The sequence below is a fragment of the Tachypleus tridentatus genome, chromosome 4, assembly GCF_004210375.1.
Source record: "Tachypleus tridentatus isolate NWPU-2018 chromosome 4, ASM421037v1, whole genome shotgun sequence".
NCBI classification, from domain to species: domain Eukaryota; kingdom Metazoa; phylum Arthropoda; class Merostomata; order Xiphosura; family Limulidae; genus Tachypleus; species Tachypleus tridentatus.
In genome coordinates this window covers 7441661-7585839 of record NC_134828.1, presented here as the reverse complement: position 1 = coordinate 7585839, position 144179 = coordinate 7441661, and the positions used below count along the sequence as shown (strand labels likewise).

The window sequence follows — 144179 nt, the reverse complement described above, 5'->3', positions numbered from 1 at the left end:
ACACAGGCCTTTACTTATAAGGGTTTACATATAACAAGATTATTAAACGATGTAGCTCTAAAGACACAAGCCCTTACCAATAAAGTTGACCATTTCTCACCAACATAATTCTATAGGTGGCTTATCACTCTAGTTGACCATCTCTCACCAACATAATTCTATAGGTGGCTTATCTTTCTAGTTGACCATTTCTCACCAACATAATTCTATAGGTGGCTTATCACTAGTTGACCATCTCTGACCAACATAATTCTATAGGTGGCTTATCACTCTAGTTGACCATTTCTCACCAACATAATTCTATAGGTGGCTTACCACTCTAGTTGACCATCTCTCACCAACATAATTCTATAGGTGGCTTATCACTCTAGTTGACCATTTTTCACCAACATAATTCTATAGGTGGCTTATCACTCTAGTTGAACATTTCTCACCAACATAATTCTATAGGTGGCTTATCACTTTAGTTGACCATTTCTCACCAACATAATTCTATAGGTGGCTTAAAACTCAAGTTGACCATTTCTCACCAGCATAATTCTATAGGTGGCTTATCACTCTAGTTGACCATTTTTCACCAACATAATTCTATAGTTGGCTTATCACTTTAGTTGACCATTTCTCACCAACATAATTCTATAGGTGGCTTATCACTCTAGTTGACCATTTCTCACCAACATAATTCTATAGGTGGCTTATCACTCTAGTTGAACATTTCTCACCAACATAATTCTATAGGTGGCTTATCACTTTAGTTGACCATTTCTCACCAACATAATTCTATAGGTGGCTTAAAACTCTAGTTGACCATTTCTCACCAGCATAATTCTATAGGTGGCTTATCACTTTAGTTGACCATTTTTCACCAACATAATTCTATAGGTGGCTTATCACTCTAGTTGACCATTTCTCACCAACATAATTCTATAGGTGGCTTATCACTCTAGTTGACCATTTCTCACCAACATAATTCTATAGGTGGCTTATCACTCTAGTTGACCATTTTTCACCAACATAATTCTATAGGTGGCTTATCACTCTAGTTGACCATTTCTCACCAACATAATTATATAGGTGGCTTATCACTCTAGTTGACCATTTCTCACCAACATAATTCTATAGGTGGCTTATCACTCTAGTTGACCATTTTTCACCAACATAATTCTATAGGTGGCTTATCACTCTAGTTGACCATTTCTCACCAACATAATTCTATAGGTGGCTTACCACTCTAGTTGACCATTTCTCACCAACATAATTCTATAGGTGGCTTATCACTCTAGTTGACCATTTCTCACCAACATAATTCTATAGGTGGCTTATCACTCTAGTTGACCATTTCTCACCAACATAATTCTATAGGTGGCTTATCACTCTAGTTGACCATTTCTGACCAACATAATTCTATAGGTGGCTTATCACTGTAGTTGACCTTTTCTCACCAAAATAATTCTATAGGTGGCTTATCACTCTAGTTGACCATCTCTCACCAACATAATTCTATAGGTGGCTCATCACTCTAGTTCACCATCTCTCACCAACATATTTCTATAGGTGGCTTAGATTACTTGTCATTCTAGATTCTATAAACCATGTATTTGGCTCTTTTCATTACAGCCCTTGCATAACTTTGAAGTTTATCTTTTCTTTCAGTGAGAATATATAACTGTACCAAATTTCTTCAATAGAATGTAGCATTAAGATCATAAGGACTTTTAATTTTGTCAGTAGCTGATTTAAGTTTTAATAGATTAAGTCTTGTATAGCACCGATGGTTTTCTTTAATATCTCTGCATATTCTTTGTAAGGCTGAATGACTGTTTCTTACACAGGGATACAGAAAGTCCAAATTTAAATTGTTTCACAAATATGAGTAACGCTGATATTTTCCTTCCTGTAACATAGCTCATCAGTACCAGCAGATGATCTTCAACCCGTGTTTGTTGTTGTCCATTCGCATAAATGTTTAATTTATTTATCCGTTTTCTCTTGTATTTTTCTACAATTTCATCAGAAGATGGATGAAGGTCTGTTGCGTTGGTCTTTTTAATCACAGGAATCTGATACATTTATGCAAATACGACTGATCCAAAGTTCCATTCCTGATCTGAGTGAAGTTTTATAGGACACCAAGTTTCTACTTCCTGATTAAGAACAGAAAATGTTTCTGGATGTTTAGTCAAATAGTCCTGTTATATATTCATTCCCATAATTACTTTTGGAAAGAGGATCAGACACGTCAATTCTTTCACGTAGCCAACACAGTGTTGCTGCAGCTACTCATGCTGTTTCTTTGGTGGACTTTTCTCTCGTTGGCACCCAACCAAATAGAAGCATTCTCTTACTCAGTCTTTTGTTTTGTTAATATTTAAATGTTCAACCATTGGAAGGTTGTGAAAACGATGGATTGCTTCAGATTGTGAAAGTACCAGCCATAGTTGTTTCTGTCTACAGACGTTTTTATAATTCCGTAATAAAATCCTCTTATACGCATTATGAATTTCATTGTGCTAAGTACGTTTTTGTCTTGTGGTCTGTATGAAGTAACTGTTTACCATAAGGGTCTTTAGTTCATCTATGATTCGTATGAGTTCTAGTTTCATCACCATCTGCATAAAGATTTTTACAAATATACCTACCTTGCTTCTGCCTAATTATCGTATCCTCGTCTTTTATGAAATATATAAATTGGTCTCATGCTAATGAATTCATCACTGCACGGGGAACCTATGAGTAAGATAGTTTCACAAGTCTTTCCATATCTTCCGCAAGTTCATCTATGGTTTTCTCTTTGCCCTGTTCCAGAACATTGCTCTGTTACTTCTTTCTTGTTGTGTCATTCCAAACCTGTTGGATAAGGAAGTCATGAATGCTAGATAGTTGTTGTGGCTCTCAGTTGGAAGGTTGATTAGTGTCATCAAGGCTGGTCCTTATAAATGGACAGCAAAACGAAACTTTGTTGTTAGCTATTCTACCTGTTCACTTTAGAAATGATTTTTGAACTGATTCTTGTATACCTCCCATGGTACTCTTTCCTCATAGTTAGTTTCTCAATTGACCAATACTGAACTGACCAACTAGATTCTTTCACTGTATCTGATAGTGGCATGGCTGAAGTGGTCTAAAGTTGTCCTACAGTAACAGATGTCACAGCAATACTGATAATAGGTGTAGCTCAAATAACTTATCTTATCCCATATTTTATTTCACATGGCGTTTAGGCTAGAAGTATTAGTTGATACAGAAAGAGATATGTGTTTGGTTCAATAACTTAATAACTTATTTTCCTGATTTTCTTTTATATCCAATGCATATCCTTCTTTGCTTCTTCAATTTTGCCTTTTATGATATGTTCGTTTATTTTTATATTCTTCAGATATTTAATATGAACCTTCCCTTTGTTAATGATTTTCTGTATTTCTTCAAACATCCTTCTCCAGTAACTTCTTCCATCTTTAATCAGTTTTATTTTTGTTTTTAATTCTTTTTTAAATATTTTGTCTCGCTCTTCTTTTTATTGATTGTTTATTTATCTCTAGCATAACTTCTATCTTACTACTAGGGTTAGGTTGCCATAATGAAGTAAAGTCGAGTTATATTTTTTTTCGCTAAAATAATCTCACTTCTAACTCCAGTGTTATTACGCTGTTCTTTCTTTAAGGATGGAGGGTCTTTTACATTTTTGGCGAAATATTAAGTCCAGTTCATGTAATCGTAAGAAATGAATTTAATCTCTTACTTATCTTCTGCTATGGGCTACCAATATTATCACTTGCCATCAGTTGTACTTGTAACCCTAAGTTCCTTAATAATATTTTCACTTTCAACTGAAACTTACTGTCTAACGGTAACACGATTAACGTACAAATAAAGATATTCGTTCAATTTCGCAGTTAATCGATCAAGTAACTGAATGTACGAGATAATTAACACTAAACCGAATAATTCACTTGAACTGACGTACTACTATCTGAAAATTTCACTCCAAGACCTTCATAAATTCTCTTATATTTAACGTAACTTTCTTTCTAGAAGTTTTGGAAATCTCTTGATCACAAATATTCAGGAACACAATAAAAATTCTAGTACCACTTTTATACAAGTATTTATACAATAAAAATTCTAGTACCACTTTTATACAAGTATTTATACAATAGAAATTCTAGTAACACTTTTATACAAGTATTTATACAATAGAAATTCTAGTACCACTTTTATACAAGTATTTATACAATAAAAATTCTAGTACCACTTTTATACAAGTATTTATACAATAAAAATTCTAGTACCACTTTTATACAAGTATTTATACAATAAAAATTCTAGGACTACTTTTATAGAAGTATTTATACAATAAAAATTCTAGTACCACTTTTATACAAGTATTTATACAATAGAAATTCTAAGACTACTTTTATACAAGTATTTATACAATAAAAATTCTAGTACCACTTTTATACAAGTATTTATACAATAGAAATTCTAGGACTACTTTTATACAAGTATATAACAATTTAAGTCTTCGTTCGCAGTTTTTGTAATCTAAGGATTTGTTTTTTCTACTAATCGTAACATTAATTTTAGTGACTCAAAATAAACACAATTCTCTAAATTTGTTTGCTCTCCAAAACCAGTTTAGCGAAATATACACAAATAAACTGCTTAACAAATGATTTTCCAGTTTTTACCCAGCTGATGAGAAAGCCAAGAAATGAGAGGTAGTGTTTGACAGAAAACATGAAAAACGTATTTTGTAAATATATCTTCTCCAGGTAGATGAGCACAGAAAAGTGGTTTCTTTGGTAACAATTTTTGTTATGATTACTTCTTCAGAACATGTACCAAGTCCTCTTGGAGGAAAAGCTTTCTCTCCTCTTTCTGCCAGTTGTCATTCGCTAACGTTTGATAAATGTTTTTCACAGTGGTGTCCACTTGGCGAGTTGCCAGAAGCCTGGTGTACACTGTACCCCAGGAAATAAAACATAAAATTATGCCACATGTTATTTTACTGACGTACTGCAATCAATCTATGCTCACTTTATTGAACATAGAAATGTTGTAGAGTTAATAGATTTGTAAACACTGTGGCCTAAAAAGTTTATCTTTTTTTTTAAAAAAAAGACACACAAGCAAACATTAGTGTGTATTCATTTCATATCAGAAAACAAGTTATGGTTTATAAATAGTTAGCTCGCAAGTGCAAATATAAATGTCCAAGAAAAGGTTAGAAAACAGAGCACAAATATTAATAAAAGGAATAGATTCGAAGATAATACATTATAATAGATTGAAAATAAATGCTAAATACAAGTAAAAGTAATTGGTTTAGCAATAAAAGGTAGATCATGTAAGGGTTTTCTTTATTTGTCAGTAAGCACAAAGCTACGGAATCGGCTACTTGTGTTCAACCCAAAACGAGTATCGAAACCTGGAATCTAGAGTCTCAAGTCCGCAGACATACCGCTGTGTCAGTGGGGGCCAAGGTGAAGCAAATAATGGAATAAGTTTCAAGATAAAACAAATATGGATAATATAATAAATTTGAAGGTAAGACACAAATATAGATAATGGAATAAGTTCAAAGATTTTGATTTTGTTTTTGAATTTCGTTCAAAGCCACACGAAGGCTATCTACGCTAGCTGTCCATAATTTAGCAGTGTAAGACAAGAGGAAAGGCAACTAGTGATCCCCACCAACCGCCAACTTTTGGACTACTCTTTTACCAACAAATAGTGGGTTTAACCGTACCATATAACGCCTAAAAAAAAAAAGCTAAAAGGGCGAGCATGTTTGGTGCGACGGGGGGAAGTTCAAAGATAAAACACAAATATAGATAATGGAATAAGTTCGAAGATAAAACGCAACTATAGATAATGGAATAAGTTCGAAGTTGAAACACATATATAGATAATGGAATAAGTTAAAAAACAGAGGTATAAATAATGGAATACGTTCGAAGATAAAACAAAAAAACACAAATATATAGATAATGGGATAAGATGGAAAATATAACACAAATATAGATAATGGAATAAGTTTGATGAGAAAACACAAATATAGATAATTGAATAAGTTCGAAGATAAAACACAAATATAGATAATTGAATAAGTTCGAAGATAAAACACAGATATAGATAATGGAATAAGTTTAAAAATATAATACAAATATAAATAATGGAATAAGTATGAAGATAAAACATATATATGTATATATAATGGAATAAGTTCGAAAATAAAACAAATATAGATAATGGAAAAAGTTCGAAGATAAAACATAGATATAGATAATGGAGTAAGTTCGAAAATAAAACATAGATATCGATAATGGAATAAGTTCGAAAATAAAACACAGATATAGATAATGGAATAAGTTCGAAGATTTTGATTTTGTGTTTGAATGTCGCGCAAAGCTACACGAAAGCTATCCACGCTAGCTTTTCCTAATGTACTAGTGTAAGACTAGAAGAAAGGCAGCTAACGATCCCAACCCACCGCCAACTTTTGGACTACTCTTTTACCAACAAATAGTGGGATTAACCGTCACATTGTAACGCACCCATGGTTGAAAGGGTGAGCATGTTTGGTGGGATGGGGGAAGTTTAAAGATAATACACAAAAATAGATAATGGAATAAGTTCAAACATAAAACACAGATATAGATAATGGAATAACTTCGAAGATAAAACACAAATATAGATAATGGAATAACTTCGAAGATAAAACACAAATATAGATAATGGAATGCCTTCGAAGATAAAATATATATATAAAATGGAATAAATTCCAAGATAAAACATAAGTATCAATAATGGAAGTTCGAAGATAAAACACAGATATAGATAATGGAATAAGATTGAATGTAAAACACAAATATAGGTAATGGAATGGGTTTGAAAATAAAACAAATATAGATAATGGAATAAGTTTGAAAATAAAACTTTTGAAAGTAAAACACAAAAATAAATAATGGAATAAGTTCGAAGATAAAATATAGATAGTGGTAACACAAAGTGATAAATTAAAACACAATTATAGGTAAAAGAAATATGTTCGAAGATAAAACTACCTATTGATACATGTAATAAGTTGGAATTTTGAACATTATATCCGCACACAGCAAAATTCGCTGTCGTGTTTTAGTCTTACAAACCCGAAGGAAAGAAAATCAAGTACACTATATTACTAAATTGAAATACATTCTTTCAAGAAGCTTTGTCCCTCCGCTTGAAGACATAACTTCAAAATTTGGGGTTCGATCCTACAGTGAGCACAGCAAGCGTACCGTTGTCCATGTATGAGTTCAAAGAACAAAAAACATTCAAAATGAATTCAATTACTTTACTTATTTTGTGTTTCCAAGAATAAAAACGGCGTAGTTTAAAAAAAAAAAAGTTTTATTAGTGAAATATCGAGATATATTAAAAGGACTTGTGTAAAGAGACACGTACATAGATAGATAGATACATGGATAACTACATGCATAGATGAATAGATACATAGATAGATACGTGGATAACTAAATAGTTAAATACATAGATACATGGATAACTACGTAGATAAATAGATACGTAGATAAAGAGATGCATAAGTGAATAAATGCATAGATAAATAGATGAATAAATACAGAGATAGATACAAATATGAATAAATACAGAGATAGATACAAAGATGAATAAATACATAGATAAATAGATACATAGATATACCTTAAGAACATTTTATAATTTGCTGTTAATTAATTATTTTTCTCGCCTCTCTTGAATAATTAACTATAGGTTGTTTTTATCTGTAATCTAGAACCAGGAACGAAGATTGATTTTTAAAACTTTTCAAAATGGACAATAGTTAACTTTAAAATAACCTTAATTTGCTATCCACAAATTGAGTTCGAAAATAATAAACATAAATAAAAATAATTGGGCTTGAAATGTAAAGCACTTGGTAAGTTGTGTAGATCAGAGAAGACTTGCTCAAGAGTTGGCGGTGGGTGCTGGTGACTAGCTGCTTATTCGTTACAAATTAGGAATGCATGTGAGCAAACAAAGTCTTTTACACTTTGATCGCAATTTCTAAAACAAACAACTCTTTTAGAAACTGTTCTGGCTTGAGACAATCAAAACAACAAGTTTTGACAAGTAAAACATTTCACAGTAAATCCTTACTGACATATATCTGATTTAAATTGCATTCATTAGTGCAAGAATAAAACACATTAAAAGTAAATGTTAATATATCAGTGAAGCTCTCACTTGCCTGAAGCCTCTTTTCAAAATCATAGCTCTTTGTGTCCTTCATACGTTGAAACATTTTAAAAATTAGAATTATAAATTACTTGTCTAGTAGTTCATATCAGTTATTACACGTTCATTTTAGCTGCACTTGAAATCAAAATAATTAGCAGTCCAAAAAAGACAAAAATATCGCTTCACAATTATATCTTTTAATGATAATAATATTTTATAAATTGTAATGTTCTGAACTTGTTGTTATGTATATTTTCAATTATTTTAAACACTATAAAATTTCAAATACTCTACTATTTTAATTGCAAAAAAATCACCTCTTCTAACTAAGTCATTAAAAAGTTATATTTTCGTCAGAATAGTGAAGATACAAAACCTGAATAACTTGTTCCATAATTGCCTGCTAACAATAAAAAATGACTGCATGTGATTGGGTTGCAACCAATAAACTTCCATTCTTTGAACCACCGAGGGTCGCGGGTTCAAATCCCCTTCACACCAAATATGCTTGTCCTTTTAGCCGTGGGGGCGTTATAATGTGACGGTCAAAAGAGTAACCCTAGAGTTGGCGGTGGATGGTGATGACAAGGTGCCTTCCCTCTAGTCTTACACTGCTAAATTAGAGACGCTTAGCACAGATAGCCCTCGTGTAGCTTCTCGCGAAATTCAAAACAAACCAGCCAAACCAAATCTTTGAACCACTATAATACATACCTGAAATAACAACCATGTAACTAAAATTATTTTCATGTGATGAAATATTTCAAAGTAGAAGTGTACTTTTGATAATTATTAGAGTCGTTTGTAACTTTTAAACTCTAAGAAATATCTTGATCTTAAATATATCTCATAAAAAGTTTTGAGAAATTTAAAATAACTAGTTGAACATCGTCATTTGTAGCATTCCGTTTCGTTGTTACGTAAACACAATAATTCATATTAATAACGGGTTCAGACTCAGCACAGGAATTTTTAAAAAATTAATGAAACTATTGGTTTTAACTCCTGAACTCCAACTACTTAGATTGCATCATTTCAATAAATGTATCCGAAGATGAAATTTCAGTATAGTCCACCCCTAGTGGTGGACAGAACACATATAGCTCACTGTGTAGCTTTGCGTTTAACAACAAACAAATAGTATAGTCTTATATATAAGTTATATTGTCAAAATCACGTTTCATAATTATAATTCATCATTAATTTAATATTTCTCCTCTTTCGATCACTTCATAACGATAAAAGATTTTATAACATTATCTAATTATATTGTGATATTAGTTCAAATGTACTACAGAAGGTCGACTATATTTTATCAAATCGATTTTGGAGTTTCTTCACTTGTTACAGTCTATATTGCCACATGCGGTCCTACTACGTCTGACGACTGTGCATCTTTATAATATCCCTATAGCGTAGTTTAATTAAGGAAAGTCCCCCCGCTGATACAGCAACAAGTCTACGGATTTACAACGCTAAAATCAGGGGTTCGATTCCCCCTCGGTGGACTCAGCAGATAGCCCGATGTAACTTTGGTATAATAAAACACAAACATTGCTGAAAGGTTTCTCTTAAAGCTGTAATGTCTAAAGCACACCAGTCTTCCATGCAAGCTCTCCATATTTCATCCAGTGTGCGAAGACAATAATTTCACAATGCCAGTTTTCACTCTCCAGTAGCTTAGAAATCAATAAACTTTACCTCCAGTGACTTGACAGGCATGTCTTCGTATGAAATATCATCAATACCCGTTTCATTTTCCAGCTGCTACAGGTATACGATGGTAAAACGAGAGGTATGTCTTCAGTCATACCTTGGTGAATCAATACCATGACAGGCTTATTTCCGTGCAAAGCTGGTATTTCTATGAAATACAAAGATTCCATAACATTAGACTGATAACAGAGTTTACCTTTACTTTTGTATAAACTCTTTCATTTCCTGTCTTTCTCAAGGGCCTGGCATGGCCAAGCGCGTAAGGCGTGCGACTCGTAATCCGAGGGTCGCGGGTTCGCGCCCGCGTCGCGCTAAACATGCTCGTCCTCCCAGCCGTGGGGGTGTATAATGTGACGGTCAATCCCACTATTCGTTGGTAAAAGAGTAGCCCAAGAGTTGGCGGTGGGTGGTGATGACTAGCTGCCTTCCCTCTAGTCTTATACTGCTAAATTAGGGACGGCTAGCACAGATAGCCCTCGAGTAGCTTTGTGCGAAATTCCAAAACCAATGTCTTTCTCATAGCGCAGTATGCGTTGATCATGTTGCAAGTGGGGCACGTGAACGGCTTTTGCCACTAATCTTTGTGTTCGTGAATCTTCACACGTTAGAAGACATTTCACTTTACTGATCGCAGATGATGTATTACTTGTTACAGGTCTCTTGTTGGGTGGTTCTGGTAACCCAAGCTGATCCTTTATTTTCTAGGAACATACTAGGGATAATTTGGTCTTAAGAATCCTAAATCTTCTACCTGATTGGACAGCGGTCTGGTACTGTTTTAAACACTCTCTTTACTTTTACATTATTACCACCCACCCAAATAAAAAAAATAACACCTTCATGTCAACAGTACTCACAATAGGAAGAATTTTAAAAAAACATACAATACTAAATATTGATATCACACGTGGAGCTAACTGTGGACAAAACTTTCTAATAGAGTGTCTGACTTCATCTCTAATCTGGTAATTACGCCCCTAATTACAGCACGTAATTTTGTTGTTGTTTTGAATTAAGCACAAAGCTACTCAATGGACTGTGTGCTCTGCCCATCACGAGTATATCGAAACCCGGTTTTTAGCGTTGTAAGTCCGCAGACATACAGCTGAGCCACTGGGGGACACACGTAATGGTAGTGAATGTTATTCACAAACAGAAATTGATTACCATAAAACTCATTACTCCAATTAAACTTGTTAAAAAACAAACAAGTTCGTTTATTGGTTATTCTCACACAAAAGTTTTCAAGATATCAAATGACTTCCTGATTCTACTTGTATCACAAGACTTTATATATTTATAATAGGTGGCTTTCTTTTGTAACGTTAAACACTGATAAGACACACCCATGGTTTTGTTTGATTTTTCATTTACAGTAAATTGAAATATAATATTCTAGTATATCTTTACAATTAAAATATAACATTCTATTTGAACTTTAAGATTAACAGTTCTGTTTTTGTTTTGTCTTTCTCTTCTGACTGTCATCTTGAAAATATCTTTAGTAACGTTATTCACATACCACGAGCTAGGAATTTGGACGCCTTACTCGGAAGTACGATATATTTCAACACCAACAACTGCTTAGTTCGGGAACAGACCGCTGGCGCCACCATATGGCGCAAGTGTAAAAACAGGCTTCGTCAGCTGTACGAAAGTGAGGTCGCTTTTAGGGGCAATATCCGGTAAATCGGAGTGTTGAAAATGGTATTGTATATCAGCTTGCTTCGAGCAACGACCGTTAGACAAGTTTCACATAATTTTTGTCAGGAAACGAGAAGCTATGTCAGACAAATACAACTTTCATTTATCAGGTTAAAGTAATCAACTATGAAGGGTTCTAATAAAATGGTTTCCAGATCAACAACTTTCTTTTGTTTCATCTTACACGATTATCTAATTTTTGTCTCGCACGAAAATAAAAGTAAATACTACGAATTTTATAGGAGACATAAATTTATTACCTATTTAAACAATTCCACTTGACAGCTTTGAGTTTGCAAGTGTTAAAGGTCAAATAAGGTCACTTGTGACGTGACATAAAATAAATTTGATTCTCACTATTAAAAATTAGTTTTAAAAACTATTATAACTGAAGAAAATAAATTTAAAGGTCAGATAATAGTTTCACAATCTTCCTATAGCTCATTAATCAGAGTTCCAGTAAAAGAAACATCTGTTTGTTGTAACAGTCATAAGGCATTCCCCTAAGCAGAAGATTAAAAAAGCTACAATACAGGTATCCTATGAAACAGTAATCAAATTAATTAACCAGGCAAAGTACAAAAGTGAAATACTTAAAAACTTGTACAATTTTGCACGAGACACATGAGCAGCTTTTGCAATTGATCTTTGTGTTAGTACCACATGCTTACCACAGGTAGGATACAATTTGTTGCAGGTCTCTTTCTGAATGGTCCTGTAACCCAAGTTGATCCATATTCGCTTGTTTTCTAATGCCTAAGCACAAAATGTATTCCCAACATAGTAATTCTTAAGTTACTGATCTTAACACATCTCTTTGACCAGAAAGTATGAATATTTTGCATTCAAAAGGATTGTAACATACCATCCCCAGAAGTTATCTTTTTTTGGCATCACACTACTTACGAAATGCCAAATAATGTCAAAAAGTTGTTTTGATATATGCTGTTCAACTATGACTTTTATATCATTTGTGGTTGTAACGTGACTTTTAGATTTACAAATTATAGATTTCGGATAAAATCATCTAAACAAAATTAAATAAAAATTGAAAATCTTTTGAACAAAATTATATTTAAAATGCAAATTATACAAACACCATTTTAAACAAACTAAGGAGGGAAAAAAGTGAAACCTCCTTAAAAATATTGTTTAATTATTACATCTTTTATTAGATAGCATAGAAATGTGTAAATCTATGTTTGTTGAACACACTCGACGAGATCTGTTCAAATATGATAAAAATGTTTTTAAATTATTACATCTTTTATTAGATAGCATACAAATGTGTAAATCTATGTTTGTTGAACACACTCGACGAGATCTGTTCAAATATGATAAAAAAATCTTAATTTTAACACTGACTTTCATAAACACCTAAAGTTTCATGATTTTAGTTACATTTTCTCATAAAATGTGTTTGTTGTGAATCTGCTGTAGTTTTCTAAATCTTATTCCAATTAGCCTACTATTAGACCGAAAAAACTGAAGTCGTGGAAATCTCTGCTGCAGTATTCTTCCTTCTGTTATGTCTTAAAGGAACTTCTGTTTGTCTTTGCCATTTATCCATTGTTCTCACATCTGGCAGCTTAACATAGAGGTCCTTAAGTCACGCTTTCATTAGAGGTGCACCTATGCTTCAGTCTTACGACAGTATTGTCCTTGATCTCTTTCCAATACGAGATTTTGGGATGGCTACTCAGCTCTTTTTTCGCATATTCTTATGGCTAAATTGGTCCTGCCTTTGCAGTAATGCATCTTCTCACTTGACTTGAAAATAAAGCACATGTACAAGATAGCCAGGAAGATTGATTTGAGATGACGTATTGCTTAACCACCCTGATGTCTCTTCTTCTGCCTTATCATCAGTTGATGTTATTGGGAAGAACACGGGGACTACTAAAATATTCAGTGGTCAGAGCAAAAATGAAGATTTCAACTAATGTTCTTTATCAAATATACACTTAAATAAAACAACGATGTCAGGCTGGCCAACGTACCTGAAGTCAGATAAAGTTCAGGTTTCAATATAAAGTGGTCATTGGCTAAACTTATATTCCAACAGTATATTGAAGATTCTCAAACATATTCGGTGTACAAGTTTCACAACTACTGTCTAAAACAAGTATATTCCATTCCAAGCAGCTGTCACACAACTCAACCACTTGAGAGTTAACATACTGGGAAGTTTGTTGAGAAACAGGCACAATACATTCTGTGTTTCTACACAAAATAAGAGTTAACATACTGGGAAGTTTGTTGATAAACAGGCACAATACATTCTGTGTTTCTACACAAAACAAAGATTAATATACTGGGAAGTTTGCTGAGAAACAGGCACAATACATTCTGTGTTTCTACACAAAATAAGAGTTAACATACTGGGAAGTTTGTTGATAAACAGGCACAATACATTCTGTGTTTCTGAACAAAATAAGAGATAACATAGTGGAAAGTTTGCTGAGAAACAGGCACAATACATTCTGTGTTTCTGCACAAAACATAAGGAGTTTGCTGAAAACAGGCATACATTCTGTGTTTCTAAAAAATAAGTTAAAATACTGTTTGTTGAGAAACAGGCACAATATATTCTGTGTTTCTTCACAAAACAAAGGTTAACATACTGGGAAGTTTCTTGAGAAACAGGTACAATACATTCTGTGTTTCTACACAAAAAAAGGTTAATATACTGGGAAGTTTGCTGAGAAACAGGGACAATACATTCTTACACAAAATAAGAGTTAACATACTGAGAAGTTTGTTGAGAAACAGGCACAATACATTCTGTGTTTCTACACAAAATAAGAGTTAACATACTAGGAAGTTTGTGGAGAAACAGGCACAATACATTCTGTGTTTCTACACAAAATAAGAGTCAACATACTGGGAAGTTTGTTGAGAAACAGGCACAATACATTCTGTGTTTCTACACAAAATAATAGATAACATACTGGGAAGTTTGTTGAGAAACAGGCACAATACATTCTGTGTTTCCACACAAAATAAGAGTTAACATACTGGGAAGTTTGTTGAGAAACAGGCACAATACATTCTGTGTTTCTACACAAAATAATAGTTAACATACTGAGAAGTTTGTTGAGAAACAGGCACAATACATTCTGTGTTTCTACACAAAATAAGAGTTAACATACTAGAAAGTTTGCTGAGAAAGAGGCACAAAATAGTTTTCTAGCTTCCGTCAACACCCAGTCATCAGTGTTATAGATTCAGTAATACATTTAATAAATCAGAATCGAGTATTCTGTGGTTTTCTGATCCACAAGTCTGCCCGATAGCTTAGAAAACAATGGTCACAAATGCCTTTCAACTTCTAATTGTTTTTGAACACACATAATCTTCTTCAGTTATCCAAAGTTTTAATTTTTTAGGTACTACGTCTACTATCTTTGGCTACCCTAACTTTTATAACCTAGTGAATATTAATGCATGAATCACTATGCATATAAAACGTAGACGTGTGTATTTATATATATATAATATATAAACATATATATGTTTTGAAAATATCAATCTTCTCACTGAGTAAATAAGAAGATAAGTGTCTAATCTCCATGTTTAATAAACAATTCCACAATCTTAACTTTTGAGAGAGTTGGTCTCTCGTTTCTACCCATAACAACTGAGAACAAACTCCATTGTTTAAGCCAATTGGCTGAACCTATAATGTATTCAGGTGGCGTCTCTTTTTCCGCCCAATTAGAACATTAATTGAGAATGCTCTGCAGTTTCAACTTGTTCACTCCTGGTTATACAAGGTTCATTAGAAATATAAAACCTTATGAACGAGTAACAACCTGTTATTCACATCAACAGAACGAGATAAGAACCAGTCAAGCCACATATTCATGGTTTAAGTACCTCTGAGGTATACCAGAACCTCAATCAGTCTTCTTGTTCAAAATGTTTTGAGGATTTGTTAATTAAAACACACATAAATACCAGTTTTGTATAGAAGTGAATACTTTGATATAATCTTTTCCGAAAGAAATTCAATGCTTTGCTAAGACAATTTCTCTGTACTTGGTGTAGTCATGCTAGAAATTATAGTGTCAAAAATTCGACTATCCAGGAATGATATGAAACAAACAGGCGATGTCAGAACGGTAAGATACCCCAAATGTACTGTATGCGGAATTCTGAAACGTCATCAGAATACAGAAAACATAGTCACATGACATTCTACTGGTAGATGCCGAAACATTACTGTCAGAGATGATTATATTTTGATCGGATTGGAATGTCAAGGTCGAAAGAAGTCTTGTAACACACAACGACAAGAATGACATGATTACATTCATTCCAGAGTATCCAAAAACAGTGAAACTGACTAAACAAGGTTTTTTTGCAAGAAGTTCTGTCTGCAATCTTACATTAGTCACATTCATAACCGTTACTGTGTTACTTTAGCGATATAGCATGCTAACTTACAGTTAGGACACTGGAGACATGTCATATTTTCAGATGAATCCTATTTCCGGTTTGTTAAAGCTAATGATAGGGTTTGTGTTCGTGGTTTCCTAGGAGTACAAATGAGAGAAAAGTCTCATTACCACACAAAATGTAGAACAGTACATGATTGAGAAGCTATTCATCTTGGTGGAACAACTGCTCTTTATATCCTCCAAGTAAAAGTAAATGGCGCCTGATACAGGCATTACATGGAGATGACATTTTTGTCATATCTAAGAGCAAGGTTTGTCTGTAATTTTGTGTTCCAGGAGAACATTACAAGATTGTCTTGTACAGCAAAGTCTCCAGATTGTAATTCCATCGACAACTTTTATGCAGGATTAAGCTCATAATTGCTAACAACGACCCTAAACCAGCTACTGTAGCTAAATTGCAGCGTCTTATAATGACAAGTTGTGATGAAACCACAGTGTACTACATCAATAACCTCATTGACAGCATGCCACGTCAACTTGAGGAGACTATTACAGTACGAGGAAACCCAACCAAGTACTTGCAGATGCTATTTATAATAATTTGATATCATATTTTGTCATAATATATACTTTAATAATGTCCTGTTGTGATAGGTGAGCGTTTGTGTCACACGTCTTTCTACAGGTGTGTGACAAAATTACTTGTTGTTTTAATAAATCGATAACGATATCTCATTATACACGTTACCTACATCAATGCATTTTTATCAGTTTAACACCGTTAAGTTTATTTATTTTATATCTCAATGATAATGATATTATTTAATTATTTATTACAAAATATGCAGAGCTTGTCCAAGACTGTACCGTCATGTAAATACTTGAAATATACCTTAATTTGAAGAGATATGCCATACAATTAAAGTAACTCGAGTATAGATTGACGATACATACAAACTTGTGTTTTGAAACAAGATGTGACGTCAATGCTCTTCTAAGACTCAATTTATATGAAATAGTAAATAAAAGATTTTGAATGTCCATTACTGAGAAATTTGATTATAAGCTACCTTAGTGTCAATACAATCCATTAAAGGTTATAACTAAACAATGAACAAAATAGTTACTTTACAGTCAGCTTCTTGTGACTAAACAATGGACAAAACAGTTACTTTACAGTCAACTTCTTGTGACTAAACAATGGACAAAACAGTTACTTTACAGTCAGTTTCTTGTGACTAAACAATGGACAAAACAGTTACTTTACAGTCAGCTTCTTGTGACTAAACAATGGACAAAACAGTTACTTTACAGTCATATTCTTGTGACTAAACAATGAACAAAAGAGTTACTTTACAGTCATATTCTTGTGACTAAACAATGAACAAAACAGTTACTTTACAGTCATATTCTTGTGACTAAACAATGGACAAAACAGTTACTTTACAGTCAGCTTCTTGTGACTAAACAATGAACAAAACAGTTACTTTACAGTCAGCTTCTTGTGACTAAACAATGGACAAAATAGTTACTTTACAGTCAGCTTCTTGTGACTAAACAATGAACAAAACAGTTACTTTACAGTCAACTTCTTGTGACCAAACAATGAACAAAACAGTTACTTTACAGTCAACTTCTTGTGACTAAACAATGGACAAAACAGTTACTTCACAGTCAGCTTCTTGTGATTAAACAATGGACAAAATAGTTACTTTACAGTCAGCTTCTTGTGACTAAACAATGAACAAAACAGTTACTTTACAGTCAGCTTCTTGTGACTAAACAATGGACAAAACAGTTACTTTACAGTCAGCTTCTTGTGACTAAACAATGGACAAAATAGTTACTTTACAGTCAGCTTCTTGTGACTAAACAATGGACAAAACAGTTACTTTACAGTCAGCTTCTTGTGACTAAACAATGGACAAAACAGTTATTTACAGTCAGCTTCTTGTGACTAAACAATGGACAAAATAGTTACTTTACAGTCAGCTTCTTGTGACTAAACAATGGACAAAACAGTTACTTTACAGTCAGCTTCTTGTGACTAAACAATGGACAAAACAGTTACTTTACAGTCAACTTCTTGTGAGTAAACAATGGACAAAACAGTTACTTCACAGTCAGCTTCTTGTGACTAAACAATGGACAAAATAGTTACTTTACAGTCAACTTCTTGTGACTAAACAATGGACAAAACAGTTACTTTACAGTCAGCTTCTTGTGACTAAACAATGGACAAAATAGTTACTTTACAGTCAGCTTCTTGTGACTAAACAATGGACAAAACAGTTACTTTAGAGTCAGCTTCTTGTAACTAAACAATGGACAAAACAGTTACTTTAGAGTCAGCTTCTTGTGACTAAACAATGGACAAAATAGTTACTTTACAGTCATATTCTTGTGATTAAACAATGAACAAAACAGCTACTTTACAGTCAGCTTCTTGTGACTAAACAATGGACAAAATAGTTACTTTACAGTCAGCTTCTTGTGACTAAACAATGGACAAAACAGTTACTTTAGAGTCAGCTTCTTGTGACTAAACAATGGACAAAACAGTTACTTTAGAGTCAGCTTCTTGTGACTAAACAATGGACAAAATAGTTACTTTACAGTCATATTCTTGTGACTAAACAATGAACAAAACAGCTACTTTACAGTCAGCTTCTTGTGACTAAACAATGGACAAAATAGTTACTTTACAGTCAGCTTCTTGTGACTAAACAATGAACAAAACAGCTACTTTACAGTCAGCTTCTTGTGACTAAACAATGGACAAAATAGTTACTTTACAGTCAGCTTCTTGTGACTAAACAATGGACAAAACAGTTACTTTAGAGTCAGCTTCTTGTAACTAAACAATGGACAAAACAGTTACTTTAGAGTCAGCTTCTTGTGACTAAACAATGGACAAAATAGTTACTTTACAGTCATATTCTTGTGACTAAACAATGGACAAAACAGTTACTTTAGAGTCAGCTTCTTGTAACTAAAAAATGGACAAAACAGTTACTTTAGAGTCAGCTTCTTGTGACTAAACAATGGACAAAATAGTTACTTTACAGTCATATTCTTGTGACTAAACAATGAACAAAACAGCTACTTTACAGTCAGCTTCTTGTGACTAAACAATGGACAAAATAGTTACTTTACAGTCAGCTTCTTGTGACTAAACAATGAACAAAAGAGCTACTTTACAGTCAGCTTCTTGTGACTAAACAATGGACAAAATAGTTACTTTACAGTCAGCTTCTTGTGACTAAACAATGGACAAAACACTTACTTTAGAGTCAGCTTCTTGAAACTAAACAATGGACAAAACAGTTACTTTAGAGTCAGCTTCTTGTGACTAAACAATGGACAAAATAGTTACTTTACAGTCATATTCTTGTGACTAAACAATGAACAAAACAGTTACTTTACAGTCAGCTTCTTGTGACTAAACAATATACAAAATAGTTATTTTACAGTCAACTTCTTGTGACTAAACAATGGACAAAACAGTTACTTTAGAGTTAGCTTCTTGTGACTAAACAATGGACAAAACAGCTACTTTACAGTCAGCTTCTTGTGACTAAACAATGGACAAAACAGTTACTTTACAGTCAGCTTCTTGTGACTAAACAATGGACAAAACAGTTACTTTACAGTCATATTCTTGTGACTAAACAATGGACAAAACAGTTATTTTACAGTCAACTTCTTGTGACTAAACAATGAACAAAACAGTTACTTTACAGTCAACTTCTTGTGACTAAACAATGGACAAAATAGTTACTTTACAGTCAGCTTCTTGTGACTAAACAATGGACAAAACAGTTACTTTAGAGTCAGCTTCTTGTAACTAAACAATGGACAAAACAGTTACTTTAGAGTTAGCTTCTTGTGACTAAACAATATACAAAATAGTTATTTTACAGTCAACTTCTTGTGACTAAACAATGGACAAAACAATTACTTTAGAGTTAGCTTCTTGTGACTAAACAATGGACAAAATAGTTACTTTACAGTCAACTTCTTGTGAGTAAACAATGGACAAAACAGTTACTTCACAGTCAGCTTCTTGTGACTAAACAATGGACAAAATAGTTACTTTACAGTCATATTCTTGTGACTAAACAATGGACAAAACAGTTATTTTACAGTCAACTTCTTGTGACTAAACAATGAACAAAACAGTTACTTTACAGTCAACTTCTTGTGACTAAACAATGGACAAAATAGTTACTTTACAGTCAGCTTCTTGTGACTAAACAATGGACAAAGCAGTTACTTTAGAGTCAGCTTCTTGTAACTAAACAATGGACAAAACAGTTACTTTAGAGTTAGCTTCTTGTGACTAAACAATATACAGAATAGTTATTTTACAGTCAACTTCTTGTGACTAAACAATGGACAAAACAGTTACTTTAGAGTTAGCTTCTTGTGACTAAACAGTGGACAAAACAGCTACTTTACAGTCAGCTTCTTGTGACTAAACAATGGACAAAACAGTTACTTTACAGTCAGCTTCTTGTGACTAAACAATGGACAAAACAGTTACTTTACAGTCAGCTTCTTGTGACTAAACAATGGACAAAACAGCTACTTTACAGTCAGCTTCTTGTGACTAAACAATGGACAAAACAGTTACTTTAGAGTTAGCTTCTTGTGACTAAACAATATACAGAATAGTTATTTTACAGTCAACTTCTTGTGACTAAACAATGGACAAAACAGTTACTTTAGAGTTAGCTTCTTGTGACTAAACAGTGGACAAAACAGCTACTTTACAGTCAGCTTCTTGTGACTAAACAATGGACAAAACAGCTACTTTACAGTCAGCTTCTTGTGACTAAACAATGGACAAAACAGTTACTTTACAGTCAGCTTCTTTTCACCACTTTAGTTTCACTCCCTTTTCCTCAGCACATTCTTCAATCGATTTAAAGCAGATGTTTCATTAATCATCACCAGGTTTCTCGCAGTTTTCTTGAATATAAGGTGGTCTTCCGTTTTTAACAACAAGAACGAGAAACCCAGTTTACTTTATACTGTCCTCACGTTGTGACAGTTTTAAGATAACTCATTGATCAAATTATTGTTAGATGATTTGTTCACCAATCTGTGAGATCTCTTCTTCACCTTGCTGCACAGTTCATACTAATATTTAGCTGTTCTTCCTATATATTGTCTTTTCCTCCATCTGAGATCCATTCATTAGCAGCATTTAAACTATTTGTGTAGTTCACTGTAAAGTCTGAGACATTGAGTTTCTCATAAGCTTTATAGTCGGGATCTGTCCATTCTACAGATGGCAAACTCACTCCTGCATATTTATGTTTACATCAAGTCTGTATTGCACTACTGCAGTGTTTAGATCCAACATGAAATCATACATTCTGCAATTCATCAGCCATTTTCACAACACATGCTTTACTTGAGGATTTAACTCATAGCCACACAAATAGTGTGAAATAATTCATAGTCACACAAACAGTGTGAAACTACTCAACAAATAATATTGGTTGTTCTTATTCACTGCAGATGAGGCGAGAGCGTATAACTTGTATGCGTTTAAAATAATCCGTACTGTTCTTCCAATGTCATCCCACTGCTCCTTGCATCAGTATTCAGGACCAATGAAACATGTCTCTTTACTTAATACTGCTCTGTATCTGAGAGCATTAGCTGCTTGTTTTCTTCCTTGAGTCTATTATTGATTATTCGTCCTGTGCTGTGTGTTTAGACTCCTGTGTGTGTATCAGGAAAGGAATAAGTTAATCATCCACAGTTATGCATCATCTGATAAACTAATAATACCTTCATCTTTCCACTGACAAGCGCTTAGCAGCCTTAGCCTAAAACAAATCGCCTTGCAATACATGTGAATGTGCCACTGTCTGTTGTGGCTTTATGTAGTTTTGAGTCTGTGGACTAGGGATTTGTGTTTCTGATAGGACCGATACACTTACTGCTGACAATCTTACATTAAAGCAACATGATTGAAGTTATACTATTGTACTGTGTTTCCAAGGAAATGAATTTGGTCAGAGACATACTACAGGGTGTTCAGAAAGTCACTGTGCAGTTTTGTAATAATATTTTATTCAGTCTATTTCAAGCCAGCAACTGATAGTGGTGTTTAGAAACAAAATAAGAAGGATCCAGGCCTGTATTGATGCCAACAGGGGTCACTTTCAACATTGTTTATAATTGTTATTCACATTTACCTCCTGTATTCTTTATTGAAACATGTCTGTTAATAAATATATAAGTGCTCAGTGACTTTCCGAACACCCTGTATTTATAGTAGCTACGTGATGTAGCAAATAAGGAGCTTTCTCAATCTCTTGCTGCTCTGTCTATAGTGTAAGCATCACCGATGGTTGGCATACATGACTAATTATTTGAGATTATAATATTTACACGTCTTGAACTCCGTCAGATGCATAACCTTATTTTCTTTACAGTTGAATATCTGATTCAACCTTATAGGAATGATTTCCAAGCTGAAGAGTTGATGACACACCATCTGCATCTCGTATTAAACATGATGGCACACCATCTGCATCTCATACTAAACATGATGGCACACCATCTGTATCTCGTACTAAACAAGATGACACACCATCTGCATCTCGTACTAAACATGACACACCATCTGCATCTCGTACTAAACATGATGACACGCCATCTGCATCTCGTACTAAACATGATGACAGACCATCTGCATCTCGTACTAAACATGATGACACACCATCTGCATCTCGTACTAAACATGATGACACGCCATCTGCATCTCGTATTAAACATGATGACACACCATCTGCATCTCTTACTAAACACTCTTCCACTCATAATGAGCTTTACCCAGAATATGTTAAGTGCATGCCATGATGACAATCACGTGCATGACAATGCCCCTGAAAGGTCATTAGATAAACTTGAGGAAATTATACTGTTCACTGCAACTTGTCTCTGGCTACCTTTGAAAGCGGTTAGAGTGTCCACAGTGCTTGGTACCGAGATCTGTAGAGACTACCTCAGTTATTCTCAGAGGATCTGTGGTGAGTCTCCACAATTTTTAAACTGTCTTTCGATTTGAACTAATCCGCTCAATATTTACTAATTTGATCAATAGTAGAGTGTGATTTAGCTGTCTTATCAGCTCCATGAAATGAAAAGCTTTGTAACACCTGTCGTAGTGCCGGGAAGCACTCAGATGAGGAATAGTTTTAATTAAGCTCTTCTAATCTCGTCCTCAGACCAGTGTAGCTCTCGTCCTCTCATTACGAAAGCATGAGTACTTCTGGCATAATGTCTCGAACAAGATAAAAACTTGAAACAATCAAAAACATGAGCAAGCTATTGCTTCTACAATAATTAGATTGTGATCAGTTGCCCCAAAGTTTTGTATGATCCAGCTATTCTGTGATAATAGAAGATTACAGTTGCCCCAAAGTTTTGTATGATCCAGCTATTCTGTGATAATAGAAGATTACAGTTGCCCCAAAGTTTTGTACGATCCAGCTATTCTGTGATAATAGAAGATTACAGTTGCCCCAAAGTTTTGTACGATCCAGCTATTCTGTGATAATAGAAGATTACAGTTGCCCCAAAGTTTTGTATGATCCAGCTATTCTGTGATAATAGAAGATTACAGTTGCCCCAAAGTTTTGTATGATCCAGCTATTCTGTGATAATAGAAGGTTACAGTTGCCCCAAAGTTTTGTATGATCCAGCTATTCTGTGATAATAGAAGATTACAGTTGCTCCAAAGTTTTGTATGATCCAGCTATTCTGTGATAATAGAAGATTACAGTTGCCCAAAAGTTTTGTACGATCCAGCTATTCTGTGATAATAGAAGATTACAGTTGCCCCAAAGTTTTGTATGATCCAGCTATTCTGTGATAATAGAAGATTACAGTTGCCCCAAAGTTTTGTATGATCCAGCTATTCTGTGATAATAGAAGGTTACAGTTGCCCCAAAGTTTTGTATGATCCAGCTATTCTGTGATAATAGAAGGTTACAGTTGCCCCAAAGTTTTGTATGATCCAGCTATTCTGTGATAATAGAAGATTACAGTTGCCCCAAAGTTTTGTATGATCCAGCTATTCTGTGATCATAGAAGATTACAGTTGCCCCAAAGTTTTGTATGATCCAACTATTCTGTGATAATAGAAGATTACAGTTGTCCCAAAGTTTTGTATGATCCAGCTATTCTGTGATAATAGAAGATTACAGCTATCTCATAGACACCCAGTCTCCGCAAAAACAAAAGTCCAGCTGTAGTGATTTGTTGAAATGTAAAGAGGAGACACTTCGGAAAAAAAAAGAACTAAAGTTATTTTCTCCTGTAAGAAGAATGTTGAGAAATAGATAAATGTATGTGATCAGTTTACTGTAGCACATACTGCAAGAAAAAACACAAATTAATGTATATAAATGGGTCAGTTTACTGTAGCACATACTGCAAGAAAAAACACAAATTAATGTATATAAATGGATCAGTTTACTGTAGCACATACTGCAAGAAAAAACACAAATTAATGTATATAAATGGATCAGTTTACTGTAGCACATACTGCAAGAAAAAACACAAATTAATGTATATAAATGGGTCAGTTTACTGTAGCACATACTGCAAGAAAAAACACAAATTAATGTATATAAATGGGTCAGTTTACTGTAGCACATACTGCAAGAAAAACACAAATTAATGTATATAAATGGATCAGTTTACTGTAGCACATACTGCAAGAAAAAAACACAAATTAATGTATATAAATGGATCAGTTTACTGTAGCACATACTGCAAGAAAAAAACACAAATTAATGTATAAAATCGATCAGTTTAGTGTAGTACATACTGCAAGAAAAAAACACAAATTAATGTATATAAATGGATCAGTTTAGTGTAGCACATACTGCAAGAAAAAACACAAATTAATGTATATAAATGGATCAGTTTAGTGTAGCACATACTGCAAGAAAAAAACACAAATTAATGTATAAAATGGATCAGTTTACTGTAGCACATACTGCAAGAAAAAAACACAAATTAATGTATATAAATGGATCAGTTTAGTGTAGCACATACTGCAAGAAAAAACACAAATTAATGTATATAAATGGATCAGTTTAGTGTAGCACATACTGCAAGCGAAAACACAAATTAATGTATATAAATGGGTCAGTTTACTGTAGCACATACTGCAAGAGAAAACACAAATTAATGTATATAAATGGATCAGTTTACTGTAGCACATACTGCAAGAAAAAACACAAATTAATGTATATAAATGGATCAGTTTACTGTAGCACATACTGCAAGAAAAAACACAAATTAATGTATATAAATGGATCAGTTTAGTGTAGTACATACTGCAAGAAAAAACACAAATTAATGTATAAAATGGATCAGTTTACTGTAGCACATACTGCAAGAAAAAACACAAATTAATGTATATAAATGGATCAGTTTAGTGTAGCACATACTGCAAGAAAAAAACACAAATTAATGTATAAAATGGATCAGTTTAGTGTAGTACATACTGCAAGAAAAAAACACAAATTAATGTATAAAATGGATCAGTTTACTGTAGCACATACTGCAAGAAAAAAACACAAATTAATGTATATAAAAGTTTAGTGTAGCACATACTGCAAGAAAAAAACACAAATTAATGTATATAAATGGATCAGTTTAGTGTAGCACATACTGCAAGAAACAACACAAATTAATGTATATAAATGGATCAGTTTAGTGTAGCACATACTGCAAGAAAAAACAAATTAATGTATAAAATGGATCAGTTTACTGTAGCACATACTGCAAGAAAAAACACAAATTAATGTATATAAATGGATCAGTTTAGTGTAGCACATACTGCAAGAAAAAAACACAAATTAATGTATATAAATGGATCAGTTTAGTGTAGCACATACTGCAAGAAAAAACAAATTAATGTATATAAATGGATCAGTTTAGTGTAGCACATACTGCAAGCGAAAACACAAATTAATGTATATAAATGGGTCAGTTTACTGTAGCACATACTGCAAGAGAAAACACAAATTAATGTATATAAATGGATCAGTTTACTGTAGCACATACTGCAAGAAAAAAACACAAATTAATGTATATAAATGGATCAGTTTACTGTAGCACATACTGCAAGAAAAAAACACAAATTAATGTATAAAATGGATCAGTTTACTGTAGCACATACTGCAAGAAAAAAACACAAATTAATGTATATAAATGGATCAGTTTAGTGTAGCACATACTGCAAGAAAAAAACACAAATTAATGTATAAAATGGATCAGTTTAGTGTAGTACATACTGCAAGAAAAAAACACAAATTAATGTATAAAATGGATCAGTTTACTGTAGCACATACTGCAAGAAAAAAACACAAATTAATGTATATAAATGGATCAGTTTAGTGTAGCACATACTGCAAGAAAAAAACACAAATTAATGTATATAAATGGATCAGTTTAGTGTAGCACATACTGCAAGAAACAACACAAATTAATGTATATAAATGGATCAGTTTAGTGTAGCACATACTGCAAGAAAAAACAAATTAATGTATATAAATGGATCAGTTTAGTGTAGCACATACTGCAAGAAACAACACAAATTAATGTATATAAATGGATCAGTTTAGTGTAGCACATACTGCAAGAAAACACAAATTAATGTATAAAATGGATCAGTTTAGTGTAGCACATACTGCAAGAAAAAAACACAAATTAATGTATATAAATGGATCAGTTTAGTGTAGCACATACTGCAAGAAACAACACAAATTAATGTATATAAATGGATCAGTTTACTGTAGCACATACTGCAAGAAACAACACAAATTAATGTATATAAATGGATCAGTTTAGTGTAGCACATACTGCAAGAAAAAACAAATTAATGTATATAAATGGATCAGTTTAGTGTAGCACATACTGCAAGAAACAACACAAATTAATGTATATAAATGGATCAGTTTAGTGTAGCACATACTGCAAGAAAACACAAATTAATGTATATAAATGGATCAGTTTAGTGTAGCACATACTGCAAGAAACAACACAAATTAATGTATATAAATGGATCAGTTTAGTGTAGCACATACTGTAAGAAAAAAACACAAATTAATGTATATAAATGGATCAGTTTAGTGTAGCACATACTGCAAGAAAAAAACACAAATTAATGTATATAAATGGATCAGTTTAGTGTAGCACATACTGCAAGAAAAAACAAATTAATGTATATAAATGGATCAGTTTAGTGTAGCACATACTGCAAGAAAAAAACACAAATTAATGTATATAAATGGATCAGTTTAGTGTAGCACATACTGCAAGAAAAAACAAATTAATGTATATAAATGGATCATTTTAGTGTAGCACATATTACAAGAAAAAACAAATTAATGTATGTAAATGATAAACACTGAACTGCAGAGTTTTTCCTACAATGTCTAGAAACAAGCTGAACTACATGAGACATGTTTAGTGGGAATGCATACATTAATAAGAACAGAACACAAGCAAGTTTTGACTCTCTCAAGTCCAGGATGAATTGTCTTCCTCAAAAGTTTGAAAGAATCTGATACAATACTGTATTCACAGTAAACGTTCTCTCTGCAGTTGGCCAATCAGAAAACAATTTTCCAAACATTTCTGCTCCACGTGTTAGTTACTAACTTGAGGTCAAGAAGATCCCATGAAGTGTTAGTTAACTTCATTTATTGTTAAAGCTACAAAAAGTTGACCTCAGGTTAACATTTCACAGACAATCTCAATGGTTTCAGCGTGTTCGAAACTTAAAACAATTACAAATTTTATGGGAATGTAAAATATAATATAGAAGAGACGACAATTGATAGTTTTGAATTTCCAGCAAACCTTCACTATCTCTGATAGCCATCCCTAATTTAGCAGTGTAAGACTAGAGGGAAAGCTACTAGTCATTACTAGCGACCGCTAACTGTTGGGCTACTCTTTTATCAACGAATAGAGACGAACATGGTTGGTATGACGGGAGATTCGAACCCGCGACGCTAGGATTACGAATCGCGTACCTTGACCACAGTGCCATGCCGCCAATTTAGAAGTGATGGAGAATAATGAATATAACAATGGATTTAGTGTACAGAATTACTATAGAATGCGAAAAATGTCAAGGTCTGCGTCGTTAATAACTTAGTAAGAACTATCACAGACTTATTTTATTAACAACAACCATCGCAAGCCTGTGTTATTAATAACTTAGTAACAACAATCGCAGACGTGCGTTACTAATAACTTTATAACAACCATCGCAGACGTGCGTTATTAATAACTTTATAACAACCACTGCAGGCCTGTGTTACTAATAACTTTATAACAACCATCGCAGACGTGCGTTATTAATAACTTTATAACAACCATTGCAGACATGCGTTATTAATAACTTTATAACAACCACTGCAAGCCTGTGTTATTAATAACTTTATAACAACCACTGCAAGCCTGTGTTATTAATAACTTTATAACAACCATTGCAGACATGCATTATTAATAATTTTATAACAACCATTGCAGGCCTGTGTTACTAATAACTTCATAACAACCATTGCAGGCCTGTGTTATTAATAGCTTTTGATGATACTTGCACAAATCACTACAATTAATCCGTAAAGAATATGAATACAACTAATTTAATATATCATTCCAGCATGCAGTGCCGTAAAATAAAAACTTATAATGATTAGAACGCATCGTGTCGTCAGTTAGGAAAGAAAGCATGACTTAATACGTAGAACTGTGAATACAAGGTTTGTGTTTCGTTTCCCGTTGCAATAAAACAATATTCTGTAGTTTTTAATCTTTTGGTGCATAAAAAGGGACTATTTAATAGGCGGAAGCTGCTATTAACTGGCTGCCACCTTGCTAATCTTTTAATTGAATATTAAGGATGGCTAGCACACATAGACCCTGTATAACTTTGGGTAAAATTCTAAGAAAATAAATAATCATTAATTGTTCGCGATATTTTAGCCATAACTCCAGAATGTTCTTATATCACTAAACCACATTGTACTTGCAATATTTATACATGTTTATATCACTAAACCACATTATACTTGCAATATTTATACATGTTTATATCACTAAAGCGCATTATACTTGCAATATTTATACATGTTTGTATCACTAAACCACATTGTACTTGCAGTATTTATACATGTTTATATCACTAAACCACATTATACTTGCAATATTTATACATGTTTGTATCACTAAACCACATTATACTTGCAATATTTATACATGTTTATATCACTAAACCACATTGTACTTGCAGTATTTATACATGTTTATATCACTAAACCGCATTATACTTGCAATATTTATACATGTTTATATCACTAAACCACATTGTACTTGCAGTATTTATATATGTTTATATCACTAAACCACATTGTATTTGCAGTATTTATACGTTTATATCACTAAACCACATTGTACTTGCAGTATTTATACATGTTTATATCACTAAACCACATTATACTTGCAATATTTATACATGTTTATATCACTAAACCACATTGTACTTGCAGTATTTATACATGTTTATATCACTAAACCACATTGTACTTGCAGTATTTATACATGTTTATATCACTAAACCACATTATACTTGCAGTATTTATACATGTTTGTATCACTAAACCACATTGTACTTGCAGTATTTATACATGTTTATATCACTAAACCACATTATACTTGCAATATTTATACATGTTTGTATCACTAAACCACATTATACTTGCAATATTTATACATGTTTATATCACTAAACCACATTGTACTTGCAGTATTTATACATGTTTATATCACTAAACCGCATTATACTTGCAATATTTATACATGTTTATATCACTAAACCACATTATACTTGCAGTATTTATATATTTTTATATCACTAAACCACATTGTATTTGCAGTATTTATACGTTTATATCACTAAACCACATTATACTTGCAGTATTTATACATGTTTGTATCACTAAACCACATTATACTTGTAATATTTATACATGTTTATATCACTAAACCACATTGTATTTGCAGTATTTATACGTTTATATCACTAAACCACATTATACTTGCAGTATTTTTGCATGTCTATATCACTAAACCACATTGTATTTGCAGTATTTATACATGTTTGTATCACTAAACCACATTATAATTGCAATATTTGTACATGTTTATATCACTAAACCACATTATACTTGCAGTATTTATACATGTTTGTATCACTAAACCACATCATACTTGCAATATTTATACATGTTTATATCACTAAACCACATTGTACTTGCAGTATTTATACATGTTTATATCACTAAACCACATTGTACTTGCAGTATTTATACATGTTTATATCACTAAACCACATTATACTTGCAGTATTTATACATGTTTGTATCACTAAACCACATTGTACTTGCAGTATTTATACATGTTTATATCACTAAACCACATTATACTTGCAATATTTATACATGTTTGTATCACTAAACCACATTATACTTGCAATATTTATACATGTTTATATCACTAAACCACATTGTACTTGCAGTATTTATACATGTTTATATCACTAAACCGCATTATACTTGCAATATTTATACATGTTTATATCACTAAACCACATTGTACTTGCAGTATTTATACGTTTATATCACTAAACCACATTATACTTGCAGTATTTTTGCATGTTTATATCACTAAACCACATTGTACTTGCATTATTTATACATGTTTGTATCACTAAACCACATTATACTTGTAATATTTATACATGTTTATATCACTAAACCACATTGTATTTGCAGTATTTATACGTTTATGTCACTAAACCACATTATACTTGCAGTATTTTTGCATGTCTATATCACTAAACCACATTGTATTTGCAGTATTTATACGTTTATATCACTAAACCACATTATACTTGCAGTATTTTTGCATGTCTATATCACTAAACCACATTGTATTTGCAGTATTTATACGTTTATATCACTAAACCACATTATACTTGCAGTATTTTTGCATGTTTATATCACTAAACCACATTGTACTTGCAGTATTTATACATGTTTGTATCACTAAACCACATCATACTTGCAATATTTATACATGTTTGTATCACTAAACCACATTATACTTGCAATATTTATACATGTTTGTATCACTAAACCACATTATAATTGCAGTATTTATACATGTTTATGTCACTAAACCACATCATACTTGCAGTATTTATACATGTTTATATCACTAAACCACATTATACTTGCAATTATGCATGTTTATATCACTTTATACATGTTTATATCACTAAACCACATTATACTTGCAATATTTATACATGTTTATATCACTAAACCACATTATACTTGCAATATTTATACATGTTTGTATCACTAAACCACATTGTACTTGCAGTATTTATACATGTTTATATCACTAAACCACATTATACTTGCAATATTTATACATGTTTGTATCACTAAACCACATTATACTTGCAATATCATGTTTATATCACTAAACCACATTATACTTGCAATATTTATACATGTTTATATCACTAAACCACATTATACTTGCAGTATTTATACATGTTTATATCACTAAACCACATTGTACTTGCAGTATTTATACATGTTTATATCACTAAACCACATTATTTATACTTTTATATCACTAAACCACATATTTATACATGTTTATATCACTAAACCACATTATACTTGCAGTATTTATACATGTTTATATCACTAAACCACATTATACTTGCAGTATTTATACATGTTTATATCACTAAACCACATTATACTTGCAATATTTATACATGTTTGTATCACTAAACCACATTGTACTTGCAGTATTTATACATGTTTATATCACTAAACCACATTGTACTTGCAGTATTTATACATGCATATATTTATACATGTTTATATCACTAAACCGCATTATGCAATATTTATACATGTTTATATCACTAAACCACATTGTACTTGCAGTATTTATATATACATGTTTATATCACTAAACCACATTTATATATACGTTTTATATCACTAAACCACATTGTATTTGCAGTATTTATACATGTTTATATCACTAAACCACATTATACTTGCAGTATTTATACATGTTTATATCACTAAACCACATTGTACTTGCATTATTTATACATGTTTGTATCACTAAACCACATTATACTTGCAATATTTATACATGTTTATATCACTAAACCACATTATATTTGCAGTATTTATACATGTTTATATCACTAAACCACATTATACTTGCATGTATTTTATTTATACATGTTTATATCACTAAACCACATTGTATTTTGCAGTATTTATACATGTTTATATCACTAAACCACATTATACTTGCAGTATTTTTGCATGTTTATATCACTAAACCACATTGTACTTGCAGTATTTATACATGTTTGTATCACTAAACCACATCATACTTGCAATATTTATACATGTTTGTATCACTAAACCACATTATACTTGCAATATTTATACATGTTTGTATCACTAAACCACATTATAATTGCAGTATTTATACATGTTTATATCACTAAACCACATCATACTTGCAGTATTTATACATGTTTATATCACTAAACCACATCATACTTGCAATATTTATACATGTTTATATCACTAAACCACATCATACTTGCAATATTTGTACATGTTTATATCACTAAACCACATTATACTTGCAATATTTATACATGTTTGTATCACTAAACCACATTATACTTGCAATATTTATACATGTTTGTATCACTAAACCACATTATACTTGCAGTATTTATACATGTTTATGTCACTAAACCACATCATACTTGCAGTATTTATACATGTTTGTATCACTAAACCACATTATACTTGCAGTATTTATACATGTTTGTATTGCACTAACTAAACCACATTATACTTGCAGTATTTATACATGTTTATATCACTAAACCACATTATACTTGCAGTATTTATACATGTTTGTATCACTAAACCACATCATACTTGCAATATTTGTACATGTTTATATCACTAAACCACATTATACTTGCAATATTTATACATGTTTATATCACTAAACCACATTATACTTGCAGTATTTATACATGTTTGTATCACTAAACCAACCAATATTTATACATGTTTGTATCATAAACTTGCAATATTTATACATGTTTATATCACTAAACCCATTATACTTGCAGTATTTATACTGTTTATATCACTAAACCGCATATTTATACATGTTTATATCACTAAACCACATTGTACTTGCAGTATTTATACATGTTTATATCACTAAACCACATTATACTTGCAGTATTTATACATGTTTATATCACTAAACCACATTGTACTTGCAGTATTTATACATGTTTATATCACTAAACCACATTATACTTGCAGTATTTATACATGTTTATATCACTAAACCACATTATACTTGCAGTATTTATACATGTTTGTATCTTTATACTTGCAGTATTTATACATGTTTAATATTTTATACATGTTTGTATCACTAAACCACATTATACTTGCAGTATTTATACATGTTTATATCACTAAACCACATTGTACTTGCAGTATTTATACATGTTTATATCACTAAACCGCATTATACTTGCAATATTTATACATGTTTATATCACTAAACCACATTGTACTTGCAGTATTTATATATTTTTATATCACTAAACCACATTGTATTTGCAGTATTTATACGTTTATATCACTAAACCACATTATACTTGCAGTATTTAAACCACATGCATGTTTATATCACTAAACCACATTGTACTTGCATTATTTATACATGTTTGTATCACTAAACCACATTATACTTGCAATATTTATACATGTTTGTATCACTAAACCACATCATACTTGCAGTATTTATACATGTTTATATCACTAAACCACATTGTACTTGCAGTATTTATACATGTTTATATCACTAAACCACATTATACTTGCAATATTTATACATGTTTATATCACTAAACCACATTGTACTTGCGGTATTTATACATGCAGTATTTATATATTTTATATATCACTAAACCACATTGTATTTGCAGTATTTATACGTTTATATCACTAAACCACATTATACTTGCAGTATTTTTGCATGTTTATATCACTAAACCACATTGTACTTGCATTATTTATACATGTTTGTATCACTAAACCACATTATACTTGTAATATTTATACATGTTTATATCACTAAACCACATTGTATTTGCAGTATTTATACGTTTATATCACTAAACCACATTATACTTGCAGTATTTTTGCATGTCTATATCACTAAACCACATTGTATTTGCAGTATTTATACATGTTTATATCACTAAACCACATTATACTTGCAGTATTTTTGCATGTTTATATCACTAAACCACATTATACTTGCAATATTTATACATGTTTGTATCACTAAACCACATTATACTTGCAATATTTATACATGTTTGTATCACTAAACCACATTATACTTGCAGTATTTATACATGTTTATATCACTAAACCACATTGTACTTGCAGTATTTATACATGTTTATATCACTAAACCACATCATACTTGCAATATTTATACATGTTTATATCACTAAACCACATTATACTTGCAGTATTTGTACATGTTTGTATCACTAAACCGCATCATACTTGCAATATTTATACATGTTTATATCACTAAACCACATTGTACTTGCAGTATTTATACATGTTTATATCACTAAACCACATTGTACTTGCAGTATTTATACATGTTTATATCACTAAACCACATTATACTTGCAGTATTTATACATGTTTGTATCACTAAACCACATTGTACTTGCAGTATTTATACATGTTTATATCACTAAACCACATTATACTTGCAATATTTATACATGTTTGTATCATTAAACCACATTATACTTGCAATATTTATACATGTTTATATCACTAAACCACATTGTACTTGCAGTATTTATACATGTTTATATCACTAAACCGCATTATACTTGCAATATTTATACATGTTTATATCACTAAACCACATTGTACTTGCAGTATTTATATATTTTTATATCACTAAACCACATTGTATTTGCAGTATTTATACGTTTATATCACTAAACCACATTATACTTGCAGTATTTTTGCATGTTTATATCACTAAACCACATTGTACTTGCATTATTTATACATGTTTGTATCACTAAACCACATTATACTTGTAATATTTATACATGTTTATATCACTAAACCACATTGTATTTGCAGTATTTATACGTTTATATCACTAAACCACATTATACTTGCAGTATTTTTGCATGTTTATATCACTAAACCACATTGTATTTGCAGTATTTATACGTTTATATCACTAAACCACATTATACTTGCAGTATTTTTGCATGTTTATATCATTAAACCACATTGTACTTGCAGTATTTATACATGTTTGTATCACTAAACCACATCATACTTGCAATATTTATACATGTTTGTATCACTAAACCACATTATACTTGCAATATTTATACATGTTTGTATCACTAAACCACATTATAATTGCAGTATTTATACATGTTTATGTCACTAAACCACATCATACTTGCAGTATTTATACATGTTTATATCACTAAACCACATCATACTTGCAATATTTATACATGTTTATATCACTAAACCACATCATACTTGCAATATTTGTACATGTTTATATCACTAAACCACATTATACTTGCAATATTTATACATGTTTGTATCACTAAACCACATTATACTTGCAGTATTTATACATGTTTATATCACTAAACCACATTGTACTTGCAGTATTTATACATGTTTGTATCACTAAACCACATTATACTTGCAATATTTATACATGTTTGTATCACTAAACCACATTATAATTGCAGTATTTATACATGTTTGTATCACTAAACCACATTATACTTGCAATATTTGTACATGTTTATATCACTAAACCACATTATACTTGCAGTATTTATACATGTTTGTATCACTAAACCACATCATACTTGCAATATTTGTACATGTTTAAATCATTAAACCACATTATACTTGCAATATTTGTACATGTTTATATCACTAAACCACATTATACTTGCAGTATTTATACATGTTTGTATCACTAAACCACATTATAATTGCATCATACTTGCACATGTTTATATCACTAAACCACATCATTTGTATCATGTTTATATCACTAAACCACATTATACTTGCAGTATTTATACATGTTTGTATCACTAAACCACATTATACTTGCAGTATTTATACATGTTTGTATCACTAAACCACATCATACTTGCAATATTTGTACATGTTTATATCACTAAACCACATTATACTTGCAGTATTTATACATGTTTATATCACTAAACCACATCATACTTGCAATATTTATACATGTTTATCACAATTACAAAAGTTGTTCAAGACATTCAAAAACAAACAATATAAAGGAATTCGCTTGCTAACTTCACTTTGTGGTTTTCATATATAAATTCATGATACATGTGACAAGTGTGAAAAGCTTGGTTTTTCTTTCTCTGTGAAGTGTTCTGTTATCTTGTAAGACTTGTGTGCAATTGTAGTTATAGTACGTATGGCACGTATAGGAAAACAAGTGGTTAATAATTTTATTAATGGATGGAGCTGATAAACTTCTAGTGATAATAATTATTAATTTCTGACAAAAAATGGCCTACATTGATTAGAACTAAGGATTAATTAACATTTTCATAATTTTCTTAATCAGTATTGGAAAATGAAATACATTTAACTTGTTGTCTTCCTTGTGTAAATAGACTTTTTATTGGAATGACCTGATAGATGTGGACATTTTATCTTATTACATATTTTACTCAATTAGATGGTAACAACCACAATGTTTTTGTAAACTCGGTTTTTTTACTAAATATTCGGAAGATGATTTTGCTTAGTCAAAGCTAACACTAAAGTGAACTTGTTTGTTTTGGATGTTTGCACAAATCTACACAAGGGCTATTTCTAATAGACATCCATAATCTTAATTAAACTGATAGACTAGAAGAAAAACAGCTGGTGCACAACACCCATCACCAACTCTTTGGACAAAAGTAAGATTAAACCTCACTTTTATAATGCATCTTTCAATCGAAGGTGCGGTGGCGAACTTCGCGTTAAATTGGAACCCTAGAAATCAAAGTCTTGTATGTAAATAACTATACCACAACATGTCACAAGAAACTTGAAAACGTCTAAATTTGCAGTTGCACTTCGGTGTCAGATTTTTGTACATGGTTCGGATTCTTTACAGTAGGTGTCTGTGACTTATTATTGGTGTATTTGAATAATAAGCTGACAACATTTTATCCGCTTGTTTCAATAATATATTTTTTAAAAAGACAAACGCATAAACAACACTTCTGTACACTGTTGGTTATCACAGTTGTATAAAAAACTCTAAATAATTGCTTGTTTCTCATCAAAGTTCACAACCAAATTCAATTAATTTAAAGCACCCTAAGTTATTCTCCTTAACTCTGTTATCTCAATACAATTGGTGATAATTTAACTTACTTTACCCCAGTTGCCACAGTTGTATCCAGATCTATAAATAATTGTATTTTATATCAAAAGTCCACACAGACTGATTCAGTTTCTTTAGAACACAATATATAAAATGAATTATTCATCTCTATCTCTGTTTTTACAATACAAACTGAAAGGTTCACTGTAGAAATCACTGGTTTCAGCTAAATTCACACACTAGCTAACTTCACTTTTTCTTTCACTTGCACTGTCTATCTGCACATATTTATAACACGCGACAGAATAAATCTAGCCTTCTAGCATCAACATTATTACACACAACGAGAAAACTTAGAAGCTTTGAACACGGCAACGTCGACAATATTACAAAAACCTAATACAACAATTAACCTATACACACAACGTACGACTTGTATAGTCACATAACTAAATTTGATAGCCCATACACTTTGTACTGGAACGAGAGTAGATCTGGGGTTAAAACAGAAATATACATGGAGATAAGTTATCAACTTAAACGATACTATTTTTCAACAATTTAAATTTTCATAAGTAGTTTTCTCTAATATTCAAAATGCTAAATTTTAGAGTTTGATTGAAAATCTAGCAGCTTAAATTTTGTACAATTGTCTTTGGTAAATTACCAAATAAATTATATTATGCTAAAACGTTCATATAATAGTTTCGTATTTTTATTTGATATGTTTGTACTTTTTTTCCTTCATTTCTATATGTTCTGTAAGTAACTTACATAACGATGAAATTCGAGGTTTTATTCCTGTGATAAGCACGATTCAGACTGTCCACTGAGCTAAAAACATTTTGTTTTTGTATGAGAACTTGACGAGTTTGAGTTTGAAAAACAAAGCATAATAAAAGTAAGGTACTCAGAATGGCTGTTACTTAACTTTTATATTAAATAATTTTATGGGTGTTCTCAGCCACTATGTTTAACGTCTTCGAGCTAAAACTTTAGAGGAAAACCCAAGTAAAATCCTCATGTACACGAATTCACATCCACTCAGCTACTAGAACAAGACTGTAGGCTTCTCCAAATTCCTTAATTATGATAGATCATCTCTACCCTAGCATACGAGATGTGAACTATAAATATATATATATACAGTTTCTACGGATGTTGTTGTACAATACTTAGGCGCCATAAACATAAAAAAGTATAATTACATGAAGTGTTTTCATATATATGAGAAAGCTACTCTTCGCATCTTTTCAACTGCAGCGAGTTGATATAAACTAAATTAATGTCTACTGACGCTCCAGACATAATGAAGGGTTATATCTTTATATGGCACACGTTAAGCCTAACTAATGAATTGTATAGAAAGATACCTACCACGTTGACTTGTAATCAATGTCTATGAATACACTATAAAATGTCAATAATCGTGGTCGATGTGACTTATCTGTTGCTATGCCAGGTGAGTTTATTAATAATTAATTAAGAACAGCGAGTGTAGATAACCCTTGACTAGCTTTACGCGAAATTTAAAACAAACCAGACTCTTTGTACATATTTTCAGTTCTACAAATGAAAGATTATACAGTTACGAACTTGTATCAACCCACTTCATTCACATGTTTTTAGATTTTACGAATGTTACGACTAAACCATAAGATTTTTAAAAGCAAAACGCAATGGTTCCTTTAATGATTAGTAGTGTAGTGTTACTGGAATATTTGACGTGTAGGGACTAGTGCCGACTTCCTACACTTCAAAATTTAAACATCATGTAAATATAACAATTATTTAGTTTATCTCTAATAGCCAAACTCTCAGTGTTAGAGAACACTCTAATTGCTTATGAACCCAATGTCCACTGGTAGAGATCTCTTTGTCTGTCCAGTACACATTAGGTCACTCTACGATCTGACGTCAGGCTGGTAAAGATTTTCTGTTCATATGTCGTGTGGTTATTACTATACACGAGTATTGGTTTCAAAAATTTAATAAATGAAAGTTTTAGACTTGTACTGCGTGTATATTTATTATGTATATAATTTACAACGATTTTTTATCAGATATTCGTATTCACAGTAGGCGTGTAAATCATTATAAAATTCAAAACTGTTAATTGGTTTGTTTTGAATTTCGCGCAAAGCTACTTGAGGGCTATCTGCGCTAGCCGTACCTAATTTAGCAGTGCAAGACTAGAGAGAAGGCAGCTAGTCATCACCACCCACCGCCAACTCTTGGATTACTCTTTTACCAATGAAGAGTGGAATTGACTGCACATTATAACGCCCCCCACGGCTGAAAGGGCGAGCATGACGGGATTTAAAGCCGCGACCCTCAGATTACGAGTGGAATGCCTTAACCACTTGGCCTCCCGGTCGCACCAAACATGCTCGCCCTTTCAGCCGTGGGGGCGTTATAATGTTACGATCAATCCCCCTCACTATTCTTTGGTAAAAGAGTAGCCCAAGAGTTGGCGGTGGGTGGTGATGACTAGCTGCCTTCCCTCTAGTCTTACACTGCTAAATTAGGGAAGACTAGCGCAGATAGCCCTCGAGTAGCTTTGTGCGAAATTCAAAACAAATAAAACCACTTGGCCATGCCGGGCCCAAAGCTATTAATATTATAGTGCAGTTATAAAAATTGTTAATTAAGGAGCTGTGCACTTTTTAGAGAAAAAAACTGTTTTAGATTAAAAGTTTATACGATGTGCATTTTTTCTCGTCGGTGCTTAACTTGAAGGAATTTGAGTTGCTTGTTTTCTCTCGGTAATAAACGAATATTCAATTTATCATAAACAAAATCAAATAGTCAGTGTTGCGTATAATCTCATTTTCTTGACTGGTGTTACATGTCCTACAACTTCTAATGGGTCTTCGGCACTATAACATTACCACAACCTGACTATAGATTAGTATATTTTTTATTATTATTAAATTTAACGCAAACCTGTTCAAGGTCTCTCTGCACTAGCCATTTCTAATTTAGAAATGACATGCTAGATTGAAGACAGCTGCTGAACCTAACTCTTTTACCAACGAATAATGGAAGTGACCGTCACGGCTGAGAAGATAAGGCCAGTGGCTAGTGTTCGAACCTACGGCCCGCAGATTGCGAGTCGTGTGTTCCAACCACCTGGCCCGGCTAGCTCTCTTACAGCTTACAATCGTCTTTGCAGAATTTCGGATCAAACTTGACACAAAAAATGTAAGAATAACCAGAAATCGTGTGGTGCAAAATATATGAAGTAGATAATTTCAGTTTGATTACCGAAAGCTTAATTGCGAAATGTTACAAAACAACAGATTTAACACGTGTGTGTATATTTTCTTATATCAAAGCCACATTGGGCTATCTGCTGAGGCCACTGAGGAAAATCGAACGTCTAACACTTGTGGTAAACCAGTTTTTATTGCTGTTTTCTTATTTCCAGTAGGAACTTAAGTAACAATATCATTTCAGCTCTATCTTTCATCTCCCACGTTTTTACCAGAAATGACGTTTGTTCAATCTCCAAAGTCCACGCCGAATTATAAGTATAAAAATACAATACAATATAATGTAAAAAAATCAGTGTGTCTGTTTATTTGTCCGTTATCTAACTACTCCTACGTCGCTAGGCCAATATCAACCAATCTTTATGCGATGGTAATTTGGAACAAGAGACATGTTATGGGGATTAACAACCCCTTCACCCTTTGTTATTGCTGTTATTGAACGTCTACTATATATGATGTAAGTTTACGTTAACTACATTCACCGATACAACCACATCCTTACACATACAAATTATTAAATTTTCCATCACACAACATAAAATGACAAGGGTCACAGACACGTCTCTATGGAGGAGTGAAGTGAAAGTAAACCACTGATATTACTGGAATACAACATAAACTCAAACAACTATCGTAAGGCTGACACGAAGTGCCAGTTCTTAAGTCATACCTACTTCCAAATGCGACCCAGAATCGTTCGACTGCGGCCTCTAAAGACACTCTTAAACCCAATACCCCTCACTTAATTAATCACGTAAAATCTATGAACATTAAGACCCAGCTGTTGGAAGTCGATGAAACAAAACACCCGCTGCTACAAAGTCCCAATAACTATCCCGCAGTGTTCGATGTTTTAATTATATACATATAGACTTCTTAAAACTTACAAATAATAATGCATACTGTAACACGTATAAATAACTTGCGTCAATATCAACTTTATTATAGCATAAACACGACAAAGAACGGGAGGTTCAGCTTGTCGAAGATATTTCAAATTTCTTATATAAGAAATAAAAAATTGCCGAAAATATTTGAAGACAAATATTATTAACCTAACTATTATAAGTTTTAGTATAATGTAACTAAAAACAAGAGGAAATCACCAGTGAGATTTTGTAACTTAAATTGTTTAAAATAGTATAACTAAACTCAGGAGGAAATCAGTAGTGCGTTGTTTTAACTTATGATGTTCACAATACTGTAATTAAAACAGGAGAAAATCAGTAGCGAGTTGTTCTAGCTTGTTTTGCACCACTGTGTAACTAAAAACAGAAGGAAGACAGTGGTGAGTTGTTGTAATTTATGTTATTTACAATAATACAACTAAAAACAGGGGGGAGATAGCAGTCAGTCGTTGTAACTTGTTTACAATAGTGTAACTAAAAACAGAAGGAAGACAGTGGTGAGTTGTTGTAATTTATGTTATTTACAATAATACAACTAAAAACAGGGGGGAGATAGCAGTCAGTCGTTGTAACTTGTTTACAATAGTGTAACTAAAAACAGAAGGAAGACAATGGTGAGTTGTTGTAATTTATGTTATTTACAATAATACAACTAAAAACAGGGGAGATAGCAGTCAGTCGTTGTAACTTGTTTACAATAGTGTAACTAAAAACAGAAGGAAGACAGTGGTGAGTTGTTGTAATTTATGTTATTTACAATAATACAACTAAAAACAGGGGGGAGATAGCAGTCAGTCGTTGTAACTTGTTTACAATAATGTAACTAAAAACAGAAGGAAGACAGTGGTGAGTTGTTGTAATTTATGTTATTTACAATAATACAACTAAAAACAGGGGGGAGATAGCAGTCAGTCGTTGTAACTTGTGTACAATAGTGTAACTAAAAACAGAAGGAAGACAGTGGTGAGTTGTTGTAATTTATGTTACTTACAATAATACAACTAAAAACAGGGGGGGGAGATAGCAGTCAGTCGTTGTAACTTGTTTACAATAGTGTAACTAAAAACAGGGGGGGAGATAGCAGTCAGTCGTTGTAACTTGTTTACAATAGTGTAACTAAAAACAGAAGGAAGACAGTGGTGAGTTGTTGTAATTTATGTTATTTACAATAATACAACTAAAAACAGGGGGGAGATAGCAGTCAGTCGTTGTACCTTGTTGTTTACAATAGTGAAACTAAAAAAACAGAAGGAAGTCAGTAGTGAGTTGTTGTAACTTGTTGTTTACAATAGTGAAACTAAAAAAACAGGAGGAAGTCAGTAGTGAGTTGTTGTAACTTGTTTACAACAGTGAAACTAAAAAACAAGAGGAAGTCAGTAGTGAGTTGTTGTAACTTGTTTACAATAGTGTAACTAAAAACAGAAGGAAGACATTGGTGAGTTGTTGTAACATGTTGTTTAGAACAGTGTAACTAAAAGCAGAAGTCAGTAGTGAGTTGTTGTAAAATGATGTTTACAAAACCGTAACTAAAAAACAGAAGGAAGTTACTAGTGAGTTGCTGTAACTTGTTGTTTATAATAGTCAAACTAAAAAAAAACAGGAAGAAATTAGTAGAGTAGTTGTAACTTGTTGTTCAAAATAGCGTAACTAAAAGACAGAAGGAAGTTGGTAGGGAGTTGCAATAACATGTATAACATTTTGTTTAACATTGCGTAATTAAAAACAAGAGGAATACAGTAGTGAGTTGCTGTAACTTGTTGTTTACAATAGTGTTACTAAAAAACAGGAGCAAGTCAGTAGTCAGTTGTTGTTGTAACTTGTTTACAATAGTGTACCTGAAAAACAGGAGGAAATCAGTAGTGAGTTGTTGTAACTTGTTGTTTACAATAATGTTACTAAAAACCAGGAGCAAGTCAGTAATCAGTTGTTGTTGTAACTTGTTTACAATAGTGTACCTAAAAAAACAGGAGGAAATCAATAGTTAGTTGTTGTAACTCGTTGTTTACAATAATGTTACTAAAAACCAGGAGCAAGTTAGTAGTGAGTAGTTGTAACTTGTTGTTCAAAATAGCGTAACTAAAAGACAGGAGTAAGTTAGTAGGGAGTTCCTATAACATATATAATATTTTGTTTAAAATTGCGTTATTAAAAACAGGAGGAAAACAGTAGTGAGTTGTTGTAAGTTGTTGTTTACAGTAGAGTTACTAAAAAAACAGGAGCAAGTCAGTAGTCAGTTGTTGTTGTAACTTGTGTACAACAGTGTAACTAAAAACCTTAGTCAGTAATTAGTTGTTGTAACTTGTTTACAAAACCGTAACAAGAAAACAGGAGGAAGTTAGAAGTGAGTTGTTGTTTACAATAGCGTAAATAAATAAACATGAAAAAGTCTGTAGTGAGATCTTGTAACTTGTTTACAATAGTTAAACTAAAAAACAGGGGGAAATCAGTAGTGAGTTGTAACTTGTTTACAATAGTGTAACTAAAAACAGAAGGAAGACATTGGTGAGTTGTTGTAACATGTTGTTTTCAATAGCGTAACAAAAACAGGAGAAAGTCGTTAGTGACTTTTGTAACTTGTCGTTTAAATTGGTGTAACTAAAAACAGGAGTAAATCATTACTGAATTTTTGTAACTTATGTTGTTTAGAATAATTTTACAATATACACGAGGAAATCACTAGCGAGTTGTTTTAACTTTTGTTGTTTACAATACTGTACCTAAAAACTGGAGGAAGTCAGTAGGTTGCTATAAAATATATAACGTTTTGTTTAAAATTGCGTAATTAAAAAACAGGAGGAAATCAGTAGTGAGTTGTTGTAACTTGTTGTTTACAAAACCTAACTAGAAAACAGAAGGAAGTTACTAGTGAGTTGCTCTAACTTGTTGACAATAGTGTTACTAAAAAACAGGAGCAAGTCAGTAGTCAGTTGTTGTTGTAACTTATTTACAATAGTGTACCTGAAAAACAGGAGGAAATCAGTAGTGAGTTGTTGTAACTTGTTTTTTACAATTGTTTAACTAAAAACAGGAGGAAGTCAGTAGTGAGTTTTTGTAACGAGTTGTTTTCAATAGCGTAACTAAAAAACAGGAGGAAGTCAGTAGTGAGTTGTTGCATATTTTTGTTTAAAATGGTGCAACTAAAAACAGGAGGAAATCACTAGCGAGTTTTTGTAACTTATGTTGTTTAGAATCGTGTAACTGAAAACAGGAGGAAATCATTATAAATTTGTGTAACTTATGTTGTTTAGAATAGTGTAACTAAATACACAAAGAAATCACTAGCGAGTTGTTTTAACTTATGTTTACAATACTGTACCTAAAAACTGGAGGAAGTCACTAGTGAGTTGTTGTAACTTGTTTACAATAGTGTAACTAAAAACACGAGTAAATCACAACTGAGTTGATGTAAATTGTTATTTACAATAATGTAACAAAAAACAGGAGGAAGTCAGTAGTGAGTTGTTGTAACTTGTTTACAATAGTGTAACTAAAAACAGAAGTCAGTAGTGAGTTGTAACTTATTGTTCACAATTGTTTAACTAAAAACAGGAGGAAGTCAGTAGCGAGTTGTTGTAACTTGTTCTTTATAATACTGTAGCTAAAAAACAGGAGAAAGTCAGTGGTGAGTCCTTACTTGTTTGCAATAGTGTAACTAGAAACAGAAGTCAGTAGTGAGTTGTTGTTTACAGTATTGTAACTAAAAACAGGAGGAAGTCAGTAGTGAGTTGTAACTTATTAAAACAGTGTAAATGAAATGCTTACATTAATCACAATAATAGAAAATGAAAATTGTGGCTTTAATATCACAATCTCGAACATGGAACTGTACTGTACTGTTATGGATAAACGTTCAAGAAATTCCTGAACATTGTGAAAAGTACATGGCACACTCACATTTAATTGCAAAAAGATGGGTTAGTGGTGAACTGTTTTCATATAAAATGTATTATACTAATAAATCAAGCTATTCAACCTGTTTAGATGTTCTTATAGTTTTCCACACCCGAACAGATATGGTGCTTAACTTAATGACCACATTTGAAGTCAAACAAAATTCATTTCCAAATATCTATGATTTATTCAGTTTTTCCAGTTAGCTCAGTAATACATGAAACTCAGTAAACAATGTCCAAGTAACTGCAATTTCCTTTAAAAAAAGTTCCTTAATACAATACATATGTTGTAGTAAATATATTCCTTATGTACTGGACATATATAAGTTATGAAAAGTGTCTGCATACGTTAACATGAATTCTGGAAGTTCTTTGGCATCTCCATATAAACCCTCTGTCTCCAGTATTCCATCATAATTTAAGAACATTTTATAGCATTTTAGATGTTTTAAGACTAAAGAATTATGATATATTTTAAGTGAAATACAAATTACACAGATACGGAAATCACTTTAACCCTAATAACAACAGTTACAAGGACTGATAGTAACATAAAGAAACTGGCATTAAATTACTGACAATCCTGAGTGGAATTATATACATAATACAAGTAACACTAATAATTCATTGCTGTTACTATAAGGCACAGTTTTAGCTATAATCATGTGATGACTGATTTATTAATAACTCATCTGTAAGACACAAATATTACAAAATATATAAACAAAGATTTACTAACAAGTACCAGAAAGACCAACAAAAACAGCATAACTGGTAGGAATGAAATACAAGAGACACAGTGCAGGTACATGTGAAATACAAGAGACACAGAGCAGATACAACTAAAATACAAGAGACACAGAACAGGTACATGTGAAATACAAGAGACACAGAGCAGATACAACTAAAATACAAGAGACACAGAGCAGTAGGTATATTTAATATTGTAAAACAGAAAACACTTAGTTTACAATTCTGTACAACAAAAACAACCACACATGAAATACAAGTTGCACAATATGGTAATGATTTTACACAGAGTATGTAACAAACAGTGTAGACTTAACAATAGTTGGTCATTGTTTATACACACAGAGTATTTGGACATAACACATAAAATGAAACACTAAACAATACAGCTCATTCTGTAATCAAACAAATAAACACAAAGTGATAAACTAAACAGTAGAGATGAGTCATCAGCAGCACTTAACAACTTCATTAAGAGATTACATTAAATTAATACACTATTCTTCTAAGTGTGGTATGTACAGATAAAAAGAAAGAATGATGGTGGCATATATTGTCTTCCCCTCTAATTCAAATTAGGGACAGAGTAGGTAGGAGATTTACCACAACAATGAAAAGACAAAGTTTGGTGACAATAAGAAATGCACTTGACTCCTTCCAGTCATAATTCCAACACCTATTCCCAAGTCACCAAAACTGAAGTGTACAAACAACAACAAAAGTTTTGGCTTAACAATAAACATAACAGCAATATTTTGATTACTTGGACAGTTTGAGAAACCAAAATCAATAATAACTGGAAACCCTAATGTTTCTTCAGTTTATTATTTATGGCTATTACTAATGAGAATCTAACTTAATAATCACTAATTTTACTTAGTTCATCACTTTTGTGATAATAAATACAAAACAGAATTTTCATTAATCAACTGATTTAATGATGACTGATTAGTTTATGTCACTGACTGATGGGATTGCTGCACAGTGATACTAAATCCCAGCTTTACACAACAAACATTGAGCATTCTTAATAAACTGGAAAACATATAAATCAAGGTCAACAGGTAAGACAGGTAATCACACACTTCATTTTGTTCGTAACAGAAAAGCACACAAAATAAATAACACAGTTAACCATGCTATACAACACATGATTTAATACAAACACCAGAGGATACAACACATGATTTAATACAAACACCAGAGGATACAACACACAATTTAATACAAACACCAGAGGATACAACACACAATTTAATACAAACACCAGAGGATAGAACACACAATTTAATACAAACACCAGAGGATACAACACAATTTAATACAAACGCCAGAGGATACAACACAATTTAATACAAACACCAGAGGATACAACACAATTTAATACAAACACCAGAGGATACAACACACGATTTAATACAAACACCAGAGGATACAACACAATTTAATACAAACACCAGAGGATACAACACAATTTAATACAAACATCAGAGGATACAACACAATTTAATACAAACATCAGAGGATACAACACATGATTTAATACAAACATCAGAGGATACAACACACAATTTAATATATACACCAGAGGATACAACACACAATTTAATATATACACCAGAGGATACAACACATGATTTAATACAAACACCAGAGGATACAACACATGATTTAATACAAACACCAGAGGATACAACACATGATTTAATACAAATATCAGAGGATACAACACACAATTTAATATATACACCAGAGGATACAACACACGATTTAATACAAACACCAGAGGATACAACACACAATTTAATACATACACCAGAGGATACAACACATGATTTAATACAAACATCAGAGGATACAACACATGATTTAATACAAACATCAGAGGATACAACACACAATTTAATACATACACCAGAGGATACAACACGATTTAATACAAACACCAGAGGATACAACACAAATTAATACAAACACCAGAGGATACAACACAATTTAATGCAAACACCAGAGGATACAACACGATTTAATGCAAATACCAGAGGATACAACACAATTTAATGCAAACACCAGAGGATACAACACACAATTTAATACAAACACCAGAGGATACAACACACAATTTAATACAAACACCAGAGGATACAACACACAATTTAATACAAACACCAGAGGATACAACACACAATTTAATACAAACACCAGAGGATACAACACACAATTTAATACAAACACCAGAGGATACAACACACAATTTAATACATACATCAGAGGATACAACACGATTTAATACAAACATCAGAGGATACAACACACAATTTAATACAAACATCAGAGGATACAACACATGATTTAATACAAACATCAGAGGATACAACACACAATTTAATACATACACCAGAGGATACAATACGATTTAATACAAACACCAGAGGATACAACACAAATTAATACAAACACCAGAGGATACAACACGATTTAATGCAAATACCAGAGGATACAACACAATTTAATGCAAACACCAGAGGATACAACACATGATTTAATACAAACATCAGAGGATACAACACACAATTTAATACATACACCAGAGAATACAACACAAATTAATACATACATCAGACGATACAACACAATTTAATACATGGAGTTTACAAGACAGTGGCGAGAACAACAATTACAAGTTCTATATCACACAATATTTAAACAGTTACTAAATAAAGCCTATGTACTACAAATAGAAGAACAGTCAAACAATACAGCTACATGTGATGTAAAACCACAGGATGTCATTAGGAATGACAAAAGTTCATACTATGGAAGGACTTTGTGTAATACAATCAGTTTACATGAAGTAACAACACATTTAAGTAATGTACAAAACTGTAGTAATTAACACATGTAGCCCAAAGAAACAACATTAATATATCTGAAGCAACTTGATTACTTCATGATTTTGAATAGAATGTGAACACTGAGTGGACCTTTAACAGGTGACAAAATAAACATTGTTTAATACAAGTTTTCAAGAAGAAAACAAAAGTTCATAAGTCTATATAACAAAAGTCACCCAGATAGTTAAAACAAATAAGACATTTAACGGAGTGTACAAACTGAGGTTTAAAACATGGTTTTTTTAAATACTTACCTACAAGTTCTTATTGTAGCATTCCTAGGACCATTACTCTTAAGGTTTAACCAAAACAGAAAAAACCAAAGTCTTTTCACAAACTTCTTTGAGTAAAATCTTTGTTTTAATGATACAACAGTTTTTCAACCAAAATGGTTCCTAAATCCCTTAATATGTGGATTCCTTAACTTTGTGCAGATCCTAATTGTCCATTTGATGTTGATGTTCATCCCAAAACATACAAGCTACATTCCAAACATGTTAATCTCATGTTATCCACACAAAGTTTGTTGATTGCAACATTCCAAACATGTTAATCTCATGTTATCCACACAATTGCAACATTCCAAACATGTTAATCTCCTGTTATCCAAAGTTTGTTGATTGCAACATTCCAAACATGTTAATCTCATGTTATCCAAAGTTTGTTGATTGCAACATTCCAAACATGTTAATCTCATGTTATCCAAAGTTTGTTGATTGCAACATTCCAAACATGTTAATCTCATGTTATCCAAAGTTTGTTGATTGCAACATTCCAAACATGTTAATCTCATGTTATCCAAAGTTTGTTGATTGCAACATTCCAAACATGTTAATCTCATGTTATCTTTGTTGTTTGCAAAGTTTGTTGATTGCAACATTCCAAACATGTTAATCTCATGTTATCCAAAGTTTGTTGATTGCAACATTCCAAACATGTTAATCTCATGTTATCCAAAGTTTGTTGATTGCAACATTCCAAACATGTTAATCTCATGTTATCCAAAGTTTGTTGATTGCTACATTCCAAACATGTTAATCTCATGTTATCCAAAGTTTGTTGATTGCAACATTCCAAACATGTTAATCTCATGTTATCCAAAGTTTGTTGATTGCAACATTCCAAACATGTTAATCTCATGTTATCCAAAGTTTGTTGATTGCAACATTCCAAACATGTTAATCTCATGTTATCCAAAGTTTGTTGATTGCAACATTCCAAACATGTTAATCTCATGTTATCCAAAGTTTGTTGATTGCAACATTCCAAACATGTTAATCTCATGTTATCCAAAGTTTGTTGATTGCAACATTCCAAACATGTTAATCTCATGTTATCCAAAGTTTGTTGATTGCAACATTCCAAACATGTTAATCTCATGTTATCCAAAGTTTGTTGATTGCTACATTCCAAACATGTTAATCTCATGTTATCCAAAGTTTGTTGATTGCAACATTCCAAACATGTTGATCTCATGTTATCCAAAGTTTGTTGATTGCAACATTCCAAACATGTTAACCTCATGTTATCCAAAGTTTGTTGATTGCAACATTCCAAACATGTTAATCTCATGTTATCCAAAGTTTGTTGATTGCTACATTCCAAACATGTTAATCTCATGTTATCCAAAGTTTGTTGATTGCAACATTCCAAAGTTTGTTGATTGCAACATTCCAAACATGTTAACCTCATGTTATCCAAAGTTTGTTGATTGCGACATTCCAAACATGTTAATCTCCTGTTATCCAAAGTTTGTTGATTGCAACATTCCAAACATGTTAATCTCATGTTATCCAAAGTTTGTTGATTGCAACATTCCCACATTGCATACATTATGTTCACACACATTTTTGCAGGATGTTACAAGTTTACACATCCTTATGTGCATCTTGGAAATGAACTCATACACTGAAAATGCATAAACTTTTTATATCCTCACAATGCTTGTAAACCTGCAGATGCAGAAAGTATGTTCACATACCCCTACAGTACATGCATGCCCCTACATGATTTACTCCATATTCAGGTGTTCTCAGTGCTTGTTACAAGTTAATGTTTTCAGATAGCAATTCCTCTGCATATTCCCAAACCAACTGTAGGCACAGTTTATGAATAATAAAGCTAATGGTAACACAGCTATCTGTACACACAATTATTTGTGATGGACTGCTTACAAATACAAGTAACTCTCAGGCTAGCAGCTTACACAACAAGATATCAGATCATTTTAATATGGTAAAAGTATTACAGCTGTCCTTCAACTGTTCTATTTCTGCCTTCTACATTATAATATTACAGTTATGTAACTGTTCTATTTCTGCCTTCTACATTATAATATTACAGTTATGTAACTGTTCTATTTCTGCCTTCTACACTATAAAAACAGAAAAAGTGTGAAACATTGAATATTCATCAGTTTCCTGTTATAAATGCAGAAGTTTACTTACGTGTTATACATTTACACGTCTACTATTTGTGTGTAACAACAAACCAGTTGAAAAACATCAAAACTGAATGAGGAGAGGTAAAATCTTACAAAAATAAATAAATACCGACTGTACAGAGTTCATATCTTTCTTTAGCAAATGTTTTTCTCAAAATATACATAAACAATATTGTAATAAATTATTACTGGATTATTTATAAAAGTATAATAATATAAGCACTGATAACACTTCACTTGAAACTCAGAATTCAACATTAATTTATTTTTTAAGATGAATAAAACATTTGTTAAATTTTAATCAGTTAATAAAGATGGCATCTTTTTAAGAAAGGTTTTAGGTAGAAGGTGAGTACTTATGTTGTATTTTTAACAGTGTGTGGATGGCACTTCCAGCTGGAAATTTTAATCAGATTTGTCTCAAGCAGCTTCATCTTAATTTGTTCAAAGTAAATAATTATCTAATATTCATGGGGTTATGAGAATCAAGTTTCAACTTGTTTCCAACATTATGAGAGTCAAATTTCAAATATTATGTGGATATAGATAAAATCTAAAGACTCAAACATTATCCAACACAAGACTTCAGATGGAATTCACAAGCAGATCTATTTTAAGTCCATAAAAAGTCCTTTATATTTCTGTATTAAAAAAAAACCAAAGGCTTTGTATACCACAGACAAGAAACTGGCTTTCAGGTGTTACTGAAATCCAAACACAAAAGCTAAACTATAACTTAACATACAATCAAGCTTTCAAGCCAAGGGTGCAAACCTACTGAAGTTATTAAACTATTAAGAACTTGCTTAGAACACCCCCTTAAAAAAAACCTTTACATTTCAAAAGATGATTTCAAATCAACACTACAATCTTAAATCACCTTCCATAGTCTTGTGCCCATGGCTTTAATGTTGACACTGTCAGTAACATTTATCTTGTCAAAACAAAATATATATACATATAAAACTGAAAAAAAACTATACTAGAATGTTTATCTCAAATACAATAAATCATATAATTAATAAAATGAGGAATGTCAATTTTAACACTTAACACAGAAAGTTAGAGATAAATACTGAAAAATATTTACCAACAGGTCCAGTCAAACATTTCAAACAATATACTAGCTTTGTTTTTAACCAGTATTAATAAGATACGAGAACAAACTGTGTTTCCTCTGCTGTTCAGTGTTAATTTAATATAACCTTTCACAAATTTCATTAATAAATACTTCTGGAAATAAAGAGTTTCACTCACATTTTTAAAGAATTATCTTCCAAGTACACACATTAAAGAATTATCTTCTTATCTTCCAAGTACACACATTACAGAATTCTATTTTTCTTAACATCAACCATTTCTTTAGCAACATTAACAGGCTTCCTTCATTCAGAACTTTTTTTTTACTTTATTAAAGTTTATTATTTTAAGTAATGACTGTAAGATTATAGCAAGTCAGATTACACATTTTTACTAATTACTTCAACTGGTTTCCTAATAAGGTTTATCACAGTTGAATCCTTTGTTCACTTTATGGTATCATATTTATTCACCTTTGAGTAACACTCAAAACTGTATAGCTGACGTTTCTTTTGGTGACCTGATCGTATCTATATAATCCATGCACACTTCACAGACATTCAGTAATAAAAATGTATTTCAGATAAATCTTTGGAATTCTCCAACATTCACTGCTTTCATTTTCCTGGAATGATAGGAAAAGAAACTTCACTTACAATGAAAACATAGTCGATTCTTTCTTTAAGGCTAAACGCCACTATACAGCTGTAGAGTTAAGAAGTGACTGTTAGAGAAACTTCTGTAATTATATCAAAACTTCTATCATGTGATCTGCTGAAGAGAACTCTATCATGTGATCTGCACGCCACAGAAAACACGTGAAAAATGTTTAATGAGGTAAAATAAGCTCAAAATCAAAAGTTCCCAAATAACTAACGTGAAAACCAAGATTATAAGAAACTACTTTTAATAAGAACTGCTTACAATACTTAAATAAAAGTTATCTAGGTTAACAGTTATCACATTCTACCATTGCATTCCTCCATTTATTACCAGTTTGTAAGCACACAGCTTACACTTAACTTGCTCCTATGTTTAAGGGAACTCTGATATAGTTCAAAAACACAAATAACCATTGATTTAATAAATACATGTCAGTAAGAAAATAAACTGTTCTGTCCAAAGTTTTACTGTTTTATTCTTTCAAGAGTTTCTAAGTTAATCCTTAATCATTGTTCCTAATATGAGAATTTAGAAATGACAGAACAGTATTTTCCACCACCTTAAACTACTTATTTTAGAACATCTTCTGAAATAATTTATTACTTGGTTCAAATCTGGCAAAAAAAAACAAAAGAAAATGCAACAATAATCTTTCTACAGCCACAAAAATAACTTATGGTCACTGACTATTCTTAGGTCACAAGTCAAAGTAAACTACCCATTTAGAAAAAAAGAAAAGTATATCACAAGAAAGAAACTGATTAGATCTGTTTATATGATAAATAAAAGCTATATCATATACAAAGATCCTCTCAAATCACATCATACAGATGTAACAGTTGTTAAGAGAATGTTGTTTTTTTACTTTTGTGCTAATGTCAAATGATATGCAAGCTAACACAGAACTGACTAAATTCCAAACAAGTTCTCTAACCCTAACAAGCATGTTGTCATTATGTGGTCACTCTTAACTAAAAGTTAGAAACTGCAAAATGGTACACTAACCTACAACTACAGCAACGCATTGTTCCCCTAAAGAAAAATGTCTTGTTATCAAAACATCAGTATAAAAATAATTAGTTAATTATGACACTTGCTAAGCATCAATTAAACCCAGTTAAAGAAATTAACATTACCTCCTTGTTACTGCAATTTTAAATGTGTTACATGTATTATACACAAAAGTTGGATATTTGTTCCTGCTTATAGATACATAATCAAAACAGTTTTCTAAGAATCACCAGTCAAGTAAATACCTAAAGTACACGTACTGCAACATTAAGTATTTCTTTCACTAATTTTATCTATATTTTAATGTCAAACATTTCTTTTGGCAAAAATAATACAAGAGAGTTTACATAAACCAATCCTGTGATAATATTCTGTTCAACAATAAATATACAAAAAAGTTATTACACATTGTGTTAAATGCTGTTAATCACTGACTTAATGCTTGTATAATAAAACTGTTGTATAATTACTGCCGTAGGTAGCTGTAACCTACAAAAAATGCGCGTTTCAGAATATTTGTTTAAATCACCATATTTTATGCATGTAATTTGTCATGTGCTAGATGTAAATACTAAATAATATTTGTATAACTTACCCTATTTTTGAACCTCTTACAGCATTTATATACAGTGCACCATACACTATGTAATTTAAAAAATGTAAAATGCTTATGGCTGGAGATAGTAACAATTGTTGTGATTACACATATCACTTAAATTTAAAAATGTTGGTAAAACATGGAATACCAGAAGTTTATAAAACCTTCCTTGTATTCAAGGAGTCTCCTGAAAAAACAACGGTTTATAAGATGACAAATCACACTTCAGTCACACTCAGTTGAATGAAGATTTGATGTGAAGACAATAATATCTGCGAAGCTTGTGGTTAACATGCAATAAAAACTCTAAGATCAAAGTACGGCAGTTCAAGATGAGACGACAAATGCTCGTGTTAATAGCTTTTTTCAAGGTTATGAAAAACATCTGAACTATTTTACTAGAATAATGTTAGTGTATAGAGAAACATAAGTGAGAAAGTAATATAAGTATAATATTTACATATCTGGTGCTAAGAATCACCACACAGTAGAAACAGATGAACACAAGTTTTTCACATATCACTGTTAATTTTGTTAAATCAAATCAAAAAGTCACTGTAACAATAGTACTCACAAACCACCAGTAAAGACAGTGCTAGAAAGTCACAAAGTCTCAAAGAAGTTTACCCAACCACCAACTTCTATATAAATTATTAGTCTAACTTATTTAATATTTGCCTACTGACAATATTAAAAAAAAATTCCAGTGTTTTAGGCCTACCACAAACAAAAGCAAATAAAACAAATACTAACTTCTTAGCATATTCAAACACATTAATTAGTTTGTAAGTTACACGTTTGTATAGTACAAACTACATTTTTGTGCACTTATTGCAATGTATTACATCATACAGTTATAATGTTCACTTTATGAAAATGAAGACAAATATTGACATATAAATATGTAATCATATGGCTGCCATATTCACGAGCATATCTAGTAAACCTTTGTTTTTCATAATTAAACTACAAGGTTTCAATAACACGTTATCTTCCTATTGATCACCAACAGTCCAAATTTACTCTCAAAAAATAGTGAATGAATTTTCTATTTTACTGCATAGTCACATTGAAACTTCTGTACAGTTCTCTAAATGATAAACTTTGAGCAACAAGGAAGACAGTGAATTTTAAAATATTTTGATTAAATAATACCATAACAACTCAATTGTATGAAGATCCTGACACAAAAATTAAATAATTACTAAGCTAGTTTTGGTTAAGCCACTTTCCCTACTGAAAAAGACTTCTTGTTTTTATCACAACATGCACTATAAGAGAAAAAATAAATAAAAAAATATGATTCCTCTCAAACTTCTTTATCAACAAAAAATCACATGATTAAACCTAATCACAGTTAAACATCACAGTGTTCTAGGGTTAAAGGTCATCCTGTTCCAGTTCAGCAAACTCCCGAAGAACTGACAGAGCATACTGAATACGGCAGACAATATCCGATTTGCACCCGTATTGTGAAATGTCAGCAATTGAAAATGTCGAAGTGTGACGCAGTTCGTTGATGTACGTCAACTTGCCGTGGTGTTTACCTCCACTAATAATAAGTTTTGTGTGATCCACAAAAAAATTCATCTGTTAAACAGATACAAATTTTGTCTTAAATACTGTTCACAAAATATTTTTATTAATATCATGAACACAATTTACAACAAGAAATGAAACCTTCTGTTAAAACACAAATTTGTGTAACTTACAAAATCAACTAATCATTCTAAAAAGAAGATTCAAATATCAGCAGTAATTCCATAATTAATGTTTGCAGTCAGTTTATGGTAGAATTTTACACTTTAACAGTGACAATCTTGCAATAGGAAAAAAGTAGTAGTCACTGTCTTGTTAAAAATCAGAATATTAACAAGTCAGCAGTCAAAAATGTATCTCAGAATGGCTGGTATCGGTATTAGCACTTTTACTGATAAGCAGTAAACAATGTTTTGACCTTCCTAGGTCATCTTCAGGCTATCAAATCAACAGTCATCATCTAGTTAAAGATCAGAACATTGAATAAATCAGCAATCACCATCTCACAGGAGATCAGAACACTAACCAATCAGCAGTCAATGTTTTGTACGAGAAAATAACGTTAACCAATCAGCAGTGACTCTTTTGCAAGAGTAATAAAGCAATTAAAACTAAATTCTATAACTAATAATGATTTTATATCAAGCTTCAAAGATAAGGTAAACATAACTCATTTGCTTTCTTACCTGAAGAGTGCCACAGTTCAACTGCATTACAATGGCTCTGGAGGTCCTTACCCAGCGTTTCATGTAAGGAATGGTTTTCTTCTTTTTAGTTACCTCAAGCTGCTTTATATCTCCACCCTGATGCAATATAAAATAAAAACCAATTACATTGGAATGTTGTGCATTTTGTATGTTTTTCTGACAGTGAAAGTTAAGATCACCATAAAAATAATTAATATTAATTTATTATCCTTTAAACACTCACACATCCATGACATACATCACCATAAAAATAATTCATGTTAATTTATTATCATTTAAACATTCACACATCCATTGCATACATCACCATAAAAATAATGTTAATTTATTATCCTTTAAACACTCACACATCCATTACATACATCACTATAAAAATAATTCATGTTAATTTGTTACCCTTTAAACACTCGCACATCCATTACATACGTCACCATAAAATTAATTCATGTTAATTTATTATCATTTAAACACTCACACATCCATTACATATATCACCTAAAAATAATGTTAATTTATTATCCTTTAAACACACACACATTTATTACATACATCACCATAAAAATAATTCATGTTAATTTATTGTCATTTAAACACTCACACATCCATTACATACATCACCATAAAAATAATTCATGTTAATTTATTGTCATTTAAACACTCACACATCCATTACATACATCACCTAAAAATAATTAATGTTAATTTATTATCCTTTAAACACTCACACATCCATTACATACATCAGTTAAAAATAATTAATGTTAATTTATTATCCTTTAAACACTCACACATCCATTACATACATCACCATAAAAATAATTCATGTTAATTTATTATCCTTTAAACACTCACACATCCATTACATGCATCACTATAAAAATAATTCATGTTAATTTATTGTCATTTAAACACTCACACATCCATTACATGCATCACTATAAAAATAATTCATGTTAATTTATTGTCATTTAAACATTCACACATCCATTACATACATCAGTTAAAAATAATTCATGTTAATTTGTTATCCTTTAAACACTCACACATCCATTACATGCATCACTATAAAAATAATTCATGTTAATTTATTGTCATTTAAACACTCACACATCCATTACATACATCACCTAAAAATAATGTTAATTTATTATCCTTTAAACACTCACACATCCATTACATGCATCACTATAAAAATAATTCATGTTAAGTTATTGTCATTTAAACACACACATCCATTACATGCATCACTATAAAAATAATTCATGTTAATTTATTGTCATTTAAACATTCACACATCCATTACATGCATCACTATAAAAATAATTCATGTTAATTTATTGTCATTTAAACACTCACACATCCATTACATACATCACCTAAAAATAATGTTAATTTATTATCCTTTAAACACTCACACATCCATTACATACATTACTATCAAAATAATTCATGTTAATTTATTGTCATTTAAACACTCACCCATCCATTACATACACCACCATAAAAATAATTCATGTTAATTTATTGTCATTTAAACACTCACCCATCCATTACATACACCACCATAAAAATAATTCATGTTAATTTATTATCCTTTAAACACTCACACATCCATTACATACATCACCATAAAAATAATTCATGTTAATCTATTATCATTTAAACACTCACACATCCATTACATACATCACCTAAAAATAATTAATGTTAATTTATTATCATTTAAACACTCACATATCCATTACATACATCACCTAAAAATAATTAATGTTAATTTGTAACCTTTAAACACTTGCACATCCATTACATACATCACCTAAAAATAATGGTAATTTATTATCCTTTAAACACTCACACATCCATTACATACATCACCATAAAAATAATTCATGTTAATTTGTTATCATTTAATCACTCACACATCCATTACATACATCACCTAAAAATAATTAATGTTAATTTGTTACCCTTTAATCACTCACACATCCATTACATACATCACCTAAAAATAATTAATGTTAATTTGTTACCCTTTAAACACTCGCACATCCATTACATACATCACCATAAAAATAATTCATGTTAATTTGTTATCATTTAATCACTCACACATCCATTACATACATCACCTAAAAATAATTAATGTTAATTTGTTACCCTTTAAACACTCGCACATCCATTACATACGTCACCATAAAAATAATTCATGTTAATTTATTATCATTTAAACACTCACACATCCATTACATACATCACCTAAAAATAATGTTAATTTGTTATCCTTTAAACACTCACACATCCATTACATACATCAGTTAAAAATAATTCATGTTAATTTGTTATCCTTTAAACACTCACACATCCATTACATACATCAGTTAAAAATAATTCATGTTAATTTGTTATCCTTTAAACACACACACATCCATTACATACATCACCTAAAAATAATGTTAATTTATTATCCTTTAAACACTCACACGTCCATTACATACATCACCTAAAAATAATGTTAATTTATTATCCTTTAAACACTCACACATCCATTACATACATCACCATAAAAATAATTCATGTTAATTTGTTATCCTTTAAACACTCGCACATCCATTACATAGGTCACTATAAAAATAATTCATGTTAATTTGTTATCCTTTAAACACTCACACATCCATAACATACATCACCTAAAAATAATGTTAATTTATTATCCTTTAAACACTCACATATCCATTACATACATCACTTAAGCAAAGCCTGAGGTCAAGAAAATTTAGCTGAACCTTTATTGTAAGTTTAATTACATCTAAATGTAAAGAAAGCTTGATGTAGACAAAGCCCAAACTAATGACCACATGCACAGTTTGTAAGAATTTAAAAAATTAAACATTTAGTAAAGTATCTAATGTTATTAAGTCACACAGAAATGCAAGTATAACTGAGTTAGAAATATTTCCAACTGTTGTTTCATAACTTTAGACTGATACGTCCAACAAAAACATTTCGCATCATTTACTCACATCAACTACTCAAATACTTTATTTTATTAGTATATTGTTACATCTTATAAGTTCTTCAGTAATCTAAGTTTGAAATTATAAGTATATCTCAATGAATGAATCTAAAATGTAAAAATAAAGAAACTCTTTGTTTTCAATTTCAGTGTAGAAACTACCCAAGTACTATGTCTGTGTAACTATCCCTAGACTGGGGCTGATAGGTTAAAGGAAAGGCAGCTAGTTAACAGCACTTATTCAACTACACTTGTCTGACCTAACATTGAAACTTGAAAATTAACCTTTTAAAAAACAGCCTGTCCTTGCATCAACAAACCACAAATCTTTAGATCTGAACTGCTGAAACATGAAGTATATGGATAAGATAAAAATTAATTACCTCAATTAGATTTTCCTCCATATACTGAGTAAAATATCTTAACAAGGTGTATTTCTCCAGAAGGATGGATGGTACATTGGGTGAGCTGTAGACTTTTAGCTTGTTGCTTTGGTCGTAGTACTCCACTCGCCTTATAGCATGCAAAAAGTTAATTGTTAAGACATTCGAAAACCGTCTTTATTTATCTCTCATCATATTCTTTCTCATTTTCTACATAAAATACAGCAAACAACTGGATTATCTGTCATAGTAAAGTATTTATGTTAAAATTTTGTGCGACTCATGTAGCTTTTAACTTTAAGATCCTATAGATAACAAAACCATGAATCCACGAACAGGCTATGTTAATAAACAAGTAGTTTAGAATAATCCAGTTGAGTTTACGAACTCTCATAAGCAATTTTATTGTAGGATAAAGAAACAATCACATTTCTTTGTTTTATTGTTTGGCGTGTTTGTTCAGTTTTCTTTATATTAACTTGTAGATATTAACTGTTACTCTGAGTTTTTAGAGAGTAAGCAAAGTTCAAGCACATTTTTATTTTTTTAATATCAACCAACTGATCGAGATCAAAGGTAGAGCAAATTTAATACATGATGAAAAACAAAAATTAGACCAGATGTGCCAACATGTTTCTTACATTACATTATGTGAATAGTTTTAACATAATACTTTTATAAAGAGCAATGTGGAGAAAATGTAATGAAACATTTATTTTACGATTTCAAGTTAATGTTTTGTGGAAACCTATAACAATTCCAACATTGTCTTTATTGGTGTATTTCTGTTAGTTCTAAAGACAGGATAGCTTTGTTAGTTCTAAAGACAGGATAGCTTTGTTAGTTCTGAAGACAGGATAGCTTTGTTAGTTCTAAAGACAGGATAGCTTTGTTAGTTCTGAAGACAGGATAGCTTTGTTAGTTCTGAAGACAGGATAGCTTTGTTAGTTCTGAAGACAGGATAGCTTTGTTAGTTCTGAAGACAGGATAGCTTTGTTAGTTCTGAAGACAGGATAGCTTTGTTAGTTCTGAAGACAGGATAGCTTTGTTAGTTCTGAAGACAGGATAGCTTTGTTAGTTCTGAAGACAGGATAGCTTTGTTAGTTCTGAAGACAGGATAGCTTTGTTAGTTCTGAAGACAGGATAGCTTTGTTAGTTCTAAAGACAGGATAGCTTTGTTAGTTCTAAAGACAGGATAGCTTTGTTAGTTCTAAAGACAGGATAGCTTTGTTAGTTCTAAAGACAGGATAGCTTTGTTAGTTCTGAAGACAGGATAGCTTTGTTAGTTCTAAAGACAGGATAGCTTTGTTAGTTCTAAAGACAGGATAGCTTTGTTAGTTCTGAAGACAGGATAGCTTTGTTAGTTCTGAAGACAGGATAGCTTTGTTAGTTCTGAAGACAGGATAGCTTTGTTAGTTCTGAAGACAGGATAGCTTTGTTAGTTCTGAAGACAGGATAGCTTTGTTAGTTCTAAAGACAGGATAGCTTTGTTAGTTCTAAAGACAGGATAGCTTTGTTAGTTCTAAAGACAGGATAGCTTTGTTAGTTCTAAAGACAGGATAGCTTTGTTAGTTCTAAAGACAGGATAGCTTTGTTAGTTCTAAATACAGGATAGCTTTGTTAGTTCTAAATACAGGATAGCTTTGTTAGTTCTGAAGACAGGATAGCTTTGTTAGTTCACATAAAGGAATGTTTCAAACCACTAGATAAACATTATGAGCTGTTGATTGGTTATTTATGTTATATATTAAAGTAAGTGCACATAAAGGAATGTTTCAAACCACTAGATAAACATTCTGGGCTGTTGATTGGTTATTTATGTTATATATTAAAGTAAGTGCACATAAAGGAATGTTTCAAACCACTAGATAAACATTCTGAGCTGTTGATTGGTTATTTATGTTATATATTAAAGTAAGTGCACATAAAGGAATGTTTCAAACCACTAGATAAACATTCTGAGCTGTTGATTGGTTATTTATGTTATATATTAAAGTAAGTGCACATAAAGGAATGTTTCAAACCACTAGATAAACATTCTGAGCTGTTGATTGGTTATTTATGTTATATATTAAAGTAAGTACACATAAAGGAATGTTTTAAACCACTAGATAAACATTATGAGCTGTTGATTGGTTATTTATGTTATATATTAAAGTAAGTGCACATAAAGGAATGTTTCAAACCACTAGATAAACATTCTGGGCTGTTGATTGGTTATTTATGTTATATATTAAAGTAAGTGCACATAAAGGAATGTTTCAAACCACTAGATAAACATTCTGAGCTGTTGATTGGTTATTTATGTTATATATTAAAAGTAAGTGCACATAAAGGAATGTTTCAAACCACTAGATAAACATTCTGAGCTGTTGATTGGTTATTTATGTTATATATTAAAGTAAGTGCACATAAAGGAATGTTTCAAACCACTAGATAAACATTCTGAGCTGTTGATTGGTTATTTATGTTATATATTAAAGTAAGTGCACATAAAGGAATGTTTCAAACCACTAGATAAACATTCTGAGCTGTTGATTGGTTATTTATGTTATATATTAAAGTAAGTGCACATAAAGGAATGTTTCAAACCACTAGATAAACATTCTGAGCTGTTGATTGGTTATTTATGTTATATATTAAAGTAAGTGCACATAAAGGAATGTTTCAAACCACTAGATAAACATTCTGAGCTGTTGGTTGGTTATTTATGTTACATATTAAAGTAAGTACACATAAAGGAATGTTTCAAACCACTAGATAAACATTCTGGGCTGTTGATTGGTTATTTATGTTATATATTAAAGTAAGTGCACATAAAGGAATGTTTCAAACCACTGGATAAACATTCTGAGCTGTTGATTGGTTATTTATGTTATATATTAAAGTAAGTGCACATAAAGGAATGTTTCAAACCACTAGATAAACATTCTGAGCTGTTGATTGGTTATTTATGTTATATATTAAAGTAAGTGCACATAAAGGAATGTTTCCAAAAACAGAAAGAGGAGAACTGGGCCACCATATCTGATTTAGCAAATAAGCTACATCTCACCAAAATAAAAAGATACAAGATTTTTATTTTATATTCTAGTTTGAAAATACTGGTAATCTGAATTCCTAATTTATACAACTATAGACTTTCGTACTTTGACATCACAAACATCTAATTTCAACTATGACTCATAAAAATCTATATTTAGGTGTTATTTTAATATTTACATTTAGATTACAAAATTAACTCATGTATAACATTAAAGTTTGAATTATAATCTAGTATTTGATACCAAACTTATTGACATAAATACATAAAATAGCAGTTCAATAAAATTTTGAATGCAAGTCAACAAATGCAATGACATGACCTTTGATCCATGTCCTGTCACAAAAGGGTTAAACAATGTTAACTGGAAAGTTAGTTAATTTCTCTACACTGTAATTAACATAAAAATTAAGTTCTCACAATTTATCAGCAGAAAGACCCATTTTTGTGGTGTCGTTGAATAAAACTCCTACGCTGTTGTCTGACAGCTGGAAACCAAATCCATACTTATTGGAATAATCAATCCACTTTGTGATGAATAATGCACTATTTTCAGATAAAATAGGAAGGTTGGCCCCACTTTCTGCTAGTGGAAGGAAAGAAACACAAACACTCTACTTATATAAATCATTTTTTTTGTATCAAACTTTCCTTTATGTTAAACAATCTACATATTATATACCTTCTGAAAAAATTAAAAACTGACAGCCTACATATTTAAACCATCTAACACAACACAAATACAGCAACAGTTTTAATATTTTAATCATCTAACACAACACAAATAAGCAACAGTTTTAATATTTAAACCATCTAACAAAACACAAATACAGCAACAGTTTTAATATTTTAATCATCTAACACAACACCAATACAGCAACAATTTTAATATTTAAATCATCTAACACAACACAAACAAGCAACAGTTTCAATATTTAAACCACCTAACACAACACAAATACAGGAAGTTTCAATATTTAAATCTAACACAACACAAATAAGCAACAGTTTTAATATTTAAACCATCTAACAAAATACAAATACAGCAACAATTTTAATGTTTAAATCATCTAACACAACACAAACAAGCAACAGTTTCAATATTTAAACCACCTAACACAACACAAATACAGGAAGTTTCAATATTTAAATCTAACACAACTCAAATACAATAACAGTTTCAATATTTAAATCATCTAACACAACACAAACACAGCAATAGACTACCTAACACAACACAAATACAGCAATAATTTTTATATTTAAACCACCTAACACAACACAAATACAGGAAGTTTCAATATTTAAATCATCTAACACAACACAAATACAGTAACATATTTAAAACAGAAAACAAAGCCAACAAAAGAACTAGAATTAGCAGATTGTGAAGTAACTAGGTCTAGCAGATTGTGAAGTAACAAGGTCTAGCAGATTCTGAAGTAACTAGGTCTAGCAGATTCTGAAGGTAACTAGGTCCAGCAGATTCTGAAGGTAACTAGGTCCAGCAGATTCTGAAGTAACTATGTCTAGCAGATTCTGAAGTAACTAGGTCTAGCAGATTCTGAAGTAACTAGGTCTAGCATATTGTGAAGTAACTAGGTCTAGCAGATTGTGAAGTAACTAGGTCTAGCAGATTGTGAAGTAACTAGGTCTAGCAGATTGTGAAGTAACTAGGTCTAGGAGATTGTGAAGTAACTAGGTCTAGCAGATTCTGAAGTAACTAGGTCTAGCATATTGTGAAGTAACTAGGTCTACCAGATTCTGAAGTAACTAGGTCTAGCAGATTCTGAAGGTAACTAGGTCCAGCAGATTCTGAAGTAACTAGGTCCAGCAGATTCTGAAGTAACTAGGTCAAGCAGATTTTGAAGTAACTATGTCTAGCAGATTCTGAAGTAACTAGGTCTAGCAAATTCTGAAGTAACTAGGTCTAGGAGATTGTGAAGTAACTAGGTCTAGCAGATTGTGAAGTAACTAGATCTAGCAGATTGTGAAGTAACTAGGTCTAGCAGATTGTGAAGTAACTAGGTCTAGCAGATTGTGAAGTAACTAGGTCTAGCAGATTGTGAAGTAACTAGGTCTAGCAGATTGTGAAGTAACTAGGTCTAGCAGATTGTGAAGTAACTAGGTCTAGCAGATTGTGAAGTAACTAGGTCTAGCAGATTGTGAAGTAACTAGGTCTAGCAAATTCTGAAGTAACTAGGTCTAGCATATTGTGAAGTAACTAGGTCTAGCATATTGTGAAGTAACTAGGTCTAGCATATTGTGAAGTAACAAGGTCTACCAGATTCTGAAGTAACTAGGTCTAGCAGATTCTGAAGGTAACTAGGTCCAGCAGATTCTGAAGTAACTAGGTCCAGCAGATTCTGAAGTAACTAGGTCTAGCAGATTCTGAAGGTAACTAGGTCAAGCAGATTTTGAAGTAACTATGTCTAGCAGATTCTGAAGTAACTAGGTCTAGCAAATTCTGAAGTAACTAGGTCTAGCAGATTGTGAAGTAACTAGGTCTAGCAGATTGTGAAGTAACAAGGTCTAGCAGATTGTGAAGTAACTAGGTCTAGCAGATTGTGAAGTAACTAGGTCTAGCAGATTGTGAAGTAACTAGGTCTAGCAGATTGTGAAGTAACTAGGTCTAGCAGATTGTGAAGTAACTAGGTCTAGCAGATTGTGAAGTAACTAGGTCTAGCAGATTGTGAAGTAACTAGGTCTAGCAGATTGTGAAGTAACTAGGTCTAGCAGATTGTGAAGTAACTAGGTCTAGCAAATTCTGAAGTGACTAGGTCTAGCATATTGTGAAGTAACTAGGTCTAGCATATTGTGAAGTAACTAGGTCTAGCAGATTCTGAAGTAACTAGGTCTAGCAGATTCTGAAGTCAACAGACCTGAACAACAGATCATCCTCATTATAAAAACAAAAACAGAAAATAGAGTTACACAACTGGGATATCTTCTTGTCCATGAAACCAACTAGAAACTCCTGTATATAGCTGCACACATATGACAAACAATGAGAGCTGACCATGCAGCTATATGTCCTTCCCAAATACTGCAGGAAAACTGCCTCCAAATAACTTATAGAAATTCTTATATGTGCAATTCTTTGCATCAAAATTGCAGTTGACATCCAAATTAATCTAGTAAAATCATCAGAGAATCTATATTGTGTTAGAGACATGGTAAAACTGTTTTCCCGACACCTGGAAGGTGAGCTTCGAGAAACAGGGGTAAGTGACAAATGTTCTGCAATGCATAAAAGACATTTGGAAATTTTGAAGCACATGTTTTGATGGCAGCATGAGTGCAAGCTCAATAGAAAAGACTTCTAATTAAATTTGTTGGAATGAAATATTAATGTAAATAGATGTTTAAAATATGATATGTGGCTCTGAATACTCAGGAAATCCAATGTGGCTCTCAATACTCAAGACATCCAATACAGCTTTACATACTTATAGTTGAGGAAAACGTCATTCATCCTCATGCAATCACCAAGGTTTAATTAACAATTAATAATTTCTTTTTTAGCTAATTACTAACTAATTTTCACCCTCATTTTTTGGTTGTGCACCTGTTGCTGTCTTCAGGGAAAAAAAACTTTCTGTATTGGTAGTAATTGGAACTCAATCCTATGTCTTCTCAAGGAAAGACAGGAGCATTATCCACTCTAATGGGATTTACCCCAGTAGAACCTGAATCACTTAAGTAATTAAATGTTTTCAAGAGGAGTATCTTGACTTCCATGCTAAGTTGAGTGAGTGACTTATCAGTTAGGTAGACCTAAAAAAAATGCTTTCATCTTTTCTTTGTCTATCTGGTTCATATCCTATTATTTTGGAATTATTTTATGTTTTTTTTGTCTGGAATGATGAACTATTACAGTTAGGTTAATGTTATAGTCTGTATACCTATTATGCTCCCGAGTTCTAACTGTTGTTTGCCCTTCTGCTTCTCTGAATTAGAATCCACATTTGTATGCTTTGTTATAAATATTGTTCTTTCTCCATTGTGGAACTAAATGCTTTATATGTTCTATGACAGATTTACTATTGTATATTTATTTTGATACCAATGTTTGTATCAGATCAATATGCACATTTTGAAATGCACATAAGTCATACAGTCAAATATGTATTGTAAAATTCCCACCTATTCACTAAATTTGTAAAAGGTTGAGTGTAAGAATCAATAATGTATAATGTGTGTATGTAAATACTGTAGCTACCGGTATTGTTACCAACTGAACTTCTGAGAATAACACCTAACACAATACTGTAGCTACCAGTATTGTTACCGACTGAACTTCTGAGAATAACACCTAACACAATACTGTAGCTACCAGTATTGTTACCGACTGAACTTCTGAGAATAACACCTAACACAATACTGTAGCTACCAGTATTGTTACCAACTGAACTTCTGAGAATAACACCTAACACAATACTGTAGCTACCAGTATTGTTACCAACTGAACTTCTGAGAATAACACCTAACACAATACTGTAGCTACCGTATTGTTACCAACTGAACTTCTGAGAATAACACCTAACACAATACTGTAGCTACCAGTATTGTTACCAACTGAACTTCTGAGAATAACACCTAACACAATACTGTAGCTACCGGTATTGTTACCAACTGAACTTCTGAGAATAACACCTAACACAATACTGTAGCTACCAGTATTGTTACCAACTGAACTTCTGAGAATAACACCTAACACAATACTGTAGCTACCGGTATTGTTACCAACTGAACTTCTGAGAATAACACCTAACACAATACTGTAGCTACCGGTATTGTTACCAACTGAACTTCTGAGAATAACACCTAACACAATACTGTAGCTACCGGTATTGTTACCAACTGAACTTCTGAGAATAACACCTAACACAATGCTGTAGCTACCAGTATTGTTACCAACTGAACTTCTGAGAATAACACCTAACACAATACTGTAGCTACCAGTATTGTTACCAACTGAACTTCTGAGAATAACACCTAACACAATACTGTAGCTACCAGTATTGTTACCAACTGAACTTCTGAGAATAACACCTAACACAATACTGTAGCTACCAGTATTGTTACCGACTGAACTTCTGAGAATAACACCTAACACAATACTGTAGCTACCAGTATTGTTACCAACTGAACTTCTGAGAATAACACCTAACACAATACTGTAGCTACCGGTATTGTTACCAACTGAACTTCTGAGAATAACACCTAACACAATACTGTAGCTACCAGTATTGTTACCAACTGAACTTCTGAGAATAACACCTAACACAATACTGTAGCTACCAGTATTGTTACCAACTGAACTTCTGAGAATAACACCTAACACAATACTGTAGCTACCGGTATTGTTACCAACTGAACTTCTGAGAATAACACCTAACACAATACTGTAGCTACCAGTATTGTTACCAACTGAACTTCTGAGAATAACACCTAACACAATACTGTAGCTACCGGTATTGTTACCAACTGAACTTCTGAGAATAACACCTAACACAATACTGTAGCTACCGGTATTGTTACCAACTGAACTTCTGAGAATAACACCTAACACAATACTGTAGCTACCAGTATTGTTACCAACTGAACTTCTGAGAATAACACCTAACACAATACTGTAGCTACCGGTATTGTTACCAACTGAACTTCTGAGAATAACACCTAACACAATACTGTAGCTACCAGTATTGTTACCAACTGAACTTCTGAGAATAACACCTAACACAATACTGTAGCTACCGTATTGTTACCAACTGAACTTCTGAGAATAACACCTAACACAATACTGTAGCTACCGGTATTGTTACCAACTGAACTTCTGAGAATAACACCTAACACAATACTGTAGCTACCAGTATTGTTACCAACTGAACTTCTGAGAATAACACCTAACACAATACTGTAGCTACCGGTATTGTTACCAACTGAACTTCTGAGAATAACACCTAACACAATACTGTAGCTACCGGTATTGTTACCAACTGAACTTCTGAGAATAACACCTAACACAATACTGTAGCTACCAGTATTGTTACCAACTGAACTTCTGAGAATAACACCTAACACAATACTGTAGCTACCAGTATTGTTACCAACTGAACTTCTGAGAATAACACCTAACACAATACTGTAGCTACCAGTATTGTTACCAACTGAACTTCTGAGAATAACACCTAACACAATACTGTAGCTACCAGTATTGTTACCAACTGAACTTCTGAGAATAACACCTAACACAATACTGTAGCTACCGTATTGTTACCAACTGAACTTCTGAGAATAACACCTAACACAATACTGTAGCTACCGGTATTGTTACCAACTGAACTTCTGAGAATAACACCTAACACAATACTGTAGCTACCGGTATTGTTACCAACTGAACTTCTGAGAATAACACCTAACACAATACTGTAGCTACCGGTATTGTTACCAACTGAACTTCTGAGAATAACACCTAACACAATACTGTAGCTACCAGTATTGTTACCAACTGAACTTCTGAGAATAACACCTAACACAATACTGTAGCTACCGGTATTGTTACCAACTGAACTTCTGAGAATAACACCTAACACAATACTGTAGCTACCAGTATTGTTACCAACTGAACTTCTGAGAATAACACCTAACACAATACTGTAGCTACCAGTATTGTTACCAACTGAACTTCTGAGAATAACACCTAACACAATACTGTAGCTACCAGTATTGTTACCAACTGAACTTCTGAGAATAACACCTAACACAATACTGTAGCTACCGGTATTGTTACCAACTGAACTTCTGAGAATAACACCTAACACAATACTGTAGCTACCAGTATTGTTACCAACTGAACTTCTGAGAATAACACCTAACACAATACTGTAGCTACCGGTATTGTTACCAACTGAACTTCTGAGAATAACACCTAACACAATACTGTAGCTACCAGTATTGTTACCAACTGAACTTCTGAGAATAACACCTAACACAATACTGTAGCTACCGGTATTGTTACCAACTGAACTTCTGAGAATAACACCTAACACAATACTGTAGCTACCAGTATTGTTACCAACTGAACTTCTGAGAATAACACCTAACACAATACTGTAGCTACCAGTATTGTTACCAACTGAACTTCTGAGAATAACACCTAACACAATACTGTAGCTACCGGTATTGTTACCAACTGAACTTCTGAGAATAACACCTAACACAATACTGTAGCTACCAGTATTGTTACCAACTGAACTTCTGAGAATAACACCTAACACAATACTGTAGCTACCGGTATTGTTACCAACTGAACTTCTGAGAATAACACCTAACACAATACTGTAGCTACCAGTATTGTTACCAACTGAACTTCTGAGAATAACACCTAACACAATACTGTAGCTACCGGTATTGTTACCAACTGAACTTCTGAGAATAACACCTAACACAATACTGTAGCTACCAGTATTGTTACCAACTGAACTTCTGAGAATAACACCTAACACAATACTGTAGCTACCGGTATTGTTACCAACTGAACTTCTGAGAATAACACCTAACACAATACTGTAGCTACCAGTATTGTTACCAACTGAACTTCTGAGAATAACACCTAACACAATACTGTAGCTACCGGTATTGTTACCAACTGAACTTCTGAGAATAACACCTAACACAATACTGTAGCTACCGGTATTGTTACCAACTGAACTTCTGAGAATAACACCTAACACAATACTGTAGCTACCGGTATTGTTACCAACTGAACTTGAGAATAACACCTAACACAATACTGTAGCTACCGGTATTGTTACCAACTGAACTTCTGAGAATAACACCTAACACAATACTGTAGCTACCAGTATTGTTACCAACTGAACTTCTGAGAATAACACCTAACACAATACTGTAGCTACCGGTATTGTTACCAACTGAACTTCTGAGAATAACACCTAACACAATACTGTAGCTACCGTATTGTTACCAACTGAACTTCTGAGAATAACACCTAACACAATACTGTAGCTACCAGTATTGTTACCAACTGAACTTCTGAGAATAACACCTAACACAATACTGTAGCTACCGGTATTGTTACCAACTGAACTTCTGAGAATAACACCTAACACAATACTGTAGCTACCGTATTGTTACCAACTGAACTTCTGAGAACCTAACACAATACTGTAACACCTAACACCTAACACAATACTGTAGCTACCGGTATTGTTACCAACTGAACTTCTGAGAATAACACCTAACACAATACTGTAGCTACCGGTATTGTTACCAACTGAACTTCTGAGAATAACACCTAACACAATACTGTAGCTACCGTATTGTTACCAACTGAACTTCTGAGAATAACACCTAACACAATACTGTAGCTACCAGTATTGTTACCAACTGAACTTCTGAGAATAACACCTAACACAATACTGTAGCTACCGGTATTGTTACCAACTGAACTTCTGAGAATAACACCTAACACAATACTGTAGCTACCGGTATTGTTACCAACTGAACTTCTGAGAATAACACCTAACACAATACTGTAGCTACCAGTATTGTTACCAACTGAACTTCTGAGAATAACACCTAACACAATACTGTAGCTACCGGTATTGTTACCAACTGAACTTCTGAGAATAACACCTAACACAATACTGTAGCTACCGGTATTGTTACCAACTGAACTTCTGAGAATAACACCTAACACAATACTGTAGCTACCAGTATTGTTACCAACTGAACTTCTGAGAATAACACCTAACACAATACTGTAGCTACCGGTATTGTTCCCAACTGAACTTCTGAGAATAACACCTAACACAATACTGTAGCTACCGGTATTGTTACCAACTGAACTTCTGAGAATAACACCTAACACAATACTGTAGCTACCAGTATTGTTACCAACTGAACTTCTGAGAATAACACCTAACACAATACTGTAGCTACCGGTATTGTTACCAACTGAACTTCTGAGAATAACACCTAACACAATACTGTAGCTACCGGTATTGTTACCAACTGAACTTCTGAGAATAACACCTAACACAATACTGTAGCTACCGGTATTGTTACCAACTGAACTTCTGAGAATAACACCTAACACAATACTGTAGCTACCAGTATTGTTACCAACTGAACTTCTGAGAATAACACCTAACACAATACTGTAGCTACCAGTATTGTTACCAACTGAACTTCTGAGAATAACACCTAACACAATACTGTAGCTACCAGTATTGTTACCAACTGAACTTCTGAGAATAACACCTAACACAATACTGTAGCTACCAGTATTGTTACCAACTGAACTTCTGAGAATAACACCTAACACAATACTGTAGCTACCAGTATTGTTACCAACTGAACTTCTGAGAATAACACCTAACACAATACTGTAGCTACCGTATTGTTACCAACTGAACTTCTGAGAATAACACCTAACACAATACTGTAGCTACCGTATTGTTACCAACTGAACTTCTGAGAATAACACCTAACACAATACTGTAGCTACCAGTATTGTTACCAACTGAACTTCTGAGAATAACACCTAACACAATACTGTAGCTACCGTATTGTTACCAACTGAACTTCTGAGAATAACACCTAACACAATACTGTAGCTACCAGTATTGTTACCAACTGAACTTCTGAGAATAACACCTAACACAATACTGTAGCTACCGGTATTGTTACCAACTGAACTTCTGAGAATAACACCTAACACAATACTGTAGCTACCAGTATTGTTACCAACTGAACTTCTGAGAATAACACCTAACACAATACTGTAGCTACCGGTATTGTTACCAACTGAACTTCTGAGAATAACACCTAACACAATACTGTAGCTACCAGTATTGTTACCAACTGAACTTCTGAGAATAACACCTAACACAATACTGTAGCTACCGGTATTGTTACCAACTGAACTTCTGAGAATAACACCTAACACAATACTGTAGCTACCAGTATTGTTACCAACTGAACTTCTGAGAATAACACCTAACACAATACTGTAGCTACCGGTATTGTTACCAACTGAACTTCTGAGAATAACACCTAACACAATACTGTAGCTACCGGTATTGTTACCAACTGAACTTCTGAGAATAACACCTAACACAATACTGTAGCTACCAGTATTGTTACCAACTGAACTTCTGAGAATAACACCTAACACAATACTGTAGCTTCCAGTATTGTTACCAACTGAACTTCTGAGAATAACACCTAACAGTTTTTAAAGATCACAACACGTGGAGAGACAGCATATATTGTTAATTCAATGCAGTTTGTACACTGTAAATCTCAGGAGCTATAACTGTTATTAACTGCTAATTAATCAGGAAACAGCAGATTATTTTTACCAGGAATGTTTATAGATTTTGAACACTATAAACCATTTAAGTTCAGTGGATTACCATCAGATATTAATATTTCTACAAACGCATAACATCAGTTATGAAATGCTCATGAGATCAGTGAAAAGCGAGTTAGCTGCCCATTAAGTGTAATAATATCAACACAGAATTAATTCACCATCACAAACCATCGATAAAATATTCACTTTTAGACCAGATAAAGACACAGTATTGTAAGTTTGTAAAACTTTTGAATATAAATCATTATTTGTAATAACCATTATTATAAATTGTATTATTGTTTGTATATTAAAATATATTTGTGTTAAGAAAGAAATCTGTGTATATCAATCTTGTTGGAAAATCTCATAAATATATAAACATATATATATACTTAACATATACTTAATTTCTAAATTCAACTTATGATTTACTCAGTTTCAGCTATTTCAAACTGTAATATATAACATAATATATTGGAGGCATGTCAAAAATATATTATAATAAGTAACAGTACTAACTGTGATTATATTGTGTTGTAGATTCTGCATACATTTCTGACTTAATGTTTATATATCCTCTATATATATCTTCAGAGAAACCTCCACCTTATGGGAATTATTGATGTATGTCTGTAATTACCTTCCTCTTTATTCTTGATATTTGTTTCAGTATATTTTTGAATTTCACACAAAGCTACAAGGGTTATCTGTACTAGCAGTCCCTAATTTAGCACTGAAAGACCAGAGAGAAGGCAACTAGTCATCACTACCCACCACCAGTACTTGGGCTACTTTTTTATCAATGAATAGTGGGATTTACCATCACATTATAATGCCCCAATAGTAGAAAAGCTGAACACATTTATTGAGACATGGATTCAAACCTATGACTATCTGATTGTAAGTTGGAAGTCCTAATGACTTGTCCACATCAGATTTCACTGTATTTATCTTCTGTCGATAAAGAAGATTCCAATAACATGTTCTTCTTAGATTCTTCAGTCTACAGATTCTGTTCATTCTGGAAACTATACAGTGATACAATGCTATCTTTCCACTTGTGAGGATGTTCTACACGGTATATGATTAGGGTCATGGTAATGGTCACACCAAGAAATGTAATTCTATCTTTATTCAATGTTTACTGTGAATTACATTGCAGAATGTTGTCTGTTCAGGTGATTTGTGAATTCTGGAATCTCATATGTTGTGTATGCCAGTATTATAAATGTGTCATCAAAACTGAAACACAGAATGTCTATTTTCAGGATATTTTAAAATTCTACTAGGAAAAGCCCCATGAATAACACACCAGATGTTCCATAAAAGCCCAAGATTAAATCCCAGCCACTACTGACAAATAAATATAGTCCTTCCCTGACAACTGTAGCAGATTAGTGTCTGAAACATAAAATAAAAACTAGTCAGTAATAAAGGTCTAATTATAAAAAATGTGTTACTAATTAATGGTGTTGTAGGATCACTATCCATAACAATGGTCAGTAGAATTATTTATGAAAACAGTAGAACAAATCCATTGAAAATTCTGAGAAGCCTTTGACTCACATGAGAAGGAATTTATTTCAAAGCTAATTTTACTCATACCTTGAGGCATATTTTCCAGACAAGAGAGAAGGATGATATAAAGAGATTCCGATGTGTATGTATCTTTCATTTTATCTGCAAGAAAAACAAAACATTTTAAAATCAGGTAGTATAATTTATGGGAAAAATACCAGTACAAAAAAATAATGATTAGAGACACAAATGACACTTGTATCAACAAGTGAACATCTTGTGTGGTACAGTTTCTATTATTATGAGTGGCAAGGAACAGAAATGATATAAGAACATAAATCATTTATAAACAAAAAGGGTATAACTTATGCTAATACATACAAATCAAAGTACATCACCGATAAAATTACATTCATAGATAATTTGTCAGTTGATCTACTATAACTATAACTACCAGATTATTAAATAACAAATTTATTTTAAATCAAAGAACATAATTGTGAACTAAAAATTGAGAAATTTTTTCTTTGTAGTAGATTAAAAATGAAAGACAAAAGTGGACTGAGTGCAAATGCTGAATTTAGAACCATTCATTTTCCAAGTTAATGTCTATAAATTTAATTAGTTGCAAACTTTCTTATCTTGAAAACTTATCACGAAATAACTTTTCACGGTTACTACATGAATTTAAAATAAATTATTTTCACAGCTCTAATAAAAACTGAGTAGATCCTGCAGCAATCGACTAATTCATAACCTACTTTCTGAAACTTAGCTTGAAGAGAACAAAATGGAAAACATATACTCATAACAAAATTATCTGCTGGAGATGTTTTTTTATTGCTACTTTCTCTCAGTGTTTGTAAAGATAACTAAGGAGAAGATAAAGTACCAACTTTACAAGTTTTCTTAAATTTCATTACAAGTTTTAATTTATAAGTTTAAACAAATGATATCGTACTTTTTTCAGAGCACAGTAAACTTTCCAGTTTAGACTTAAAATTGGAGGTAAAGTCATCTTTCTTAGAATGTTTTTTCTTTGTTAAATGAAGACCTTTTGCAGACGGCTGGAATAAAGAAAAATTCAATTAAAGCACAGTTCTGGTCAAAGGTAGCACTAAACAAACATTTGAAACATTTACAAATTATTTTTATAATGTTTTTTCTTCACTCCATAATTCACTTTTTAATAATCTAATTAAGCACTTTGTTATTTCAGTCAGAAATAAAATACAATAGAGTTCTGACATTAAACCAGCGATGCATGTGAACTTCTCTCAAGACATCTATGAACTTTCCAAAGTCCCAAATTGAAGAACTGTCGACACTATTTCAATCACTAAGATATCATTCTAACTGTCTGATCAACAGTTTCACAAATAATAATCTTGTTTATAGTTTCACCTGATCGAAACTAAATTCCTTTCCATACAAATGAACTTCAGAACATTACATTAATATTATTAACATCTGACCTTGGCATGGCTATTACCCAGGGTTTGTCACCTCATTAAAAAAAAATAACATTATATCAGAAACTACCTATCATCACAAGAATATCTAAATAGAAACCTTAAACAAATGGTGCTACACAATTTAGAAAAATACACAGTTATCAACATCCCATGTATCATAAGCTGCTGGGAAATGTTTTAAAAATTAAGTGTGAAATAAAGCATTCTTATGGACTCCTTTTGTCTATTTTACACACATACATATTTACCTTGATAACTAACATTTCCTTTTGTAAATCTTGTTGGGTGGACACAATCGAGTCAAGGTTTAATACCAAATGTAACTCTTGCTTTTCACTATTAACAACTGGTATGTATGTGTAATACCTCTCTGCAGGGGGAGATTCTGAGATAGGGAAACGTTAGAAACCCCTACAAAAACAGGTCAATCTTAAAATTGTGGAACAAGCATATGTACCTTCTAAACTTAAAATTTATGTAATCTGAAGAAAAGTATTTCCAACAGATACTTCTATATACAAAGTAGCCACATTCCTTGTGTATCTCCCCATGAGACTTGCATGTCTATAACTATCAGTTAACTCCTGACATATCCATGTGACGTAGCACACAACCTCCATATTTAGTAGCTTCCCCTCATCACTTGCACTTAAAATAACTTCATTCACCTTCAAGTAAATCAGTGCACCAGGAATGGACAAATGTGTATCAATAGGAAATACAATTTCAAATGTTAACTTCGGAGATGAGACCTCAATTCTGCACACAGATCAGCTAGAATCCCAAGTTCATTTGGTGTAGAACTGAAACCTAAATGATCTCCCTTAACAAAATGCCTGAAGGTAAACTCCATGCATTGTGACATCCAATGGCAAGGGCTCCACAGAGCACACCCATGGGAGACTGCATTTTGTCTCAACCAGGATATACCCTTTGATAGAAAGTAAACGTGGAAGAGGTGAATAAGCCCCATCTGCTGTAGTGATGGTGGAACACACACACAACCAGTCAAGTAAAGTAAACAGTATGGTGAGGACTTGATCTGTATGTGTGGCGTAATACCTACCTCCCAACCAAGCACCAGCACTAAAGTATACAGTATGGTGAGGACTTGATCTGGATGTGTGGTGTATACCTACCTCCCAACCAAGCACCAGCAATAAAGTAGACAGTATGGTGAGGACTTGATCTGGATGTGTGGTGTATACTTACCTCCAAACCAAGCACCAGCACTAAAGTAGACAGTATGGTGAGAACTTGATCTGGATGTGTGGTGTACACTTACCTCCAAACCAAGCACCAGCAATAAAGTAGACAGTGTGGCGAGGACTTGATCTGGATGTGTGGTGTATACCTACCTCCAAACCAAGCACCAGCACTAAAGTAGACAGTGTGGTGAGGACTTGATCTGGATGTGTGGTGTACACTTACCTCCAAACCAAGCACCAGCACTAAAGTAGACAGTATGGCGAGGACTTGATCTGGATGTGTGGTGTATACCTACCTCCAAACCAAGTACCTACACTAAAGTAAACAGTATGGTGAGGACTTGATCAGAATGTGTGGTGTAATACTTACCTCCAAACCAAGCACCAGCACTAAAGTAGACAGTATGGTGAGGACTTGATCTGGATGTGTGGTGTATACTTACCTCCAAACCAAACACCAGCACTAAAGTAGACAGTATGGTGAGGACTTGATCTGGATGTGTGGTGTATACCTACCTCCCAACCAAGCACCTACACTAAAGTAGACAGTATGGTGAGGACTTGATCTGGATGTGTGGTGTATACTTACCTCCAAACCAAACACCAGCACTAAAGTAGACAGTATGGTGAGGACTTGATCTGGATGTGTTGTGTATACCTACCTCCCAACCAAGTACCTACACTAAAGTAGACAGTATGGCGAGGACTTGATCTGGATGTGTGGTGTATACTTACCTCCAAACCAAGCACCAGCACTAAAGTAGACAGTATGGCGAGGACTTGATCTGGATGTGTGGTGTATACTTACCTCCAAACCAAACACCAGCACTAAAGTAGACAGTATGGTGAGGACTTGATCTGGATGTGTGGTGTGTACCTACCTCCAAACCAAGCACCAGCACTAAAGTAGACAGTATGGTGAGGACTTGATCTGGATGTGTGGTGTACACTTACCTCCAAACCAAGCACCTACACTAAAGTAGACAGTGTGGTGAGGACTTGATCTGGATGTGTGGTGTATACCTACCTCCAAACCAAGCACCAGCACTAAAGTAGACAGTGTGGTGAGGACTTGATCTGGATGTGTGGTGTACACTTACCTCCAAACCAAACACCAGCACTAAAGTAGACAGTATGGTGAGGACTTGATCTGGATGTGTAGTGTATACCTACCTCCAAACCAAGCACCAGCACTAAAGTATACAGTATGGTGAGGACTTGATCTGGATGTGTGGTGTAATACTTACCTCCCAACCAAGTACCTACACTAAAGTAAACAGTATGGTGAGGACTTGATCAGGATGTGTAGTGTAATACTTACCTCCCAACCAAGCACCAGCACTAAAGTAAACAGTGTGGTGAGGACTTGATCTGGATGTGTGGTGTACACTTACCTCCAAACCAAGCACCTACACTAAAGTAGACAGTGTGGTGAGGACTTGATCTGGATGTGTGGTATATACCTACCTCCAAACCAAGCACCAGCACTAAAGTAGACAGTGTGGTGAGGACTTGATCTGGATGTGTGGTGTATACCTACCTCCAAACCAAGCACCAGCACTAAAGTAGACAGTATGGTGAGGACTTGATCTGGATGTGTGGTGTATACCTACCTCCAAACCAAGCACCAGCACTAAAGTAGACAGTATGGTGAGGACTTGATCTGGATGTGTAGTGTATACCTACCTCCAAACCAAGCACCAGCACTAAAGTAGACAGTATGGTGAGGACTTGATCTGGATGTGTAGTGTATACCTACCTCCAAACCAAGCACCAGCACTAAAGTAGACAGTATGGTGAGGACTTGATCTGGATGTGTGGTGTATACCTACCTCCAAACCAAGCACCAGCACTAAAGTAGACAGTATGGTGAGGACTTGATCTGGATGTGTAGTGTATACCTACCTCCAAACCAAGCACCTACACTAAAGTATACAGTATGGTGAGGACTTGATCTGGATGTGTGGTGTAATACTTACCTCCCAACCAAGCACCAGCACTAAAGTGAACAGTATGGTGAGGACTTGATCTGGATGTATGATGTATACTTACCTCAACTCTAATAGACAAACTCTGACTACAGGAAGGGTGCCAAAGTTATTTAAGGGATGACCCATAATGCATAAACAATGGCACTACATCCTTACTTTTCATTATATTGTGCTAAGACCAACCAGTGATATCTTTTTCAAGGTCCACTTCCCTGCAACAAGGAACTAGTAGCAACAAAAGTCTCTTACGTTCTACTTGAAGAAGAAATGGGGAAAATTTGTATTGAAGAGACCTAGAGAAGGACCTTGCCCAAAAATCAGAAAGAGTAGAAAACCAATAATATATGGTCAAGTAATCATGTTGAAAAAGGGCAAAAGGTGACCGACAGTAGGATGGCCTAGAGGAAGGTAATGGCAGATGGACCAATGCTAATTAACCAGACACAACTGATAAAGAAACAGAGATAAAGAGTAACAAGAATATGAAGAGAGAAAGAATAAACAACTGAAGAGCCAAGCGATGCAGGAAATTAACTGAACAAATTGAGGGACAACACGCACGGGAGAGTGTGAAATATAATAGGAGAAAACCATCACATGAAAATGGAGGGACAACACCCACAGGAGAGAGAAAGTGAAATATACTTGGAGAAAACCATCACATGAAAATGGAGGGACAACACCCACAGGAGAGAGAAAGTGAAATATAATAGGAGAAAGAGTGCAGGAATTTACAAGATGTAAAATAAGCTAAGACGTCAAATGAAGGAGCAGAGAAAATCAAGGTTGTGTCTGCCAAAAATGTGCCACCAACAAAACAATAAAGAAATGTTAAATATCAAAGTAAGGACAAGATAGGAGAAGTACCCAGAAAAAAGAAAGATCAGTCTTATCGGAAGTCATTGGCCAATATGGCAAAAGGATAAATAAAAGATGACCAGAAGAAGGGAAACACAAAACTGAGAGTAGCAAAGGAAGTGATGAAGCATGCCCAAATGAGAAGAAACACAACAAAACCAGAGGGTGGAGAGACCACATCGTGAGTAGAACCATGTTCAAACAAGAGAAGCAAACCGTTACCACGTTTACAGCCCTAAGACACGACTTGCCAGGAGACAAACTTGATTGGAGAAAACAAAATTAATAGGTCCAACATATGGAAGCAGAGAGTACTAAAATAGATACCGTTTAGACGATTGAAATTAGGAACAATTGTGGTAGAAGTGGAGTGAATCCTGACCAATCAATCAACAACATGGAAGAAATCGACAAATGGGTAACAGATAATGAAAAGATAAAGGATGAATATGTGGAGTGAATACTCCACTGCAGCCCACACAACATGAAATATGTAAATGTTCAGAGATGCACAACCTCCCCCAGTCTAACAAAGGTCCAGTCAGTGGGTAGAAAGGAAATGTTCACTGAGGTGTTGGCATAGTCGAGCTGCCAGAAACCTTAAGAGAGGAGAAAGGAGTTGTAAAATCAGGAAAACAAATATGAAGAAAGATACCAGCAGTTCAGCAATTATTACTAAAAGAGGTGTGTGAATATGGTTCAAAAGAATAAGTGTCAGAAGATAAAATTCAAAATATAAAGGAACTGTTTGTACAGGACAAATACAGAAACATAACTCAAAGGATAACACATTCCATCACACAAGTGAAATGGTGAAGGCTCAGCCCAACAGAGCGTAGAGGCACTTATAGCTTAGTTGCTTTGTGCCATAAAATGTCAAACCAACAAACCAACCAACCAGACAGTAGAATGAGATGACTTTGAAGAAATTTCATCCAAAAAAAATCACTGGGGAGAAAAGATATCCTCCACACAAAACTGTGAGATAAGAAACAGGTAAAAATATGAAGATACAAATAACACAAAGGAAAAGAACAGGAAAGTGAAGATACAAATAAAACATATCTAGAGTAAACTGTGGCCAGACAAATAACAGGTCAAACAACCATCATCCTGACTAAATATGGGAAGAAGGAAAGTCAGTCAGGTGAATGGGAAAAGGAAGCTCAGTGTACATGAAATAACTCACACAGGTGTAACAATGGTTGTCATATCTACCACAGACAATGAGCCCCAGAAGTCACAAAGACTCAGGTCCTGTGTTAAGAATAATGTCACAATGATGGGACAAAGGTGAAATTACTACCACTTGAGAAGTTATAATGGGTAACGAGACAAAAAAAAACACTGTCTGGCTTTTTTAGAAATAAAATAAACCAGTGAAATTAATTTTATGTTTTATTGACCTCCACAAATCTCACATAATTGATTTAAAAAGTTTAAAACACTTACATTCTAGACAGTGCCAAGGAAAGGGCTAAAGTTATCTCAAGTATAGAGGAAGTTGCACTATGCACGGAAGTTGTGTTGCCCAACTATTGGTGGAGGGCTATTGTCACATGATGTGAGAGTTAGCTCAATAATAATAGCATGCCAACCTGATATGCACTAAAGATACAGCTGTTCTCTGTGTATAAAGATGAGTTACCATTTTGATTTAAAGTTCTTCATCAATAAATTAGGACACAAATGATGTTTTTGTCAAACATAATGATGACAGATCATCCTTTTCCAATATCTTAAGGACTTTCAAATTCTTTAACAATTCTTTCTCTATTTTGTGATGATTAAAACCCACTTAAAGTAAAAATGTATTCTCAAGACAGCTGCTATAGTTATTAATACTTTAATTAAAATAGTACAGAACAACGTTTCAAACTTCTTAGGTCATCTTTGTCATCCTGAAGATGACCTTAGAAGGTCAAAACATTGTTCTGAATATTACATAGAATGCATACCTCCTTCAGATTTACAACAAAACTACTATTAAAAGCTACCTGCAGTTATCCCTAATTTTCAACAATAGTAGTAGCCACAAACAGAGAGGAAAGCAACCTTTAGGAAGAATCTACCATTGATACTGTGAGATTAACTACCACTCTTATAATCCCACAGCCTAAAGTAATGGAGGAATAGCACAGTATGGATTCAAATACAGCTTTCCAATTACACAATACAGAGTTCTACTACTACTTACATAATTAGATCTAGAGGTTATCAAACTCAGCTCATCAATACTGTTTCTTCTACCGATATATTTAAGCACACTTCAATAAATTACTGTTCATACTTTCCATAATATTCTTCCTAAATCAACTTCAGCATTGCTTCACAAATCTTGTATACCTAACATTTTCAAATTAATGTAAGGTTAAAAATGTACAACCACATAACAGGAGTAATACTAGACAGACGGTAACATAATTTCACTGATCTTACCAGTTCCTCTCCAGTTTTAACCTGACCGTGTACCCGTAACGTTGATACAGCATGTAATCTGCTTCAAATCTTGGTTAAAACTATCGCACTCATCTAAACAAAACCTGAAAAATTCAACCAATTTGTATACTCATATTACAAAACTCTCTACACAGTAATTACAAATAGTGTTAATCAGCTGACTACCTTTCAAGGTCAAAATGTAGAATGATAAGAATAAATACACTGGTATTTACTGGGAGGATGTTCCACTGTTCGATATTTTTGGACATAATCTTAAATAAAATATATTAAGATAAAATGTCTAAATATTAAACAACCATGACAAGAGTTTTAGGTAACCAGAGACAGATATTAAAACATTTCAAATTTTTCTCCTTCAGTGAAAGTATATAATGTTGAATACATCTGGTTTACTATGTAGAGATTGCACAAAATACATCTGGTTTACTATGTAGAGATTGCACAAAATACATCTGATTTACTATGTAGAGATTGCACAAAATACATCTGATTTACTATGTAGAGATTGCACAAAATACATCTGATTTACTATGTAGAGATTGCACAAAATACATCTGATTTACTATGTAGAGATTGCACAAAATACATCTGGTTTACTATGTAGAGATTGCACAACATAAGCTTAAAGGTTCATAAAAAATAAAAAGGTTTAATAAGGTGAACCAGCCTAACAAAAATTTAGTATTAACTGTTTATTAAGGTGAACTAGCCCAACCATAATTCTGAGCTGACTGTATTCAGATGAACTAATTTAACATAATTTAGTACTGACTGTTTATGAAGGTGAGCAAGTCTAACCGTAATTATCAGTGACAGGGAAAGAAAGGGAAACATATCAACAAACCTTGACAAAAGTGGCTGCAGACATGGGAGTACAAGGTATCTGTCATAAGAAAGATGCTATTATAGAAAAGAAACATATCTCAAATAACAAGAAAAGAAAAATAGCTGAACCCAAGATTCACGGGTCACAGAATTATAAACTAAACTTAACAAAGAACACAAGCAAAAGAGAACAATAATACCCGAGAATGAAATCCAGTAAGAGATAGAAATGTTACGGTCTTTTAACGATGGTAGAAGGTCATCGAAGCAAAGACATTGTTTAACAGACCACTCCTGACCAAGGAGAAAGGAATTTAGCCAATGAGACAAAGGTGAAAATCACATGAAATGTGTGCTAGTCCACATAGTGACTAAGAGCTGTTATAGCCTTCACAATTAATGGGTCTACAAAAACCACAAAAGGAAAAAGACCCAAGTGCAAACAACAACCTGTACTTATAACTTAGTACAAAATAGCCTTATTTGAGATGTTACATTAAAATATTAAATCTTTTGAAACAAAAGCTAAAGAATATACAATCAAAGCAAATTTCATTAAGTTTAACACAGAAGCAAGAAATTTAAATGCATGTGGCCAATACAGAGCTAAGGATATTAATGAAGATTAGTGTATACTAATATATGAAGGAATCAATGTGCACAGAGATGTTACTACCTTCCTAGTGGTGGAGAGCTTTTAATGCATGACCACAACATGCACAGACACGAGTTTAGATGAAATAACATCAAATTAGGTGGGGCTTCTCAGAAGGTTATTAAGATGCAAATTTCCCTGGCAAAATATGCAGAAGAACTGAGGAAGATAACTAAAGTGTGTGTAGAGGTGAGTATTTGTTTCAAAATTGAACTTTTTGTATAGTGTAGCTCCCCCTTTTAATTTTTGTACTTGTAATTACACACAGAGAGGTATTTATCATGAGGCATGATGATTTAAGGTTGATATTTGATATACCACTTTCGCTTTTTTTCCTAGATGTGTACAGACTGCCTTTCATAGATATAAAAGATAAACTAAAAGATTCAGCTCTGTGTTTAGTCCTAGCACTTCAAGAGTAATTTACGTTCCTTATAATACAATTTAATCTTCAGTTACATTAAACAGATAAAAAAAAACACACGAAAAATAAAACAGTATCTTCTGCTCTTTACTTACCTGGGAATGAAATTCGTTGCAGGAAACTTGGGGGGGCTTGAGCAACATGATGGGGGAAGTGTTGTTGGCATAAAACCAGAACGGAAGAACTCATCTTGAAGAATTCCAGCGATGTCAGGTCTGTCTGCGGGCCTACTTTTCAACAATCTGAAGATTAACGTATGAGCACTTTCAGATACATTCGAAGGCACACAGTATGTATTATTACTGATACGTGAATATGTTTCATTCAGTGTTGTTGTCTCAAAAGGAGGATGTCCTACCAGCATAGCATACCTAATACACACACAAAAATATGATCAATTATACATTGGATGTAGATCATATTATGTGTTGTAGCTCAGCCAAACTCACAAGCTCCAATACTAGGCAAAATCTTCACAAGCAGTGTTTTAAACTACAGTTGAAATGCCATTATGCACTCTTCTTCACTGGAAATCTGTATTGGACCATTAAAAATCATCATTCTTTCAAAACTCTGTGAGCACATTCAACAAGGTATAATAAAAGTGATGGTTTGCAGTAATAAACTATTTTAAACAGGACACATCTCAATTTTGTGTCACACAAGTGTCAACCTTCTCTGTCCAGGTGTCATTTAGTCACAAAGTCTTACATTCAAAGTTTCATGAAACTATTTTACGTTATACCAAATAAGTATAGCATAAAATCATAGCTAATAATCCATATTTTAGAAATATATAAATTCTAAGTTTTTAGTTTTATAAGACAATACTTTGTTAAAAATCCTAAATTCCCCTAGTGTAAGAAATGTGACATATTTTGTCTTGGCATTCCGTCATGTCTATTTTATTTACTAACCCTACAATAACTATGACATTTGATGTAATTTTACTCATTATAAAATCATCATTGCTCAGGTAAGCTATAACTTTAATTCTGTTTGGTTACAGAGCTATCAAATAGAAAATCAAACCCATCTTGACTCACCAACCTGTTATATATATAGTAGAGTTAATGTCTTTAATAAGCACATTATTTCTTATTTTTGGTTAGTACCCACGGTATTCTTCTAGAAGAGAATGTACACAATCATTAAAATGAATGTTAATATTAAAAACTGGTGATTTACATAATCCTACATTACAACAGTGAAGTTGGTTCTATGTAACAAACTGAAAAGAGGTCCATCATGCCATAAACTGATCCATACATATGGGTATAAAAAGTCCACAATCTGATGTACTCAAGATCTTTAAATTTCTAAAGTACCTGTAAACTTCTATATCTGCAGTTATATTAACTATAGATAACAGAAATTAATTTAATAAGTTCAAAAATGCTTACTAAAAGTTACTAGGTAACTTAGAAGAATTAGTTTTTACAAAATCCAGTGTGTATTCTGGATTAACTGTCTTTGTTTTTTCACACATACTGCTTAATGAACAATCCATAATAATCCAGTGTGTATTCTGGATTAACTGTGTTTGTATTTTCACACATACTGCTTAATGAACAATCCATAATAATCCAGTGTGTATTCTGGATTAACTGTCTTTGTTTTTTCACACATACTGCTTAATGAACAATCCATAATAATTCAGTGTGTATTCTGGATTAACTGTGTTTGTATTTTCACACATACTGCTTAATGAACAATCCATAATAATCCAGTGTGTATTCTGGATTAACTGTCTTTGTTTTTTCACACATACTGCTTAATGAACAATCCATAATAATTCAGTGTGTATTCTGGATTAACTGTGTTTGTATTTTCACACATACTGCTTAATGAACAATCCATAATAATCCAGTGTGTATTCTGGATTAACTGTCTTTGTTTTTTCACACATACTGCTTAAAGAACAATCCATAATATACCAGTAGTTTTCTAAACAGGTTTAAATACACTTGAAGAAAGTTGAAACTCACATGATACAGCCTATTGCCCAGATATCTGCTTCTTTACCGTGTCCCTCCATACTAAGAACTTCAGGGGCAATGTAGTTGGGTGTTCCACAAACAGATCTATTATAAAACAGAAACTAACTTGAAAAGCAAGTTGAAGGATAATTCACTGATGATTAACATATGTTAAAGATACTGTTTGAACAGACAAATTAAATCATTGTCATTGTTGACAGTAAAATAAATGCAGAAAATACAAGTGAAATTTTAGCAGTTCATATTTTGAAGAAAATTATTGTGAGAATCTGTGACCAATAATTAAAAAAAAAAGACACAGATAACCCCCCAAGACTCCCTGCTGACAAAGCTCCATCTGTGACCAATAATAAAGACACAGCTAACCCCCCAAGACTCCCTGCTGACAAAGCTCCACATCATGACAACATGCAGCTCACCAACACCCATGTCCTGCACACACCAAAAAAAATTGGGGGCCTTAAAATTTAGAAAGTTAGTACAGTCAATATGGTATCCAGCTTTGCATGGCTCATCTTTTATATTAAGGCACCTTGTTATAGAATGTATTTAGATACAGTTGGAAGGATGCCCTTAATGTCAGAGGTTCTACTGTATGACAAGCTTCCAAAACCTTTTAACAAAACAAATCACAACAACAACATGTGATATGGATAATTAAGCATGTATTTAATATTTGTAAACTGAACAATAAATTGATTAATTCAAGTCCAACAAGCTGTTTTTTAATGTAGTCATTTGATATTTCAAAAATATATTTTTTCCCCAAAATCATCAAATAGTTAAACATACATTAAACAGCTTGGAAAAAAAAGACACCAAAAACACACACAGTCAATAAGTAATAATAAACGAGCACATAATATGGTCGAGGTTAAATGTTCCTGTATACATGATATTCCAACAGTACAAACATCAAGAGCATTACTTACTAGACATTAAAGTTAGATATTTAAACTTAATGTAAAAACAAACAGCATCTTCCTCTGATATACCAAATATAGGAATTGAGACAGAATTTGAAGATAACATGAATATAAGACTTTTGAAACAAGCTAGCTAGAAACACTGATATCAGGCTTACCTTTTTCTGCAACCTTCTGTAACTATGTGGCTGGCCAATCCAAAATCTCCAATCTTTACTTCCATATTGTCACTGAGGAGCATGTTTCCGAGTTTCAGGTCTCTGTGTATAACTCCACAACTATGAATGTAGCCAACTCCTTCAACCAGTTGATGAATATAATACCTGACTTCGTGCTCTGTCAATACTTTCCTTTTCTTTAAAACATGAGCTAAGGACTAAATAAGAAAGTTTGGTTTTAAATGTACCTAACAATGATGGATATTATTAATAAAAACTGATGACAAAATTCACATACCTGTAACACTAAAATCAGTCAATATAAATTAAATCCTTCACAAAGCCAATATCCTTGATCATGAACTAAAATTTCCCCCACCTTACTATTCTGTGGTATTCCCAAAACAATCAGACCCACTAAACAAAGATTCAGAAAATACAAAACTATGGAGTATAATTACCTCATAGTAAAAAAACCAAAGCACAAAAATCCCTCATTGTTTATACATATGTGCATCCTCCATCAGCATTATGTCTTGAAATTTAACAAACACACACAAAAATTAATTTCTATTACAGAATATTTGCAATAATATATGTTAATATTTGAAATAAAATACACAGTAAACAGTTTTCTTTCCATTATTCCTCCAAAAGTTTACTTCTTACATAGTTCAATAAATCCTATATTACTGGTTGGTTTAAAATAAAATATTTCAGAAGACTTTGTCTCATATCCTATATTACTGGTTGGTTTAAAATAAAATAGTTCAGAAGACTTTGTCTCATATCCTATATTACTGGTTGGTTTAAAATAAAATAGTTCAGAAGACTTTGTCTCATATCCTATATTACTGGTTGGTTTAAAATAAAATAGTTCAGAAGACTTTGTCTCATATTCTATGTTACTGGTTGGTTTAAAATAAAATATTTCAGAAAACTTTGTCTCATATCCTATATTACTGGTTGGTTTAAAATAAAACAGTTCAAAAAACTTTGTCTCATATTCTATATTACTGGTTGGTTTAAAATACAATAGTTCAGAAGACTTTGTCTCATATCCGATGTTACTGGTTGGTTTAAAATAAAATAGTTCAGAAGACTTTGTCTCATATTCTATATTATTGGTTGGTTTAAAATAAAATAGTTCAGAAGACTTTGTCTCATATCCTATATTACTGGTTGGTTTAAAATAAAATAGTTCAGAAGACTTTGTCTCATATTCTATATTATTGGTTGGTTTAAAATAAAATATTTCAGAAAACTTTGTCTCATATCCTATATTACTGGTTGGTTTAAAATAAAATAGTCCAGAAGACTGTCTCATATCCTATATTACTGGTTGGTTTAAAATAAAATAGTTCAGAAGACTTTGTCTCATATTCTATATTACTGTTTGGTTTAAAATAAAATATTTCAGAAGACTGTGTCTCATATTCTATATTACTGGTTGGTTTAAAATACAATAGTTCAGAAGACTTTGTCTCATATCCGATGTTACTGGTTGGTTTAAAATAAAACAGTTCAGAAGACTTTGTCTCATATTCTATATTACTGGTTGGTTTAAAATACAATAGTTCAGACAACTTTGTCTCATATCCTATATTACTGGTTGGTTTAAAATAAAACAGTTCAGAAGACTTTGTCTCATATCCTATATTACTGGTTGGTTTAAAATAAAATATTTCAGAAGACTTTGTCTCATATCCTATATTACTGGTTGGTTTAAAATAAAATAGTTCAGAAGACTTTGTCTCATATTCTATATTATTGGTTGGTTTAAAATAAAATATTTCAGAAGACTTTGTCTCATATTCCATATTACTGGTTGCTTTAAAATAAAATAGTTCAGAAGACTTTGTCTCATATTCTATATTACTGGTTGGTTTAAAATAAAATAGTTCAGAAGACTTTGTCTCATATTCTATATTATTGGTTGGTTTAAAATAAAATAGTTCAGAAGACTTTGTCTCATATTCTATATTACTGGTTGGTTTAAAACAAAATAGTTCAGAAGACTGTCTCATATCCTATATTACTGGTTGGTTTAAAATAAAATAGTTCAGAAGACTTTGTCTCATATCCTATATTACTGGTTGGTTTGAAAAAAAATAGTTCAGAAGACTTTGTCTCATATTCTATATTATTGGTTGGTTTAAAATAAAATAGTTCAGAAGACTTTGTCTCATATTCTATATTATTGGTTGGTTTAAAATAAAATATTTCAGAAGACTGTCTCATACCCTATATTATTGGTTGGTTTAAAATAAAATATTTCAGAAGACTGTCTCATATTCTATATTACTGGTTGGTTTAAAATAAAATAGTTCAGAAGACTGTCTCATATTCTATATTACTGGTTGGTTTAAAATAAAATAGTTCAGAAGACTTTGTCTCATATCCTATATTACTGGTTGGTTTAAAATAAAATAGTTCAGAAGACTGTCTCATATTCTATATTATTGGTTGGTTTAAAATAAAATATTTCAGAAAACTTTGTCTCATATCCTATATTATTGGTTGGTTTAAAATAAAATATTTCAGAAAACTTTGTCTCATATTCTATATTATTGGTTGGTTTAAAATAAAATAGTTCAGAAGACTTTGTCTCATATTCTATATTACTGGTTGGTTTAAAACAAAATAGTTCAGAAGACTGTCTCATATCCTATATTACTGGTTGGTTTAAAATAAAATAGTTCAGAAGACTTTGTCTCATATCCTATATTACTGGTTGGTTTGAAAAAAAATAGTTCAGAAGACTTTGTCTCATATTCTATATTATTGGTTGGTTTAAAATAAAATAGTTCAGAAGACTTTGTCTCATATCCTATATTACTGGTTGGTTTAAAATAAAATATTTCAGAAGACTTTGTCTCATATCCTATATTACTGGTTGGTTTAAAATAAAATAGTTCAGAAGACTTTGTCTCATATTCTATATTATTGGTTGGTTTAAAATAAAATATTTCAGAAGACTTTGTCTCATATTCCATATTACTGGTTGCTTTAAAATAAAATAGTTCAGAAGACTTTGTCTCATATTCTATATTACTGGTTGGTTTAAAATAAAATAGTTCAGAAGACTTTGTCTCATATTCTATATTATTGGTTGGTTTAAAATAAAATAGTTCAGAAGACTTTGTCTCATATTCTATATTACTGGTTGGTTTAAAACAAAATAGTTCAGAAGACTGTCTCATATCCTATATTACTGGTTGGTTTAAAATAAAATAGTTCAGAAGACTTTGTCTCATATCCTATATTACTGGTTGGTTTGAAAAAAAAATAGTTCAGAAGACTTTGTCTCATATTCTATATTATTGGTTGGTTTAAAATAAAATAGTTCAGAAGACTTTGTCTCATATTCTATATTATTGGTTGGTTTAAAATAAAATATTTCAGAAGACTGTCTCATACCCTATATTATTGGTTGGTTTAAAATAAAATATTTCAGAAGACTGTCTCATATTCTATATTACTGGTTGGTTTAAAATAAAATAGTTCAGAAGACTGTCTCATATTCTATATTACTGGTTGGTTTAAAATAAAATAGTTCAGAAGACTTTGTCTCATATCCTATATTACTGGTTGGTTTAAAATAAAATAGTTCAGAAGACTGTCTCATATTCTATATTATTGGTTGGTTTAAAATAAAATATTTCAGAAAACTTTGTCTCATATCCTATATTATTGGTTGGTTTAAAATAAAATATTTCAGAAAACTTTGTCTCATATTCTATATTACTGGTTGGTTTAAAATAAAATAGTTCAGAAGACTTTGTCTCATATCCTATATTACTGGTTGGTTTAAAATAAAATAGTTCGGAAGACTTTGTCTCATATTCCATATTACTGGTTGCTTTAAAATAAAATAGTTCAGAAGACTTTGTCTCATATTCTATATTACTGGTTGGTTTAAAATAAAATAGTTCAGAAGACTTTGTCTCATATTCTATATTATTGGTTGGTTTAAAATAAAATATTTCAGAAAACTTTGTCTCATATCCTATATTACTGGTTGGTTTAAAATAAAATAGTCCAGAAGACTGTCTCATATCCTATATTACTGGTTGGTTTAAAATAAAATAGTTCAGAAGACTTTGTCTCATATTCTATATTACTGGTTGGTTTAAAATACAATAGTTCAGAAGACTTTGTCTCATATTCTATATTACTGGTTGGTTTAAAATACAATAGTTCAGAAGACTTTGTCTCATATCCGATGTTACTGGTTGGTTTAAAATAAAACAGTTCAGAAGACTTTGTCTCATATTCTATATTACTGGTTGGTTTAAAATACAATAGTTCAGAAAACTTTGTCTCATATCCTATATTACTGGTTGGTTTAAAATAAAACAGTTCAGAAGACTTTGTCTCATATCCTATATTACTGGTTGGTTTAAAATAAAATAGTTCAGAAGACTTTGTCTCATATCCTATATTACTGGTTGGTTTAAAATAAAATAGTTCAGAAGACTTTGTCTCATATTCCATATTACTGGTTGCTTTAAAATAAAATAGTTCAGAAGACTTTGTCTCATATTCTATATTACTGGTTGGTTTAAAATAAAATAGTTCAGAAGACTTTGTCTCATATTCTATATTATTGGTTGGTTTAAAATAAAATATTTCAGAAGACTTTGTCTCATATCCTATATTACTGGTTGGTTTAAAATAAAATAGTTCAGAAGACTTTGTCTCATATTCTATATTACTGGTTGGTTTAAAATAAAATAGTTCAGAAGACTGTCTCATATCCTATATTACTGGTTGGTTTAAAAAAAAATAGTTCAGAAGACTTTGTCTCATATTCTATATTATTGGTTGGTTTAAAATAAAATAGTTCAGAAGACTTTGTCTCATATTCTATATTATTGGTTGGTTTAAAATAAAATATTTCAGAAGACTGTCTCATACCCTATATTATTGGTTGGTTTAAAATAAAATATTTCAGAAGACTTTGTCTCATATTCTATATTACTGGTTGGTTTAAAATAAAATAGTTCAGAAGACTGTCTCATATTCTATATTACTGGTTGGTTTAAAGTAAAATAGTTCAGAAGACTTTGTCTCATATTCTATATTATTGGTTGGTTTAAAATAAAATATTTCAGAAAACTTTGTCTCATATCCTATATTATTGGTTGGTTTAAAATAAAATATTTCAGAAAACTTTGTCTCATATTCTATATTACTGGTTGGTTTAAAATAAAATAGTTCAGAAGACTGTCTCATATTCTATATTACTGGTTGGTTTAAAATAAAATAGTTCAGAAGACTTTGTCTCATATTCTATATTACTGGTTGGTTTAAAATAAAATAGTTCAGAAGACTTTGTCTCATATTCTATATTATTGGTTGGTTTAAAATCAAAACTTTTTCTCTTTTTTTTTAGTAAATTTTAATAAAATAGTGCACAAGATACTTTTGATTAATTTCAACAGAACTGATTTTGATGTACTTATTTGTTACTTAACTATCTTCTGATTCATTCTTTTGATTCATTTCAACAGAACTGATTTTGATGTACTTATTTGTTACTTAACTATCTTCGGATTCATTCTTTTGATTCATTTCAACAGAACTGATTTTGATGTACTTATTTGTACTTAACTATCTTCTGATTCATTCTTTTGATTCATTTCAACAGAACTGATTTTGATGTACTTATTTGTTACTTAACTATCTTCTGATTCATTCTTTTGATTCATTTCAACAGAACTGATTTTGTGTACTTATTTGTTACTTAGCTATCTTCTGATTCATTCTTTTGATTCATTTCAATAGAACTGATTTTGATGTACTTATTTGTTACTTAACTATCTTCTGATTCATTCTTTTGATTCATTTCAACAGAACTGATTTTGATGTACTAATTTGTTACTTAACTATCTTCTTTTTACAACTTTTCTAAAACACAAATTCAGTTGTCACACGAAGTTAATTAACTAAATTGAAATTTTTATTAATCTACATAACTTCTAGAGAAACTAAATTGTGTAGTTGTACACACGAAGGTTACAGTGATGCACATCGGTCAATTTTGCAAGTCAGCTTAACTCATGTTGAATATCACTTATCATGATGAGTGAAGTTTACTTGCAAGTCAAATTTATTTCATTTCTGAGACATGATGTGTAAGATACAAAACCTTCATATTTCAAAAGCACAACGAACTTAAAAGTGTGGGTTTGAAACTGTTAAGGTCAATGAAAGTAAGTCATTTTTAAAAATTACCTGTTCAAAGTTTTTATAGGATTAAATCTATTAATTACTGCATTACTTAAGTTCTAGTAAGAGGTTTGTCTTTAATATGAAACACTTTTAAAAAACATGTCTACACTGATGGGTCACTTTATCAAACTCATGCTACAAACACACTTTAAATACTTGCATGTGCAAGTGTGCTCATGTGATATGTCTACTGAGAGAAAGAGTGTATTTCATGTAGAAATATGGTTAGATTACTATCAGTTTACAGAACAATGGACACAAGCATGAATTTGTAACTTTTAAAAAGGAGTAAACTATAGGGTGTTTGTTTAACATTTGTTTAAAGTCACTTGGCATCAAAGTTCAGTAACAGTACCAATCAACAGTGAAAGTGTCTTGTACTGAACAATTGTGACTGTCAATTTCTGGTAACAGACCAAAAGGTGGTTGGATAAGTTTGTTATATGCAACACAACAGACTATGAGCTGATTAACTGGTTCAGTCAAGTACTATAAGGATTCAACAGTCTTCAATCATACTATGTGAGGAACATTATGTCACATGACAATCATCAAACAACCTGAATACTGGTCAGCTGTAAAATATGTCTTTAATAATGGTTTGAATTCAGACCATTGACCAGGAATGATTGGACACATGTAAGATCTCATGAATCACCCAAAACCCTTTTCAGAACTGACAGTAGAAACATGGAAAAGAGTCACAAACACTTGACCTTTAACCCTACTGATGCAAGGAGTCTTAATGTACAGAAATTCTTGTTTAGATGGAAGGAGATATTTGGTTTAATCAGAAGAATAAATAACATCCAGAGTAGATCTAAATGCTTCCTTTGATCAGGCCTATTCATAATTCTGGATTTCAAAACTGATGAAAAAAGGTTCTTTATAGATAACACTGAATCAATCCCTGGTGTTTACTGTTGTCTAACACTGTAAGACAGCGATCAGTCACATTATTAGCCACTATAATCATTGGACACGAATCATAATGAATGATTCTGGAATGAACTTTAACATTAATTTCATCTGCTATGATTTATTTCCTTAATATCCAGGAAACAATCCTGTTCAAACTCTTAGTCATACGAGGCACGTTGCTGTCAAACAAGACATATTTCAAGCACCTTAGTTGTTTTTTGACACTGAATCAAAATTTCAGCAACAAATGATCCAACCTAATATTAAGTGGAAACCCTAATCAAGCAGCCAGTCAGTGTACCTCTCTAGCCAAGAAAGCACAAAAAATAAAAAAATGAGCCTACACAATAAAATGTTACACAAGTCATCATCATTCTTATGTGAAAAAATTATCCATTTACATTGATTGGTTATTCAAAGAGGTTGTTATGACAACAAACATAACTAAAAAATTATGTTACCTTTCTTGGACAGTTCTCAAGCAGTATATAAATGTGTTTCTCATCTTCAAAACAACCATGGAAACGGACGATATTTTTGTGCTCTAGTAAGCTATGTACTTCAACTTCCCTTAGAATCTAAAACAAACAAGGTCTATGTTGTGACATTGTTACATACAATTTGTGATTGGCTAAAAACATGTCAACAGATATTTTCTTATCATGCATAATAAAAAATGACTTACCAAAAATCCTTTTCTGCAAAAGATACTAAATGTTAAATGACAATAACTCAATATGAGATACAAATAAAATGAATGAGCAAACAATAATAATTACCAATCAAATCAGGAAAATGGAAAAAAAGTGTTTATTAAATGAAGTGCTTATTAAATGAAGTGTTTATTGTTTACTTTATTTGGTAAAACATTTTATTTCTTAAATTTTTCCTGTAAAAACAACTTGTAATCAGACAATAGCAAGATGAAACTTAGATTTCATTAGAAAATACACACACACACACACACTATGCTGAAAAAAGTTACATGTGACAAATATGAGTATACTATATGACCGGTAAAATATTCTATCATAAAACTATCAGTCTCACATTCAATAAAATATGCTCACCAACACTGATCGTGAATAGCTTGAAAAAGGGAAGTTCTGAATTTTACATCAGTTACTAATGAATGAAGATACAATATATCTGTACAACAATTCTAATGTCAATAAGACATTGCACTTAATAAACTATAATGCCTACCTAGATATGCCTAACTTTCACATGAAAAATAACCTGAATTTATAACATTAGATACCACTGTCAAATAATAAAAGCTATTTTTCATTAGATACCACTGTCAAACAATAACACAAGCTATTTTTCATTAGATACCACTGTCAAACAATAACAGAAGCTATTTTTCATTAGATACCACTGTCAAACAATAACACAAGCTATTTTACATTAGATACCACTGTCAAACAATAACACAAGCTATTTTACATTAGATACCACTGTCAAACAATAACACAAGCTATTTTTCATTAGATACCACTGTCAAACAATAACACAAGCTATTTTTCATTAGATACCACTGTCAAACAATAACAGAAGCTATTTTTCATTAGATACCACTGTCAAACAATAACAGAAGCTATTTTTCATTAGATACCACTGTCAAACAATAACACAAGCTATTTTACATTAGATACCACTGTCAAACAATAACACAAGCTATTTTTCATTAGATACCACTGTCAAACAATAACACAAGCTATTTTTATATTTATATGTGTATACACATCAATTTTCCAAGCACTGTTTAATAATGGTGTTTACATTTAAAACAACTATATTCAACACTAATTTATAGTGCTGTACACAAGTGTTAGGACAACACAAAACTTTGTCATTCTTTCCATTTTATGGGGCTAATTTTTTCATACCATCATCAAATGTAAATTTCAACACTACGGTAATGCTTCACTGATCCCTGTTGACAACTGATTAGCCATGGTGAGAACATTTATCATTCTTTAGAATTACCATACACTTGTACTAAGGGCACGTCATAAGGGTTCTGTTTGAATGAACGTAGCGATCAAATTTAAGATCTGAAATAGCTGTGATGGTGCAGTCTTAACTATGTACAAATGAACTAGGTAGGAGCTAGCATCTGTTACTAATATGTGCTAGCAAGAAATAAGTGTAATAATACTTCACAAATACAGTTTGATAAAAACAGTGTTCAACACCATATATTAAGTTTTGTTGTCATACCACAGAAAATATGGAAAAAGCTTTACATGATGCTGGTCAGTCTCTGACAAATTGTTACAGTATGTACTGTCAAGTACACCCTAGATCATGACAGGTAACTTTGAAAACAGGAAAGGAAGAGGTAGAATGCCTAAAGTCAATCATACAGATGTTATGTATCTTTGTTTATGTAACCTTTAGGACAAAAGGAAGACTGGTACTGATCTCAACTATTACATAAACAACCATGTACCAAATAACAGAAAAGTGTCCAGATGTACAGTATCAAGAAAACTCAACAAGAATGGAATACTTGGTTTTGTAACAGTTAAAAAATATTTACTTCAATCTTCAAAAATTGTCAAAAGACTAAAATATGTTAAAAAGTACAAAAACTGGATAGATGATTGGAAAAGAATGTTATGAACAGATGAGACCAAGTTTGAAGTATTTGGTTCATAGTACATCCAGCAGAAAAAAGGTGAACAGTATTTACCTCAATGCATGTCGTGCTTACCATGAGGGATAGGGGAAGCAGTGAGATGGATTGATGGTATTTCTCTGCTGAGACAAGAGGAGATATTTCCAAAATAAATGAAATAATGGACCAGTACAAGTATCGTCAAATACTGATCTGTCATGGTATACCAAGTGGTTAATGTATTATTGGTGATGGATTCTACTACAAAGAAGATAATGACCCCAAACACTCATACAACCTATATAGAAATTACTTAGTTAAGAAAGAAATTGTTGGAGTCATTTAAATTATACAATAGCCTCCACAGAGCCCCAGTCTGAACCCAATTGAATAGATCTTGGATTTGACAGACCAAAAGCTTGACAAATCAAAAGTTACTTCTAAAGAAACTTTATGGGAGTGTGTTATAAAAAGTTGAAGTAAAATCTCAAAGTATACTTTGATTAAATATATTGCAACAAAGCTTGAAAGACTGTCTGCAGTAATTGAAGCAAAAGGAAACATAAAATATTGTTTGTTGACCTCAAGCACTTCCACCAAGTTTCCACTGTATGAATATTTTGGTTTTTACCTGGGTTTTACTGTATGAATATTTTGGATTTTCACCTTGGTTTTACTGTATGAATATTTTGGTTTTCACCTGGGTTTTACTGTATGAACATTTTGGTTTTTTACCATGGTTTTACTGTATGAATATTTTGGATTTTCACCTTGGTTTTACTGTATGAATATTTTGGTTTTTCACCTGGGTTTCACTGTAAGAACATTTTGGTTTTTCACCTGTAAACCCCCCAACTGTCCTTTGAAAGTACCGTAAAATCTAATTTTTGATTTTGTTCTAACACATTGTTCTAATCATTCCAATAGATATAAACTAATGTCCACACATATTTTTGTAATAATTCCAAGAAATTATACACATGTTATAAATAATTTATGTTAACTGATACTGAAAACACTAGTAACATTCTATATCATATTTCGAACATTTCTAAGTGCTTACAACAAACCTTTTCTGTTTGATGAGATTTTGTGAGATTGGCTTTCTGAACTATCTTTCCAGCATATACCTTATTTGTAGTCAAATCCGTTATTTCGTGGACATGGGCAAACCCTCCTTTGGGGACAAAAATAATTTTCATCATACAGGTGTAGTAACAAAAAACAGGAAAACAGCACAATAACAAATCTGTTTGCTCTGAATTGTAAAGACTATAAATAAATAACCAATTTAGGTAGGTATTTATAAAAGAAACAACTTTAGAAAGTAAATATACAATACCAGAAAGCATAGAAAATTACACCCTTGTGCAAGTTAATTGAAACAAATGGTCATTTTACAATATTTTCAGCATAGCCCAGTGTAGGCTCCCTGGACCCACTGATTTCCTTTAATAGTCGTTTTTCACACAGGCGGCATCATTAGCTGTGTTTTGCAGTATGGTCAATCTATTTTTGGGCGAAATGACGAAATTTTGAGGAATATTACGTCATTCAAATTGCATTAGAAGGCAAGGAGACCAGTCAAAAAACAACTTACCAACTCAATGAAGAAAAAACGGTATCAATGGGGTCTGAAATACAAGATCTGGATGCAAGAACAATGGAGGAAGGTGTTATTCAGTGGCAAGACTCATTTCTTCATACAGGGTCAAAGACGTCTGCACGTTCACAGATCTCCGGGTGAGATACTTCAAGAATCTCACATCAATCAGTTCGTAAAACATTCCTTGAAGAAGATGTTTTGGGGTTTTTTCAACTACTATGGCATCGGAGGCTTACATATCGTAGAAGGTATGATGCGAGGACCACAATACATCAAAGTTTTGCAGAGAAGAATCGTTCCAGAATTGAAAGAGATTTCCAGATGGATCTGGCATTTTTCAGCAAGATCTGGCTCCATGCCACACATCGATACTTGTGAAGAATTTTATGACTATAACACGAATAAAGGTGCTGGACTGGTCTGGAAACTCTCTGGACTTAAATCCTATTGAAAATATTTGGGCAATTTGTAAAGAAAGACTTCAGAGAAAAGACTGTACTATGAAAGATAAGCTAATTGAGGTGTGGTACCGCGATCCAAAAATTAGTAAAGATTACAGTCAACTCGTGGATTCAATGACAAAGCGGATTAATGATCTTCTAAAAAATAAAGACAGTCATATCATGTATTAATTTGTGAGTAATTTTTAAATTCTCAGAAATAAAATGCAAAAAATTGAAAAAATCGTAATTTTCCATTTTGTTTCAATCAATTTGCACAAGGGTGTGATATAATTTCAACAAGAAACTTATTCAAACTTCTGTTTATCTTAAAACAATGCTGCAAGCAAATGTTTTTCTAATTATCACTATAAGCTATGAAAAATGAAATGTATTGATCAGTACCAAACCAATACCTTTAACAAATGAAAGCAGCATTTTCAAATAGAGATAATGTAATGGTAAAATAAATTCTAGTCCTAACAACTTCCTAAAAAGCTGAAATGCTGTAGATAAAATATGTGAAGTATGGGATAATATTTTACTAATAATCAAAACCAAAAGCATGTTATGGTACAAATATCAGTACAGAATATACAACATATTATAGCTGGACAGTCGATGGAATTAATTATCAGTTAATCCACTACCTCCTAAACTAATAACGTTCAACTAATAAAGTATTTTCCCACAAGAGTTTGAATAACAAAAAATAGTAATAATTACTAACTGATATTAACTGATTAACTCTGAATTCATCAAAACTTCTATGAAAAATCATAGTAAAAATATTTTGATTACTTGAACTGTTGGAAAAATCAAAAACACAAATTTCAATTAGTTGATTACTTGCATGACATTAACTGAATTAATTTTAATAAATCAATATTTTATGGGGCACTACTCAACATAGTTAAACCTCATACATAATTAATTATATCAGTAAATTAAATTTTACAAACCAACACGTGTTAGGGTTAACATTCTAGCTTGAATTCAATAAATAAAACTTAATACTTCTTAATAATAAAACATTTCCACTTATTTTTTACCATTGCTTATCTTAGATATTATAGCAGTCTTGTTTGACTTAGAACCTAATACATGGCATATTAATAACAACACTTTAAATATCTTAGATATTATAGCAGTCTTGTTTGACTTAGAACCTAATACATGGCATATTAATAACACTTTAAATATCTTAGATATTATAGCAGTCTTGTTTGACTTAGAACCTAATACATGGCATATTAATAACAACACTTTAAATATCTTAGATATTATAGCAGTCTTGTTTGACTTAGAACCTAATACATGGCATATTAATAACACTTTAAATATCTTAGATATTATAGCAGTCTTGTTTGACTTAGAACCTAATACATGGCATATTAATAACACTTTAAATATCTTAGATATTATAGCAGTCTTGTTTGACTTAGAACCTAATACATGGCATATTAATAACACTTTAAATATCTTAGATATTATAGCAGTCTTGTTTGACTTAGAACCTAATACATGGCATATTAATAACACTTTAAATATCTTAGATATTATAGCAGTCTTGTTTGACTTAGAACCTAATACATGGCATATTAATAACACTTTAAATATCTTAGATATTATAGCAGTCTTGTTTGACTTAGAACCTAATACATGGCATATTAATAACACTTTAAATATCTTAGATATTATAGCAGTCTTGTTTGACTTAGAACCTAATACATGGCATATTAATAACACTTTAAATATCTTAGATATTATAGCAGTCTTGTTTGACTTAGAACCTAATACATGGCATATTAATAACACTTTAAATATCTTAGATATTATAGCAGTCTTGTTTGACTTAGAACCTAATACATGGCATATTAATAACACTTTAAATATCTTAGATATTATAGCAGTCTTGTTTGACTTAGAACCTAATACATGGCATATTAATAACACTTTAAATATCTTAGATATTATAGCAGTCTTGTTTGACTTAGAACCTAATACATGGCATATTAATAACACTTTAAATATCTTAGATATTATAGCAGTCTTGTTTGACTTAGAACCTAATACATGGCATATTAATAACACTTTAAATATCTTAGATATTATAGCAGTCTTGTTTGACTTAGAACCTAATACATGGCATATTAATAACACTTTAAATATCTTAGATATTATAGCAGTCTTGTTTGACTTAGAACCTAATACATGGCATATTAATAACACTTTAAATATCTTAGATATTATAGCAGTCTTGTTTGACTTAGAACCTAATACATGGCATATTAATAACACTTTAAATATCTTAGATATTATAGCAGTCTTGTTTGACTTAGAACCTAATACATGGCATATTAATAACACTTTAAATATCTTAGATATTATAGCAGTCTTGTTTGACTTAGAACCTAATACATGGCATATTAATAACACTTTAAATATCTTAGATATTATAGCAGTCTTGTTTGACTTAGAACCTAATACATGGCATATTAATAACAACACTTTAAATATCTTAGATATTATAGCAGTCTTGTTTGACTTAGAACCTAATACATGGCATATTAATAACAACACTTTAAAAACACAATACACTTGAACGTAATTATTTAAAGGTTGTTTTATAATAAAAGATTTGGGAACAGTGAAATGATGATGACTATATATTTAGGAACCAAGAGTTAAAAACTCACCATTTTTAATTTTTTAAAATTATAATATGTTCTTAACTGGCATATATGATGCAAAGCAGTAAAAAAGAAAGTCTTAGTATTGTAATAGTTCAATCTCTAAGTGTTTCATACCTATATACACGGGCCTATACATTTACCTCAATGAATGTACAAATCAAGAATATTAGAATTACATCATATTATGTAATTCAGAACAAAGATTACAAACACTAAGTGTCACTAAACAGACTATCTAACTTGGTACTTACAAACATGTAAACATTCATAATGAAAACTTGATTTTGATTAACATTTCAGAATGTTGAAACTTGTTCTGTAAAAGCATTGCCTTCAGTTTTAGCAAGAGAATTTCATAAATGTGTTGTATAAGAATATTTTACACAATTCTCATGTTTAACCATTTTCAACAACCTTTGAAACCACACTACTTTTGGTTTAATACAAGTATTTAAACACTAATTAGACAAGAAGGAAATTAGTAACTAAAAGAAAATAAGTTATTTGGAAAATGACTACATTATGGTGAAAAGTCTCTTTAAAAATTGAAAATTATCAAATAAAAATAACACAAAATAATTAGGAAAAATTCTTACTTATCCACCAATGTAGAAATTTTCCATCAATAAGCATTGCACACTTTTGTAGATTTTAGTTCCAATATATACAGCATTGTTTTATTTACACCACTATAAAAGTACAAAAATTAACCTCATTTAAATTAATTTAATATTTATCTTAATCAAAATATAAACAGTAAACATAATTGATGAAACTTTGTAGTATGGACAGCAACTGCCTGTTGCAGAGACATAAATGTACAGAATGACATTTCAAAAGTCTTCTGCCTTTCATCTTCAAGTCAATGAAGACTCCTACAAAGTTTCATCATGAATACTCTACCTAAACAATTTATCAAAGAATAAACATAATTAGCATAACAGTTTTCTCGAGAAGATTTACATCTATTATCAGCTGACAAAAAGTAAAACATTCAAGTGAACAAGAAATACAATTTTTCCCTCTTTTTATGACAAATGAGAAAAAAAAAGTTGACCAGCATGTAATGACTTCTCAACATAGGGTTTAGAGGTACATCTTACAATTTTATATAAATTACTTCAGATTACAAAAACAAACACCTTTCTCAGTTATAATTTTCCTATGCTGAAAAGTATTTCTGATAGGTACCTACCTCCTCTCATATTTTTTCTCATTCCATACTGCCCTCTATATGTCAAAAACAGTTTTACATGCCTTTTTATCTCCTCTCCATTAAAACTGACTGATTCCAGTGCATCTCTCATACCAATTATCATGTGTCGACCCTTCACCAATAAGTGTGTGGCAAATTCTCATGACGGCACGCAACTCCCTCTATTCAATTCTGCCAAACTATCATTCCAAGTTTTGGCAGAAGACAGAAGCACCTGTTTTCAGTGGGAAGCGTGAGCTGGGGTAAGTATTTATTGGAAATAAATTTTCAGTATAGGAAAATTAAAACTTATACTCTCCCTCCAGTTACATAAATACTTAGATGGAGAGACCAGTGTAAAGGAAAGAAGTATCATTTGAAAGTGTCCAAGGAACACTCCCTACAACATTCTAAAATGTGATGTGGGAGACTGCACCACTTCCAAATCTTTGTCCATTGTAGAGATATTGCATACATGGACATCCAATGGGAGAAAATTATGGCCACAAAGTGATCCAAACTATCCAATATTTATGTAACTCTATCCCAAAAAATATAAAAGTGGAAAAAATTAAAAGGATGTATCTGTCCTCGATGTAGAGTGGATAAGACACATCAGACCATACACAGTAAGTTAACTACATCCATGCCACTTAGAACACACATGCAGGTGTGGGTAGGAAAACGATTATACTAACAAGTTAACTACATCCAAAATTCAGGACACCAAGAACCAACAACTAGGTAAGAGGATCATACTAACAACAAATTGACTACATCCAAAATTCAGGACACCAAGAACCAACAACTAGGTAAGAGGATCATACTAACAGCAAGTTGACTACAATCCAAAACCTTTACTACCAGGAACCAAAATCCATGTTGGGGTAGGAAAGATGATCATGCAATTATTCCCTCAAGTTCATGAGACCATCTAATACCCCCCAGACTCATGAACAGGATGCATGTGAATATGAAAAATTAATAGATTGATCCAGGAATCCAACATTCCACATCAAAAAGGAGTCTGCATAATTGAAACCATCTCCATCAAAAGTGAAATTCACTGAAACTGCTGCAGAATAATAAAAATCAAAGGAGAGGAGAAGGGGATGAATTGTAATAATGTGCAAGTTCCTCCACCATGACCCACAACATGGGTAGTGTAACAACATTACAATTGAGGGCATCAGTAATATGTGTGAAAACTTTATATCCAAAACTATTGAGGACCAACATCCACATGGGGTAGGATGAGGGATCTCAGTAGAATGATGACTTGCTCCCATTTACAATGTTTCATAATCCAGGATATTCCATCACCCACACCACAACTCTACTCTCAACTGAATAATTGTATAATCATTTCTATATTTTCTTTGTACTTTGTATTTCATTAATCCATTCAGGAGGATGCCTCCATGACATACCATTCCAGTGGCTTGGAACTGGAAAGTAGTAATGACTCTCAAACTCTAACAGAAACAATAAGTGGAGGGATACGGTGGAAAGTCTGTAGGAATGACAATACCCAAGACAGAACAATGGGTGACCAAGAGACCATATTTTTAAAAGCAAATCATATCAAGTTATTCAATACAAAGTATGACAGAAATAGGCAACTATTCCTTTCTTCATGTTGTCCATGGATAATCTGGGATAGACAATTTTTGTTAAAAATTCAATCACAAGAATAAACCTAAAAGCAATCTTCTGGAACACCCCATCTCTACAGTATGCATTATGTGGCTATAGAAGTTGGCATGGCCATACAACACAGATTTAGTCTGTTAAAGTACAGGGTGTTCGGAAAGTCACTGTGCAGTTTTGTAATCATATGTTATTCAGTCTATTTGAAGCCAGCAACTGATAGTGGTGTTTAGAAACAAAATACAAAGGATTCAGGCCTGTACTGCTGCCAACGGGGGTCACTTTCAACATTGTTTATAATTGTCATTCATATTTACCTCCTGTGTTCTATACTGAAACATGTTTGTTAATAAATATACAAGTACACAGTGACTTTCCAAAGGCCTCACTCATTACTGAGCAAGCAATAATAAAAGGGAAAATAGCCCCTTAAAAGGAAAGAATAAAAAAACAAAAAAGCTTACCTAGTCAATGTCTCCTTCAATTCTAAAAAATGGTTACAGATAGAAGATAATAGTCCAAAGAGGAAGAAATGATGATCTGATGTACAAAGCGAGAAACAAACATGGGTTGTTCACATGCCAGATTGAAGAAGAATCTCTATGGAACAACAAAGATAAAATGCCAATGAAAAGATGAGGTGCCAAGTCAGATGAAGAGATACCCAGAACAAAATATGAAAGTAGGATGACAAAGAGAAACCAGCCAATCAAATTAAAAGTCAAACCCAATTGGGAAAGGTGGAAGGAGAAAGATCATGAACAGAGAATGACTGCCAAGAAAGAAAGAGACAGTAAGAGGCACCACAGAAGGAAGCTGTGCAAGCAATATAACAGAGAAGATTGGATATAGATCACAGAATTCTGTCCAATTCAGGCCAAGGATAAAGGTGGAAAATGTAAGAAATGGAAAGCAGAAACACACAAAAGATATCCACACTAGTATCCAAGGAGTTAGATAAGAAAAGAATAATCTGGAGAAAGGAGAAGATATGTAGAAAGATAAAGAGTATGTTATACATCAGTAGCAACTGAAGAGACCAGTGACATCCTTAGGCAAACTGTAGAAGGAATGAAGATGTAAGGGAAATGTAAAACAAGATGCACAGGGAGAGCAGTTCACACATAAAGTGAGGCAATGCAGGACCACATTAATATCCCCATCCAGAAGGACACCTCACCACAGTGGATCATGAATCTCAAAAGAACATATCAGCATATAAAGTGCAGGAGAGGTAAATACCTGCAATATCAGGAAAACAAAAGACACAGGATAGGGCTGCCAGAAAATCCAAAATCAAGGAGATGGAAGACCTCTGATCCAAAAGCCAAGTAAGGACATCTGCATGACAAGGAACAGTGGAATAATCAGGAGAAACTCCTGGACTCAGAAACCAATGACAGAGAAAAATTTTCATTTATGTTGAGAAATTTCTATGGAGGAAGATTAAATGAAAGAGGCTAGAAAAGAAGCTAACTCTCAGAAGAAGCTAGATCTTCTTACCAATGACTGTAGGAAAACCAGGAGTGAAGATAAATGGCAGGAAGATCTGGATGAAACACAAGTGATGAAGAAGGTGTGGAGCCAGTGAAACAGGTAATGGAGGAGGAAGTTGGAGAAGCCACAGAAGTCACAGAAGCCATAGCTGAAACAACCAGGAAAAAACTATAAGAAGTGTCAAGGATGAAGAAAATCACATAAAGGAGAAGAACGGGAGGATAGACAAACATTAGGTCCAATTTCCATCAATAGCCAGAGCAAGAAGACAAGAAACCAGAGACTTAAAGCAAGGCAATTCATGGTTAAGGGATGTAAGTAAAACCCTCAATGTAAGGAATGGCACACTGAAACTAAAGCCACTGGGAAACAAAAGGACTGAGAGACCTCTCTATTGGATCTATAATATGTGGACAGGAATCTGATTCACAACAAAAGTAAAAGCATCCACAACATATGCAATGAAAAGAATATCAAGTGTGTAGGCCTAAAAAGATCCAATGTATGAATACAGAGGGATGGAAAATAGGTTATGCCCTGGTGATGGAAATTAGCAACCACTGAATAAAAGTTGGAATGGAACATTACCAGATAATTTCTCGCCAGAAGAAAATAAACCAAAACACAACCTACAGCATGAGGCTCCAAGACACTTATAGGGTAAGACTTCTCAACCACAGCCCAAAAATCCTGAATCTTTCAGTTTATTGGCTCACTCACACCCTATTCCCAAAGGGATACATCTGTGAAATGTAGAAAACTAGATGAGGAAATATCATACCCACTAACATACGAGTTGTATCTAACTCCCAATGCTAACAAACTACAAAGGGAGAAAGAAGGGTAATAAAAGCCAACAAAAGATCCCTGCAAAATTTCAATGGTTATGAAAAGCTCAAGAAAGAGTCCACATATGAACCTGACCTAAAGGGTTAAGGCTACCATAAACATCACATCCCTAAGAGCAACAGAACTTTGCAAACTGGAAGTAACAAATGAATGCTCTGACCAGAGATGGTGAAGTGTGACTAGATACTGAGATATGTAAATGAAAATTTGAAATGTTCATCTATAAACCTAGAGAAAAACCACACTTAAGGGTGAAAAACAACTCCAAGGTAAAATAGGGCAGACTACAAAATAGATTATGGTGGGAACAAGACTGTTACAGGCCACCAGTCTCTGGTTTTTAGTGTGAACAACAAAGAACCTGGAGAGAGATGATGAAGAGGCACAATGTTCTGTTGAGACAGTGTCTCAGACAGACTCTGGCAAGAAGCAGGATCCTGAGTCATGGGGAAGGAAAAGGAAACCCAAGATGAAAAAGATGGAGAAAGAAATAGTAGAACAGTTTCCTCTCATAAAACCCAAAAAACCCATGGATCTTTAGTGAAAGGTTGTCAAAGGATAACAAAATCACAAGGTCAACCTCTCACCAGACCAAAAGTCACTGGTTAGTCTCCTGTTTTGTTGGTGACATGCCTATCTACACTAAATAAAATAATAAACTGAGAAACTCCTGGAAAGAGGAACAGGGAAAAGTAAATAAGAATCATGATGGGAAACAAGAATAGAGCTTGTCATGACTCCAAATGCAACAAACATGCAATCAACAAGGAAAGGGTAGTGTTGATGCAAGAGCTACATGTAATTCCAAAGTCTCAGATAAATGATCAAAATCATACTTCGAGAGAAAAAAAGCCATACCAAATTCCTAAAAGAAAAAGGCAGCAAATGAACTCAAGACAAATACAGGTAGAGGTACATGTGTGATACCTGAAGTGGAAACGTAAACCTCAGAATTAATTGTAGAAATGTAGGTATCAAACAAAAGTGTTTAATGTAAAAGAGTGAGAAATAAAATAAAGATTGTAAAGTTAAGTGGAAAGTAAATGATTTCTTTAATGTACAAGAAAAAATAATGAAGAAATTTCACTTTGGAAATTAAACTATTAAAATCATAAAAGCAATTCACACGAGAAGTACAAAAAGAAAAAAACATGAGAACTCGAGCACTGTCAAACGAGAAGAAATATTTCAATACAATTGACCAGATGGAGTCACGTGTCCTGAGAATATATTACACTCTAACCAGGAAAAGATGCATGGCATGCATTGGAATCAAGCAATTCCAATAGAGAGGGGATAAAAGGCTTGTGGCATGTGTAAAATTTGTTTTGCATATAGAGGACAGCACTGAACAAGAACAGCTACTGATGTGAGAAATGGTAATGTACCATAACAGATTTATTTTATGTTTAAAATTCTGTACAACTTTTTTTTGCTTCTAATTAATTTAGGATTAAGATTAAAGACTGTTGGAAACAAAAAAAAACTGAACAACTTCACCTTTCCAAGGAACTTTCCTTTCAAGTATGTGGTATTTGTTCTAGGGTCCACAATGTATTCTGGAAGTTCTATATTGTTATTGTTCAAATTCACCTTTAAGCTTTTCTCCATACCTTGATTTATTTTTTGATTTTGACAAACAAAGTCTGTCTTCTCATCTTGAACATGGTTTATTTTGACATTCATTCTGTGCTATGACCTGATCATGCCCCTGTTGGATAAATTGAAAATAATTAACTACCAACTACAGAATTTATTTCAGTTTTGATTTAGTCATCTGTAATAAATAAAACTTGTCAGAAAAACAAAATATCTCAGTTATAAAATACCTTTTCAAAACTAAAGGGAACCAATATATATTTAGCCAAAATGTGAATGGCACTGAAGTACATTAAGCAATTCATGTATCTACTTCTTACAAACAGTTAGAATATCGTGTAGTAGTGGTTACGAAATTGGAAGTGTGGAGACTAGGGAAAGAATAGTTAGAATCGCTTAATCATTCAAGGACCAAAAACATGTACTAAGGAACCACTAATTATTTATGTTTGTGTTTCATGCCTAGAGCTGTTGGTTAAACAGTTAATTTTAGATTTTAAGATAGACAGAAAAGTGAGACAACCATAAGCTACTTCTTCAATAATATAAATAATGAAAATAGAAGAACTGAAAAATTAGTAATAAATCTCACAATTACTGAAACTTTCACACAGGTACAAAGTTTTAATAAAAAATCTACTTTAAACACATAATACAGACTAAATATTATAAATGTATCTATTTATCACAAATCTTAACTTTTTCCGACATAGCTTTTCCACCATATCTGTCCCAAACTTGAATGTATTGAAGCCATAACTCTCAATAAACTTATCCCAAATGTTAATTTGCAGCCAATATACATTCATACTGTATTTGTTCTCAACCTTAATTTCTATCATGCCATACTTATCACAAATCTTAACTTGCAGCTGACATAGCTTTTACACCACATGATTTCCTGAACTGGTCAACAATAAATTTACATACTAATAATGCTAGAAATCAGGTTTTGATTCTCTATGGCAGAGAGAGTTCTAATGAGCCCTTCGTATAGCTTTGTGTTATAACAACCTCTATTCTAACGAGCCCTTCGTATAGCTTTGTGTTATAACAACCTCTATTCTAACGAGCCCTTCGTATAGCTTTGTGTTATAACAACCTCTATTCTAACTAGCCCTTCGTATAGCTTTGTGTTATAACAACCTCTATCATATTTATACAATAGCTTCTCTACTACAGTTGTTCCTCAGTTATCAAATGACCTTGTTTCTTGGTAAAACTATGTCAACACTTTCTTACTTAGTCCATTATTATATGATACTGAACTTTAACTTTTTAACCCTTTTGCCAACTTCATTTCTTACTTCACCACAATACATGAACCATCTTCAGGTTAAGATCATCTAGAAGCATCAAAACATTGTTCTCTCCTCATCAATAAAAGTGTTAATAACCATACCAGCCATTCTGAGATACATTTTTATTTCAAATGGGTTTCTCGTCATCAAGTATAACTATACAATACTATTTATGTTTGAGATTGTTTTCTCAGAACAAGTTACAATGAAACCAAGATTCACATGGGTTATTGTTTTATATTAAATTATTAGATGGAGATCTAATGTTTCTGACATCTTTGGAAGAATAGGAGATAACAAAGCTAAACATTTGAGTACCCCTTCACAAAAGTAAATATTCCTCTTAAGTTTCCAAAATGTAAGGAAATAATTTTGAGATTTGCAAAATTTGGCAAAATGGCAGAGAGGTAAAAAACAGTAAGTAATAAAATAGGAAAAATAAATTGTATATTGACGATTCGACTTTGTCCCTGAAATCATGTATATTGACGATTCGACTTTGTCTCTAAAGTTCATTATATTGACAATTCGACTAGTCCCTGAAGTCATGCTACAATGACACCAATCAGACACAGTTTAAAAACATAGGGAAGAACTATACAATATGATGAAGGAAGAAATATTAAAAATCTGCTTTTAACTACAGCTAACACACCTGTTTATAAAGTTTTCCTTTAACTACAGCTAACACACCTGTTTATAAAGTTTTCCTTTAACTACAGCTAACATACCTGTTTATAAAGTTTTCCTTTAACTACAGCTAACACACCTGTTTATAAAGTTTTCCTTTAACTACAGCTAACACACCTGTTTATAGTTTTCCTTTAACTACAGCTAACACACCTGTTTATAAAGTTTTCCTTTAACAACAGCTAACATACCTGTTTATAAGGTTTTCCTTTAATTACAGCTAACATACCTGCTTATAAAGTATTCCTTTAATTACAGCTAACATACCAGCTTATAAAGTTTTCCTTTAACTACAGCTAACATACCTGCTTATAAAGTTTTCCTTTAACTACAGCTAACACACCTTTTTATAAAGATTTCCTTTAACTATAGCTAACATACCTGTTTATAGTGTTTTCCTTTAATTACAGCTACCACACCTGCTGAAAAGTTTTCCTTTAATTACAGCTAACATACCTGCTTATAAAGTTTTCCTTTAATTACAGCTAACATACCTGCTTATAAAGTTTTCCTTTAATTACAGCTAACACACCTGCTTATAAAGTTTTCCTTTAATTACAGCTAACACACCTGCTTATAAAGTTTTCCTTTAATTACAGCTAACACACCTGCTTATAAAGTTTTCCTTTAATTACAGCTAACACACCTGCTTATAAAGTTTTCCTTTAATTACAGCTAACACACCTGCTTATAAAGTTTTCCTTTAATTACAGCTAACACACTTGCTCATAAAGTTTTCCTTTAATTACAGCTAACACACCTGCTTATAAAGTTTTCCTTTAACTACAGCTAACACACCTGCTTATAAAGTTCTCCTTTAATTACAGCTAACATTCCTGTTTATAAAGTTTTCCTTTAACTACAGCTAACACACCTGTTTATAAAGTTTTCCTTTAATTACAGCTAACATACCAGCTTATAAAGTATTCCTTTAACTACAGCTAACATACCTGCTTATAGTGTTTTCATTTAATTACAGCTACCACACCTGCTGAAAAGTTTCCTTTAATTACAGCTAACATACCTGCTTATAAAGTTTTCCTTTAATTACAGCTAACATACCTGCTTATAAAGTTTTCCTTTAATTACAGCTAACACACCTGCTTATAAAGTTTTCATTTAATTACAGCTAACATACCTGCTTATAAAGTTTTCCTTTAATTACAGCTAACACACTTGCTCATAAAGTTTTCCTTTAATTACAGCTAACACACCTGCTTATAAAGTTTTCCTTTAATTACAGCTAACATACCTGCTTATAAAGTTTTCCTTTAATTACAGCTAACACACCTGCTTATAAAGTTTTCCTTTAATTACAGCTAACACACCTGCTTATAAAGTTTTCCTTTAACTACAGCTAACACACCTGCTTATAAAGTTCTCCTTTAATTACAGCTAACAATGCTGTTTATAAATTTTCCTTTAATTACAGCTAACACACCTGCTTATAAAGTTTTCCTTTAATTACAGCTAACACACCTGCTTATAAAGTTTTCCTTTAATTACAGCTAACACACCTGCTTATAAAGTTTTCCTTTAATTACAGCTAACACACTTGCTCATAAAGTTTTCCTTTAATTACAGCTAACACACCTGCTTATAAAGTTTTCCTTTAATTACAGCTAACACACCTGCTTATAAAGTTTTCCTTTAATTACAGCTAACACACCTGCTTATAAAGTTTTCCTTTAATTACAGCTAACACACCTGCTTATAAAGTTTTCCTTTAACTTCAGCTAACATACTTGCTTATAAAGTTTTCCTTTAACTACAGCTAACATACTTGCTTATAAAGTTTTCCTTTAACTACAGCTAACATACTTGCTTATAAAGTTTTCCTTTAATTACAGCTAACATACCTGCTTATAAAGTTTTCCTTTAATTACAGCTAACACACCTGCTTATAAAGTTTTCCTTTAACTTCAGCTAACATACTTGCTTATAAAGTTTTCCTTTAACTTCAGCTAACATACTTGCTTATAAAGTTTTCCTTTAACTACAGCTAACATACTTGCTTATAAAGTTTTCCTTTAATTACAACTAACATACCTGCTTATAAAGTTTTCCTTTAATTACAGCTAACACACCTGCTTATAGTTTTCCTTTAACTACAGCTAACATACTTGCTTATAAAGTTTTCCTTTAATTACAGCTAACACATCTGCTTATAAAGTTTTCCTTTAATTACAGCTAACACACCTGCTTATAAAGTTTTCATTTAACTACAGCTAACATACTTGCTTATAAAGTTTTCCTTGAATTACAGCTAACATACCTGCTTATAAAGTTTTTCCTTTAACTACAGCTAACATACTTGCTTATAATGTTTTCCTTTAACTACAGCTAACATACTTGCTTATAAAGTTTTCCTTTAATTACAGCTAACATACCTGCTTATAAAGTTTTCCTTTAATTACAGCTAACACACCTGCTTATAGTTTTCCTTTAACTACAGCTAACATACTTGCTTATAAAGTTTTCCTTTAATTACAGCTAACACATCTGCTTATAAAGTTTTCCTTTAATTACAGCTAACACACCTGCTTATAAAGTTTTCATTTAACTACAGCTAACATACTTGCTTATAAAGTTTTCCTTTAATTACAGCTAACTTAACTGCTTATAAAGTTTTCCTTTAATTACAGCTAACACACCTGCTTATAAAGTTTTCCTTTAATTACAGCTAACACACCTGCTTATAAAGTTTTCCTTTAATTACAGCTAACACACCTGCATATAAAGTTTTCCTTTAATTACAGCTAACATACTTGCTTATAAAGTTTTCCTTTAATTACAGCTAACACACCTGCTTATAAAGTTTTCCTTTAATTACAGCTAACACACCTGCTTATAAAGTTTTCCTTTAATTACAGCTAACTTACCTACTTATAAAGTTTTCATTTAACTACAGCTAACATACCTGTTTATAAAGTTTTCCTTTAACTACAGCTAACACACCTGCTTATAAAGTTTTCCTTTAATTACAGCTAACACACCTGCTTATAAAGTTTTCCTTTAATTACAGCTAACACACCTGCTTATAAAGTTTTCATTTAACTACAGCTAACATACCTGTTTATAAAGTTTTCCTTTAACTACAGCTAACACACCTGCTTATAAAGTTTTCCTTTAATTACAGCTAACACACCTGCTTATAAAGTTTTCCTTTAACTTCAGCTAACATACTTGCTTATAAAGTTTTCCTTTAACTACAGCTAACATACTTGCTTATAAAGTTTTCCTTTAACTACAGCTAACATACTTGCTTATAAAGTTTTCCTTTAACTACAGCTAACATACTTGCTTATAAAGTTTTCCTTTAATTACAGCTAACATACCTGCTTATAAAGTTTTCCTTTAATTACAGCTAACACACCTGCTTATAAAGTTTTCCTTTAACTTCAGCTAACATACTTGCTTATAAAGTTTTCCTTTAACTTCAGCTAACATACTTGCTTATAAAGTTTTCCTTTAACTACAGCTAACATACTTGCTTATAAAGTTTTCCTTTAATTACAACTAACATACCTGCTTATAAAGTTTTCCTTTAATTACAGCTAACACACCTGCTTATAGTTTTCCTTTTACTACAGCTAACATACTTGCTTATAAAGTTTTCCTTTAATTACAGCTAACACATCTGCTTATAAAGTTTTCCTTTAATTACAGCTAACACACCTGCTTATAAAGTTTTCATTTAACTACAGCTAACATACTTGCTTATAAAGTTTTCCTTGAATTACAGCTAACATACCTGCTTATAAAGTTTTCCTTTAACTACAGCTAACATACTTGCTTATAATGTTTTCCTTTAACTACAGCTAACATACTTGCTTATAAAGTTTTCCTTTAATTACAGCTAACATACCTGCTTATAAAGTTTTCCTTTAATTACAGCTAACACACCTGCTTATAAAGTTTTCCTTTAATTACAGCTAACACATCTGCTTATAAAGTTTTCCTTTAATTACAGCTAACATACTTGCTTATAAAGTTTTCCTTTAATTACAGCTAACACATCTGCTTATAAAGTTTTCCTTTAATTACAGCTAACACACCTGCTTATAAAGTTTTCATTTAACTACAGCTAACATACTTGCTTATAAAGTTTTCCTTTAATTACAGCTAACTTAACTGCTTATAAAGTTTTCCTTTAACTACAGCTAACATACTTGCTTATAAAGTTTTCCTTTAATTACAGCTAACATACTTGCTTATAAAGTTTTCCTTTAATTACATCTAACATACTTGCTTATAAAGTTTTCCTTTAATTACAGCTAACATACTTGCTTATAAAGTTTTCCTTTAATTACAGCTGACTTAACTGCTTATAAAATTCTATTCTAGCTTATTAAGAAAACCTCCAATACAGTTTTCACAGAGTCAATATTTTCAACCAAACATGTTTTGCTTCATCGTTGGTTTTCTTTATCTTCTTCAAGTTAGAGATTCACAACTTGTCCAGTCTTCTTAACTTATACACTCTACAAAAGCACATCCTTTTTGCTTGTTGCTTTGAAGTAAATACTGAGAAACCTTTCTGTACATGTGACAGTTTTACGTTTATTTTATAAATATTATACAACTGTCTCCATTCTAAAACAACTACTACAGACTCAAAAGTCAGCTTTTTAGCTTATCAAACCTCCATCTTTAACACACATTAAATATTCTTTTGTTCAAAGCAGAAAAAAATAACTTCAAAATAATATAAACCTGTTCTAACAATGAAAACACTAAACACATCCAGCTGTTTCATTGTCCATAATCCCAAATAATAAATACTAAAAATCAACTCATTTTATTTTCCCTTTTCTAGTAACTTTATATAGAAAAGGGTAGGAAATGCAAGTTATGATGGGCCTTCCAAACAAATTAGTACCAAGATATCTTACTGCAAAACATTGCTTAACAAACAAACACATCCATTTATTTCATTTATAGTATTCTAAATCAAATGTAAAAATCACATACAAACTGATCTATTGTACGTTGCTGGTTATTTTGTAACTATCAGTATTATTCCATCATTTTTATATTTACCTTTAAATAGGTGTACACAATCAACTGCATTATTATTGTTATTCAAAACACAATGTTTCACATCTCATTACATTTCTGTAATTAACATTACTGCATGTTATTAGATCTTCAAATTCATTGTTGGTGTTTTTACACTACAAAACGACTTTACAAAGAACTGGTCACATCTGCACAGAAGATGAGCCAGCAAAATAAATAAATAAAAGGTAATAATAATATAAAGCAAACAGAAGACAAGAACCTTGATATTTTATAAGTTACACTACTACAAATCATTATAATTTAAATGTTTTCACATTACTGGCAATTTTAAAATTTTAATGTCCAACAAAGAAACAAAATGAATTCAATGTCTTTGTTATTTATGGGGAGGTTATGACAACGTATTCCTATTTTCTTTCATTGTTAAATCAAGAATAATAATGTGGCAATTTTTTTGTTTTTGATCAATTGCGAACGACTATAAATCACCTAAAAATTAATTTGTGAAAAATATATTATCTTTCACGCTGCCAATACCACCTGATTCTCTGATTCTGGTACATTGTTAAAGACACGGCTTGGTATCGACAATCGAAATTTACCTATTTTTACAGTTAAAATTGATTAATTTCTTAAGAAGTATTATTAAATATAAAACTTCTGTTTTATATAACAGTTTTTTACATCTTCATAACTAACAAGAACTTAAACTTTTTTTATTATTATTATTGAATTTACCTTAATTTCTCACGCTGTTAAGAAAATTATGATGTACAAAGCTCCTATTACAAAACACTCACTATTTGCTTCCACAACATCCAAGCTCCAACACTAGCGCCACTAACACACCTCTACGACAGAATACCTGGTAAATATTGTAAATAAGCAATGAGACATTTTGTATAAGTTAATTTCCAGAAATTCCAGAAACATTTGAATGTAAGAAAAAACATTAGAGGATGACAATAGTAAATGAATAAAAATCACTTAACAATCAATAAAAACGTTTCAAAATGTTAATTAACATCTTCACACTATAGCAAGAATTGCACCGTACTTACAATGTCTATGTACTTTGCTTAACACTCCTACGAAAAGTGGCAATTTCATTTAAATACAAATTTATTAGCCTAATATTAATAACCTTTCAAGTTGCTCTGGGGCCTATTAGGCCCCACTTTTCGTAGGAGTGTTAATATATAAAAGTTATTGCAACATCACTGACGTTGCAACAACGTCTTCCATAATTTCTAAATATACATGTATATTTTGTGTGTGTCAATCGCACTTGCTCCGACTCTTTTCAAGGCAGGTGTCCATATAGGTATCCTCATTAGCATTATTGTGTTGCGTATAATTTGTTTGTTTGTTTGTTTTGAATTTCGCGCAAAGCTACTCGAGGGCTATCTGTTGCTGGCTGTCCCTAATTTAGCAGTGTAAAACTAAAGAGAATGAAGCTAGTCATCACCACTCATCGCCAACTCTTGGGCTACTCTTTTACCAACTAATAGTGTGATTGATCGTAACATTATAATGCCCCCACGGCTGAAAGGGCAAGCATGTTCGATATGACGGGGATTCGACCCCGCAACCCTCAGATTACGAGTCGAGTGCCTTAACCACCTGGCCATGCTGGGCCTGTGTTGCGTATATTCGTAACGTCTTTCCTTGAACATTTTGGTATCTAGAAATAACAAATTTCACCAGTTTTTGACTAACACAAAAACACTTTTCATATAAAACCCTTTTTAAATATTGTCATATTGGTTCAAAACTTGTTAGGGTTTTGTTGTCTAGTAATAGGTGGCCTTATTAGATGTCTGATATCTAAAATATATATTAAAAAGGAAAAGGTACCGAGGTCTACTTTCAGCACATATAGGCCCGGCATGGCCAAGCGTGTTAAGGCGTGCGACTCGTGATCTGAGGGTCGCGGGTTCTCATCCCGGTCGCGCCAAACATGCTCGCCCTTTCAGCTGTGGGGCGTTATAATGTGACGGTCAATCCCACTATTCGTTGATAAAAGAGTAGCCCAAGAGTTGGCGGTGGGTGGTGATGACGAGCTGCCTTCCCTCTAGTCTTACACTGTCAAATTAGGGACGGCTAGCACAGATAGCCCTCGACTAGCTTTGTGCGAAATTCCAAAAAAAACAAAAAAAATCAGCACATATGTAGCAACGATTAGGTTCACATAGTACATCGTTTTCGTTGTGTTTTTTTGTCAGTTTTTCTGAAAGTAATTTAGAGAATTATGCAAGAGTTTATCGGCTATGATTTATATATTTGCGCATTTGTATATACATTTAGAATACGAGGGACTTTTTATGCTGCAATATTATTACGTTTTGTATTGTTGTATTTTATTTACGTGTTTAGGTGCCATCTTTAACCATGCTGGGCATGCATATTCGTTTATAGATTATATATATGTTTAGTAGATTTTTATTATATTGTCTGGTGAGGTTCCTTGGTTTTCATCAGTTAGACGTCTTGTATAATTTGTGCCTTTCCAAATTTTTTTAAATATTTTGTCTGTATGTTTCACCCTTGTCAGCTTCGTATCGAAGGTTAATTTCCCTCGGTGGACACGGCAGATAGCCCGATGCGGCTTTACCATAAGAAAATCACACACTCGAAGGCTAAATCTAGGAATTTGGCCTACGTTGTGGTCTTCAGAAGTGTTCTATTCATGTACAATTGTGGAGGATCTTTTTTATTGTTTTGTTTGTGTTATGAATATTACTAATTAATTTTTGGTACGTTTATTTTTATACGATATTCCTGTTAGTATTATTCTATATATCTAGAATCACTATTTATAAATATTTTGCAAGTGAACATTAGTAATAAATATAACTAAGATTCAAACATTTTCACTCTTCTTGGGGCAAAAAGAAAAAATAAATTATTTATCCTTATCACTGTGGTTAAGAGTACAGAATACGTCATCACATTTTGTAGACTTATATAAAAATCAAAATAAATCTCCTTACTAATTACTTGAATGAACACATTTGGTATCAAAAAGTAGATAACAAATTAAACTTTTATAAACTTTTAAGTGTTAATATGTTAAGAAAATGTTGAAATAAAATCTTAAACTCATCGCACATGACGATCTTAATATAAGTTTTCTATCTTTTTGTTAACTTACGGCCCCATTTTGAAATACAGTCTAAGGTAAATTGTCAATACTATTCTGTGAATATTGCCAGGAAAAATATAATTTTCCCAGGTTTCCATCTTCTTTGTCAACAGAGGTATCGGTTATGCACTACCTCTAACATACTATATTTCAGAATTAGCCATAAGGTATCAGTTATGCACTACCTCTAACATACTTTATTTCAAATTTAGCCATGACGTATCAGTTATGCACTACCTCTAACATACTATATTTTAGAATTAGCCATGAGGTATCAGTTATGCACTACCTCTAACATACTCTATTTCAAATTTAGCCATGACGTATCAGTTATGCACTACCTCTAACATACTATATTTTAGAATTAGCCATGAGGTATCAGTTATGCACTACCTCTAACATACTCTATTTCAAAATTAGCCATGAGGTATAAGTTATGCACTACCTCTAACATACTCTATTTCAAAATTAGCCATGAGGTATCAGTTACGCACTACCTCTAACATACTGTATTTCAAATTTAGCCATGACGTATCAGTTATGCACTACCTCTAACATACTATATTTCAAATTTAGCCATGACGTATCAGTTATGCACCACCTCTAACAAACTATATTTTAGAATTAGCCATGAGGTATCAGTTATGCACTACCTCTAACATACTATATTTCAGAATTAGTCATAAGGTGTCAGTTACGCACTACCTCTAACATACTATATTTTAGAATTAGTCATAAGGTGTCAGTTATGCACTACCTCTAACAAACTATATTTTAGAATTAGCCATGAGGTATCAGTTATGCACTACCTCTAACATACTATATTTTAAATTTAGCCATGACGTATCAGTTATGCACTACCTCTAACATACTATATTTCAGAATTAGCCATGAGGTACCAGTTACGCACTACCTCTAACATACTATATTTCAGAATTAGTCATAAGGTGTCAGTTATGCACTACCTCTAACATACGATATTTCAAATTTAGCCATTGAATAATTTTGAAGATTTATCTTCATCTAACTTACATCCATTAGAAAGACAAAATTTTATTTCACGAGTGATGCATAAATTCACGTGTTTTTTGGGTGTTGTTTCTGCTGTGATGTGAAAGACGCAGCTAACACAGGTTGAAGATATTTGTATAATTATGTGGATTATCCAACGGCTTATTAAAGCGCTTATGCAGTAGTTAAAAAGACTATCCGTGTATTTATTAGTTCTTAACTTGCTAATTATGCCTGGCATGGCCAGGTGGTTAAGACACTCGACTCGTAATGTAAGGGTCGCGGGTTCGAAAACCCGTCGCGTCAAACATGCTTGCTCCTTTTAGCCGTGGGGACGTTATAATGTGACTGTCAATCACACTATTTGGTAAAAAAGTAGCCCAAGAGTTGGTGGTGGGTGGTGATGACTAGCTGCTTTCTTTCTAGTCTCACACTCCAAAATTAGGGACGGCTAGCTCAGATAGCCCTCGTGTAGCTTTGTGCGAAATTAAAAACAAACAAACAAACTTGGTAATAAAAGTCAGACCCTATTCTTAGATGTTAAAATATCAATGTTCAACTAGCATGTGTTTTAAAGTCTAGTAATCCGTGTCCTTGTGATGTTCTTATTCTTAAAATAGATATAAACAGAAGAGAGGTACTTGAGTCTGTTTCCATCATGTACGAAGTAGTAATCAGGATCACATAACAAATCATTTTTTGCCAATTTTTCTGAAAATAATTTTGAGTCTATCGGCTATGGTTTGAATATTTGTGCATGAATTTTGATGAGATGTTGCGAGGGACTTTGTATGCTGTAGTAATAATTGGGTTTTTTATTGTCTGTATTGTGTTTAGGTGCTATATTTAACGAAGTTGGACATGTCTATTCTATGATAGGTCTTATACATGTTTTATAGATTGTTATTATATTATCTGATGAAGTTTCTTGATTTTTACCGATTAGACTTCTTGCATAATTTCCGATTTTCCAAATTCTGGTATGTTACTTGTATGTTGAACCCATGTTAGCTTCGTATCGTAGGTTAAATCTAGGAATTTTGTTAAAGTAGTGGTCTGTAGAAGTATTTCATTCATGCACATCTTAGATGGGTCGTGTCCCCCAGTGGCTCAGCGGTATGTCTGCGGACTTACAACGCTAAAAACCGGGGTTTCGATACCCGTGGTGGGCAGAGCACAGACAGCACATTGTGTAGCTTTGTGTTTAATTCAAAATAACAAAGAAGAGAAGATGGATCGTTCGGTCTGTCTTATGGATAATGTTACTTGATTTTTAGGCACGGTTATCTTTATTCAATATTTTTGACAGTATTCTTCCAAGTTATTTAATAACTGATGCAAACTTGTCGCTGCTATGGATGAGGTTGGGGCACTTTTACAGACAGCTACAATGTCTGCAAATTGCAACGCGTACCAGTAATTTGGATCGTTTAATGGCATATTACTCACGTACATGATTAATAAAATAGGGCTAGCTACCCTTCCTTGAGGGCCGCCAATCTCTGGTGTAAATGGTTTTTAAAAGGCTCCCTTTACATTTACTTTACAGCTTATATTTTTCAGAAAGTTGGATAGCCAGCGAATAATTCCCTGGGGTAGTTCCATTTCTGTCATGCGGTACCTTAATTCATTATGCCACACGGATTAAAAAGCTTTTTCAATATCGAGGAAACAGGCGACAGTGCATTCATTTCTATTAAAGCTATCTGGAATTGTTTCTGTTAACCTTACCAGATGATCTATGGCTTGTCCAACTTTTATAAATCCGTTTTGAATTTCATGTAATTCTGAAGTTATTTATAAGTAATTTGAAAATCTATGGATAATTATTCTTTCCTATACAGCTGGTCAGGGTGATCGACGACAGTTCGTTTTATTTAGTGGCTTTCCTTTTTCATGGAAAATAAGGAGTTGCTTGCTTCCAAGAAATTGGGATGTATCCAAAACTGGGTGATAAATTGAAAAGTGCTGTTAAATGTTCATATAATCTTTCAGTGCTCTTTTTTAGGAGAATGGCCATATTATCTCGATGCCTTGTTGTTTTTTGTAGTTTTTATGACTAGTTTAACTTCCATTTCTGTGATAGTTATAGTGAGCTGGTTTGTAATTAGATTTTCTGTTTCATCAAACTTTGTTCGTACGATTTTCGTGCTGACTAGAAATTTAGGTGTGTACATGGTTTTGTCAAGTTGTACGAAATTATTGACTTTATTATAAAAATGTGTTCCTGTCTTGTTCCTGGTGTGTCTTAAACGTATTTTTCAGATGTTATCTGAATATCTCTGCCCTTTCAGAGTTAGTGTATGCTGTTTTGATGCGTGTTTCTAGTGGCGGGTAATCATTGTTTGATTTTACAGAATATGTGAATCATTTTAGCTGTGTCCAGAATGGTTTTGGGTCAGTTTTGTGATTTAATTCTGAACAGAAGTTGTCCCAACTGTCTTTTTAGTGACAGGCAGTCATTGCTTGAGTTTGCAGAATAGGTGAATCGATTTAGGTGTGTCCAGAATAGATTTTGTGGTTGAGTTGTGAAAAAGGAAATTGTCCCAACTGTCTTGTTTTAGTTGTACTACATTTCATATTTTATTTTCTTGTGTTTTTAGTGCTGGATTTCTACTTTGTATAAGTTGTCTTCGTAGTTTCCTCCTGTCTTTTCATTTCTGTACGAGGTTGCTATGTTTGTGTTGTTAGTGATTGTTCTAGTTTAGGTATAGTGTCGTTAGCGATATTTCGTATGCACTCAGAGATAGTAAGACTATACGCATTTAAGTCGAATGAGTTCGCGGAGTAGTTAGTTGTTTATGTCGGTATAATTTTTTAACTGCGGTTACTTGGTCGTTTAAAGCTTAAATGGAACATTTTATAAGATCAAGTCACGTGAAACTTAATCCCATGTCTTTCTCACGACGACATGAAACTTTAAAGTGGACAACCACCACATTTATTTTATAATATAATAATTTACACTAATATAACTAAGATAGTACCTCACTTTGAGCCAAAATGGGAGACAGTAGTATCGTGATCACCACAATTGAAGGTTGTTCCAATTGAAAACCCAGATAACACTTCATTGGATTACAAACAACAAATTATCAAAATGTTTTTAAGAACCTTATAATTCTGTAATACATCATCAAAATTCCACATGGCCAACGTTTGATAAACACGCGTGTAACCAACTGTTGTTTCCAGTAGTTTTGGGAAGGTGGCGTTTGGGTTGAACTAAACGACTTCACATTCATAGATCGGTTGTATTTTCTCTTATTAAATTTTACATTTTTATCTCCGACTGATATCAGTTATAACAATGCATGTTTCAACTGTCGGTAACATATGATAATGTTTAGAATATTTAGTACTTATACCGTTTCTCTGTTATTTATCAATTATCTCCTATTACTTTAAGGCTTCAGGAATTTTTCCAAAGCGTCCCTGCTTGTTAGCTGCAAACTCTTGTTATCAATAGTTCTTTGCCGACTTTTAAAATTCTATTCAACCGTGTTTTTCTCTCTCTCAAAATATATATTTGCGTGCGAGTGTGTATAGTTCACAGAAAATAGTACGATAGACTGGAAAACATTCCACTAATTTTTGCAGGTCATGAATAATGCATTCAAACAAAATATTTGACACGAAGAATAGCGTTAAGGGCAGCAATCAGCAAAATATTACGATATTAATAAGTTATTTACGAAGATCTACAGACACACACATGAGATGACAATAGTGTAGTAATATATTATTGTTCATCAACATATTTATTACTTACAAAGATGTTAACAAATACTGTACTGTTTGTTTTCTCGTGCAAAGCTACAAAATGAGTTATCTGTACAACACTAAATCGAACTCAAGATTTTAGCTTTGACCCCCAGTGGAACTGTATATAATCATGGTGAAAATAAAGCGCTTTTATATTTACTTATGTGTAGAGTACAATTTCAAAACTAAATAAAACTGAGTCACAAATGGAGACAATACATTTATTTATAATAAATTTACATCTATAAATAAAAATATTATTTAAATATATCTTAAAACCTATATCAGGTAAAATTTGGGTGATCATTCTTTTCACCCAGTTGAATTTGGGTTTGCAAACGAGATAGTTGATATTTCAAACAAAATGTGAAACTGTTCATATTTTACAGATAGGATGCTATAAAACAAGTGTGACTAAGTTTTAAAAACTCAAACGCCAGAAAAAACAACAAAAAACCTGCAACTGGCAAGGAATTACATATCACAAACAATATTATCTAATGGTATTTTGCCTCTACCTTAGTACAAATATTCAACAACAGGGTGATTGATGAGGATTCTCAACCTACCATTTAATAGCTGTATAATCAAATAAAAATTGTTGTCTACATAAAAACATTCAAGGAGCCATTTTGCAACTACTGAAGACATTATATGTTGGTCACAAGCTGCACCTGTAATAAAACATGAAATCCCAATATTTTTAATTGGATGTATAATTATTTTAGCACAATAAGAAACAGGCAAGTTTCTAATCCCGACATCATTAGTGGTAACAATTTAGTTTCAAGTTTCCTTTATGTACAAACTGCTAGAAATGTTAACAACAGACTCAAGATTCTAAAACTGTTATTTCTAATAAATAAAATTAACTTTTGTTATTAAAGCAAGTTATTTCAATGTAGTTTTATACAGTGTATTGGTTGCCATTTTCTATCAGCAGTGTATCCATTTTTGGATCAAATAAATTTTTGAATATTTCTAGTATTCACACCACTTTTGCTTCTGTCAGTAAACTTGTATTAATAATGTGTATTGTGTTAATGGAGGTAAACAGTAGTAACATCATGAAAACACAAAAACCATTTATCTTCACTACTTTTAATGACAAAACACAGATACATTGAGTGTTACTTCTATTATACAAGTACATACTAATTTCCATCTTCTCTAACAACTATAACTGTGGCAGTACATCATAAAGGTAATGACTGCAGTACAATGTTCATTTAGTTTTAAACATCACTAATACAGTTAATGGTGCTTTCATTAATAGTTTATCAGGTGTCCATTGAAATGGAGAAACAGTGAGCTGACATTGTTTAAATAAACATTCACAATCCCAACACTTAGTAATAACTAATTTAAAATGACTAGAATTTACTTTGACAACAATACAATAGCTTAACCAAATACTGAAACCTATGACTAGATAGAACCACAAACAGATAAAACTATTCTGATTTAACAATTGTTTAAAATACATAATTTTGTGTGCTGTACAATTTTGCACAAAATATACTTGAATATTTTAGTCAATCTTGAAAATAAAACATTCCAAAATTCCATTTTAACAAAAGTATTGTTTTTTTAAAATCTGCTCAATTCTTCCAAGTTTATCCACTGAATGTATGAATATATTTCACACTTTAAAAACAAGAGGGTATTACTGATGACATTAATAAATAACAGCTGTCAAAAAAGGACATCATTCAAAGAATCATTACCTTATTGTATGTTTTTACAAATAAACATTAAAAGGTAAATCATGCCTTCTACAAATTATACCATCATTTAAATTGTCAACAATAATGATTACAGTTTAAACAGGAATTTATAACGTACCACTTGTTTTTACAAGAAAACAAAAGTCCCATAACTGTTTCAAGAACTAAATTAAGATTACAGTTTAAACAGGAATTTATAGCATACCACTTGTTTAAACTGTTTCAAGAACTAAAAACTGGTTAAAAAACATAAAACTATTTCTTTGTCACTTTTAACTGTTTTCTTTACTTTCAAAATCTTTACTTTATTTCATATTTTAGACAAGACAGCTTGTAAACCTGCTTTAGATCAGCTACTAATAAAAAGCTGCCTTTGTAAAAGTTTAGTTCTAGTTTTTAGTTTTATAAAAACATACAATGGGTTAGTTTTTAGTAAAATCCAAATATAGAAAATTATTCAGAGAAATTAAAGTAATTCCATCTTTAAAATAAATGTACTTATAAGCATGTGCATCAACTTTGGAAATGACAACACAAACATTCTGCATTACAAGTTTAAACAGAAAATACAACTGCAAAAGAACAGAGAAATGGCATTTTTTTTACTCCAAAATTTAAAATTTTTACTATTCATGAACCTCAACACTATAACTTCTACTTTTAGTTTACCTAAGAAGCATCTATTAATTTTTTTTTGCTGAATTAAGTTATCCATTAAATCACTTAAGAGAGCTTTCACTTATCATGGAAAAAAAAATTCACTTAACTGTATGAATTACCAGTTTTAACAATCTGAGAAATTTGTTTTCAAGTGTATAAGTTTCATCTTTCTTTCAAATGGTCAACATCTGTGTTTCAAATGGTCAACATCTGTGCACAACTGTAATCGATTACATTTTTCATTAACAACTTAGTATATTCGGGCAGACTTCTTGTCCACATGTGCAACAAATGCTGCTACCTCACATATAATCACCAAGATTTTGTGAGAAAAGTGATAGAGGAATGTACGTTAGATATAAAACAGGTTATATAATAATTTCACAAACTGACCATGACACAACTTACTATTTAGATGTATAATGTGTATTTTGGTAAGGTTTTTGCTAATGGTTGTTTCACAGCATAACATGAAAACAGGATCACAAGTTAAAAACTTAATGAAAACAAATTAAATGCACCAACAGGAACAAACAGGATTTCTTTGTGCTCATTTAAAGAAACAAAATAACAAACATGTATAATTTTCAATAATGTAACATAAACTGCACTGAGATCAGAATACCTAACACACAGTTTTGTTACCTTATAAAATGAACACACATTCCTTCACAAGGAAACACTAAAGTAACATTAACAATATTTTAAACAGAGATAAAAACTATCAAATGCATGAAAATTTAAGATAACTAACTTCCGAAAACATAATATTACCAATGTTGCAGAGAAATATATATTAATACATTAAAAGAAACAAATTATAATTAATACCCTCACATTAGTCACACTTTTGTTTGTGTAACATTTCCTTACACTTCTGAACAAAGTGAAATAACCATATTAGTAATTGTACAAACAGAAATGACTTCAGTTCATATCTGCACTTGTCATTTTTTTTATCCACGATGAAGACAGGAACAAATGTCACAAGTCTCAGTTCAGTTAAAGGTTTTCTTCCCACATGACTTTATATGTTTCTTAAATCATGATTCTTAATACTACAAAGCCACTGTACAAACACAGTTTGTCAGACTTTAGAGTAAACTACTGAAGTCCATCACATGTTGAGGGTGGAATGTTTCTCGAGTCACATGATTCTTACTACCACAAAGCCACTGTACAAACACAGTTTGTCAAACTTTAGAGTAAACTACACATGTTGAGGATGGAATGTTTCTCGAGTCACATGATTCTTACTAACACAAAGCCACTGTACAAACACAGTTTGTCAGACTTTAAACTACTGAAGTCCATCACATGCTGAGGGTGGAATGTTTCTCGAGTCACATGATTCTTACTACTACAAAGCCACTGTACAAACACAGTTTGTCAAACTTTAGAGTAAACTACACATGTTGAGGATGGAATGTTTCTTGAGTCACATGATTCTTACTACTACAAAGCCACTGTACAAACACAGTTTGTCAAACTTTAGAGTAAACTACACATGTTGAGGGTGGAATGTTTCTCGAGTCACATGATTCTTACTACTAGAAAGCCACTGTATAAATACAGTTTGTCAGACTTTAAACTACTGAAGTCCATCACATGCTGAGGGTGGAATGTTTTCAAATCACATGATTCTTACTACTACAAAGCCACTGTACAAACATAGTTTGTCAGACTTTAAACTACTGAAGTCCATCACATGCTGAGGGTGGAATGTCCCTGATACACAAGTTTATCAAACTTAGATGTCTCATCAGACAAACACTGACTAGAAACAAATCACAAACTTAACTAGTAAAAATATCTGCTCAAGTCTAACCCATTTCATCATTAATCTATTAAAAATGAAAACTCTCAAATATAAACATGAATAAAGGATTTGATTCACATCTGTTGTATTTTTATGTTGGAATGTTGAAAATATTTTGTCAAGTACAAACATTAATGCCAAGCAGTACAATTCTGTGTATGAAGGTTTTCATCATTCACACATGTAAACCATGTGAAATCGTAACCTGCTTATTAATACTGATTATATATAGAATGATGTATATTTGGTCCAGAATTTGATAACCTACATACTTAATATTACTTACTCTGGGGGTACTAAATAATATATAAATCTCTCTTACGTAACCAGGTTCTGTTTTACCCAAACAAAAAATAAATAAAACATTCTTAACTCCACATTTACCCTAATTACTTAAGAATATACATGCACCAAAATTTTAACCTGAATATTTAAAAATTTTCAAAATGCTTATTAAGTTAAAACAACTCATTTAAGCACAAAAATAAACCTTACAAAAGATTATAATGGTCATATAATAATGATACTAACCTCTCAAAAGAATTTACTAAATAAAATAAGCTAAAACATTTAACAAACCACATAATTTCACATTCTTACTACCAAGAGAAAAAACTAAAGACACAATACATATCCATTCAAGTGTCTTTGTTTAAAGGCCAACATCATACTATTAGTGTCAATATGGAGCTGAACATTAGTTCACAGAACAATGTAACTGTTTTTACTTATTTTTAAACTCTTATATCCCACTTTATCACAAACCAGTCATACAATAATTGTTTTAAAGTTTTTCTTGTATTCCAGTGAAGCTTACACTAGAGCAAAAATGAAAAATATTGAACCTGTTTATAACTCTAGATAAATTACAATATATCATGTGTAATTATGTGGTAAAACAACCAGCTACATGTAAAAACCCCTTCAATCACTTACAGCATTCCTGACGGTAAATGTTTTGGAAAACGTTCCCAATGAGAACGAAGTACACTTGACAAGTTACTTGATGCATCAGTAAATAATTTTATAATAACAATATTTATTTCTCACATCAACACATTTATAAAGCATAAATTAACCAATTATACTCTTCCAAAAGCAAAAAAACTTTAATTTACACTGAAGAAACCGCTCATACTGATGATACAGACAAAGCTCCAGAGAATACAGGGTAAAGAAGAGGGTCTAACACTGGCAGCCACCACTTGCAGGAGCAGGATTCTCTGTCAGCCTAGTGCCTTTGGAAGCACTGACAAGATTTGGGTCAGAGTCCAAACTTTCAGACATCTTGTCACAAATAATGTCTACCAGACGCTCAAATACAACTTTAACATTGATGTTTTCCTTAGCTGATGTTTCAAAAAACTCGAGGCCGAGTTGATCGGCTAGCTGCTTCCCTCGTTCTGTTGAAACGACACGCTCGTCTTCCATGTCGCATTTATTTCCTACTAGAATCACCTGCGCATTGTCCCAGGAATAGGTCTTAATCTGAGTTACCCTAAAAAAGAAATACATTTTATTTAATCCTAAACACAATAAGACTATCATATGTAATAGCACCAGCTTCAAGTTCTACATGTGCCCAGTATTTATTATAATTTCATTAAATCTCCAAGAATATTTGAATACATGATAAAACTAGAAACTACTGACCAACAGAGCAAAGGCAACCAATTAGCACCACCTTGCCAACAACCATTCACACAAAGGGATTGACTGTCACACTTATAATGCTATGTGCAAATACATTTTAAATTCACTAAATAGTTTCTCACTTACATTAAATACGAGCACAAAAAACACACTAACTTGTCAAGTCAATTTAAATATTAAAACGTATTCTGATAATTAACTGTATTAAAGCATATTTGACATGTCTAAACACAAATTATTTTTACGTATAATAATAATGGGTTCCTAATTAAATGAATAATCAACGAGATGATAGAGAAAAAAGAAATTAATAACAACTTAGTAATTACAAACAATTAAAAGTTATTTCTGTTAAAAATGAGCAACAAGTTACCCTGTAAATTTCAACTGAAATTATTTTAGCCCTTACTCTATGGGCATGCTTTACTGCATGTCACATGGTTTTGAGTGAGTTACAATCAACATTTATTTAAATAACTTGTTGTGTTACATCAATAATTATAGAGCATAATCTTAGCTAATAATCCATATTTTAATAACATACAAGTTTCAGATTCTTTAGCAATATTTAAAGAATTTTCAATTTTCCCTTACAAGAAAAAATATATTTTTTTCTCTAGGCATTCCCTCTTCTCAAATTTATACACCACCCCCTCCGATAAATATGCAACTTTACTCACTATAAGGTTGTCATCACTCAAACAAAGCATAATTTTCACAGCCTTCAACTTCCTTTGATTACAGAGCCACTAAAGAGAAAATTGGATGCACTTGGCCACAGCCTTCAACTTCCTTTGATTACAGAGCCACTAAAGAGAAAATTGGATGCACTTGGCCACAGCCTTCAACTTCCTTTGATTACAGAGCCACTAAAGAGAAAATTGGATGCACTTGGCCACAGCCTTCAACTTCCTTTGATTACAGAGCCACTAAAGAGAAAATTGGATGCACTTGGCCACAGCCTTCAACTTCCTTTGATTACAGAGCCACTAAAGAGAAAATTGGATGCACTTGGCCACAGCCTTCAACTTCCTTTGATTACAGAGCCACTAAAGAGAAAATTGGATGCACTTGGCCACAGCCTTCAACTTCCTTTGATTACAGAGCCACTAAAGAGAAAATTGGATGCACTTGGCCACAGCCTTCAACTTCCTTTGATTACAGAGCCACTAAAGAGAAAATTGGATGCACTTGGCCACAGCCTTCAACTTCCTTTGATTACAGAGCCACTAAAGAGAAAATTGGATGCACTTGGCCACAGCCTTCAACTTCCTTTGATTACAGAGCCACTAAAGAGAAAATTGGATGCACTTGGCCACAGCCTTCAACTTCCTTTGATTACAGAGCCACTAAAGAGAAAATTGGATGCACTTGGCCACAGCCTTCAACTTCCTTTGATTACAGAGCCACTAAAGAGAAAATTGGATGCACTTGGCCACAGCCTTCAACTTCCTTTGATTACAGAGCCACTAAAGAGAAAATTGGATGCACTTGGCCACAGCCTTCAACTTCCTTTGATTACAGAGCCACTAAAGAGAAAATTGGATGCACTTGGCCACAGCCTTCAACTTCCTTTGATTACAGAGCCACTAAAGAGAAAATTGGATGCACTTGGCCACAGCCTTCAACTTCCTTTGATTACAGAGCCACTAAAGAGAAAATTGGATGCACTTGGCCACAGCCTTCAACTTCCTTTGATTACAGAGCCACTAAAGAGAAAATTGGATGCACTTGGCCACAGCCTTCAACTTCCTTTGATTACAGAGCCACTAAAGAAAATTGGAAAATTGGATGCACTTGGCCACAGCCTTCAACTTCCTTTGATTACAGAGCCACTAAAGAGAAAATTGGATGCACTTGGCCACAGCCTTCAACTTCCTTTGATTACAGAGCCACTAAAGAGAAAATTGGATGCACTTGGCCACAGCCTTCAACTTCCTTTGATTACAGAGCCACTAAAGAGAAAATTGGATGCACTTGGCCACAGCCTTCAACTTCCTTTGATTACAGAGCCACTAAAGAGAAAATTGGATGCACTTGGCCACAGCCTTCAACTTCCTTTGATTACAGAGCCACTAAAGAGAAAATTGGATGCACTTGGCCACAGCCTTCAACTTCCTTTGATTACAGAGCCACTAAAGAGAAAATTGGATGCACTTGGCCACAGCCTTCAACTTCCTTTGATTACAGAGCCACTAAAGAGAAAATTGGATGCACTTGGCCACAGCCTTCAACTTCCTTTGATTACAGAGCCACTAAAGAGAAAATTGGATGCACTTGGCCACAGCCTTCAACTTCCTTTGATTACAGAGCCACTAAAGAGAAAATTGGATGCACTTGGCCACAGCCTTCAACTTCCTTTGATTACAGAGCCACTAAAGAGAAAATTGGATGCACTTGGCCACAGCCTTCAACTTCCTTTGATTACAGAGCCACTAAAGAGAAAATGGATGCACTTGGCCACAGCCTTCAACTTCCTTTGATTACAGAGCCACTAAAGAGAAAATTGGATGCACTTGGCCACAGCCTTCAACTTCCTTTGATTACAGAGCCACTAAAGAGAAAATTGGATGCACTTGGCCACAGCCTTCAACTTCCTTTGATTACAGAGCCACTAAAGAGAAAATTGGATGCACTTGGCCACAGCCTTCAACTTCCTTTGATTACAGAGCCACTAAAGAGAAAATTGGATGCACTTGGCCACAGCCTTCAACTTCCTTTGATTACAGAGCCACTAAAGAGAAAATTGGATGCACTTGGCCACAGCCTTCAACTTCCTTTGATTACAGAGCCACTAAAGAGAAAATTGGATGCACTTGGCCACAGCCTTCAACTTCCTTTGATTACAGAGCCACTAAAGAGAAAATTGGATGCACTTGGCCACAGCTGTCACATTCTCTCTTTCAGGATTTATTAATAACGCTCTCTTACATTTAACATAACGTGAAGGTTTCATCTATCACATGACATTTTATGTTTAAATGTTTTCTGTACAGAGGATTGTAACTTTCTCTCAGTACAAGTTTCATTTCTACAGGAAGCACATCGACTGTGATAGTTATAGGATATTATCTGCTTTTTGCATGTTATTAATTAGATAACTGAGTGAGTTTTATCATTAGTATAAAAAACCAGATATAAATATCAACAGTTGACAATAGAAGCTGAAGGAAGTGCTATATTTCTTGTTTATTATTAATTTATTACAAAAGTAATTAGAACATTATAATAGGAAACTTTTCAGGTTAATTAAGGTAAGGTTAAAATAAATAAATATTTTCACAAGACATGCATGTGTAACTTGGAGGTTATACAATTTTATTGTCTAGCATTACTCTCATGTTCTCCAAACAATTTAAAACTTTATAACACCATTAACATCAGTTAGATAGTCAAAGGGTAATAACACAATAAAATTTAAGTATTAACAGATGTATACTGTTAAGAGTTTAAAGCTACTTAGGATAAATGAATGTAATTTCATGTTACAATTTGGAGTTATTTACAAATTTAAAAAAAGGGTATATTAAACTTATTTTCATTTTTTTCTTGGTGATTATGAGGTCAGTCAAATTGATCAACCTTACATAGAGTTAGTGTAGAGAAAAATAACAGATAAATATTTGCAGGAAAATCATTTGAAATGTATTTAGGGTTTTTTTCAGAGATTATGGAAATCACATACGAGATTTTTGAGACAAAGTAAAATAGTTTTAAATCTTAACATCAAAAGTCACTTTGCACTCGGACTAATTAAAAAAAACTCAATACTTTCATGAACAAATCTTCATTAAAAGTGCTTCACTAAAAATATAATTTGGTGTATGTGAGAAGACTTGTAAAGTTTACTGTAATCTGCCACATTCTGTGAAGATATACATACAATGTTAAAAGCTTATTATATCAAAACTATAAAGAGTACAAAGTAGTCATGTGATTGGTCAATTGAACCAAGCAAGAGTAAAACAAGCAAATAACCCACCTTCAGTGATGGGAAAGTTTAAAATTCTTTATCAAGTTAAACTGTTTTATAAATCTTTAACAGATTAACTGTGTTTCACCCACAGCCAAATCTCAGAGCTACTAATACAACTCACTGCAAAAAATAACTGTTGGAATATTTCAGTCAACCTAAGAGCCACTCATGAATACCATACTATAAAACTACATCTTTATTCTTAAAGTTACGTTACATTCTGAAATGATGACTATAAGTTGAAGACAAACGTGTTTCACAATAAATACAAAGTCAATAAAATTCATCTCCAAGAAGGTCGAAACATTGTTCGCTCTTCTATGTAAAATATTTTCTCAACCCAAACGAGCAGTTTTTGCACATAAATGTCTCAACAAGTGGGTTTCTCGACATCACTGATTATGGGTCATTGTGAACAATCAGGTTTGTGAGGTTTGAGGAGTGCCATATAATTCTGGTGTGCATGAGTCGATCTTTCATAGGTAAGAATAAATGTTTTCTGAGATTGTGTTGGTTTTTTCATTTTCAGTGGCATTTTGTTTAACTGGTTTTCATGCGTTTTTGTTGGATTTGAGTTTAGTCGTTTAAATTTGTTTGTACCTGACAAGATGTTCATTTTTGAATGTATTCATTTGTGTTCATTATAACTATAACATTGCCTTTATCTGATTTTATAATTTTAATGTTGTTGTCTTGTTTTAAGTTATTTATAGAATGAATATCTTTTTGTCTGAGGATGTTTTTTAGATTTCTGTCAGCTAACTATTGGATACACTTATTACAGTGTATAAAGTTAGATACCATGTCAAGTGATCCAAGCATAAAACAACAACTAGCAAGATATATAAAAAATTTAAAAACTTACAAATACTAATAATAGAAGAAAGTAAAGAAACAAGGCTAGATATACCATAAATATTAACTACTCAAACCACAGATCCCCATTTCAACTAGTTCTAGGTAAAATCATGGAGCCAAAATAGGAGTTTGTAGTTTTAATAAATGTCTATAGCTCTGTTTCTTTACTGTTTATGATCCCAATGTGCAGGTTTTTAAGTACTAAATTTTTTATTTATTTTGTAAGCATTTAAATCAACTTTTTATAGGAGTTAAAATATACATTGAGCTGTATTTACAGTCTATAAAACACCATCAGTTTGTGCATAAGTAGTTTACCCTAACCAATCTTCCTCTTTCCTAATTTGTGTGACAAACTGGTTTTCCCCACTATGAGCAAACATTTAATGATAATGTTTTAAATTAAATACTGATACAGAAATGCACAAACATATTTACCAATCCTGAACACTGTTATAAGATTCCTCATTTGTGACATCATACATGAGTATAAAGCCCATAGCTCCTCGATAATAAGCTGTTGTTATAGTTCGATAACGTTCTTGTCCTGCTGTGTCCTAGGAAAAAAATATACATATATGAAAATTTAGCACACTTTTTATAAGAGTAAAAAAATACTTCATCAGCCATCTACAAATGCTTATAATCTCTATGTACAGATTACAGTGAGTTTGCTTATCACTGTTTCATGTGGAAGAATTTTATTAACAAAATATGGCTATTGAGTATTTGTCAGATTTGAAGCCAATATACAAGGTGGCCCATAAGTCCCTACCCATCCACAGTGTGTCTAAACAACATTATAATACTAATGATGAGTTGAAGGCAGCTGTTGCTGTGGCATTTGGAACAATAACCTCTGTTGTGTTGAGAAAATGTCACGCAGAACATGGCGTCGCATAATATTATACAGCGAGAATGAGGGACAGAACACAGGTACACTGGATACATAAGATATATGGATGGGTATGGACTTACGGGCCACCCTGTATTTCTTAAGCCTAAAATCTTATTGCAACAAGTTAAAAATGCATGCACTACTTACAATGCAAATTTTTCATCAAAAAGTACACAACACTAACAATGATTTCCAACACAGTTATATACAGAACTGTGTAAGGTTTATGACATGTAAAGGTGACTGACATAACAGTAAGACTGAATACTTTTAATGACTTCATTATTTACCAATCCATTTCAAGTTTACAACATAAGAATGTGTAAAAGTATTCCAACTACACCATTACATTTATATCTAGATGTTGCAAAATTTTTAAATGACTTCAATAATACCAAACTAAAAACTACAAAAATAACCCAGTTTATATACTTGTACAATTAAATTTCTAGTCTCACACAATGAAAAGCTATAGAAAATAATTGTATTTATTACATAGGTCTATAAGAAAAAAGGTTTCAACCACTAAAATATGCTTTTTAGAAGAATGCGGAACACAAACACAATGCACATACATTAAAATATTTCAAAAATTCAGTTACATCATGCGAGGTACTTTTCAACATTATCTGAAAATTATCTTGACTGCACACGTTCTACGTAAAATTTAGACACAAAACAACTATTAATTCTTAGTTTCATTGCACCCGGCACTACTTTTGTCAAAACTCTTGATACATTTTCTAGAAATTGCTGAGAAATGATTTAGTAATAGTTTAAAAATAATGGTATGGACACTTCTGCATCATCATCTATAATGCTAGCTTTGGTCACTCTGGATGCAGAGATAGAGTTGGGTATGAACACTACTGTGGCATCATCTATAATGCTAGCTTTGGTCAGTCTGGATGCAGAGATAGAGTTGGGTATGGACACTACTGTAGCATCATCTATAATGCCAGATTTGGTCAGTCTGGATGCAGATATAGAGTTGGGTATGAACACTACTGTGGCATCATCTATAATGCTAGCTTTGGTCAGTCTGGATGCAGAGATAGAGTTGGGTATGGACACTACTGTAGCATCATCTATAATGCTAGCTTTGGTCAGTCTGGATGCAGATATAGAGTTGGGTATGAACACTACTGTAGCATCATCTATAATGCTAGCTTTGGTCAGTTTGGTCAGTCTGGATGCAGAGATAGAGTTGGGTATGGACACTACTGTAGCATCATCTATAATGCTAGCTTTGGTCAGTCTGGATGCAGAGATAGAGTTGGGTATGGACACTACTGTAGCATCATCTATAATGCTAGCTTTGGTCAGTCTGGATGCAGAGATAGAGTTGGGTATGGACACTGCTGTAGCATCATCTATAATGCTAGCTTTGGTCAGTCTGGATGCAGAGATAGAGTTGGGTATGGACACTACTGTAGCATCATCTATAATGCTAGCTTTGGTCAGTCTGGATGCAGAGATAGAGTTGGGTATGGACACTACTGTAGCATCATCTATAATGCTAGCTTTGGTCAGTCTGGATGCAGATAGAGTTGGGTATGGACACTACTGTAGCATCATCTATAATGCTAGATTTGGTCAGTCTGGATGCAGATAGAGTTGGGAGCACCAGGATGAAGGCAAGGGCCTGTGAAATGTTGAATGAAGGTGGAAACTAGGAGTGACTTGTGGGAGAAAGAGGGAGAGTGAGATAAAGGATTAACCAGAAAAGACAAGGAAGAATACAATCTAACCACACCATTCCAAAGAATCAGGGCAACCCCAAAATAAAGTACTGTGTAGGAAAAGGGCCTGATGCAGGTCCCACAGGGGTGAATGGGGAGATGCACCACTACAAGTAATGTATTTCTAATCAACAATGCAAGAGTCAGGTATTAAGGGAAAGGATAAAGACTGACAAATGACCCATAATGGACCTAAGGAGGAACATGAATTCACCTGAAAAAAGTACAGGGGAGCAAATACATACCTCTGACAAGAGTGTGTCGAGTGACAAAGACAGGGTGGGCACATGCTGATCAACCAACACTGCCACCCCTCCATGTACTCACCCATCACACAGCCTGTCATTTCTGTACAGAGAAAACTGCCGAAAGGTGACTGTATCGGCAGGTTTCAGAAATGTTTCTTGTAAGGAAAGACATACAGAATGGTAGGAAGTAATCAGTGTCATCCAGATTAGAACATAAACCTCGACAGTTCCATTGTTTCAAGGTGGCCATTTTTATTTATGTGTAGGCGAATTGAGTGGAGAACCCTTCTGTTTATGACCACGTCTTTTTTCTTTACTGTCCATTGGGCAGGTCTTTGCTTTTGGAAGAGGATTCCAGCAATGGAGGACATGAATAAATGATCATTTTGCATCTTGGAGTGGGAGAAGATGTAACTGAGGTAGTGTCTGTACCTGGAACCAAAGTTAGTGGATCTTGGGGTTTGCTGGAATGTATGTAAGGGACAGAGATGGGTAATGTTGCTGACTCTAACTGAAACTTCTGTGTTTGACACATTGAATATCTCATAATTTAGCAAGAAAATATGAACAAAATTAAAACAATTGAATGCAACCACAGAAACTAAAAATTGTTAAACAAAAATACAAAATCTTATAAATAGCAAAGAAGCTCAATCAGAAATGGCAGCTAGATATAAAATAACACATCTAAAGGATGCAGTGAGAATGTCAGGGTGAGTTACTTACACAAGTCATGCAATGTTATTGGTGGAAAGTAATCACATGCCATGTACATGTGCAATAATGATACATAATAAGCTTAGATAGATAAGACTGGTGTGATAAACAATATAACTTTTTCAGTAATGCTTAGAGGACACAAAAAGATCAAGATAGCTTTGTGCAAGAAAAGATTCAACTGTAAAAGAATTTTCAATGTTTTGGTTTTTTTATACTGCTTAAATGTGTAAAAAACAAACAAACAGACAATACTTACTTTCAAAGCAACATTTTACACATTATGACCCATATCTCCAACCTAATACATACACTCATAAAGCACAAAAATTGGTTTTACATTAATTTTGAAACAAGAACCATCTTAGTATTGGCTATCTTTAAAATCTTTAGATAACTAGAGAACAATTCAAATAATGTGTCATTGTGAGAGCAAAAATTAATAAATTAGAAAAATTGTGTTAAAATAAAAAATACAGTTTCACCATTTGTTGACCCCATTCCACCTACATACTCAACAGAAACTAGAGAATGTAGAAAAATGTAATGTTATTAAAATTTGCTTATTTGCAGTAAAGAGAGCTGTGGTACTAACTGCTTAACAAAGAATTAAAAAAACCTGAACAAAAAGGAAATATTCATTGTTTTTACCATACGGAAAAGAACAATAGCTATTAAACATTTACAGTTAAGCATAAAAAGTGTTAGTTAAGGTTGCATTGTACAGACTTACAACCTTAATAATGAAAACAATTAAGGTATAAGATACATCATTTGAACATCAGTAATTTTTAAGTTTCACCAACTTCCCACTTTTGATCCAAGCTGAGTAAAAGCAATGGATTTTATACATAAAGTAAGATGTATTAGGGTTCACTCTTCTGTTACTTTTTCAATATAGAACTTTCTAGACAGTAAAACATATGCCTTCTACTCGTAAGAAGAATTAATCTTTTATAAATCAGCATTCACGTACGAGAAACAGAGAACTGGTTTAAATCTCGATGACAAACTGCTTACAACATAATAAAACATTGCTTTATAATGAAATATTCAGTATTGTTATTTTTAAAAAACTGCTTTTCCTTTGTTCTCCTATATTATCTCAGATAAATACAGTAGCAAATTTAAAGGAAAATTTTCTTGTTGTGGATAAAACCTGTTTTTCTAGCATGAATTAAATAATTCAAAGTATATAATGTACACACCAATATTTAACCTTGTTCAAAAAACCCACACTGTATGTAAATTAGAAAGGTATTATTTATGCCATACCAAAAACACACTGATTGTAGCCCAGACCAAGCTCATAGTATGCGAGTGTTTACTACAAAACCTGTTGCATTTGTGAAAACAACTAACCCATATCTGAAGTTTAACTCTCTTGTCTTGTCTAAAAACTGTTTTCACTTTGAAGTCAATACCAACAGTGCTGACAAAGGCTGATGTAAAAGAATCATCCGCATATCTAAACAGAAACGAGGTCTTTCCAACACTACTGTTTCCAATTATTAAAATTTTAAACATATAATCAAAGTTCTGATCAGCTGCATCTCTCTGCCACTTCTGTTCTTGACCTGCTGGCATCTGAAAAACATTCAAAATACACACGTTACAAAAAACATTCAAAATACACGTTACAAAAAACATTCAAAATACACACGTTACGAGTTAAAACATGTAAAATCACATTTTTCCATACATCTATTACAGTATCTCAGCTACACAATTTCACCTACTAATTTTAAATATAAGATGAGCTTTACATGTTTCAGAACAGTTCCAGAAATAACTCAAAATGTGAAACTTGACTAACATACTGAGTAATGAAAATAGACCAAACTCCAGTAAGTTCACCCTAGAGTACTTACATGTTTTAAAGCACGTACACAGATTTGATTGATCTGATTCTTAAATTATCACAGTGCCTTAATAATGGAACACTACATAATACACCTGTACCTACTAAACTTTAAATGACTTGTCATACTTGTTCTACAGTACAGTGGATTTTACTACTGTTATAACAGGCCTTAAATATCAGAATGTTATAGAATTTTAGCAAATAGACTGAAAATTAAGTATTAAATCTGGTTTCAATCAAGGTAGGCCAACCATTAAAATCACAAAAATTGAAATGCTGGAGTTCATACTAAAGTGACATACTGTCCTGAGACTTGCTGTGAAAATTTAAGTAAAATATGTTAGTGCATAAACTTGAATATGTGAATTAAGTTTATTAGTTGGATTAACTCACAAATAGGGTTAAATGCAACCTATGAATTGCCAACTTAGCCATATTAGTTTAGATTATATGTAACATAATGTTGGACAGACACAACCACTTGTATACTGTATCATACGATGTTACACAATGCCAGACACGACAACTTGTATACTGTATTATACCATGTTACATAATGTTAGATACACACAACCACCTGGATAGTGTATTATACCATGTTACAGTTACAACAGAAAGTGTTTGTACCCCTGCATCGTGAGTAGTTTTTTCCTCATAACTTAAAAAGTATCACAATTAGGATAATGAAAGTATAGTACATTATAAATACTAACTAACTGAAGGAGTTAACACCAAGCCTTATGCACAGTGCTGTATTTCACTCTTCCTTTATGCTGCAGCAAGTATCAGATTATGTTACTAAACTGTTAAGTAACTATCATTTTGATTTTGAATTTATTTTTCCACCTCTTATAGTTTTCTTAAGATGCCACAATATTGTCCATAATGCAGCTGTCTGTCATCTTGTATGGCAAGCTTTTCATTGATGTCAATAATCTGTGCAAAAAAAATAGTAAAAGGATTTTATTGGCTTGTACTCTGTGGCTGTGGTGAAAACTTGTGTCATTTGTGATAGTGGAGATGAAACACAATATTAATTATCAAGGAGAAAAGTTGTCCATAGAAAACAAGGCATTATGGCTTGTAAGAATAAACTGTGAAGGATTTAACCTGGATCCAAAGTCTTCACAACAAAGTATGTTTGGACAATTTTATTAGCAATAACTCGCATACTGTTACATCTTATATATTAACTTTATGATTTGTACATTTAATAAATGTGCATGTTTACTTATGTGATAGAGGTATGAAAAAATTAATTCTCATTAATTAAAAACAAGTTTTGAAATGTGTTTTTACTACAGTGCAATATATACACGTAGCTTATGTTTAAACAAAATTTAAAATCAGTATGTTTTATTTAGAAAACCATAACAAAACAATGGTGTTCTCCATATATATACAATATTTCTTGACATGGAGCTGTTAAGAAAGATCATATTAATCTTATAAATTTACATTTAATACCCTTATGTACTGTAGTGATGTCTGCACATACATTCTTGTATTATCTATTTGCTTATGTGTTTATATATTTTTAGATACATTTCCAGAAATGAAGGCAAATTTGTATGACAATGCTAATCCAAACTGGACACCCTCTTTAAGACTTCAACCAATGGCAGCCAAAATAGATGATGTGCCAAAACCTGCTGTTAAACACCATGAATCAGCACAAGACAAGAGTTTGGCATAGTGCAGTGTGGGCACTTCTTTCAAGAACTGTCACGGAAAGATTAGTCAGAGTTAGTGTAATCTGTCACTTTACCTGAGGTGGACATTCAAAAGAAGAATTACCAACAAGTGGAAAAATGAAAGAAAATAAAATCAGAAATCCCATAAGCCAGGTGTACATAGAGCTAAGACTCACACCTGAAAACATGGAACTGAAAGAAAAAAACTTATAAAAACTGTTCTTTCATCAGAACTTCTGAGATATGATGATGAGAGAATAATACAACTGCAGAGAACTGGCTTGCAGAACACTTCTGACAACAATACAACTGCAGAGAACTGGCTTGCAGAACACTTCTGACAACAATACAACTGCAGAGAACTGGCTTGCAGAACACTTCTGACAATAATACAACTGCAGAGAACTGGCTTGCAGAACACTTCTGACAATAATACAACTACAGAGGACTGGCTTGCAGAACACTTCTGACAATAATACAACTACAGTGGACTGGCTTGCAGAACACTTCTGACAATAATACAACTACAGAGGACTGGCTTGCAGAACACTTCTGACAATAATACAACTACAGAGGTCTGGCTTGCAGAACAATTAATATGGTTTTACAGAAATTAAGACTTAACGTAAGTTTACAGGGCCTTGGATATATATTTAAAGTGTCAATCAGTTGTATGTCCAAGATGTTTATAAATACGATTCATATTATGTACCTCAAAATAAAAAGCTTGATTTTATGGCCTGACAGAAAAATTTCACATGTCAATGCCAGGTAATTCAGGAAATGTTTTGGCGTTAAGGTATCTTTAGTACTAGACCATTTTTAGATCTTTATTGACTAACCCTCAAACTTGCTAACATAAGCAGAGATTTGATCCAAACTATCAGCACCATAACACAATGAAATTTGTCACTGACATTACTCCACAAGGGGGCAATATCATTTATTTCTAAAGAATGGGGTGGCAGGGTGAGAGACGTATGTAACAGTATTGTGGGCTGTTATATAAAAACTTCTGCCAGGGTGTATAGTTAGTTGATGTGTGCCAAGAGAAGATACCCACATTCACAAATGGAAAGAAGCAGCTGACCCCAATGAAACTTGGAGCCACTAGGAAAATACCACATAATCATAAAATTCTTCAAACAACACTTCCAACTGATTATTTTCTCCACAAAAATTATACAATACCAAAAACTGACAAAATAACTGTCATCTGTGCCTTATCACATTTGTAAAAGTCTGTCATGCCATTTGACTA

The 144179-nt window shown here is 32.4% G+C and overlaps 2 protein-coding genes and 2 long non-coding RNA genes across 6 annotated transcripts in view; 1 reads left to right on the top strand and 3 right to left on the bottom strand.

The window, feature by feature from the left end:
- The window catches only part of LOC143248526 (uncharacterized), a 78254-nt gene extending 66436 nt beyond the window's left edge, over nt 1-11818 (top strand). The window contains exons 3-4 of the long non-coding RNA XR_013027034.1: nt 5372-5547; nt 11466-11818. This is a non-coding gene — a long non-coding RNA (uncharacterized LOC143248526). The remainder of the gene's footprint in view (nt 1-5371; nt 5548-11465) is intronic.
- A 34140-nt stretch (nt 11819-45958) lies between these two features.
- Nucleotides 45959-51088, bottom strand: LOC143248527 (uncharacterized). Its single transcript, XR_013027035.1, has 2 exons — nt 50961-51088; nt 45959-49995 (listed from the first exon to the last, which is right to left on the bottom strand). It is a non-coding gene; the product is annotated as an uncharacterized LOC143248527 (long non-coding RNA).
- Nucleotides 51089-51095: 7 nt separating this feature from the next.
- LOC143250009 (serine/threonine-protein kinase PLK1-like) lies at nt 51096-117984 on the bottom strand. Its single transcript, XM_076500644.1, has 18 exons — nt 117880-117984; nt 110027-110237; nt 99664-99771; nt 96429-96545; nt 88810-89027; nt 87714-87809; nt 85821-86096; nt 84666-84704; nt 80489-80586; nt 79245-79337; nt 78587-78709; nt 77550-77686; nt 76788-76893; nt 75914-75988; nt 64342-64507; nt 60879-61008; nt 57462-57578; nt 51096-56826 (listed from the first exon to the last, which is right to left on the bottom strand). The coding sequence occupies exons 2-18, from the start codon at nt 110210-110212 to the stop codon at nt 56617-56619; spliced, it is 2295 nt and encodes a 764-aa protein (XP_076356759.1). The 5' UTR covers nt 110213-110237; nt 117880-117984; the 3' UTR covers nt 51096-56616.
- Nucleotides 117985-126147: 8163 nt separating this feature from the next.
- Nucleotides 126148-144179, bottom strand: part of Rab3 (RAS oncogene family member Rab3) — a 111466-nt gene continuing 93434 nt past the window's right edge. For all 3 annotated transcript variants that reach the window (XM_076496950.1, XM_076496949.1, XM_076496951.1), the window contains 3 exons: nt 140723-140947; nt 136194-136312; nt 126148-130766 (listed from right to left, as the gene is read on the bottom strand). In XM_076496950.1, the coding sequence (XP_076353065.1) occupies nt 130454-130766; nt 136194-136312; nt 140723-140947 (657 nt within the window). In that variant the 3' untranslated portion in view covers nt 126148-130453. The remainder of the gene's footprint in view (nt 130767-136193; nt 136313-140722; nt 140948-144179) is intronic.

Bases quoted from the DNA above. Each gene is read 5' to 3' on its own strand.
- LOC143250009 (XM_076500644.1), bottom strand. From the start codon at position 110,212: ATGAATGTCAAAATAAACCATGTTCAAGATGAGAAGACAGACTTTGTT. The intron at 77,687-78,586 runs GTAAGTGTACAC...TCCCTATCTCAG, and splicing joins TGCTGGTGCTTGGTTTGGAG to AATCTCCCCCTGCAGAGAGG. The intron at 75,989-76,787 runs GTACGATATCAT...TTTTTCTTGCAG, and splicing joins TTTACTGTGCTCTGAAAAAA to ATAAAATGAAAGATACATAC.